Below are 139,742 nucleotides of genomic sequence, written 5' to 3' on the forward strand. Positions count from 1 at the left end.
TACTGATTGAACTACATTTGGGATCTCCTAAATTATAAGGATGGACAAAATATTAAGTTACTACACTTAATATTGGTTTTACATGATTTTTACTCTGATCATTTTGCCAATGCCACTTGCATAACTCACAAGCCCCGCCTATCAAGTGTTACACATCAATCAATATCAATATCAATATCAATATATATTAGAAAAGAAGAACTCTTATTAAGCTGATTTAGTGACGTGTCATTCTCACGTTAATTCTTAGTGACGTGTCATTCTCACGTTAATTCTCATAAAAAAAATTCCACGTGTCATTCTCAGGTTAATTTTCATAAAAAAATACATTTTTAAATTTTAGATTTGATTAGGATTAAGGTTGTTTATTTCTTGATTTTATCTAAGATTTAGCTAGACTACTCCTTACTAAATTTATTTCCAAAACAAATCTTGAAACCGTTTTCATTATCTCTTTAAATTAGGAAAAGTCTCAACCCTAATTTACTACATATTTACATGAAAAAAATTCCATAAAAATTAATTAATAAAAACTATCAAAATCTACCAAATCACAAAAAAAGCTCATAAAATTCTGAATTAAATAAAAATCCGAAAATTAAATAAAAATACCATAAATTTTAATTAATACTCTAAAAATAAACTTTTTCTTCACCTAAAATGTATTTCCATAACAAATCTTGAAACCGATTTTTAAAGGTAATTTTAAATCTGAGAAACTTTTTCATAAAATATTAAAATTTTAAAAGATTTGCCCTAATTTTCTAAAATTACCTTGATTAAATAAAAAACTGCCCTAAGTCACGCTTCATCGGTGTATTTCCCTTTTCTCCCTCTTCTATTCATCGCCTCCCAACCAACGCTTCCACAGAGATTACAGGGGCTCTATGTATTCCATTGAGTTTGGTTGTGGTGAGAATCGTTGAAGCACACCCCATGCTCCGAGGAGAAGGTTGAATTTCTGGATTTCTTCCTTCAGTTGACTTCTATTTGTTTCTTTGTTACATATATCTGTTTCTTGAATGATTGCAGGTTCAACAAATTTCCTCAGATGATTACAGGAAGCCCTAGGTAGTAAAGTTTGTCAAATTTTACCATAGATGTTCTAATATATACTGCTAAGTAAAGCCTTAATTTGCCTCTTTTCTTCTCCATATGCTTATGTATTGATATGCTACATTTAGTTTTCTTTAACTGTTTCAGGAAACTCATCCTTCCACAAGAAGCATTCGCAAGGCTTCCACCCCAAGATTCACGAAGACTCTTGGTTTACGTTCAGACAAGGAATGCGTCAACTCTTCTATTATTTATGCGGTCATGGTAGCAAAGATTCACGCTCTCTGTAACTGTTTTTTTTTCTATTGGTACGGAAACTGAAATTGCATTTTTAATGCTTTCGAACAAGTTGATTTTTAATGGAACATATTGTGCTTTGCACAGCTTTGGAACTTTGTTTTTTTCCCTTGAAGAAACTGAATCTACTGCCCATTTCAAAGTGGCTATTACACCTTTCATAGTTTGTGACACAGAAAGATTCAAGTAAGATCAGATAAAAGGTATTTGCTATTGCTCTACTTATTCGGTAATTTGTTTGGAAGTAAATGCTATTATAGCTGAAGTTGGGGATAAATAATTGTGTAATTTATTTGCATTTTCCTTATTCTATTAAACATGACCTTCAACGAGTGCAGGGTGTTCAATTTACTTTATTTCCATGTTCATTATTTCATGAAGGAGTCAGAACTTCTAAACCTTATGGGTTCTCACTCTATCTAAAAAAAAAATGGTTTTGATTTTCATAGAAATTTTTTGTCAGGGATTCTGCTATCTCTTTCTCCCTTTTGCATATGATGTTATACTATAACTTATACTGAAGTGGTGAAGTCCTATTAATTAGAATATCTTTTGTTTACGAACAACACACCTATAATCAAGCTTTGAAAATTTTCAGGATGTTTCAAAACATAATTCTGCATCTTCTCGGACTGCGTTGTTCTCAAACAAGTCTACTTCTCCAAATTTTTGGTTTTATGACCTTGGACTTCCAAGTGTTTTATGCAGTTTTCCTTTCAATCCCTTTAATAGGTAAAGATAAAAAATGAATCATGACACTTATATCGAATTATGATAGTGCTTGCCCATTACCATAGGAAGTAAAGCCAATTCTATATTTGTTGAGGAATTAACAGTTCAGTTTTGTTTGTTCTGTATGTGAATTCTTAGCATTTTCCTGATCTGCAATCTATAAGTGGAGCCAAAATGTTGGGAGCTACTCTGATTGGTTTCATGTTGAACTTTGATCTAATATGTTGTTTAACTTGATCTCCTTTCCTTGGTTTTCAATTTCCTGTATTTTCTTTTTAAATTGATTGTGTTATATGTATGGTTGTTTGTTCTGAGATGAACTGACTTTGAAAATCCTATGGATTTTGTTTCCCAGTCATTAGATGATGTCTTCATTTTGTTATCACTAATACTAGCAGAAGTGTATCCTCAAAGATGCTTCTTCTTATAATGGTCTCAATTCTTGATATGGTTGAGGGATTTTAGGAAACAAAGGAAATGATTTATCTATATATTTGTTAGCTTTGCTTCCTTCAAACATCTAAAGCTTTATCTATATTTTTTTTATCTACATATTTGTTACATTGCAGAAATATGACAACATGTTTTCTGTCTTTAATTTGTGGGTGGATATTTGATTAGATAGGTACCATGAAAACCAATACCATATCAAGGCAAAGGAAGAAACCGGAACATGGTGTCCTGAAGGAACTTGACTAGAGGAGCATAAAGCTAAAATCCCTTAAAGTGGATGACAAATAACATTTTATTTGTCTCTTATTTTTATTTTTGAGGGGGTTGGGGAACACTGCGCTTTATCATTTAATCTGAAATGTGGAACCATTGTCTGCTTCCACGAGCAGAATGTTGAATTGGATTCCTTTAAATTCTCCTTGGGCCATGTTTTGGTATCTATGGTTGTAAGGTTCATTTTGACAGTAGTTTTGTTATAACTGGTGGTCATGTTCTATTGAGCTTCTTCATCTTAAACTTGCAGATGTCAATCATAGACTATGTTAATTTATTTCTTCTATTTAGTCATTTCTTGGTCATGTGAAATTGTGTGATACTCTCATTAATTTTCTTCACCATACCTTTTTGCTATCTTTGAATGAAGGAATTTGTTTGCAGGTACGGCACATATGATGGATGTTGATCTTTTTTATTTTATATATTTGTTATGTAATTAATGATTACTATCAACCCTTTAAACTATTATGCTTGCAGGTAGCACATGAAATGACAACGAACAAAGGCCAGAATCCAAACTATTGTAGCTATAACACTTCAAAGTTCTAAAAATAAATGTTGGCTTTATTTCTTGAAGGATCTAGAAGATGTGAAGCTTGAAGACATATCAAATCCTAAAAAGACCTTTGTTCACTTATGCCTACAATTATTATGTGAATTATCATTATAATGGTCAGTTGGACTCAATGGTTTTTTAGTATTGTTCTTCGTTCTTTGTTTTATATTCGTGGTGAATTGGTGTGTACAAAGTTTTTCATTAGTTGTGGTTGTTGCTATATTTTTCCATTTATGCAAGACAAGTGCGTTTAATTAAATGTTTAAGCTATCATGTTATGATTTTTTCCTTGAGTTGTGTTGTGCACTTGTTGGGTTTCTATGTATTTTATGTTTTGGTTTTCATTTCAAGCTGTTGCTGTTCTTACTCTTATTTATTTATGATTATCAGTCAGTTTTATATTGTTGGCTTCGTTATTAGAGCAACAGTGGCATCAAGTTCCGGTTGGCTTATAGATGAAATTCTAAGAGCATATATTTCTTTAGTCTTTTTTTCTATATATTGATATATCCATGAATGATTTCTGTTAAAATCTCCTTTACATATTAAAAGTCATATGATCCTGGGGTACATGTGGTCTTGGAAAGAATTTTTAGCTTTTATCTTTCCACACCTCTTAATTATCTTTAAATTGTCAAGTCTTCATTTACATATTTAGGCTTTACCCATCTCTATAAAAAATGGCTCCCATGGGGCGTACTTTCATGCTGATCTCTTTTCCCTTTTGAATTAGTTTCTTGCTGCAATTTTCTGACTTGAAAACCTTTGGATTATGTTCTACAATTCAAGAAGTCATGCTAGAGGAGAAGGTTCACATTAACATTGTTGTCATTGGAGGTTTACCTTTATTTTATTCCCATTAAATATTGTGTTCACTTTTATTTGTTCTCTATACAAGCCAATTTTCCTTTTTTATGTTTATATGTAGCAAGTCCCTGAAATATTCCCATTAGAAACAAGAGAGTGAAGCAAAACAAGTTTTTAACCATTTGAATGTCACGGTAAACAAGTTACATAGATAGGAAAAACCCTTATTGCAGGCAGTATTAGAGTTACAAAAGAGAAGAGGTTATAAGATCAAATGTGTTGTTATGTTTTTGGTAGTTGGTTTACCCCATGTAAAGAATTTTCTCCTTCAACCATGTTGGTATTGTGGCGTGTAAACATAATTTATGATGCACTGAAATGAATACATAGTTTCAAACTGCAAAAGCTTTTACATGGGTCATGGTTTTGATAAAAGAAAATACATACGTATCCAAAGACTGATAAGAGTGGAGAATATAATTGGTTAAATGATAGATGATACATGAATAATAACCTAAGCTACCTTGATTTTCTTAAACACATCATAGTCTGTCATACTAGACATACAAGAGTTAGTTATAATAAGATTCACCATCACCTACGGTAAAGGACCCAAGAAACCAAGTACTCCCTCCGGTCCTATTTATAAGCATGAAAGAGAAGAAAAATCTTGGTCCTTTTTATAAGAACCAAATGAAAGTTTGAGCTATATTAATTATTTTTTTCCAATGATGCCCTTATTAATTCTAACTTGTAAAATGTGTCTCATTAATTATTCTCTCTCTTTCTCACTTTCCAACATTAATAACAAATGGTAATTTTGGAAGTTTATTTTGATTCAAGACATATTTAATGCATTTTACCTAGTTTAACTACATTTCTTAAACTATGTGAATTTTTTTTTTGTTGCTTATAAATAGGACCGGAGGGAGTATAATTTTAGAACCTCTGATTTCTTTCTCTTTCCTGTTTTTTTTCTTTCTTCTCTTTCCTTTGTTACTCTCTAACTTTTTATTAGTTATTCAATTATACCAATTTCAATCTATGCAATAAGAGTCTCAATTTAAGATTTTTTGTCCACATTGCTCATCATTTCCTACTCTTCTATTTCATTTATTGTTTATTATATTATTAATAACCAATGTCTTGATTGATGTATCAAATATAATATACATATTCCCCGTGCAACGCGCGGGTAAAAAACACTAGTTACATGATAAAAACTTTTAAATCAAACCTTCACCCCAACTTTAAGCAAATTCTTACTAATGATGCGATGAAGACTAATTTTAGTAAAACTCTTATGTGTAATTTATGCTCCCCAAGTGAAAAGCCACTTCCATGGCCCTCAGAATTGACAAAAGCTCTCCACCAATCAGGTCACCAGGTTCCAAATTGGCAACAATATCATTATTCCTGTTGAAAGATGATGAAGTGTTGTTGTTCACCCTCTCCCAAATCACAAACCTACAGACTGGGCACTGGCCTTTACTTGTTAACCAAGGCATTATGCAGTCCTCATGAAACATGTGGTTGCATGGAGTGAGCATCACCTCTTCTTTGGGTTCAAAATCTTCCAAGCAAACAGCACACCTCTTGCCATCTTCATCCTTTTCTTTCACCCTCTCTTTCAAAGCATTGGAATTATCTCTATAGTATAAGCTCACTCTCCTAGCTAAACTCTTTGGGGTAGTGTTGTTATTGTAAATCACTTTCTTAAGCTTGCTCAAAGATGTTGGTTTGGTGTTTTCTTCCACTTGGGGAGCTTGTGTGCTTGTTTGGAGTGTGGATCTTGAATGTGGCTGCTGGATAATCTGTCTTAGCCTAGGGTTGAAGCCTCTTCCCATGTCCCCATTGGGAACATTGGTTTGTTGCCTGCTGTGGCTGTGTTGCTGTGCTGGAAAACTGAAGATTGCTTAAAAATTGGTAAATCAATCAGGATTCCCTCTCCTAAAAATCACAAGTTCATGCAACTTATAACATGTTTAGATCAACTTATTTTTTCTCAGAATCAATTCTGGCACTGAGAAGCTAGTAGCTACTCACAGAAGTTTTTTCTCATAACTGATTTTGTGCTTTAGAATAAGGATTTCCAAACATGCTATAAAATATAAATAGCATGTTCCACTAGCTAGCTCTACAGCACCGGAAGAAAAAGAATACATCAGTTGAGTTGATTTAATGTGAAATTCAAATCAAATTGTGCATTGTCTTACATGCTAGTACTAAGAATTTTAATACTACTCTAAACTTGTCTCTTGTGATCTTCCTTTTCAATTCTAGAGAATAGTACTTTGAATGGCTATACGGTAACCAAAACAAATTGAAATCCTGAATTTGTAGGGATTACTTTTCTTTTCTATGTATGTAATGCTATGAGGGAAGTCTCAACGAAAGCAAATTAGTTTGCAATTTGGCCTTACTTTGGTAAAGTGTGGTGTCTTGTAGGAGTTCTGACTTCCCACCACTGCAGTGGATCTAGTACACCTGAACTCCTCTCATCCTGCTGATATGAACCAAAATTACATACTAGTAGTTAACCTCACACACTTGATAAGTGGATGGTTTGAAATCATTTTACAATTGATTCTAAAACCATAATTAATACTGAGAAGAAGCTTATGTTAGTAGCTTATGGGTTTCAGAATTAACTCTAAAAACAATAAAAAGTTGATCCGAACATGCTATAGTTCAATTCTCTGCTTCTAAATACATGAATTTAATTTGATTTCTTTCTCTGCCATCTCTTAAAAATGATGGTATTAAATCAAGACCTGCACATACTTACGTTGACCCTTGTAGAGTGAGATCTATAATACACAAGCACTTCGTTGGATTCACTCGTGTTGGTTGTGTGAGCATCATAGGCTCTAACACCTCTCCTCCAACGCCCTGGCAAAGGCGTGAAATTGCTCATGTTTCAGCGCTTTCCTTCCTCCTCAATTGATCATACAAATATTCTTTTCTTACTTGGGGTGTAAATATTGCTTCATTTGCCCACTTTGGGAATCCATGGCTCTATTTATTTAAATGTCAGCAAGAATATATCCTTTGTAATGTTGTCACTTCTACCCTTTACTTTTGAGTTCCATTATTTTCTATTCTGATTCTCACTCCATCTTGAAGATGCTCTAGTATGGTGGCAGCAGCCTTTACTTTTGAGTTCCATTATTTTCTATTCTGATTCTCACTCCATCTTGAAGATGCTCTAGTATGGTGGCTGCAGCACCGCAATGAAGGCAGAGAAATAAGAGTAAGAATCTTGTTCTTAAAGTGTTGATGGATGCTTTATTAATTTAATGTTCCTAATATGTTTCATTTCTACCCTAACTTTTTTTATAGGCAAATGTTAATGGTTAATAATGTTAGTAAATTAGTTTCTCCTCAGGGTTCGAACTCTGGACCCTTCATCATTCATCTGACTCACTCTTATGTCCCCTAACTCTTACAATTTGAGCTAACCTAATGTTTTTAAGGATTGGAATGAAAGTCATGATAATCCAGGTTATCATGATAGCTTCAAAATAAGGGGGTGGAACACGTGACATGTAAGATTCAAGTGGGCAGCATGGATAGTGTTAAGCTATGAGCAGAGGCAACTTGCATTGTGCATGCATTCTGGTAGTTCAATAGCATGATGGACAGAGTTTGGACAATAATGAGCATCATGACATAGCATTGGCAGAGGTGTACAGTGGGTAGCAACTGTGGTATATGGAGATTAGGGTTCACTCTTCACCAAATGAGGGATGAGGCAAAGACATAGGTTCGGCCAGTTCCAACAGAAACAAACTTGTTTCAGTGTATAAATATTCCAAGAGGGAGCTTAAATATTTAGCAAAACCCAGTCTACCTAATAAGTGGGTTGACAGATAATGTCGAGGTCTGTTTTGCATAGAAAAACAAGTAACATTTGGTTGCAAAAAAACCATTGTAAACTGTTGCAATGCATTACAGGACTTAGCACAAGTAACATTTAACAGCACAATAGTAAATCCATGAGCTTTCATCATAAAACCACAAAAATGACAAACAAAAGTATTCATTGAAAATTTGCCTGATGCCCCTACAAGGACACCTGAGGGATGCCAAAAAATTCTGTCTGAAACTTAGCATACTATCTGAAAAAGATCAAACTATAGTTGGGAAACATAAGATACTCTCCTAAAGTGGACTTGGTTGAATTAAAACACTGCCTGAGCCTTGTTGAGGATCACTCCCTCATATTTCACCTGGAACCACTTCATAGCATCATCCTTTGTGACACGGTGTTGAATCCCAACACGGGACTTGCACCTACGGCGACGTCCCACACGGTAACCAGGGCGCTCCAGAACAACATAGAAATCCATACCGTAAATTCCAGTGGATGGATCATACCTGAAATGGGCCAGGGACAAATAATGTGTAAATAGTTTTAAATCTTAGATTATAAAAGAAATTGACAACATGACCTCAAAATCTACAAGAGGGGAATGAAACTAGTCACTTGACATAAAACAGGAATCATAAAACAGCTTTTTTATAAAGAACCAAAACAGCAATAGAGAAAATTGTATATGGTTTGAGGTTGGGTTAGGGTATACAACTCATTTAAGCACTTATGATAATCAGAATCAGAAAACTTAATACGATAAGCACAAAAGAAGCTATAAGTAAGCATTTATTCAGAAACCCATCAACAAATCTTATCAAAATAAGCTTAAAAGAGAGGTTTTAGTTAGTCATGTGGAATTTTCATAAGCTAAACTTGAATAAGTTCTGCCAAACACACTTAAGTCAAGTTCAACAGTGAAGAAACAAATATTATGATAGATTCAAAATCATGAATAAGTATAGTTTGTACTATGTAGACTCACAAGAACTATCTAAATAGGTTTTTCTCTGACAAAAGTTAAAAAACAATAGCATGAAATCAAAGAATTGTGCTTCAGCTTACTTGATTCCCAAATCAATGTGCTCCTGAATACCAAAGCCAAAGCACCCAGTATCACTAAAGTTCTTTCTAAGAAGTTCATATTCCTTAACCTTCAATCCACTCTCCAAAAGTTGCATTGCCTTGTCACCTCTAACAGTAACATAGCATGCAATCTTTTCATTTCTTCTGATTCCAAAGGATCGAACAGTGTATCTGGCTGCCAGAACAGAAGAGAATATACTTAAGAAAGTCAAAGATAAGACAACCACAGATACCAGACAAAACTATAACATCAAAAACAAGGTTTAATTCAGAACAAACAAAACAAAGGTATAGTTCGAGGGAAGGGATACACTTTCTGCACAATAATTGACATCTTAATGCTCATATTCCCCATTCCTAAGTCCTATGAATTCCCTAACGTGAATTTAGTTACACATAAAAGGTTCACACATGACTGTAATTCCCAAAAGCTACAAACTATTAAACTACCACTATATCACCCAACAATCAGGCTCTTCACATTGCAATCAATAAAAACAATGAAGCTCCCATTTCAAACCTAAAATAGACCGAAACCCGAACCCTAGAGTTTATCTCTTTCAAATTAACTTCACAAGCACTATAGGTAAATATCAATAAAACCCAAAATAAAATTGACACACTAATTTCATTAAAAATAAATCCCTTTAAATTAACAGATTTTAGAGACTCATATCCACTACTAGCACAAATAAACCACCCATTTTGAAATTTGTTTAGAACTCTTACCCTTAGAAAACACTGGGGTTTGACCACTAAGTTGCTCCAGCACCTGCAACATAGAAAGAAAGAAAAAAAAAACAATTTTAAAATTGAAAATAAATAACGAAGAAAAAACTAATAAGAAGAGTGATGAAAAACCTTGGCTGCTCTGGTGAGACGATCTCCACTCTCACCGACGGAGATGTTGAGGACGAGCTTCTGGACCTTGATCTCCCTCATAGGGTTCGCCAGTTTCTTTTCGGAAGCCTGGTTTTCAGTTCATTTCAATTCAGAACAAAACGAAAAACATGAGAATCAAAATGTGAAAAGAGGATTCGAATCTGTGAAGCGATGAAGGAAGAAGAAGAAGGAGGAGAAAGGGAAGAGGCACATACCATTGGATCAGGAGGTGGGTGGTAGGGTTCACGGCCAGGGTAAAGAGAAGTGAGTGTGTAATAGCGAAGGAGCAAACCCTTAGTTTTGATTGCAATACACTCTTTATTTTCAGTGAGGCCTGGTTAGCATCCAACGGCCCAGCCCAAACAACACAGAACATGAGCACTGAACTATATAGAAGAACAAAAATAAATACATAAAAGAAAACTAGAAAAGACATTCTGATGATAATTTATTGAAGAATTTTTTTTTTGTTACAATAGGAAAGCATTGATGAATTTAGAGTAAAAAAGTCACTTCTCTACTGGTTAGTCCCTATTTAAATTCTCCCAACTAGTTTCTGCTTATTAAGTACTTGTCACCTATATTCCTTATCGGCTAATTTTCCAACCGACTAACTCGCTTCCAAGTTAACTTAACTTTCACATCGATCTACTTATTTGTCGGCTTCCAACCAGCTTGCATCCTTCCCGACTAACCTTACTAGCTCACCTATTAGCTTTCTTCTTACTAGTCGGCTTCTAGCCGACAAAAAAACAACCATAACTTCCACCCCAACCAGGCAACCACCATACTCCTATCAACCCAACCCTCTTCATCCACAACTACATCTCCTCTCAAGGACCATAGAACCTAGCAACCACCGCAAAACCTTATCGACCTATCACCGAAGCTTCCTCGTTCTCTTTTATGATTTGAAAAACTTCTTGGAATATTAGGTACTTTAAAAGAAAAAGAGGTGAAGAACTTTTGATATTAAGTAGTTTTTTTTATGATAACATGGGATAGTTATTTGAGAAATGTTATCAACATTCACTTTAACACTTTTTAATACTTCTCTTTTTACTAGTTGAACTACATTTGGGATCTCCTAAATTATAAGGATGGACAAAATATTAAGTTACTACACTTAATATTGGTTTTACATGATTTTTACTCTGATCATTTTGCCAATGCCACTTGCATAACTTATAAGCCCCGCCTATCAAGTGTTACACATCAATATCAATATATATTAGAAAAGAAGAACTCATATCAGGCTGATTTAGTGACGTGTCATTCTCACGTTAATTCTTAGTGATGTGTCATTCTCACGTTAATTCTCATAAAAAAAATTCCACGTGTCATTCTCAGGTTAATTCTCATAAAAAAATACATTTTTAAATTTTAGATTTGATTAGGATTCAGGTTGTTTAATTCTTGATTTTATCTAAGATTTACCTAGACTACTCCTTACTAAATTTATTTCCAAAACAAATCTTGAAACCGTTTTCATTATCTCTTTAAATTAGGAAAAGTCTCAACCCTAATTTACTACATATTTACATGAAAAAAATTCAATAAAAATATCATAAAGATTAATTAATAAAAACTATCAAAATCTACCAAATCACAAAAAAACTCATAAAATTCTGAATTAAATAAAAATCCGAAAATTAAATAAAAATACCATAAATTTTAATTAATACTATAAAAATAAACTTTTTCTTCACCTAAAATGTTTTTCCATAACAAATCTTGAAACCGATTTTTAAAGGTAATTTTAAATCTGAGAAACTTTTTCATAAAATATTAAAATTTTAAAAGATTTGCCCTAATTTTCTAAAATTAACTTGATTAAATAAAAAACTGCCCTAAGTCACGCTTCATCGGTGCAATTCCCTTCTCTCCCTCTTCTATTCATCGCCTCGCAACCGAAGCTTCCACAGAGATTACAGGGGCTCAATGTATTCCAGTGAGTTTGGTTGTGGTGAGAATCGTTGAAGCACACCCCATGCTCCGAGGAGAAGGTTGGTTTTTTGGATTTCATCCTTCCGTTGGCTTCTATTTGTTTCTTTGTTACATATATATGTTTCTTGAACGATTGCAGGTTCAGCAAATTTCCTCAGATGATTACAGGAAGCCCTAGGTAGTCAAGTTTGTCAAATTTTACCATAGAGGTTCTAATATATACTGCTAAGTAAAGCCTTAATTTGCCTCTTTTCTTCTCCATATGCTTATGTCTTGATATGCTACATTTAGTTTTCTTTAACTGTTTCAGGAAACTCATCCTTCCACAAGAAGCATTCGCAAGGCTTCCACCCCAAGATTCACGAAGACTCTTGGTTTACGTTCAGACAAGGAATGCGTCAACTCTTCTATTATTTATGCGGTCATGGTAGCAAAGATTCACGCTCTCTGTAACTGTTTTTTTTTCTATTGGTACGGAAACTGAAATTGCATTTTTAATGCTTTCGAACAAGTTGATTTTTAATGGAACATATTGTGCTTTGCATAGCTTTGGAACTTTGTTTTTTTCCCTTGAAGAAACTGAATCTACTGCCCATTTCAAAGTGGCTATTACGCCTTTCATAGTCTGTGACACAGAAAGATTCAAGTAAGATCAGATAAAAGGTATTTGCTATTGCTCTACTTATTCGGTAATTTGTTTGGAAGTAAAGGCTATTATAGCTGAAGTTAGGGATAAATAATTGTGTAATTTATTTGCATTTTCCTTATTCTATTAAACATGACCTTCAACGAGTGCAGGGTGTTCAATTTACTTTATTTCCATGTTCATTATTTCGTGAAGGAGTTAGAACTTCTAAACCTTATGGGTTCTCACTCTATCTAAAAAAAATGGTTTTAATTTTCATAGGAATTTTTTGTCAGGGATTCTGCTATCTCTTTCTCCCTTTTGCATATGATGTTATATTATTACTAATACTGAAGTGGTGAAGTCCTATTAATTAGAATATCTTTTGTTTACGAACAACACACCTATAATCAAGCTTAAAATTTAAGGATGTTTCAAAACAGAATTCTGCATCTTCTCGGACCGCGTTGTTCTCAAACAAGTCTACTTCTCCAAATTTTTGGTTTTATGACCTTGGACTTCCAGGTGTTTTATGCAGTTTTCCTTTCAATCCCTTTAATAGGTAAAGATAAAAAATGAATCATGACACTTATATCGAATTATGATAGTGCTTGCCCATTACCATAGGAAGTAAAGCCAATTCTATATTTGTTGAGGAATTAACAGTTCAGTTTTGTTTGTTCTGTATGTGAATTCTTAGCATTTTCCTGATCTGCAATCTATAAGTGGAGCCAAAATGTTGGGAGCTACTCTGATTGGTTTCATGTTGAACTTTGATCTAATATGTTGTTTAACTTGATCTCCTTTCCTTGGTTTTCAATTTCCTATATTTTCTTTTTAAATTGATTGTGTTATATGTATGGTCGTTTGTTTTGAGATGAACTGACTTTGAAAATCCTATGGATTTTGTTTCCCAGTCATTAGATGATGTCTTCATTTTGTTATCACTAATGCTAGCAGAAGTGTATCCTCAAAGATGCTTCTTCTTATAATGGTCTCAATTCTTGATATGGTTGAGGGATTTTAGGAAACAAAGGAAATGATTTATCTATATATTTGTTAGCTTTGCTTCCTTCAAACATCTACAGCTTTATCTATATTTTTTTTATCTACATATTTGTTACATTGTAGAAACATGACAACATGTTTTCTGTCTTTAATTTGTGGGTGGATATTTGATTAGATAGGTACCATGAAAACCAATACCATATCAAGGCAAAGGAAGAAACCGGAACATGGTGTTCTGTAGGAACTTGACTAGAGGAGCATAAAGCTGAAATCCCTTAAAGTGGATGACAAATAACATTTTATTTGTCTCTTATTTTTATTTTTGAGGGGGTTGGGGAACACTGCGCTTTATCATTTAATCTGAAATGTGGAACCATTGTCTGCTTCCACGAGCAGAATGTTGAATTGGATTCCTTTAAATTCTCCTTGGGCCATGTTTTGGTATCTATGGTTGTAAGGTTCATTTTGACAGTAGTTTTGTTATAAGTGGTGGTCATGTTCTATTGAGCTTCTTCATCTTAAACTTGCAGATGTCAATCATGGACTATGTTAATTTATTTCTTCTATTTAGTCATTTCTTGGTCATGTGAAATTGTGTGATACTCTCATTAATTTTCTTCACCATACCTTTTTGCTATCTTTGAATGAAGGAATTTGTTTGCAGGTACGGCACATATGATGGATGTTGATCTTTTTTATTTTATATATTTGTTATGTAATTAATGATTATTATCAACCCTTTAAACTATTATGCTTGCAGGTAGCATATGAAATGACAACGAACAAAGGCCAGAATCCAAACTATTGTAGCTATAACACTTCAAAGTTCTAAAAATAAATGTTGGCTTTATTTCTTGAAGGATCTAGAAGATGTGAAGCTTGAAGACATATCAAAGCCTAAAAAGACCTTTGTTCACTTATGCCTACAATTATTATGTGAATTATCATTATAATGGTCAGTTGGACTCAATGGTTTTTTAGTATTCTTCTTCGTTCTTTGTTTTATATTCGTGGTGAATTGGTGTGTACAAAGTTTTTCATTAGTTGTGGTTGTTGTTATATTTTTCCATTTATGCAAGACAAGTGCGTTTAATTAAATGTTTAAGCTATCATGTTATGATTTTTTCCTTGAGTTGTGTTGTGCACTTGTTGGGTTTCTATGTATTTTATGTTTTGGTTTTCATTTCAAGCTGTTGCTGCTCTTACTCTTATTTATTTATGATTATCAGTCAGTTTTATATTGTTGGCTTCGTTATTAGAGCAGCAGTGGCATCAAGTTCCGGTTGGCTTATAGATGAAATTCTAAGAGCATATATTTCTTTAGTCTTTTTTTCTATATATTGATATATCCATGAAAGATTTCTGTTAAAATATCCTTTACATATTAAAAGTCATATGATCCTGGGGTACATGTGGTCTTGGAAAGAATTTTTAGCTTTTATCTTTCCACATCTCTTAATTATCTTTAAATTGTCAAGTCTTCATTTACATATTTAGGCTTTACCTATCTCTATAAAAAATGGCTCCCATGGGGCGTACTTTCATGCTGATCTCTTTTCCCTTTTGAATTAGTTTCTTGCTGTAATTTTTTGACTTGAAAACCTTTGGATTATGTTCTACAATTCAAGAAGTCATGTGATGACCCTATTTTAGTAGTGTTTTTAGGGTCATTTCTTTGTGAGTTTTGAGTTTTTTTGTTGAGTCTCATGTAGTGTTTCATGCATTCTTATCTTTCTTTGTGTTTTTGCTTTGTTTTAGTAATTTTGTAGTTTTATAGGGACTTTTCTTGCATTATAAGTAACTTTAGGACTTGCATGTGTTCCCTTTGATAGTTGAGGCCCCTCTTTGCTAATTAAGCTCTTTGAGCCTCTAGAATTTTCCTTGTCTTGTTGTTTCAAGTTTTCAGATCAAAAAGTGAAGGAGAAGGAAGGTCAAGAGGCTTGGGATTAATGGAAGACTTGATGGAGCTTGAAGAGGAGTTAAGAAAGAAGTCAAAAGGCCTTTTCCAGCGAGTACGAGCGCCTAGGCGCTTGAAATGGGCGCCTAGGCGCCAGGCATAATATGGAGGGGATCTGGGGAGAGCGCCTAGGCGCTTATAACCAGCGCCTAGGCGCCAATTGCCTTCCAGAGGCATGTTTTTGGGTTGGAATTGGCGCTCAGGCGCTCTGAATTGGCGCCTGAGCGCCCAGACTCGTTTATTTTGCCTATAAATTGGTTTTTAGGCATTTCTCTTGGAACCTTTTGTCAAATTCACATATTGTAATAAGGTAGAAGATAAGGTTTTAGTTCTGGAGCTTGAGGAGCTTTCTCTAAGTCTCATGATCCAGGTTTTATCCTTATTTTCTTGTATGGATTTCATAGCCATGCTTGGCTAGACACCTTTTTGCTTTGGGTTCCTTGTAAGACTCTTGATGTTTTAATCTTATTTCCTTTTTCTTCACATGAATCTTCTGAGTAAACCCTTGAATTCCATATCTATGCTTTATGTTTCAAGTTAGATCATGAGCTAGCTTTATGCTTTTCTATAATCTAATGGAAATTTGTTATAGATTAGGGACATGATATGGGATTACCTCTTCTATGCTTGCTACTAGGAATAGAGTAGGGGTTGGGGTTTGTTGGCCTGAATTGCATGCTTAGTGCCTTTAGCAAATGTTTAGGTTGTCAAGGAATTGAACCTATCTTTTGACTTTAGAGGATTGTCTATACAAGGCATTGATAGATGATTACATAGGCTATAACATCAAGGAGAGACTCAGAATTTTTGTGGGAAGAATAGGTTAATTTAAAACTGATTTAGTTAAGCAAGAACCCAAGGCAAGATCACCATTGTTATCACACACTTACATTTCTTAAGTTTGTCACTCAATCACTTGAACAATCAACCCTTAAAACTGAATTTTATTTGCTTTCCAACCGTGAACTCGAATCTTAAACTGAATTGCCACACCAATTCCCTGTGGTTCGATAATTTAAAACCGGGTGAATTCCGTACACTTGCGGATTAACCAACAAGTTTTTGGCGCCGTTGCCGGGGAATTGTTTGTGGTTTTTGGTTTAAGTTTTTAGTTTGTGGTTTTATTTTTTGTTTTTATCTTTGTCTAGAATTGGTGCTACTAATCTTTCTTTGTTTTAGTGTCACACTTTCAGGTTGCTCTCGAGAGAGACACCGTCATGGGTGGCCATATGACGGAGGAGGAGATGCAAGCCCATATCGAGGCAAGAATCCAAGAGGGGATCACCCTCCGATTATGTGAACAAGAAGTTGAGAATGCCAACCGGTCTCTTCGGGAACTCACTTCGGCTACCATGAGTTATGACTATCCCGGGAGCATTGTCTTTCCCGAGGGAGTGGGAAACTTTAAGTTGAGACCGGCATTCATCAACTTGGTGAGCCAAAACCAATATGGTGGAGGTACTTTGGAAGATCCACATGCTCACATGGAGAGGTTCATCCGGAATTGCAACACTTACCGTGTGATCAATGTTCCGACGGATGCAATTCGGTTGAGCTTGTTTCCATTTTCTTTGAAGGATGCAGCGGAGGAATGGCTGAATTCACAACCTCAAGGGAGTATCACTACTTGGGAAGACCTAGCAGAAAAATTCACAACAAGGTTCTTCCCAAGAGCTCTTTTGAGGAAGCTGAAAAAAGACATTATGAATTTTGTGCAACCCACTGAAGAAAATCTCTATGAAGCTTGGGAGCGCTTCAAGAAGCTCTTGAAAAAATGTCCTCAACACAATCTCACCCAAGCTGAATTGGTTGCAACATTTTATGATGGTCTACAATACTCTTGGAGGTTTGGCCTAGATGCGGCTTCAAATGGCGAGTTCGATGCTCTTCCCCCACAAGCGGGGTATGACTTAATAGAAAAGATGGCAGCGAGAGCCATGAACTCTGAAAATGATCGCCAAACCCGAAGGAGTAAGTTTGAAGTGGAAGCTTATGACAAGCTCTTGGCCTCCAACAAGCAACTCACTGAACAAGTGGCGGAGATTCGAATGCATATAAAGGAGACCAAGGCTATTGGTGCAAGAATGACCTGTGTGGAGTGCAAGTCTTGTGGTGGACCTCATGTTAGTAATTTTTGTACTAACAATGCTGAGAGCAATGAAGCCAAAGCTATAGCTCAAGGAAGCATAGTTCCATCCTCAAATCATGAACCTCTTGTCCAAACACAAGTTGTTGGAAAGGTGAATTGCAAGAGGAGTTTAGAGGAGCTATTGGAGAGTTGCATCAACCGCATGAACAACAACCATAAGAACCAAGAGGCGGCTATCAAGAACTTGGAGAACCAACTTGGCCAGCTAGCCAAGCAAATGGCCGAGATACCTCAAGGTAAGTTTTCTCCCGATTCTTTAATTTTGTCTAAACAAGAGAATTTTGCTGTTGTTACCACTAGGAGTGGGAGAGTGTTACACGAGTCAAAAAAACAAGATGAGGGAGAGAAAAATGAGAAAGTACAGGAAGAATATGAGGGTGCTACGGAGAAGAGAGTGAGTGAACCTGTGAAAGCTAGAGTTGTGAGCACTCCTTCTCCTGAACTTAGTAAGATTCCATTCCCCAAGGCTTTGGTCAAGAAAAATCTGGATAAACAGTTTTCTAAGTTTTTGGAAGTTTTTAAGAAACTCCACATCAATATTCCTTTTTCTGAAGCCTTGGAGCAAATGCCTATCTATGCTAAGTTCATGAAGGACATTTTAAATAAGAGGAGGAAGTTGAGTGAGGTTGATGAAACTATTATGATGACCGAGGAGTGTAGTGCCATTTTGCAAAGGAAAATGCCTAAGAAGAGAAGGGATCCTGGGAGTTTCACTATCCCAGTGGAGATTGAGGGGTTAACTGTTGTTGAAGCCTTGTGTGATTTGGGAGCGAGCATCAACTTGATGCCGCTTAGCATGTTTAGAAGGTTGAATTTAGGAGAGGTCACCCCGACCATGCTCTCCTTACAAATGGCGGACCGATCCCTAAAAACACCTTATGGGATCATTGAAGATGTGATGGTTAAGGTTGATAAGTACGTGTTCCCAGTTGATTTTGTGGTGCTGGACATGGAAGAGGATGCAAAGATTCCTCTCATTCTAGGCCGACCCTTTTTAGCCACTACTAGGGCTAAAATTGATGTTGATAAGGGTCAGCTCATTCTCAGAGTTGGTGAGGACAAGGTAAGATTTTCGGTTTTCAATTCTAATTTGCAAACTAACATTAATGATGGTTTTGTTTGTGATATGATCAAAAGCTTGTCCAGGTCTTCAAGGGAGATCCCCAAGGTAAGTGAAAAAGATGTTGGGCTTAATCAAGCTCTCATCAAGCTTATTAGTGAAAACAAGTATGGGGGGGTCTAAAGATGAGAATTTCCAAGCCCACATGGCCCGGTTCACTCAAGCTAGTCACCTTGTAAAAATGGAAGGTGTGACTAGTGATGAGCTCAAGATTAAGCTCTTCCCTCACTCCTTGAAGGGGGGAGTAAGGATTTGGTACGATGGTTTAGATGATACCCTCTCTTGGGAGGAGTTGTTCCAAAGGTTTTGTGCTAGGTTTCTACCTTGCACAAGTGAAAGAGAGATTGATGGTAAGGAATTTCCTTCCTAACAATAAAGGAAGGAGAGTCCACCTAGGACTATAACTTAGGGCTTCTTGGGAGACAACCCAAGTCTTGCTTTCTTTTGTTTGTTTGTGTGTTGCATTGTGCAGGGAATGAGAGCTTGGAATATGGAATAAGAGGTTTGCTTGAGCCTCCTTGGTAATCGGTAAATGAGGACGACTCTTTCCCTTAGTATAGCTCATGCATTCTTAGTGTAACACCCCACTTTTCGTTATTAGGTTATTTATTATTTTATCTTAAATTATTATTATGCTATATGGTAATTTGATGAATTATGTGATTATAATTTAAATCTCATGTGATATAGAATAAGATTTAGATAAATAAGTTTGTTAGGTTTTTGTGTGAGTAATTGAGAGTGGGGCCCATTAGTATGACTATTTAAGGGATATGAGTGAATTAGAAAGAGAGAAATCAGAATTTGAGAATTGGAGAAGTTAGCAGAGGAGAAGAAAAGAAGCGTGAAAGAGAGAAGGGGAGAAAAGAGAAGAAAAAACCTAGAATTTGATCTTCAAGAGGTAAGGGTTTGAATTTATCTTGTATAATTGTAGAATAACAGAGGTTGAGTTTAACATGAAGGAACCCTCATCTTTTTTGAAAATTCAGAACTGAGAGACTGTGTTGAGTGTTAACATGTGGTGAGAAAAATTGATTTTGAGCGAAATTGAGGTTCCGGGGAAAATTGGGTTCTGTTATGTTTTGCCCGCAGATACCCTAACAGTCTGTGTTGTAGAGAGCATAACTCTCTCTACAGAATTCCAAATTGAGTGAAACCAATTTTGTATGAAAGCTAACTCATAGGGCTATGTTGGGTAATATTTTCATAATTTTTCGATTGCTGATTCAATACCAGAATCATTTGCAAGTTTATTCTGTTTCTGCCCGCAGACACCCTAGCAGCCTGTGTTATAGAGAGCATAACTCTCTCTACAGAATTCCGAATTGAGTGAAACCAATTTTGTATGAAATCTAACTCATAGGGCTATATTGGGTAATATTATCATAATTTTTAGATTGCTGGTTCAATACCAGAATTATCTGCAAGTTCACTCTGTTTCTGCTCGCAGAAACCCTAACAGCCTGTGCTGTAGAGACCATAACTCTCTCTACAGAATTCCAAATTGGGTGAAACCAATTTTATATGAAAGCTAACGTATAAGGCTATGTTTGGTAAAATTTTCATAATTTTTGGACTGCTCATTTAGTACCAGGATTATATGCAAGTTTGCTATGTTTCTGCTTATTTCTGAGATTGATTCTGAAACTGATTCTAGTAATTGATATGAGACATTTGATGATTTTGTGTTGCTATTTTGTCAGTGGAATAGTGAATGATTTGATAATTGTATTGAAGTGTTATTTTGTGCAATTTTGGTGTGATTTTCGTTATGGAATTTGGTGAGAAAATATGTTATATATTTGGGGCTGGAGTGGTCTCAAAATTGCATGTTTTAATTTATGAGTTTTTGCACGAAATACACTTCATTTAGTCAAGAGGCAACGTGTCGGTTTTCATCGGAAAACTGAGGTTTGTCCCAGAACTGGCGTGGTTCTGGAAGTCTGGAGTGGACTTCATTGGTGGTTAATGAAGGTATGAAAAACGGTAGAAAGGGGGGGTTTGAATAACGTTTTCAGTATAAAACTTCCACCTTAAAGATTTTGACAAATCTTTCGAGAACTTAAGTGCTAAAGATAAGAGATAGAAAAGCACACAAGGATTTTATCCTGGTTCACTTGATAAATCACTCAAGCTACTCCAGTCCACCCGTTAAGGTGATTTCTTCCTTCTTAGAATGAAGGCAATCCACTAATCAGGTAAGAGTTACAACTGCACTTGAAACCTACAAGTGACTAACAATTACACTGACTTAGCTCACACTAAGATTCACTCTCTTAGTCTTCTCTAGGATCCGATCAACCTTGATCTCCTAAAGGAACTAAACAAACTGTTTATCAAAGAATTGTTTACAAGAGATTTGCTTCTAAAAAGCTAATAGTAAACTCAATGAATTTCAGATGAAAGAAAGCTTAGAAGAATTTAAGTTTGTCTTGCGCGTATGTGAATGCTTCTAGCCGTTTCTTTCAGTCTTCAGCCTCTTTATATACTCCAAGGATTAGGGTTGAGCGTTGCATGAGAAATGCTACCGTTGGAGGGCAGTTCTGGAAAATCCAGCTTCTGCTGTGTCTGAGACTGTTAGGTAGGTCGTCAGGAAGGTACAGTTGCTTTTGTACTTGGATAGCGACTTGACCTTTAAACCTAGGAGACTTCTGATCAGGGGATGCTTCATATTGGAACTTGTGAAGCCGGTTGATCAGAGTCAGAGGGAAAGCCCAGATCCTCTGACCATTGTTTCTTCTGATTCTGAACTCAGAGGGAAGAACATGGTCTTCAGAGTATCTTGCTTCTGGACAACAGAATTTCACTAATCAGCTTCTGGATCTTCAGAGTCTTCTACACCATCAGAATATCTGAGCCTTCAGTGTTTCTTGGTTATCAGACTTTCTGGATTTTCAGAGCTTCTAGTGACTGAGTCCACATCAGAGTTTGTATAACTTCAGAACTTCTGAAGCTTTTCCACTGTTCATACTGAACATGGTGAATGCGAAAGCGTTGCTTGGGTTGCTCTTTATACACAGTGCTTCTGATTTGTGTGAGATTGAGTTGAGGTCAGAGCCTGTAAATAGCACACTCAGAAAAACACGTTAGAGTACCACAATTGTTCATATCAAAAGGTTAACTTGTAATCATCAAAACATAGAGTTGTACTACTAGATCAAAACTTGATCTTACAGTTAACTGTCTGGAGTGGACGCGGTGATACCGCTAAGGTTAACAATTGGTACCACATGCATACATTAGAGTCTCACACACTAAGTTTCACGTTTTCAGTGGTTTTATGTGTTTGGTGATTTGTTGGTGAATTGTTTTGCTGTTGTGGTAAAGTCGAATTATTCTTCTTCTTTAAGCTTATAATTTTTCGAAACATTAATAAGAATTGTGAAACTGTCTTGAGAGAAAATATTATAATCACTCAGATTTTAAAGTAAAGGTGAAGAGTTTATAAAGCAGGATCTGAATTGTTTACTTGCTCTTTGTTATGTTATATTTTATACAATGTAAGTTCTTACCCTTCTGTTGGAATGATGTTCTATGCGACATCGCTCAGGTACAAGAGGTAGAGATGTGGCTCATGAGGAGTAGCTTCGGAGAGTCTTAGCTTATGTTATTATTATTATTATAAAATAAGTGTATTGCTCTGTAATGTAACACTGGTTAGATATTTTACGTTACTTTTACATTTATGTTGAGAGGATTTTATAATCTCTTCTTATGGAAGTTGTTGAATAATTTTCTAAATGATGGCGATGTCGTACTGTTGACGGCCGAAGTGCTTATGAAATTCAGTTCTGAGTATGATGAATTTTATTGGAATATCATGGAAGAGAAACCTATTTAAATAAGTGATTTTATGCATCTTAGGATATCTGACTGGTTTAGAAATTTCATTGGCAGGAATAATTCATTCTTTGAAAAGCATATGAACTTATAAATTTTCAAACACAATCAGTGTTAATTTTAATGAGTTTTCGTGAAGAAGTGTAATACTCCCTTGATATGTTTTTAAACTCTGATAAACGTTTTTAAATAAAACAATGGGAAAAAGGGGGTGTTACACTTAGCATATTTTCTCTTTGTAGAACTTTTTTCTTCTTTTTGGCATGCATTGTTTTGTTAGAGTCGTTTTGGGTCTTTACTTCCCTATACTCACATGCTTTTGCCCGAAGTTATGTTCTCTAACTTGTGCTGGTTTTTGGAAAATGTTTTCATGAATACTTGTGTCTTTTGGGGATGAGTGATTGCATGCTTTGGGGAAGAGAGGATGAGACTTCGGTCTTCCGATTGTTTCTTGAGAATGGAGTTGATGTGAGTCCATTAAGGGTCCATTTTTGACCCTTCACTATAAAATTTCCCTGGAATCTCCTGACTCACTTGCACTTCTTGGTTCTGTGTTGATTTCACTCATAGTATGCTTGTGATACTTGCCTAATTCTTGAGACTTTTAGGTTTTATTTGAGCTTCAGAGTTTGTTGACTTGAACATTGTCCTTAGTTATCCCACTTGAGCCTTATTGGAGATTTCCTTTGTTAGCCACATGGATGGGATGAAGGATAGGTTGGAACTTGGGGAGTGTTGGTCCTTGCAATGTTATGGAGCTGAATTGAAGTAGAAAATGTCTCTTGCCCTAGTGAAAAAGAATAAGAAAAAAGAGAAAGAACTCCTAACCAAAGTTGGAGTGCAAAAAAAAAAAAAAAGAGAAAAGAAACTTGAAAAAGGGGTCAAGAGACATGTGCTAATGATGTTTGATGTTGAAGCTCCTGGTTTACTAATTGGACCACACTCAATGTGCTTTGAAGCCTTAGCTTTCCTTAGGAACCAACCACCTTGTACTTCACCGAGCCAACATTACAACCCTTTTTGAAGTCTCTTTGAATTTGTGCATGCTTGATCTCTGCTGCTCTTGAGTGAATGATATTCAGAACCAATGAACTTGCTTGTGTGCTCAGTGCACTAAATATATATCTCATCATAGGATTTTAGATCTATAAGCTTCTCATGGATGGACTCTTCAATCTTCTTTGTTTTCGAAAGCATGAAGTAGGTTGTTGGATCTTTCTCTTGAAACCAGCTGTAGTTTCTCTTTCCCCCGGTTTTGTGATAAGTATTCCTTGTTGAGCACTTGTGTCGGGGGCATTTCTTGCGCTTGAGGGCAAGCGAGTGTTATTTACGCTCGAGGGCGAGCTGTCGTTGAGTATAGTGGTGTGATGACCCTATTTTAGTAGTGTTTTTAGGGTCATTTCTTTGTGAGTTTTGAGTTTTTTTGTTGAGTCTCATGTAGTGTTTCATGCATTCTCATGCATTTTTATCTTTCTTTGTGTTTTTGCTTTGTTTTAGTAATTTTGTAGTTTTATAGGGACTTTTCTTGCATTATAAGTAACTTTAGGACTTGCATGTGTTCCCTTTGATAGTTGAGGCCCCTCTTTGCTAATTAAGCTCTTTGAGCCTCTAGAATTTTCCTTGTCTTGTTGTTTCAAGTTTTCAGATCAAAAACTGAAGGAGAAGGAAGGTCAAGAGGCTTGGGATTAATGGAAGACTTGATGGAGCTTGAAGAGGAGTTAAGAAAGAAGTCAAAAAGCCTTTTCCAGCGAGTACGAGCGCCTAGGCGCTTGAAATGGGCGCCTAGGCGCCAGGCATAATATGGAGGGGATCTGGGGAGAGCGCCTAGGCGCTTATAACCAGCGCCTAGGCGCCAATTGCCTTCCAGAGGCATGTTTTTGGGCTGGAATTGGCGCTCAGGCGCTCTGAATTGGCGCCTGAGCGCCCAGACTCGTTTGTTTTGCCTATAAATTGGTTTTTAGGCATTTCTCTTGGAACCTTTTGTCAAATTCACATATTGTAATAAGGTAGAAGATAGGGTTTTAGTTCTGGAGCTTGAGGAGCTTTCTCTAAGTCTCATGATCCAGGTTTTATCCTTATTTTCTTGTATGGATTTCATAGCCATGCTTGGCTAAACACCTTTTTGCTTTGGGTTCCTTGTAAGACTCTTGATGTTTTAATCTTATTTCCTTTTTCTTCACATGAATCTTCTGAGTAAACCCTTGAATTCCATATCTATGCTTTATGTTTCAAGTTAGATCATGAGCTAGCTTTATGCTTTTCTATAATATAATGGAAATTTGTTATAGATTAGGGACATGATATGGGATTACCTTTTCTATGCTTGCTACTAGGAATAGAGTAGGGGTTGGGGTTTGTTGGCCTGAATTGCATGCTTAGTGCCTTTAGCAAATGTTTAGGTTGTCAAGGAATTGAACCTATCTTTTGACTTTAGAGGATTGTCTATACAAGGCTTTGATAGATGATTACATAGGCTATAACATCAAGGAGAGACTCAGAATTTTTGTGGGAAGAATAGGTTAATTTAAAACTGATTTAGTTAAGCAAGAACCCAAGGCAAGATCACCATTGTTATCACACACTTACATTTCTTAAGTTTGTCACTCAATCACTTGAACAATCAACCCTTAAAACTGAATTTTATTTGCTTTCCAACCGTGAACTCGAATCTTAAACTGAATTGCCACACCAATTCCCTGTGGTTCGATAATTTAAAACCGGGTGAATTCCGTACACTTGCGGATTAACCAACATCATGCTAGAGGAGAAGGTTCACATTAACATTGTTGTCATTGGAGGTTTACCTTTATTTTATTCCCATTAAATATTGTGTTCACTTCTATTTGTTCTCTATACAAGCCAATTTTCCTTTTTTATGTTTATATGTAGCAAGTCCCTGAAATATTCCCATTAGAAACAAGAGAGTGAAGCAAAACAAGTTTTTACACCATTTGAATGTCACGGTAAACAAGTTACATAGATAGGAAAAACCCTCATTGCAGGCAGTATTAGAGTTACAAAAGAGAAGAGGTTATAAGATCAAATGTGTTGTTCTGTTTTTGGTAGTTGGTTTACCCCATGTAAAGAATTTTCTCCTTCAACCATGTTGGTATTGTGGCGTGTAAATATAATTTATGATGCACTGAAATGAATACATAGTTTCAAACTGCAAAAGCTTTTACATGGGTCATGGTTTTGATAAAAGGAAATACATACGTAGCCAAAGACTGATAAGAGTGGAGAATATAATTGGTTAAATGATAGATGATACATGAATAGTAACATAAGCATACCTTGATTTTCTTAAACACATCATAGTCTGTCATACTAGACATACAAGAGTTAGTTATAATAAGATTCACCTCCACCTACGGTAAAGGACCCAAGAAACCAAGTATAATTTTAGAACCTCTGTTTTATTTCTCTTCCCTGTTTTTTTTCTTTCTTCTCTTTCCTTTGTTACTCTCTAACTTTTTATTAGTTATTCAATTATACCAATTTCAATCTATGCAATAAGAGTCTTAATTTAAGATTTTTTGTCCACATTGCTCATCATTTCCTACTCTTCTATTTCATTTATTGTTTATTATATTATTAATAACCAATGTCTTGATTGATGTATCAAATATAATATACATATTCCCCGTGCAACGCGCAGGTAAAAAACACTAGTTACATGATAAAAACTTTTAAATCAAACCTTCACCCCAACTTTAAGCAAATTCATACTAATGATGCGATGAAGACTAATTTTAGTAAAACTCTTATGTGTAATTTATGCTCCCCAAGTGAAAAGCCACTTCCATGGCCCTCAGAATTGACAAAAGCTCTCCACCAATCAGGTCACCAGGTTCCAAATTGGCAACAATATCATTATTCCTGTTGAAAGATGATGAAGTGTTGTTGTTCACCCTCTCCCAAATCACAAACCTACAGACTGGGCACTGGCCTTTACTTATTAACCAAGGCATTATGCAGTCCTCATGAAACATGTGGTTGCATGGAGTGAGCATCACCTCTTCTTTGGGTTCAAAATCTTCCAAGCAAACAACACACCTCTTGCCATCTTCATCCTTTTCTTTCACCCTCTCTTTCAAAGCATTGGAATTATCTCTATAGTATAAGCTCACTCTCCTAGCTAAACTCTTTGGGGTAGTGTTGTTATTGTAAATCACTTTCTTAAGCTTGCTCAAAGCTGTTGGTTTGGTGTTTTCTTCCACTTGGGGAGCTTGGGTGCTTGTTTGGAGTGTGGATCTTGAATGTGGCTGCTGTAAATTCTGTCTTAGCCTTGGGTTGAAGCCTCTTCCCATGTCCCCACTGGGAACATTGGTTTGTTGCCTGCTGTGTTGCTGTGCTGGAAAACTGAAAATTGCTTAAAAATTGGTAAATCAATCAGGATTCCCTCTCCTAAAAATCACAAGTTCATGCAACCTACAACATGTTTGGATCAACTTATTTTTTCTCAGAATCAATTTTCGCTCTGAGAAGCTAGTAGCTATTCACAAAAGTTTTTTCTCAGAACTGATTTTTGGCTTTAGAATAAGGATTTCCAAACATGCTATAAAATATAAATAGCATGTTCCACTAGCTGGTCCTACAGCACCGGAAGAAAAATAATACATCAATTGAGGTGATTTAATGTGAAATTCAAATCAAATTGTGCATTGTCTTACATGCAAGTACTAAGAATTTTAATACAACTATAAACTTGTCTCTTGTGATCTTCCTTTTCAATTCTAGAGAATAGTACTTTGGTTGGCTATTCAGTAACAAAAAAAAATTGAAATCCTGACTTTGTAGGGATTACTTTTCTTTTCTATGTATGTAATGCACTGTTCTGTCCTAAGGTGTGCTTACGTAAGAAAAGGAAGGAAAAGAAAACCCTAGCAGAGCACTTAAAATAGCAAAGATGTAATAAAAGAGTAAATTCTCATTTATGATTCAAAAGTTGGTAGTACAAGGTGATGACCTTCCCTTTTATAGAGGTTGGTCATGATATGGACTTTTCCTACATTTGGGCCTGACAACTAAGGCCCAAATCCCTATGTATATAAGACAAATTGAAAAGAATCTTCCAGCTGGCTTGCGAGTCCGCCTAAAAGGGAGGGCGAGGATCCTCAGTGTTTTATCAGTTCCCGCCATGGCTTCCTTCGTATGGCTGACTCCTTGTTTTGGGCGGGTATAGAAGTATTTATGTCCCGCCCGGTCCACATGCCCCCAAGACATGAGGCTCAGGTCGGTTGAGTCGAAATGTCTTCAATATGCTATTTGTCGCCTGATGTGGTTGTAAACGTTGGTTGTTCTTTACTTACTCTTTCACTTTTGTTATTATGTTGCATTCTTCGTAATCGTTGTTATGCCGCCTCTTTTACGTTTTGTTGATACGTCGCCACTTTTTACATTTTGTTGGTGCGCCGCCACTTTTATAGCGATATGTCGCCCTTGTCACAACCGTCAGTCACGTCTTTTCAACTGACACACGCAATCCTTGTTTTCCGGGATTCGTCATCATTTGCCATGAATGCAGTTTCCGTTTGTGTGTCTCGAGGAGTCATGCCTTTTCATCTTACACCTTTTTGAATTTCAAATCCCACGACTCTTCCCATTCATTCTCTCTCCTATTTTTTCCCTCATAAAAACCCCTTTTACCTCTCCTTTCTTTACTTTATGAAATTCTCCTTTTGCTCTGAAACTTCTATGAAATTCTCTCACTTTCTCCTCTTTGACCTCCGGAGAGTCTTCATTTACTCCGGCCGTCGTCATTGCGCGGTGTTCCCCTTTAGCCGACGTTCTCCTTACCCAATCTCTCACTTCTTCCTCCGGTGAGTTCTTTACTTCCTTTCTTCTCGTTTTACTTTCTTTCACTTTCTTGTCACGGTTCATCTTCTTCCTTTAACTGTTCATGAAACTACCCAGCATGTCATTGCATAGTGTTAGTGTTTCCTCTTTAGAACTTTCATCACCTTCAACGGAGGGGGAAATTTCTGCCCCCGCTGTTATTGAAATCCCATCCTCGCCCTCCATTCACGAGGATTCCGGGCCAGCCGGTTCAGTTGATTTTGTCCTTTCCTCCAACGGGGATTTATCTTCGCCCGAATGGCGTACAAACGTTCATTTGGTTGAAGATAAGTGTATGTGGCGTTCCATCTGGGGTAGTATTGGGAGTATTAATTCGCTTCGCATATCTGCCCAAGGGTTTACGAAGGTAAATCCCGCCACTTCTAATAACGAAGATCTTCAGCTAAACGTTCTTCCATGCGGCGAGGATGATTGTGTTCTTTTACGCAAAAAATCATCAGATGAATCGCCCGATTTCTTTTTTGTTTATGGTTATTTTTTCACTGACTTGAACATTAAACTTCCTTTCTCGCCTTTCATATGTCACGTTCTATCCTTTCTGAACGTGGCGCCTTGTCAACTCCAGCCCAACGCCTGGGGTTTTATCCGTTGCTTTGAAATTCTTTGTGAACATTTGAGTTTCACGCCCACCTACCCTTTGTTCTTTCTTTTTTATAAGTCTGTTACCAAGAAACCCACTTCCGTAAAGTGGGTCCCTCTTCTAGCCCGCAAGAAAATGAGTCGGTTTACCGCCCTCAAGAGCCATTACAAAGTATGGCAGAAAAAATACTTTAAAATTGTTGAATCGCCTGAAATAAAGGGTTTGTTCCGAGATTCCAGCAATTCTCCCCTCTTCCCCTTTTATTGGACGAAAAACCCTCGTCGAAAAATCTATGTGTCATATGACGCCTTAGACGATTCCGAGCGCGGGGACGCCGACTATCTTCGTTCATTGCCAGTTATCTCCGGGCATGAGTTGATTGAGGCGGCGAAAACTGGCACTTTAAATCAATTCTTTAGTAAGTTGATAATCTTCACACATAACTTGCTTTGTTATTCATGCCTTACTTCTAACTGATACTTTCTTGTGTAGCTACAATGGGAAAAGGCAAGGTCGACGCCAACCCGTTGAAGATGAAGGAATACCTCGCCCAATCGGCTGAGGCGGCGAGGAAGAGAGCTGCCGATGCTGAGCAGAAGAAGAAGATTGAAGGTACTTCTGATTCTGACAACCTCAGGGACCCTAAGCGCCAAAAAACTTCAGGCGCCGCTGAAAGAACTGCTGGTGGTAAACCTCTTCACCAGACAACTCTCAATCCAACCGGTTTGGCCTCCAAGAGTAAACCGGTAGAGAAAAAGAAGGGGCATGACAATGTCCCGCCACCCCAACAGGATCCAAACATGATGATTAACCGCCCGCCGACTCCGTTTGGCCACGCTGGCACTAGTTCAGCCATTGGAGGCGAGGCTCCCCCTCCTTTGCTAAACTTGTCCGATCCTCACTTCAACGGTTTGGACTTCATGAATCGAACCTTTGACAACCGGATTCACAAAGACATTTCTGGTCAAGGCCCCCCAATATTGCTTCCATGGCCATTCACCATGCACTTTCTGCCGCCAGCACCGTGGCGGGTATGGCTCACTATGTGAAGGACTTGTATGCGGCCAAGAATCGTCTTGAGAAGAAGGCGACTGACTATAAGGCTGCGTATGAGAGAGCGAAAGTCGACGCTGAAACCGCCAATAAGCATCTGAAGTCTGCTGAGGAAAAATGTGCTAAGTTAACTGATGACTTGGCGACTTCTGACCTGCTCCTTCAAAAGACTAAATCTCTGAAGGAAGCCATCAATGTCAAACACATTGCTGTTCAGGCCAAGTGCCAAAAGCTGGAAAAGAAATATGAACGCATGAATGCCTCCATTTTAGGGCGCGCATCCCTTCAATTTGCTCAAGGCTTTCTGGCGGCCAAGGAGCAAATCAGTGTTGTTGAACCAGGATTCGACCTTTCCCATATCGGGTTTTTGAAGGAGATCAAGGATGGTCAGGTGGTTGGCGATGATGATGTTGATATTGACCTCCTTCCTCAGTTCAATTCTGAAAGTGAGTCTGAGGAAGGAAATGGCGAAGATGGTCATGGCGAGGACAAGAATGGGGATCAAGGGGAGAAGGACCCACAAACTGCCGCAAGCCAAGACAACAACGCCAACAATGAGAACCTGGCTTGAATTTGTTTGTTGTTTTATTTTGTTTAAGTTAAGATTTGCTTTGGGCTTTGCCCTTTTGTTTGTTGCTGTTTAAGACATGTATGGGCCTCGCCCTTTTCTTATCTTTAATGAAGTTCTTTTGAGTTTAACTGTTGTTACCTTGAAGTTGTTGTTTACTGAATTTTGTTAATGTTTAGGTTTATATACCTTAGCCGATTTTTCGACGAGGCTTGGTTTCTAGTGGACACTAGAATTGCCAAGGCTTTTGATACTTGATGGCGATACTTTCTTATTCCGAAAGAATTATTCACGGTATTTCATACCTTGATACGATTTGCGCCGCATAAACTTGTAATATAAATCAAAAAATAAACAATTTCTTGAAATGATTTTTTCATTACTTTCTATACATGGGAGCAAATGTCCCTTCATTCTTTACATATGCCGCCTCATTAAAAACCTTTCCAAAGAAAGGGAAAAAGAGTGCGGCTTCATTCATTTTTGTTGTTCCCCTTAGCTAAAATCTGCTTCAAATGTGAGGCGTTCCATGTTCGTGGAATCTTTTGACCATTAAGTTGTTCCAATTTGTAAGCTCCTCCTCCAACATCACCAATTATCCTGTAAGGCCCGCCCCAATTGGGCGAAAGTTTGTTATGCTCGGGTATAGTATTCTTTCGAAGCACTAAGTCTCCTACCCTCATAGTTCTTGGAACCACTTTCGTTGCGAATTTCCTTGCAACCTTCACCTTCCCCGCCTCATTCCTTAAGTGTGCCTCCCATTGTTCCTCAGGCAGCATGATTAGATTTTCTATCAAATTTCCCCCATTGTCGTCCTCATTAAACCGAGTTACTCGGCAACTTTGGTTTTCAATTTCCACAGGGAGCATGGCATCAGTTCCATAAGTTAGACGATATAGGGTTTCCTTCGTGCTTGTCTGTTCAGTCGTGTTATATGCCCATAGGACGCCTGGTAGCTCCTCCGCCCAAAGACCTTTTGCCTCATCCAATTTCTTCTTTAAGCCTTTCAAAATAACCTTGTTGGCTGATTCAGCCTGTCCGTTAGTCTGCGGATGTTCTACTGATGCAAATCGCATTTCAATTCCCATCTCCGCACAAAATTCCCTGGTGACATTACTTGTAAATTGAGTCCCATTGTCTATTACCAAAGCCATGGGGACCCCAAACCAGCACACAATTCGTCGCCACAGAAAATTCCTGACCTTGGCGGCTGTAATAGTCGCCACTGCTTCCGTTTCTATCCATTTGGTGAAATAATCGACTGCCACAATGATATACTTCATTTGTGCCTTTGCTACTAGGAATGGTCCTAAAATGTCAGTTCCCCACATAGCGAATGGCCAAGGTGCCATCATGGTTGTTAACTCTTCAGGCGGGGCCTTATGTAAGTCAGAAAAGACTTGGCACTTTTCACACTTCTTGACATATTCCAGACAGTCCTTCTTCATCGTCGGCCAGTAAAATCCTGCCCTCAACACCTTTACTTTACTGCCAATGATCGCCCACCGATATGACTGGAGCATACTCCTTCATGAACTTCCGCCATTATTCCCAGGGCATCTCTTGTGTCAACACATTTGAGCATCGGAGACATAATTCCCCGCCGATATAACTCACCGTCTACCAGCGTATAAAAACTGGCCTCCCTACGTTTTGCTCTTGTGTTCAGATCGTCATCCTTTGGAGGATTTTCAAGGAAAATCTTGATTGACTCCATCTACGAAGGCTCGCCTTCAATTACTGACTTCACTGCTTTTAACTTAACTTCCACCAAGTCAATACTGGGGCTAGGAAGGGTTTCTTGGATGACTGTTTGATAATTGCCCAATCGCCCTGTACTGGCCAATTTTGCTAGCACGTCAGCCCTCTCATTTTGACTTCTTGGAACATGTTCTATCCTGATCTTTTTTATCTCCATCATTAATCTATGTACCACTTCCAAGTATTTAGAAAGTTGGGGATCCTTCACTTGATACTCGCCTTTTACCTGCTTAACAACCAGCTGCGAATCACCTTTGATGAACAATTTCTGGACGCCTAATTCGATGGCAAGCCTTAAGTCGGCGATTAATGTCTCGTATTCTGATTGGTTGTTGCTCGCCTTAAACTCGAATTTCAGAGATTGCTCGATGACCATCTTATCCGGGCTTTCGATAGTTATCCCAGCCTCACTTCCCGTGTCATTGGAGGATCCATCAACAGACAGGACCCACTCTCCTTGAGTTTTCTCGCCTTCTGTGGGTGTTAATTCCGCCACAAAGTCGATCAAACTTTGGATTGTAACTTGGCCCCTTGGCTCATACTGTATATCATATTCTGACAACTCGACTGACCAGCTGACTAACCGTCCTGACAAATAAGGTTTCTGGAGTACCTGCCTCAAGGGAACATCGGTTTTAACTCTGATTTGGAAACTTTGGAAGTATGGCCTAAGGCGCCTTGCTGTTTTTAGAATCGCCAAGGCCGCCTTTTCAATTTTTTGATATCGCAATTCAGCACCTTGCAGAGTATGACTCACAAAATATATAACCTTCTGCTTTTTCCCTTCTTCCTGAAGTAACACTGTACTAACCGCCCTATCCGTGACTGCCAAGTATAGCGTCAAAGGAACGCCTGGCGTGGGCTTGGATAGTACCGGTAGCGTTGCTAATGATTCTTTCAATTTAGTAAAAGCTTGTTCACATGCTTCAGTCCATTGAAACTTTGAGTTCTTTTTCAAACAAGTGAAAAACGGAGCCGCTTTGTCTCCCGCCATTGGCAAAAAACGTGCTAAGGCAGCCATGCGTCCTGTTAAACGTTGTACTTCCTTGACACTTGTTGGGCTTTTCATTTCCAAGATCGCCTTTCCCTTATCTGGATTTACTTCTATCCCCCTTGATGTTAACATGAATCCCATAAACTTTCCCCCTTGAATCCCAAATGAACATTTCTCGGGATTTAACTTCATTCGATATTTTCTTAGTTGGGCAAATGCTTCCTTAAGATCATCGCCCTGGTCACCAGCCCTGGCGGACTTAACGATCATGTCATCCACATATACCTCCATATTCCTGCCAACTTGGCTTGAAATTTTTTTATCCATGAGACGTTGGTATGTAGCTCCCGCATTTTTCAAACCAAAAGGCATTGTTTTGTAACAATAATTCGCCTGATTAGTCATGAATGTTGTACTTTCCTCGTCTGAAGGATGCATCATGATTTGATTATACCTCGAGTATGCATCCATGAGACTTAAAAGTTAATTTCCGGAAGCTCCATCTACCAACTTATCAACATTGGGAAGAGGATACGAATCTTTGGGACACACTTTGTTCAAACTTGTGTAATCCGTGCACATTCGCCATTTCTCATTGGCCTTCTTGACCATCACTACATTGGCTAGCCAAGTAGGGTACTGCACCTCTCGAATGAATCGAGCCTTGATTAATTTCTCAGTTTCTACTTGCACTGCCTTGTTCTTTTCATCACTCATTCTTCGCCTTGGCTGGATGACTGGTGTCGCCCCTGGCCGTATGGCCAATTTATGAGTGATCACATTGGGGTCAATCCCTGGTACATCATTAAATGTCCATGCAAAGAGATCCAAATTATCACCCAAAAGGGTGATCAATCTTTCCTCCTGCTCTTTTGTTAAACTGCTGCCAATCTTTAAAACCTTATCCTTGATTTGCGCCGGTTTGGTTTCTTCCAAAGGTTGTGGGCGGAAATCATCAGCATCGTCCCTTGGGTCCAAACTAAACCCTTCTTGTGGAAAAATTTCTGTGATACGGTGACTTTCCTTGGCGGCCTTTCGCCCATAGAGCGCCACACTTCTTAGGTAACATTCTCTTGCTGCGTTCTGGTCTACGCGTAGGACCCCGACCTTCCCATTGCAGGCTGGATATTTGACAGTTAAATGAGCGGTTGAAATGACAGCGCATAGCTTGTTAAGAGTGTCCCGCCCCAAAAGTACATTGTAATTGGCTCTACACGCCAATACTAGATACTTCACTTGAAATTTCTTGACAAACTCTCCTTCACCAAAAGCTGTTGGTATTTCCACGTATCCCCGTACATTGACACGGTCCCCTGTAAATCCCACCAGGGTTCCTTTATATGGTTTCAAGTATGACTCCTTTAACCCCAGGCGATCAAAGGCATCTCCATAAATGATGTCCGCCGAAGATCCCTGGTCTAAAAACACTTTTTTCGTCATGTAATTGTTAACCCTGATTGTTACTACAATTGGGTCATTGTCATGAGGAATAACATGTGCAAAATCCTGAGGAGTGAATATAATGGGAGAGTGATTCAACCAACATTCGCCCTCGTATGCCTCATGTGCGGAATGTACTGCCGCCACATAACGCTTTCTGGCCTTGCTTGAAATCGCGCCCCCTCCAAATCCTCCTGCAATGGATGAGCATTCCCCAACAGGATCGCCCAACTCTTCAACTATCTCCTTTCCTTTGCCTTTGTCCCCTTGAGTTACCTTAGTGGCCTCTGGTGTTGTTGCCTCTTTAACAAAATTTGCCAGATGGCCAGCCTTGATCAGCCGATCAATCTCCCGCCGCAAGTTCCAACAATTATCCGTGGTGTGCCCCAACGTTTTGTGGTACTCACACCATTTGTGTAACACCCCGATTTCCGGGTGTCACTTTAGTAACCAAAAATAAACTTTACGCGGAAAACAGGTAATTTTTTTTCGTTTGATTCCTTTTAAATAAAGCGATAGAAAATAAAGACATAACCCAACACTAACTAATCAAGGTACACCCAAATATAAACATGTACAGCCTCAGCTGCACTCCCACGTCACGCGCATTTGCAATGACTCCAAAGTAGTGTGCCCGCAGGCAAAAATATACAAAACCAGAAGTGTGAGTAAGAAAGTTTATAATTACAATCCACCAGAAGAAAGTCGAACTCAAAATGGCCTAAACAAAGACCCCTATGGTCCGACTGACTCACTGTGATTCCTCGGTAAGAGAACCACACAAAAAGTCATGCGTCGAGAACCTACCCTGTCCCAAAAGCAAAACGAATCAGAGCTCTACACAAAATATGACGCCTGCCTAAACCTACCCTTCCAGTACCGGGTCCACAGCGAACTGAAGTCGGCAAGTTGAAGCTCAGCTCCATGCGTCGTAGGACTCCCTTCTTCAGACGTCCACGCTCGTCAGTCCGGTCCTCCATGACCCTTCCCCGGTACGTCGCCTGATGACCCACAAGATCGATCACCCAAGCGGTGGGGGCATGTCGATCATCCAACTCAAACCTGATCCCCCCCGAGGGAGAGACCATCGAAACCCAATCCACCGTCAACATATGGCAGCAGGCCGACCGCCCAAACACAAACATGAAACCAAAGCCAAGGCGCTAGGGTCAACTCACGGAAATAAGTAGATATACACTCAACATGTGATTTGGGGTATAGATATATATGTTGATATATATATATATATATATATATATATATATATATTTCCGGTTGACACTGTTTGAATAGTTCTGGTAGACGGTACTATTTGACTGGCACTATTTGCTACAGTAAAAAAGTCAATTTTACTGTTGCTACAGTACAAAAATTGAATTATTACAGAATAAAATGATTACAAGACGACAAACTTAGCAGAAGTCATCATCATCTGATTCTGTGGTTTGGACAAAATCTGACGACCCAAGAGAGGATGGCTCGGAGACTTTGTGTTGAGGGGCCTTTGAAGATGAGGCCTGCTCAATTGGCTCCTTCAATAATTGAAGAGCAGATTGAAGGTTTCTCAGCAAGTCTTCTTCTGTTGAAGCTCCTGCAAGGGCCGCTGTGATATGGGCCTTTTGGTTTAGCAAGAGACTAGTCTGTGGACTTGCATGCTTGAGATATTTCTGATTGGTTTTGAACCATTGGCTCACATTTTCTTTGTGGGCTTTTGTCGCATCAAAGATTTTCCACCATTTGATGAGAGCCTGTTTGTAAAGGATTGGTTGGGTTTTGGTCTTAAATATATATATATATATATATATATATATATAAGCAATCCTAGCATGTTATTGGCTCTAACAATGCTTCAATAAATCAAACAGCACACAATTCCAGTCAGAGTGAATGTATGCGTGAAATGCAATCAATATGATCCGGATATATGTGACGCGTTCCCGTTCGCCACAAGTGAAGCATTCCCGTTCTTCACTATGGATGAACCATTCCCGTTATTCATCCTTGGTGAACCATTCCCGTTATTCACCGTATGATGAACCATTCCCGTTATTCATCATTAATGCATTAGTGAACCATTCCCGTTATTCACCAAAAGATGCACAGGTGAACCATTCCCGTTATTCACCCGATTGATGCAATATGGTTAGCCAAACATCGAATCGTCCTCACCACATAAGTGTTTAGCCCAAAACCCAATATCAAAGACCCAAGAGTTAGTGTCGGTCAATACAACACAACTCGGAGTTAGTGTCGGTCAATACAACACAACTCCAATATCAAAACCCAAAATCAAAGCCAGAGTCAGTGTCGGTCAATACAACACGACTCGGAGTTAGTGTCGGTCAATACAACATAACCCCAACAACAAAACCCGAGAGTTAGTGTCGGACAATACAACACAACTCGAATAACAAGAGTACTAGAGTACTCGGTGACTTTCAATCATCACCGTAGTTCACCTCAGTGGCTTTCCCCAATTCCAAAACCCACAACAAAAGTCGACTTTTCCCCGTCTTTCGCAATTATTTTCCCCCTTTTGTTCTCCTATGCTTATTCGTTAATAAAAAATGTTTCGAATTGAATTAGTCAAGTTATGAGTTTATTTCTCAAAGTCTAAGTTTCCCAAGTCTCTATTTTTCGAAAGTCTAATCATTCTAAATTTCCAAAGACCAACCACCCAAAAGGAAATTCCCGGGGAAAGTCTAAGAATACGAACAAATGGCTAAGTCTCAAAACTCAAGTTTGAACTTGCCTAGGGTTGTACATCCAACCCGAAATATCAAAGATCACCATATCAATGAATCCCCACTCCGAAGTCGCGTCAAAGCGCACAATTCAACAACATCTCAACATCATTAGGTATGTAAAACATCATAACCTCAGTTCATCAACATAATCAACATCAAAGTAAAGCATAAGTCGAATTCATCGACGCCTATCATGCAGTCATAGCTATTAGTAAGTTGCCCTAACCTCGAGCTGCTCCAGTCTCGTGGTTAAAGTTCCCTTCACACGATTGCTCTGCAAAACCCAAAGTTCCTTCAACTGAACCTCGGAGAAAACAAAGCAGAATCCAAACAAAATCGATTAGTTCGATCGCCATACAACTCATAAACGATAGACAAAGCATTAAAGCTTCAGAATATAACAATCGAGTACGAAAAGACAAGTTTTCGAAAACGAAAACTCCCCCCCATCACTACAAGCTCTCGGCCAAAAAGGAAAAAGGGCTCCGGCTCTTTTTCTTCGATCAAATCTGTTTACAAGGTAGTTTTAGGGTAAAACTAAGGCAAAGAAACTGTCAGAACAATTTTCGGACAATCAGATCAAAATACGGCCGTTCAGGGGCGTTTTGGTCCAAAATAAAAGCTCAAAACCTCAAAGTTATCAGTTCGGAAAACAAATTTGACAGCAATGATCCTAACGACATCCGTGACAACAAATCCTAAAGGCACGAAGTCAGATTACGACTTTTCGACAATAAAGTTTCGAAATGTGCGACAAAAGAGTTTTGAATCAGTTTTTCAGATCCTGGACAACTCGATCACAATCGGCGAATACTGACGGAGGTTTTAGGCTCTTGGGCACGTAAGGAAGATAGCCCAACAGAGAAATCTGGAAAAACAGACAGTTTTACAAAAAGCTCAAAACTGTGAGCACAGAAACGACTAAAGAAACGCAGTAGAAACAGTGATCAGAGGTAAAAATCAAGCTAGTTACCTCGATACCTTGAAGTAGGGACGAACTGCGCGAAGATCGGTCGAGTTTCGGCGAAAAATTCTTCTCCCTTCCCTCTCCTTGAACTCGCGGCCTCCTTGGAGCAAATGAGGAGATATTTTGCTTTTTCGACTATTTATAGGCAGGTGAAATCGCGGGAAAATGAAAATTTCGCGATTCCGATTTTTGCAGCACGTTCACCAATGAATTCTAAGAGAGATTCTGGCGTCAGAATTCCAGAACTCAAAACAAATCTCTGACATTTGGGAAAAACGATATCTAAAATCCCAAAAGCGGTGTAAGTTAATCTGTCACGAAAAACTACTTTTTGCTGTGAATGTCGGACGACAAAACTTCCTTCTGAAGAAAGATTGGAAACGTCGAAAAAAATTTGGCAACGCGGACGGAAACTTCGTTAGAAGTCCCGAATAGAAAAAGTCTTCATCCATCGCACGAATCTAGGGTTTCGAAGCAAAGAAATTAGCGTCGTCGGACTTCCGAAAAGTGAATACCATTGTGCGTACAGTCCAGGGTTCCGAAACGAAACGCTGGTCGAAGGAAAAATAAAGAGAATCTTTAAATTTTCCAAGGATTTGAAATCTCACTTAATACGTTGCTCTAAAAGCGAAATTAGCCTATTCTGGACACGCTCGCCATAAGGCAGGTGTGCAGACGACTCGCACTAATTCCTAAAACGACTACGCAACATTCCTCAAGCAATTCCTGAACTTTCTTCTTCATTAATCTTTCTCAAACAGCAAACTCCTGTCACGCTTACACTAATTCTACGCGTGAGTCGGAAATTAACTTGTCAGTAAATCCAGGTCTTACAATTTGTTTGTATCCACATTAGTTGGTGGTCGCCGAGGCAGCGGTGGATGTTGTACAACATTTGTCTGCCCAACTGCTTTCAAGATGGTGCTTAGGGGAGCATTCAACTTAGTAAGCGGGACTGGAGTTGGCGAGGCACCATGTTGACCAGCCGAGGCTGTAGTGGGACCTTGGGGATTTCTGTGCCATGTATTTTGAAATCCGGGTTTGGAGTTTTGATATGGTCCAGGCCTTGGCATACGCGGAGTTTGAGCTATCCTTGTTTCCTTTCCAGCCTTAGGTTTCTCCTGTGGAACACCGCCAGATTGGGCATGTTTTCGCCCCTCCTCCCTCTCTTGTTTTTTCTGATCGTCTTGTTCAATTAGGATCAATTTCTGAACGCGAGCGCGAAGATCCATCATGTCCCTCGCTGGTCGCCTTGTTAAATCTCGATTCAAATCCCCCGCCCTAAGGCCATTTTTGAAAGACGCCAGACATACATCCGGGTTATCCTCCTCTAGTTGAACAGCCATCTTACTAAAGCGCGCCATGTAGGTCTTTAACTTCTCCCCTGGCTGCTGATGTATGCTGATGAGATCAAACATAGTTGCTTTTGTAGTTTTGTTGGCGGAGAATTGAGTTAGGAATTTAGTAGACAAATCGGTAAAATTGTCAGTGGAGAAGGGCGGTTGTCTAATGAACCACTGCATCGCCATTCCTTTGAATGTTGAAGGCAATAATCTTCACTTCACCGCGTCCGTTGCCCCACCAATTATCATCTTAGTGTTAAAATATCTCAAATGTTCCATGGGATCAGAGTCGCCAGAAAAGGCGTCTAATGCCATTGTTTGCAAATGCTTTGGTATGTCCACCTTGGTGATGGCTGGAACAAAAGGTTGAAATTCGACGACGTCCTCAGCCTCAAGACGTTGTCCTTGTTTAAAATCTTGCCTCTGAGTTAAATATTCGACTTGGGCTTGTAACTGCTCGTTTTGGGTTTGTACCTTTTGCAAAGTAGCCAACATTTTTTGCAAAGCCGCGAGCGTGATACCCGTCATTATTTCTTGTGTTTTCCGCGGAGCGCTGTTTTTCAGGTCTTCTAGATTCACGTATTCAGGCGGCATTGATCGTCGCCTGACACCTGGATCTGATTTGGCTATCAGATCTGAGGGCTTTCCCGGAGCTAAGTTCACCAGCGACGCTGGTGACTGCGCCACTGAGTGAACCCCTTCCGAGGAAGCCTCCTGCTCTTGCTCTTGAAGTATGGCACGATTGTTGTCCCGACCGCCGCCGCGTCCGCCCTGACGACCACCACCTCTCCGGCGATGATCACGGCGGCCCACGCCGCATGAACGGGTCTCCATGAATCGTAACTCTCACCTTCTACGTCACTGGTAGATCTAGGTTAGAGCCATAACGGCGCCAATGTTCTGTTCTAAGGTGTGCTTACGTAAGAAAAGGAAGGAAAAGCAAACCCTAGCAGAGCACTTAAAATAGCAAAGATGTAATAAAAGAGTAAATTCTCATTAATGATTCAAAAGTTGGTAGTACAAGGTGATGACCTTCCCTTTTATAGAGGTTGGTCATGATATGGACTTTTCCTACATTTGGGCCTGACAACTAGGGCACAAATCCCTATGTATATAAGACAAATCCAAAAGAATCTTCCAGCTGGCTTGCGGGTCCGCCTAAAAGGGAGGGCGAGGATCCTCAGTGTTTTATCAGTTCCCGCCATGGCTTCCTTCGTCTGGCTGACTCCTTCTTTTGGGCGGGTATAGAAGTATTTATGTCCCGCCCGATCCATGCACTAATGCTATTAGGGAAGTCTCAACGCAAGCAAATTAGTTTGCAATTTGGTCTTACTTTGGTAAAGTGTAGTGTCTTGTAGGAGTTCTGACTTCCCACCACTGCAGTAGATCTAGTACACCTGAACTCCTCTCATCCTGCTGAAATGAACCAAAATTACATACTAGTAGTTAACCTCACACACTTGATAAGTGGATGGTTGGAAATCATTTTACAATTGATTCTAGAACCATAATTAATACTGAGAAGAAGCTTATGTTAGTAGCTTATGTATGGGTTTCAGAATTAACTCTAAAAACAATAAAAAGTTGATCCGAACATGCTATAGTTCAACTCTCTGCTTCTAAATACATGAATTTAATTTGATTTCTTTCTCTGCCATCTCTTAAAAATGATGGTATTAAATCAAGACCTGCACATACTTACGTTGACCCTTGTAGAGTGAGATCTATAATACACAGGCACTTCATTGGATTCACTGGTGTTGGTTGTGTGAGCATCATAGGCTCTAACACCTCTCCTCCAACGCCCTGGCAAAGGCGTGAAATTGCTCATGTTTCAGCACTTGGGTTCACCTTCCTCCTCAATTGATCATACAAATATTCTTTTCTTACTTGGGGTGTAAATATTGCTTCATTTGTCCACTTTGGGAATCCATGGCTCCGTTTATTTAGATGTCAGCAAGAATATATCCTTTGTAATGTTGTCACTTCTACCCTTTACTTTTGAGTTCCATTATTTTCTATTCTGATTCTCACTCCATCTTGAAGATGCTCTAGTATGGTGGCTGCAGCACCGCAATGAAGGCAGAGAAATAAGAGTAAGAATCTTGTTCTTAAAGTGTTGATGGATGCTTTATTAATTTAATGTTCCTGATATGTTTCATTTCTACCCTAACTTTTTTTTATAGGAAAATATTAGTGGTTAATAATGTTAGTAAATTAGTTTCTCCTCAGGGTTCGAACTCGGGACCCTTCACCATTCATCTCACCCACCCTTATGTCCCCTAACTCTTACAATTTGAGCTAACCTCATCAATTTTGTTTTTCAAAGTTTCAACTTTGCGTTTTTGAGCTTTGATTTTGTACCAAAGTGCCCCTAACTAGTCGTTTATCGATCCGTTCGTTCTAAAATTTTTCCGACAGTTTCCTTGCCCTAGTTTTACCCTAAAACTACCTAGAAATTAAATTGGATCGAAGAAAAAGCGCCGGAACCCCTATTTTCCTAGAGTGGCCGAGAGCATTTTTTTTTTGGGAGGGGGGAGATTTTCGTTTTCGCGATAACTCGTCCTCTCGTGCTCGATTGTTGCCTTCCGAAGCTTCGTACGCTTTGTCTATCGTTAGTTAACTTTGTTATGATCGAATTGATTGTGTTTGGATTGATTTTCGCTTTGTTTACTCCAAGGTTCAGTTGAAGGAACTTGGGGTGGTACCGAGCTAACTTGTGAGGAAAATCTACGCCGCGAGACTGGAACAACTCGAGGTTAGGGCAACTTACTTATTAGCTAAAATTGCATGATATGCGTCGATCAATTCGACTTGTATATTGTTTCGATGTTGGATATTATACTGAATTATTGTTATGTTGCTTTCATAACTTGTGATGCTAATGTGTATCAAATTGTGCGCCTTGACGCGATTGCGGAGCGTAGAATCACTGAACTGTTTACTTGTATTATTCGGGTTGGATGAACAACCCTATGCAAGTTGATAAGTGCCAATTTTACGTAGTTTTCCATTGTTATTAAGGCACTTATCTATGTGATTTATGGAAATTATCTTGCAAATTGACCCCATTTTGATTAGAATTTATAGAAATGAGAGTTTTGATTTAGAAGATGTTTTATATATGATTCCAATCTCAATTGTTGGTGTAGGAAGGTGATTAGGAAGAAATACAAGAGTTGATAGAGAAGTGGATAGTTTTGAAGGCTTCTGTCAAAAAGGCGCTCAACACCCTTGAAGAGCGCTCAGCACCATTGCCACAAAAGAGGAAAATGGAAGTTCTGTCAAAAGGGCGCCCAACACACTTTAAAGGCGCTCAACACCTTTTCAATAGATAGGATAATCTGTGCAAAATGCGCTCAGCACATGAAAAGTGCGCTCAGCATGATTAGGGCGGTGGCAAAACCCATCAGTGAAGGAATCAGGGTGCTGAGCGCCCAGAAAACATGCTCAGCACCCTGTACACGGATTTTATATAAAAAGACCAAAATCCCATCAGAAAGAAGAACTTCTTGGATCATAACTGAAACCCACAACTTAGGGAAAGATAGAACTCGAAGGATAGCATCAAGGGAGGTATAGGAGACTTGGGAGAAGGCTTTGGAGCCGATTTCATCGCCGGGGAACCGTCACGTATTCGGTTTTTCATCGTTCTTCTTCTCTTTTATGATTGTAAAGCTATCCATGGAAATGGATAGCTAATTTCTCATTTGTTGGGATTAGAACTAGTTGTTTTGATTCTCGTGTGATCTATTTGATTTCCTTTCATGCAAATTTCATGTTTCTATGCTAAAGAATCAATGGTTTTCTCTTTTGCTTCATGCTACATCTTAGGTTTGATCCCCTTGGGTATTTTGATTGATTCAAACTTGTGTAGGGAACTCACACGTTCTTGAGTCTGAACTAGAGTTAATCATATGTTTCTTTTCCATGATTCAATGATTTTTACCTTGTGCTTCATGCTTGTTTTGGATTGATCACCTAGAACATGAATTTAGATTTAATAGGATGGTGGGAACTAACTATTTAAATCTGAATTAGGTAAAATCATCTAATGATTCTAAGGTCTAGGGATAGGGTTAGATCATTAGTCTATTCAAACATCTATACTTAATGCTACTCATTATTGTTAATCGATCAAGGGATTGAAGGTTAATATAGGAAGTTGATAATCTTCTACACCGGGGGACTGGGTAGTAAGATAAGAAATGGTGGGAGGAATCAATTGCATAGAACAATATTTGTATGTGAATCAATAGAATACATAGAGGTCAAACATGCAAGTCCAAACCCGAGGTTTGAGACCATGCCCTTTTGAACACTTAGACTTTCCCCGAGGATTACATTTGGGGGGATTTTGGCAAACTTAGAAGGATTAGAATTTTGGGACTAGAGACCTTCGGGAACTTAGTTTTTTGAGAATGAAACCCATAACTTGATTAACTCAACTTGAAATATTTTGATTAATTAATAAAACCATGGGGAACTTAAATGGGGAAATGATTGCGAAAGACGGGGAAATGTCGACAAGTCTTGAAGTTACTGGGAATTGGTGGAAGTCACGGGGGTGACCCACGGTGACGAGAGGAGGTCACCGAGTACTCTAGTACTCTTCCATTGGGGTTTATGTCGTCAGGGTCGACATTAAACACTTGGATTTTTACATTGGGATTTATAGTTAAACACGTACGTGCGAGGACGATTCGATGTTTGGCTAACCATTTTGCATCATGCATACATTCGGGGCTTGGGACGATCGAAAGATCGGGCCTCGGTGAAGTTGGGACGGCTTTGGTCGGCTTCACGAAGGTTGGGACGGTCGAAAGACCGGCCTTCATCGAAGAACACCAAGAGTGTATCTTCGGCATAGCTGGCGGAAATGATTCAACCTAGGGTAGTTAGAATTGATCCGACTATGCATGGGTTGTAAGTGACACCCGAGCGGAAAAGGTTAGACACTAGGCCAGTGGTGACTGACTCGATGGTGCCCATCCCAAACAAACTATCCGGACCATTGAATTGCATTTCACGCATACATGCACCCTAACTGGAATCGTGTGCTATTTGCCTATTGAATTATTGTTAAAGCCGATAACATGCTAGGAATATATATAAACATATGTATATATATATACCCCTCATCACTTGCTGTTCGTATATTTACTCTATTCCATGAGTTGACCCTAGCGCCTGGGCTTTGGTTTCATGATTGTGTTTGGGCGGTCGGCTTGCTGCCAGATGGCGATGGCGGACTGGTTTTCGATGGTCCCTCCCTCGGGGGGGATCAGGTTTGGGTCGGTTGACCAACATGCCCCCACCGCCTGGGTGATCGATCCTGAGGATCATCGGGCGACGTATCGGGGAAGGGTCATGGAGGACCGGACAGACGAGTGTGGACGGTTGACAAGAGGAGTTCTACGACGCATGGAGCTGAGCTTTCACCTACCACCTTCGGTGCGCTGTGGACCGGGCACTTGACGAGGAGGATCCTTCGGAGATCGAAGCTGACACTGAGGCACCTGCCGCGCCACTTCTTGCTACTGCCGTCGATCCTACCGACATTGCGTCGTCCTCGAGGCTCGTGGAGCCGAAGAGGGAGCATGTTGTTCCATTTGCCTCTCGCCGTTTTCCGCCGACTCCATGACGCGGCTACCGCGTGGGACCCCTGGTACGTGTGGTGGAGGAGGATGTCCTTTCAGAGGAGGTAGATGTTGAGATGGGCTTGACTAGAGTTGTTCGTAGGACAGTTAGGAAGGAGGTCGTGGACTTGGATACTGAGATGATCACGGTGGACTCTGACTCTGACTTTGACACTAACAACGACTACCACTTCGCAAGCGACGAGGAGGAGAAGTTTTGAGTGATCCTGGTGGGTAGGTTTAGGGAGGCATCATGTTTTTGTGTAGAGCTCTGATTCGTTTCTTATGGGACAAGGTAGGTTCCCGACGCATAGCTTTTTGTGTGGTTCTCTTGCTGGGGGATGACAGAAAGTTAGTCGGACTGTAGGGGTCTTTGCTTAGGCCATTTTTGAGGCCGACTTTCTACTAGAGGACTGTAATTATAACTCTGTCACTCAGGTTTCTGGAATCTGTAAATATTTGCCTGCGGGCACACTACTTGGGGGTCACTGCGAGTGCGCGTGACGTTGGAGTGCAGCTGAGGCTGTACATGTTTATATGATGTACATCGGTTAGATTTAAATTGCGGGTTTATGTCTTTATCTTTATGACGTTTTCATTTCAACAAACGAAAAAAAATATACCTGCTTTCCGCTTAAAGTTTATTTTAAGTTACTTAAGTGACACCCGAAAATCGGGGTGTTACACACTCAAGCTTAGATAGAAAAACAAAGATGAGAATCAAGGATATACTCAGAAACACATGAATAGAAATATGAATTATAACTTAAACATCATAAGTCTTACAAAAACCCAAAGCATAAAGAGCTTAGCTAAACATGGCAATGGAATCCATACAAGAAATGTAAAAGAACCTGAGTTACAAAGCCTGGAAACAACCCACTAGCACCAGAGAGTATCTCAGTTTCTATGTTTATTGAAATGACCAAAGGTCCTAAGAAAAACAACCAAACAACTATTTATAATAAAACTGACGACATAGGGCGCTCGAGCGCTAGGAAGCACCGTTCGAGTGCTAGCCCCTCAAGCAAAAATCCCAAAGTTACTGTCTTGAGGGTGCTCAAGCGCAAATTTGCACCGCTTGAGCGCCAGCTCCCTTCTGCCAGATGCTGAACCTTCTGTTGACAGGGCGCTCGAGCGCCAGAGGCTCGCCACCAAACTTAACTTCTGCCTCCTTCAATTCCACAATCAAGTCTTCATGCCTCTTGCCCTTCCAAGTTCCATCAGTTACAACCTGCAATACTCATTAAAGCACACTTGGAAAATATCAGAATATCTAACAACCTATTAACACAATGGACCCAAAACTAAAGACAAATACTTAAAGACTCAAAACTATACTAAAATACGAAAAAGGTCCCTAAAGAACCAACTAATTACCTAACACATACAAATGCACAAATAAAAGGAAAAATGCATGAGAAAGCATGAAACACTACATGAGACAAAGAAAAATGCAAGAAAGAAGCAAAGAAAAGACTCGAAAAACTAGGACAAAAACAGGGTGATCACGCCACTATACTCAACGACAGCTCGCGCTCGAGCGTACCGAGACTAGCTTACCTTCAAGCACAAAGAATAGCTCCCAGCACAAATGCCAAAGAAAGATAGATTTTCAGAAAACCGGGGGATCAAGCAATTGAGGTTGGTTCAAAGACAAAGACACAACATTCATCTTCATGCCACTATTAGACAAAGAAGAATTAGAGTCCACCAAGAGAAAGATTTAGAGCTAACATCCTAACATAAGACAAATATAAAGTGCACCGAGCACACAAGCAATTCATAGGTCCTATGAATCATTCACTCAAAAGAAACCAAGGTTGACTATGCACTATACAATGAGACTTCAAAGGGTTGTAACATTGGCTAGGTTAAGCACAAGGTAAGTGGTCCCTAAAGAAGACTAAGGCTGCTGCCCAAAATGAGTGTGGTCCTTCATAAACACCGGAGCTCAATCAATAAAACTTTTAGCAAACAAATCTGTCAACCCCTTTTTATTTCAGAACATTCTTTTCTAATTTTTTGCTTTTACGAACTCCAGTTTTGACAAGCAGTTCAATTTTTCTTCATTTTTTTTTCAAATTTTTCTTTCACTATATCACTTGGGGCCTAGAGACAAATTGCACTTTATACAACTAGCTCCATTGAGATTTCTGGACCACAACTCCCCATTCAACCCACCAAGCAACCAGCCCAACAAAACATAGGTACCAAAAGAATCTTCATTAGGGCTCAAAAGAGTCAACTAGGGACAAAATGAATCAGAAATTTCTGAAGTCCAAGAAAATATACCAGTCTCAAAAATACAAGTCCACCAAAGCATACATAGAGTGAATTCAACACAGAACCAAGAAGTGCAAGTGAGACAGGATCCTCTAGAGAAATATATAGTGAAGGGTCAAAGAGGGACCCTTGTGGACTCACATCAACTTAAATACTCAAGAAAACACTTAGAAGACCAAAATATCCACCTCTCTTTTCCAAACATACATTCACTTCCCCAAAACAGCACAAGTATCCACATAAAAACATTTATAAAACAAACATGATATTAGAGAGCAAAACTTGGGAACAATAAATTAAATATAGGGAAGTAATGACCAAGATCCAAAAGACTCTTATTTACAACAATGCATGATCAAGAAGACAAATAAATACAAAAATCTATAAAGGAAAAATATGCAAAAATGCATGAACTATACTAACACTACAAGAAAAAAGGCATTTTGCGGCGGTCTATGACCGCCGCAAAAAAGATTCCTACGGAGGTTTGTGCGACCGACGCGAGTATGTTATATTCGCGGCGGTTGTAAGGCGTGTAGCGGCGGTTGTCAGATGTTTTTTTTTAAAATAAAATCAGATTTGGCGCGACGGTTTCAACCGCCGCAGTGTACTAATCATGTGCGGCGGTTTGTTGATTTAAAAAAAAAAAACCTGCGGCAGTTGGGCCTAACAACCGCCGCAAGCTTTAAAATAAATTCACGAAAATTTTCACTTTCCCTCATTTATTTTCCCTAATTTTACTTTCCCTCTTATTAAAAAAAAAACTTTCGCTCTTACCCCAAAACTCTTCGTTCTTTACTATCACGTTCCGTTCTTCAGCGTCTCTGGCGGTTGGCTAGGTTTGTTCTCTTCTCCTCTCCTCTCCTCTCATCTTCTCTCTCGCGACTAGTTTTCTCTTCCCTGGTTGGTCTCGCGATTTTACTTTCACTCTTTCAGAATCCCAAATTTTGATTTATTCATGTTTTTTCAGGCTGAGGTTGATTTTAATTTCACAATTGCATTTGTGTCTGGAAGCAGGAGAGGAAATTTCACAACTTTCAGGTTTCTTTCTCTCATCTCTTTGTCCTTTCCCCTTAACCCTTGAAAAATTTGTTTTTGTCACCCCCTTCTCTACTTACGAATGGTAGATATTGAAGGTATGAAAAACGGTAGAAATGAGGGGTTTGAATAACGTTTTCACGATAAAGCTTCCACCTTTTAAAGATTTTGACAAATCTTTCGAGAACTTAAGTGCTAAAGATAAGAGATAGAAAAGCACACAAGGATTTTATCCTGGTTCACTTGATAAATCACTCAAGCTACTCCAGTCCACCCGTTAAGGTGATTTCTTCCTTCTTAGAATGAAGGCAATCCACTAATCAGGTAAGAGTTACAACTGCACTTGAAACCTACAAGTGACTAACAATTACACTGACTTAGCTCACACTAAGATTCACTCTCTTAGTCTTCTCTAGGATCCGATCAACCTTGATCTCCTAAAGGAACTAAACAAACTGTTTATCAAAGAATTGTTTACAAGAGATTTGCTTCTAAAAAGCTAATAGTAAACTCAATGAATTTCAGATGAAAGAAAGCTTAGAAGAATTTGAATATGTCTTGCGCGTATGTGAATGCTTCTAGCCGCTTCTTTCAGTCTTCAGCCTCTTTATATACTCCAAGGATTAGGGTTGAGCGTTGCATGGAAAATGCTACCGTTGGAGGGCAGTTCTGGAAAATCCAGCTTCTGCAATGTCTGAGACTGTTAGGTAGGTCGTCAGGGAGGTACAGTTGCTTTTGTACTTGGATAGCGACTTGACCTTTAAACCTAGGAGACTTCTGATCAGGGGAATGCTTCATATTGGAACTTGTGAAGCCGGTTGATCAGAGTCAGAGGGAAAGCCCAGATCCTCTGACCATTGTATCTTCTGATTCTGAACTCAGAGGGAAGTACATGGTCTTCAGAGTATCTTGCTTCTGGACATCAGAATTTCACTAATCAGCTTCTGGATCTTCAGAGTCTTCTACACCATCAGAATATCTGAGCCTTCAGTGATTCTTGGTTATCAGACTTTCTGGATCTTCAGAACTTCTAGTGACTGAGTCCACATCAGAGTTTGTATAGCTTCAGAACTTCTGAAGCTTTTCCACTGTTCATACTGAACATGGTGAATGCGAAAGCGTTGCTTGGGTCGCTCTTTAACACAGTGCTTCTGATTTGTGTGAGATTGAGTTGAGGTCAGAGCCTGTAAATAGCACACTCAGAAAAACACGTTAGAGTACCACAATTGTTCATATCAAAAGGTTAACTTGTAATCATCAAAACATAGAGTTGTACTACTAGATCAAAACTTGATCTTACAGATATAACCTGCGTATTTCATTGCCTCCCTCTGATTTATAAAAGTAAGAAATGATACTCCTTGGTTAGCCAAGAAACTGCCACCTGATGATCTCTCCCTGATCTCCAGGCGCTCGAGCGCTATAGGAGACCACGTGGAAAACTGACGAGATAAGAAAAAATGACACATCAGACTTAGACACATTTCGGATCCAATTGGATTAAAAAAAGTTTTTTAGAGACCCAATTTAATGCGAAAATTTTTTAGGGACCAGGTTTGATTCCATTTACAATTTCAAGGACCAAAAGGGTATTTAAGACTTATATTTATATATGAACATAGTATTAAAAATATATAAATATTAATAAATAACTATTTGAGTGTAAATTTTAAAAAATGAAATGAAACAACAAAATGTTGGTCTAATAGAAAACAAGCTAGATCCCCGTAAGAGTAATGTCACAAGATTGAATCTCATGAATTTTTTTTCTTCATTGTTTCTATCTTGAAGTGAATTATTAAAGGAGAACTTCATATCAAAGTTTATACAACAACTTAAGTTTCTTATAGATTAATATAAAAATTGATAATTTATAAAATATATTAAGTCTCTATAAAATTCTTGTAAAAACAGTCATTTGAACATTTTCGCTTTATGCTCAAAAATGTTTATTAGTGTTTTAACTTGTAGGGCTTTGCCCCTTCATGTTACAAAAAGAAATCTATAAGAATCAATATTTTTACCATTTATAAATTATTCTTTTTATTATAACCAGTTTAAATTTGTTCAGGAAATTGTGGTTACCTGTCCTAAAAAATGACATTCCCATGGTTTGAAGTTATGCTCTCACCCCTACTAGGATCTAGTTTTTCTACCATAGACAAACACCTTATTAATAATTAATCTATTTTTAATTAAATTTATATGAGTAATTTATTGATCAAGAAACTTGAAAAGAGACATCCTCAAGCGAAACATAAACAAATAAGGAGGAAATAGACTTGTTTACGGAAAGGAACAAGACAGGATCCAATCTAACACAAGACCCCACCAATACCTCACCTTAAAAGGGAAACACCAAAAGAAATCAACGAATCAAATATCCAAATCCCCCCGAAAATACCTCTCAAGTAAATGCAAAAAAAAAAAAAACACCTGGTAGACACACCTGCAAAACCAAAACTGAGGCACAAAGCTTAAGCATCCACTAGCAAATTCTCAAATCCCCCCAACATCCAAAATTCTAAAAAACAACCATCAAACCTTGAGTTAAAGTATACATTGTAACACCCCCTTTTCCCATTGTTTTATTTAAAAACGTTTATCAGAGTTTAAAAACATATTACATATTAAGGGAGTATTACACTTCTTCACGAAAACTCATTAAAATTAACACTGATTGTGTTTGAAAATTTATAAGTTCATATGATTTTCAAAGAATGAATTATTTCTACCTTTCATGCATAGCACAACAGACAAAATATGTATCCCAAAGATTTATATAAAAAGACGGGCAGAGTTTCCTCTGTATTTTCAGCATTTCTAAAATAACAAGACCTACCAATAAAATTTCTAAACCAGCCAGATAATCCTAAGATGCATAAAATCACTTATTTAAATAGGTTTATCTTCCATGATATTCCAATAAAATTTAACATACTCAGAAATGAATTTCATAAGCACTTCGGCCATCAACAGTACGACATCGCCATAATTTAGAAAATTATTCAACAACTTCCATAAGGAGAGGTTATAAAATCTTCTCAACAGAAAAGCAAAAGTAACGTAAAATATCTACCCGGTGTTACATTACAGAGCAAGACAGTTTATTTTATTATAATAATAATAATAACATAAACTAAGACTCTCCGAAGCTACTCCTCATGAGCCACGTCTCTACCTCCAGTACCTGTACGATGTCGCATAGAACATCATTCCAACAGAAGGTTAAGAACTTACATTATATAAAATATAGCATACCAAAGAGCAAGTAAACAAATCAGATTCTGCTTTATAAACTCTTCACCTTTTCTTTAAAATCTGAGTGGTTATAATATTTGCTCTCAAGACAGTTTCTCAATTCTTATTATTGTTTCAGAAAATTATAAGCCTTTAAGAAGAAATAATAATTCAACTTCACGACTTCACCACAACAGCAAAACAATTCACCAACAATTCGTCAAACACATAAAACCACTGGAAACGTGAAACTTAGTGTGTGAGACTCCAACGCATGCATGTGGTACCAATTGTTAACCTTAGCGGTATCACCGCGTCCACTCCAGACAGCTAACCACCAATGAAGTCCACTCCAGACTTCCAGAACCACTCCAGTTCTGGGACAAGCCCTAGTTTTCCGAGGAAAACCGACATGTTGCATCTTGACTAAATGAAGTGTATTTCGTGCAAAAACTCATAAATTAAAACATGCAATTTGAGACCACTCCAGCCCCAAATATATAACATATTTTCTCACCAAATTCCATAACGGAAATCACACCAAAATTGCACAAAATAACACTTCAATATAATTATCAAATCGTTCACTATTCCACCGACAAACTAGCAACACAAAATCACCAAATGTATCACATCAATTACCAGAACCAGTTCCAGAATCACTCTTAGAAATAAGCAGAAACATAGTAAACTTGCAGATAATTCTGGTACTAAAAGAGCAGTCCAAAAATTATAAAAATTTTACCAAACATAGCCTTATACGTTAGCTTTCATACAAAATTGGTTTCACCCAATTTGGAATTCTGTAGAGAGAGTTATGCTCTCTACAACACAGACTGTTAGGGTGTCTGCGAGTAGAAACAGAGTTAACTTGCAGATAATTCTGGTATTGAACCAGCAACCCAAAAATTATGAAAATATTACCCAATATAAACCTATGAGTTAGCTTTCATAAAAAATTGGTTTCACTCAATTTTTAATTCTGTAGAGAGATTTATGCTCTCTACAGCATAGGCTGTTAGGGTGTCTGCGAGCAGAAACATAGTGCTTGCAGATAATTCTAGTACTGAACCAACAATCCAAAAATTATGAAAATATTACCCAAAATAAACCTATGAGTTAGCTTTCATACAAATTTGGTTTCACTCAATTTAGAATTTTGTAGAGAGAGTTATGCTCTCTACAGCACAGGCTGTTAGGGTATCTGCGGGCAGAAACAGAACCCAATTTTCACCTAGAACTTCAATTTCGCTCAAAATCAATTTTTCTCACCACATGTTAACACTCAACACAGTATCTCAGTTCTGAATTTTCTAAGAAGTTGGGGTTTTCTTCATGTTAAACTCAACCTCTGTTATGCTACAATTATACAAGGTAAATTCAGACCCTTACCTTCTATGACACCGGTACAAAGCCTCCTAGACCCTTTTCTTATTGACTCTCGGCCTCTTCTCTCCCTCCCCACAATCACCACCACGCCTCTCCCCTTCTTCTCCTTATTTCCTCCACGCGACAACGGCTCTCTGAAGGTATGAAAAACGATAGAAAGGAGGGGTTTGAATAGCGTTTTCAGAATAAAACTTCCCACTTGAGATTTTAACAAATCTCTCGAAACAAAAGTAAAGTGCTTAAGATAAGAGATAAGAAAAGAACACAAGGATTTTATCCTGGTTCACTTGATGAATCACTCAAGCTAATCCAGTCCACCTGTGAAGGTGATTTCTTCCTTCTTAGAATGAAGGCAATCCACTAATCAGAGTCTTGTTACAACTGCACTTGAAACCTACAAGTGACTAACAATACACTGACTTAGCTCACACTAAGATTCACTCTCTTAGTCTTCTCAAGGATCTAACCAACCTTGGTCTCCTTAAGGAAAACTAAACAACTGTTTAAAAGGTTTGGTTTACAAAGAGATTGCTTCTAGAAAAACTTGTAGTAAACACAATGAATTCAATGAAGAAAGATTGCTAAGAGAATATTGAAATATTGCTTGCGCTTGAACAAAGTTTCTTGGCGGCATCTTTCATCTTCAACCTCTTTATATACTCCAAGGATTAGGGTTTGGAAGTTGCATGGAATGCTACCGTTGGAGGGCAGATCTGGGAATTCCAGGTTCTGCTGTGGCTGATCATGGTAGGTAAGGTCGTCAGGAATTGTACAAGTCCTTTTGTACTTTAGATAGCGACATGACCTTGAACCTAGATGACTTCTGATCAGAGCGACGCTTCTTGTTGGAACTTGTGAAGCTTGGTGATCAGAGTCAGAGGGAAGCATGGATCCTCTGACCTTTGTAACTTCTGCCTCTGCACTCAGAGTAAGATACATGGTCTTCAGAGCTAGCTTGCTTCTTGGACTTCAGAGACTTCACTTCTCAGCTTCTGCACCTTCAGAACTTCTGGACCTTTAGAGCGTCTGGACCTTCAGAACGTCTGGACCTTCAGAACTTCTGGCCTTCAGAGCTTTAAGTGATCTGAATCCATATCAGAGCTTAAATAACTTCAGATCTTCTGAAGCTTTTTCTATTGTTCAGATTGAACATAGAGATTGTGAAAACGATGTAGAGTTTACTCTTGGCATAGTACTTCTGAATTATGTGTATTTAGACCAGAGTCAGAGTCTGTCATTTGAACACTCAGAAAACAACGTTAGAGTACCCTAATTGTTCATTCACAATAGTTAACATGTAATCATCAAAACATAGAGTTGTACTACACGATCAAAACTTGATCTTACACTCTCCTCCCTTCTTCTTCTTCTTCTTTCACGCGAACCGCAGCTTCCTCTTTTTTTTTCTTTTCTTTTTACGTGACAGCAGTTGCTGCCCCCATCCCTAATTAGCCAACTAAACCTAATTCCTCAAGGGCTAAACTAAAAACCCCAAAATCTCTCCTGGTCCTTGTCTCTATTTTTAATCCTAACTTTCACCCTCTAACTCTCTTCCATTTCATAAAACACACCCAACATCACATAAATTATTTTATTTCATTAAGGGATTATTATATCGCCTAATAAACCACCATACGATATAATCTTAATTAAAATAAAATACCAATATTATTTTAATTAAAAACTGGGTGATACATACCTTCCTAGCTCGCGTTAAAAAGACGCCTAATAATCCTGCAAGCCTGCCAAAAGCAAATACTTTTCTGTATAAGTAATCTGTTTATCTCCCACGATCTTCTCCATTGCTGATTCCTGATACAACTTAATGACACAACTTCCCAGGCCTACAGGTTGCAACTGATTGCTGATCTCAGCCTGCTTCTTCAAATCAGCAGATAATATTTTCGAACAGAATATCCGGATTTCTGACAAAACTGTGGCATTTTCTAATAAAAACTTTAGCAACTGGATTTCAGCTTCACCCCCATCAAAATTTGAAATAGAAAATAATTTGAGACTATTTTTGAAACAAGAAGGTACTGAGTTCAATATCCAGTCTTCACCATCCAAGCAGATGTCTGGGTAAAATCCCTACATAAGAAAATAAGAATCAATAAACAAGTCAATGGAAAGAAACAATACTATTGTTAGTGCTACTAGCCTTTAAACATGGCAGATGCAAGAACTAGAGAAGGATAAAAGATGTACCATAGGAATATTAAGAACTTCCAATTTAGGGGTCTTTTGGAGAATGTCCATTATAGCTTCTTCAGTGAACATAAAATTTCCCAAATCCACATTAAGATGTGTCAAATTGTTGAACATTGGAAGGAGATGGAAGTCATAGGAAAAACACTAGTAGAAGAAAAAAAAATTATTGAGGAATATGAAATAAATATAATAAACACACAATTAAAGGCAAGCATTGTCAGTAGCTGTAATACAGTTAAAGAAATGAAGATAATCAGCGTGATGTTAAACATACCTCAACCATATCATTTGATAGTCTAAGAGATTTGATATTACCAAGTCCACTCAATAGTTTAATTAGACTTTCTGAAGGAGCAGGAACATCAATATGTGCATCAACTATGGAGTCCAGGTTGACAAAGACTAATTCTATGGTCACATGGCTTTTATAACTGAAATATAAAAGATTCGCAACATCAATTGTGACTGTAGAATTGAGCAAATGACCTCGACTAGAACAGGCGCCAGAGATGGTTAATGTCTTTAATGTGGGAAATTTTATGTTGATCTGCTCAATGTTGTCCCAACTACAATTACACAAGCTTAACTTCTGTAGGACAGGGCACCCAGAGAAAAGTTGTTGAGCTGACTTCTCATTTGCAAAGGTAACAAATGAAAGCTTTAATGTCTTTAGGCTAGGAAAATGAATGCCTCTAGAAACATCTAGAACACAACCCAGATGTAAAACCAGCTTATTCAATGATTTAGAAGCTGAGAAACAATTAGATAAATTAAATGGAGGCCTCACAGGTAGGAAAAGCTTAAGCTCTTCGATGTTGTGCTTCATTGCAGTAGATATAAGAGAATTAACTTTATCCGCATCAATGGAAAATCCAGGAACCATGGCCCAAACTGGATCAATCATGACACTGAGCCTTCTTACATAATTAGAATGATAAATTAGTCTGTCCACTTGATCAAAAACGCAATCTACAGATTTCTGTCTTTGGTTAATGAAAGTGATTGACAGATACTTTCTAAAATCAAAGACAGATAAGCCGGTCCACAAGTACTTCCACCTTTTCGCCAAAATGGAAGTTTGTATAGCATCTTTCGTAGGGAGTAAAGAAAGAATGTAATGAAGAATGCTATCGGGCAAGTTGCTGATCATATCTTTCATGTCACCCACATTATGTCTTTGGAGCTTATTTGAATCAGGTGATGATTTTAAACCAGCCATAACCCTTGATGTGCCTACCAAAAAAGGGAAAGAAGTATAATTATCAAGCAGCCAAGTGTGATGGTTTATAGATGCAAATAACAACCGAGTTCATAGCTTTTTGTTACGCAAAGAAAACATGGATTTTGAAATAATGCTTTACAAAATGTGATATATTTTAAGGGCTTGCAGAACTACTCGCTCTCACACTCATTTGTACTGCAACACAACAATGTGCGAATAGAGAGGAACAAGCATATCAAGAATTATAAACAAACCCTAATTCGAATTGAAATTAATTCATCTTAACTACACATTTGTATGGTAGACACAACAACAATAGCCATTTTGTCAGAAATTTTGTTTAAATGAAAGATCCCTAAACATTTTATGGTTTAGGGTTTGAATGCATGAAGATGCAAAAAAAAAACACGCAACTAAAACAAAGTTCACTCAACAAGGAAGAGAAAATGATGAAATTACCGAACCTTTATCAGAGAGTAGGGAAGGGGTTCATACCTGAAAGAGCGTGTGTGTGGGTATAAACCGCCGAAAACGAAAGGGTTAACGAGTTGAAAAGGACATTGTGATTTTTTTCGGGCCACCGTCAAGAAGGCGGAATGCGTGAAATCCAATCTTGCTTCTTATGAGAAGGTTTTTGGCCAGGTCATTAACTTTGACAAATCCATGCTATCCTGCAGCCGCAATGAGCCAAGTTCCCGGTTTAACTAGCTGAAAAGGTTAGATGAAAAAAATATAAATATGAGGTATTGTGGGACCCAACCAAAAAAAGACAAGACAATAAAATCTGCACGAGTTGCTTATTGGAGTTTTTATAAGTTTTGCTCCCGAAAATAAGATGCACTTTATTGTTATGAGTAGTAAGCATGAAATCTTATATGACCTCCTCAACTGTATAGTCTCATACTTATACAATCTCGAAATACATCTTGTTCTAGTGTAAGATCGGTTCAATAAGTGTCTCTTCACCCAAAAGAGTCTTGCCAAGAGCTGCCAACTTGGCAGTGCTTTCTCATTGCACCGACGATCAGTCTTCGTTCTCGTCAGCCACGAGTATCACATCTTACGTCATATATGGCCTTATAGACCCACACAATTCATTTTAGGTGACACAAATAAGAAACTTGGATTGTGCATGCTCTGAAAAAGTATCCTCAGATCGCCTTAGCGTAATTAGATGATTTGGTTCTTTAAATATAATAACCAGATATTTAAAACTAGTTAAAACCAAAAAATACACATCTCAAAGTATACCTTGCATTACCTTCGTATTAATTTATGAGTTACTTTAGTAAAAGCATGAAATTTAACACATAGAGTAACTAGTAAAAGAACTAAACAACTATTATAGTTGTGTTCTCTAATTGCAAATGGACTTTAGATTAACTTTTATTTTCTGGGTTTTTTTTTGGAAAACCAAAATGATTATATAGGTGAGAAGCAGAGAGGGCAAGCCCAAACCTTGAGTCAAATACAAAATAAAAGAGCAACAAAACAAGAAAAAGCAAAGAAATTAAAAGACAAAGAAAAAGAAAGCAAACACAGTAAGCTAGCATCAACATTAGCTCTTAAAAAGCAGGAAAACAACGCCAGACATCAAAACCAGCTGAAGGGAATTAAAACCACAATGCGAGGCCAAGCACACCGTCACCTGCTGTAGAAAACCGAAACAGACCCATACAAGGAAGCACATAGGACAGACCAACACAACAAAGACCAGCTGAAGGGAATTAAAATTCAGTGCAGAATTAGATTGGTGACTCCCTACTGCAATCTTCCTTTGCCTAGCCAACAAGCAATATCCTTTGCTTCCCTATAGATATGTTGTACTCCCAAGCAATTTACCTGAACCTTTAAATAGTCGATCTGATTGAGCTCATGCAATCTCCCACCAAAATGCGACTCAGATTCCTACTACTAACAATTTCCCCCAACAATGCAAAGAAACTAACTCTTTCGGCTTCAGCAATAGGCCCATAAAAATTACCAATCAAACACAGGTCAGGTTTAGAAAATACCTGAACCACCAGGCCCACGAATCTTCCTTTTTTGATATAGCTTCTAATACTGTGAACTTTTTTTTTTTTGACCTCCATGACTCCATCTAGATAGTTTTGATGAACTTAAAAACATTATCTCTTGAAAATAGGTCAGGTTAGGTCAGAATTTGCGCAGCCAATTCTGGTTTGCATTCTAATTTCACAGCTCAAGTCTGATCTATAGTCTACCATAGGCAAAATTATAAAATTTGGTTTGACCTAATCAACTAGTCAATTTACATAGCAAGTGAGTAGGACGCGAGCTAATAGGCTTTTCTACATATTGGTTTTTTACAAAAAAAATTAATTAAAATAGTATACTATTTCACTAATTTTATTAATAATAATAAAATTATGTAAACAAGTGCCAATCGGACCAAGTAGACTTTTGAGCTTATTTAGTTAATGAGGGTTTTAGACTTTTAGTATCACCCTCTTGCATTTTCATACCATCCCATTTCCATAAATGTCCTCCTTGATTTTTACACTCCGCAAACTAAAGTGCGGAATTAATTTTACCATTTGCAGTAACTTCAAGACGCGCACAGTTAGCTAAAGTGAGGGAACTTGATTTTTACCGCGCTTCAAGTTCTAATATAATTTCCCGGGGTGACAACGGAGATTTTCAAGCCTTGGATACCTTGTCTTAGGATAGATTGGTTATTGGGAATGTCTTTGAGAGAGAACTTGAGCTTTAGTGTTCCTTTTGGTTTCCTAGATGTTAAGGGATCACGTCTAGGAATTCCAACAGATAAGATTCACCTATGCTATGGATAATTAGGTGGATAGCTCTCGGCATCATAAGTGAAATGAACCATTACAAAAATATTTGAGTTGAAAGAAATTAGAGGATTAGTTGAATGCATTCTAAATATGTTTTCTTCTTCGTTACCTCCGTAAACCTTCTTTTACCGTTTTCCTTTTATTGAAAATCTCAAAACAAATTTGTCAAACATCTTTTTATCCGCTCAGATCAATGTTTAACTAGCGGAACTAATGTTCACACAAACCTTGAGGACGATAAACCTGTATCTGCTTTACGACGATTGAATCATAAGTGGTTGGTTCCAAAGCAGTACAATCAAGAATTTTTTTTTATCAAATTTGGCGTCGTTGCCGGGGATTTTGTTTTGAAATGTTAGTGAAACTAGTGGAATTTTGATTTGAGTCGTACATAGTGTATATAATGAATATTTTGTTCTTATGTGTCACTTTCACTTATCTGTTCTTGTTTTTAATGCTTAGGAATTATGTTAATCTGACTTAGGATGAATTAGCTAGTGAATCTAATCTCAAATAGGTTCATTAGTCCTGAATTGATGATCTCAATGCATAGGAGTTTGTGTATATGTGACTTGTGCATGCTTGTTTTGTTCTTGTTCTTATTTTCAATTCCCTAAAGATTCCTTACTTTTGGTTCTTGAATGATTTTTGCAAAGTTTCAATGATCAAACTCCTCTTTTGAGTTATGTGAAGCAAGATAAAACTGTGTTTTCTCTTTTGAATTGTAGCATAAGTGATTTTGTTAAGTTGAGCTTAAAGATGAGTTTTAATGAGCTTTAGAAGTCTTATTTAACATATTGAGATTGTTCAATGAGTTTGGAAGTAAGAAATGTCATGAAATCAAATTTCAGGTGTGTGACTTGCTGACATATGCATGTGGAAGTGAAAGGAATTAGACTCTATGGTTTTAATACTAAAAATATGAGTTTAAGACTTCTAGCAGAACCAACATATCATTTTTCATGCATACAAAATGGTGGAAAAAAAAGGATAGTATGTATTGAAAATTTTGAGGTATGTAGTTGTGTATTTCCAAGTGAAAAACAAGTATTACATTAGTTTTTAAAAGTTGCTTCCAAATTCTCTTGGACAAACTCATTTTAGTGTTTTAGTGTTGTTCTTCAAGTATTACATTAGTTTTTAAGTTTAACTCTTAGATTTTGTAGTGAAAATGTAGGGGAACTCCTCCTTGAGTGAATTCTTGATCATGAATTGTGACTTTGAGTGAACATGTTCAGTTGTGTGTTCTAAAGAACTCCACAAGTTTTAAATGACGTGAATGAATGATTTTGAAGCCTAGAATGCAAGGAATTTGGGAATTGCATAATTGAGAGTATTGAGTTGCGCATTTGCTTGAAAATTGCATTTGAAGTGGTCTAGTGTGTGTAATTTTGAATCTTGAGGAAATTGTGCTTCAATTTTTTATTTTAATAACTGCACAAGTTTCATAGGGCATATAAATGTGTTTGAATCAATTGCCATGTGTTAGAATGGAACGTGTAAATCAAAATTTGGCCTACTGAGTTGTGGATTTGAAAGTTTGAAGTTCAAGAGAATTTAATCTTTGATCATGTTATCCTGAATTGAGAATTGAGAATTGATTGATGTTAGTGAGTTAAAGAGAAGAGATGAGCATATTTGATGGAACATGTTTTGAGCTTTTAAGTTGTGAAATATTCAAGTTTTAGCTGAAAAATTCTGCAGAACAAGAGATATCTATCAAATTGGTGCTTAGCACCACTTGAGTTGCAAAAGAATGTGTGCTCCCTGTGCAAATTGCGCTTAGCGCAAGGATCAGGGCGCTTAGCGCCGTTTTAACAACATTTCCCTAATTTCGTTTTCTTTTATAAAATCAAATATATTGATAGGATGAAAGGACAAAGGTCCAATACAACATACCATAGCTAACATCTTCGACCACTAACAGTGAAGAGAAAGTGACAATACAGTAAGATTAGTCACACAATAAACAAATAGCCAAAATTAAAGGAACATAGCCCGTATAACAATACTAAGGTAAAAACCCCGGTTCCAAGACAAGTCTGGACCGAAAACAGCAGGAAAACCAGCAAGTAAATTAATGCAAATCATGATCAAGGTGTGCTTCAAACACCTAAGTAACATTGTCACTAGTAAACCTGGCAGTATCTTCTATCAGCACCCACACTGGTTCAGATCTAGAGCACCCTTTGTTCGTGAGGTTAAGGTAGTCCGCTAATGCCCTAATTTCTTAAAGCGATCCTAACTTCCTCCTTTCTTATCTGATTTGAGCAAATGAGAACTCTATGAAAAGCTCTTAAAGTGTACTTTCATATATGAACTAGAGTTTGGATTGTTTACATAGAAGTTGTAATTTTTCTCATTCTCTTTTGTGTCCTAACATAAATTGTAAGTGACGGTTAGTAGAAATCTTTTGATGTTGGTATTGCTTGGCCTGAGGACACTCCAATTTCTCTGAGGGAGATGAGTCTTAAGTAAAATCAGATTGATCATCACACAACATCAAGAGGGAGTACATTTTGTCCTTCTTTCATTTGTTTTTAATTACTTTCTGTGGATTTCATGGATAGCTGACTGATTTCAATTGGTATGGTTAATGAAACATCAATGTATTTGCATGATATGCTTTTAAATGCAATTTCAATTGTTTGAATCCATGGTTTATCCGAGAAAACCATTTGAGAAGTAGTCGAATGGTCTCAGCCCAATACATATGACAATTTAAGTTAGTATTCATGATTGACCCCAAAAAAAAGTTAGCATTCATGTTAGTGAAAATTGAGAAACAATTGCAAGTAGAAAGCAAATAAACTTTTGACAAAAAAAAAAAGCAAATAAACTAGGCTTTGCTGCTGAAGGAAATAATTCCAAGTTCATCAATATTCAGATTCAGAACATCCAAGTTAAACAAAGCAAGCTTCTTATTCCCTCTGTCATTCCTGCTATAGACAGAAATCCATGTTTCATTTTATCTTCTTTTAATCAATCTCCTCTCAATTCCTTGTCCACTTGGATCATATATTTCAGTGCTTCATGACATATTAATTGTTCCTTACAAAATTTCACTTCTTACTATACTTTAACAGTTCCTTTATTATACTGCAGTGTTAACCAATAACCTTATAATTCTTAATGTCCTTCAAATTCCTAGTTTTCAGGTGAGTCTTATTTTTTGTGAGTTGTCTTCTCCCTGCTCTAACATTGCCACCATCTTCACTAATAATTCTGTTTTGATAGAGGACCAGAAGTCCCTAAAGTTGATTAGGAAGAGGTAGCTTGGAGAATGGGTTTTAACTCTTCAAGTCTCATAAACATAAATAATAGTCTTATCTCATTAAGTGACGTAGGTCGGCTCACATGATCCATATTAAAGATACGGTACAGACTGCTCCAAGCCTAACACAAAGTTTCTCATTTATTTGAGTCTAGGACCGGCTATGACACAACATAGACAAAGTTTATCTCTTGAAGTCTACTACATGCCTAGCATTGCTGTTAAGGAGGTATGTTTTTTATAGACTGCAAACCTGCCACTTGGCCAATGAACCGAGATTTGGAGTTGTCCAACAGTGATGGAGAACCTTTTCTTGAAGTCTCTCAACATAAAGACTCATAAGCCGAGTACTCTATTTGATGATTTCAACCTGATATTTGGTTTGCAGCAAATAAACTAACCCAACTTCATGTTGCTGCTATTCATAATTTACTTAGACACCTAACGTGAACAGCTGCCATGGCAGCTTGTTTCCTTCTGAAGAAGATGAAAACTTCTAATTATCCAACATTGCTAGTAAAATCACTTGGTTAAGCTTTACTAAATGATATTCAAATCCATGCATGCCTTGCACTTGTGTTCTGTGACCTCATCTAGCAAGTAATCCCATTTTTCATGAGAGATTCAATAGATTGCCATTTTATCATGGAAAAAGTGAACAATTGTTCTATCACACTTGTGCCTATTAAATCACCTCACCAATTAGCTAATTTGTTCACAAAAACCGTTACAGCCACAAGAAGTTCTGGATAAGGCATTCAATGAAGACAAATAGGTTCGATAAATCTGCCTTGTCAATATAAGACTAGCAAGAAAGAACATGAAAACACTGCATGAAAGGGACAAGGGACGAAATGTGCAGATTCATGTTTGAAAAACAAGTTCTAAAACTATTTCTGGCCAAAAATTATGTCTGGCTTTGCAACTATTAACGTGTAATAACAAACCATTTTGAGCACTTAAATGGTTGCAAACTGTGAACTGAAGAAACTACAATCTTGGCATTGTGCATCTCAAAGTAGTAGCACTATTGGGACAAAAGTAACTGGCCCTCTAGCATGCTAAATCGAATTTGAAGGGGAAAAGAAGGGAATAGTTTTGGAGCACTTCTTAAAAGTGCCGCTCACGAAAAGAAATTTTAAAGCTTATTATGATGAGGCTTATATTATGATGAGGCTTATTCTGAAAATTTTAGCACAGTCAATTATATCCAATATTATGTCTATTTCCAATGATAAAATCATTTCGTAAAGTGCATGTCCCATAAACCACTCTTGTTAGTCTAACCATGTAAAGCGAATTCAGCTAACAACAATTCAAGCTTTAGAATGAAGTTACACCATACATAAATGAATCCCTTTTTGCAAAAAGTAAAAGAAAGAATGAAGATTTACTGAAACTTGATGACACAAGTTCCTGGGCATACAGGTTGCAACTGATTGCTCACCTCAGCCTGCTTCTTCAAATTAACAGATAAAGTTTTCGAACAGAATATCCAGATCTCCCCTAAAACTGCGGCATTTTCTAAAAAAAACTTCAGCAACTGGACTTCAGCTACACGCCCACGAAAATGTGAAATACAAAATAATTTGAGACTATATTTGAAACAGCAAGGTACTGAGTTCAATATCCAGTCTTGAGCATCCAAGCAGATCTGCCGGTTAAACAAGTCAATGGACAGTAACAATACTACTGTTAGCCTTGAAACATGGCAGATGCAAGTATTGAAGCAGGATAAAAGAATTACCAGTGGAATATGAAGAACTTCCAATTTAGGTGTCTTTTGGAGAATGTTCATTAGTGCTTCACTAGTGAACTCGGAAGCTCCCAAATCGACGTGAAGATGTGTCAAATTGTTGAACATAGGAAGGAGATGGCGCGTATATTTTGCAAGCAAAAGACACTAGTAAAAGAAAGAAAAGTAAATTTATTGTTAAACCAACTCTGTTGGCCTGAAGCCTATTTAGAATATGAAGTAAATATAATACGTTCATGTAGATATAGGCAAACATGATCAATAGCTGTCATACAGTTAAGAAAATGATGATTAGGAAGCAGTTAAACATGCCTGAAGAGTGTCATTTGATAGTCTAAGAGATTTGATGCTACCAAGTCCACCCAATAGTTTAGATACAGGGGTACCAATAGTATGTCCAAATAATGGATAGAAACAATCAACACGTGCATCAACTATGGAGGCCAGGTTAACAAGGACAAAATCTACCATTGAATAGCCTGTGTAACTGAAATATAAAAGATTCACAGCATCAATCTTGACTGTAGAATTCATATAAACACTGAGGCCTGAAAAGATGGTTAATATCTTTAATGTGGGAGTTGTAATGCTGATCTGCTTGATGTTACACCAATTACAATTACACAAGCTTAACTTTTGTAGGACAGGGCACCCAGAGAAAAGCTGTTGAACTGACTTCTCATTTGCAAAGGTAACACATGAGAGCTTTAATGTCTTCAGGCTAGAGAAATAAATTCCACTAGCAACATCTAGAACACAGTGTGGTTCTAAAACCAGCTTATTCAATGTATCAGAAGCTGAGCAGAAGTTAGGTAACACAAACAAAGGCTTTACATGTACCAAAAGCTTAAGCACTTCAATTTTGTGCTTCACTGCAGAAGATATAAGAGAATTGACTCCATCCACATCAATGGAAACTCCAGAAGACACACAGCTTTTTTACACAATTAGAATGATAAAGTAGTCTGTTCACTTGATCTAGAAGGCAACATGCAGATTTCTGTTTTTGGTCTTCTTTCATGCTGGCCCTAAACAAATAACTTCTAAAATCAAAGGAAGATAAGAAGGTCCACAAGTACTTCCACCTTTTAGCCAAAATGGAAGTTCGAATAGCATCTTTGGTAGGCAGTAAAGAAAGAATGAGATGAAGAATACAATCAGGTAAGATGCTGATCATATCTTTCATGTCTCCCACATTATTTCTTTGGATCTTATGTAAATCAGGTGATAAGATTAAACCAGCCATAACCCCTGCTGTGCCAACCAAAAAGAGGGAAAGAAATATAATTATTAACCAGACATGTTAATAGAATCATGTCACCCACATTATCCTTTGTAATTGTAGCTTATGTGAATCATGTGTTGTGCCTACCAAAAACAAAACAGAAAAAAGAAAACAAAGAAACGTAACAGTTAAGAAGACAAGTCACAACTCACAAGTCAAGCAAAAACCTAGCTTTTTGTGTGATGGTGTACACAATATAATAACTCAGTCCCAAACATTCACTTGTATTGAGACCCTACAAATACAATGTGTGAGTTTGGGAGGAAAGTAGAAAGCACTATAAACCCCTGTTCCAATTGCCATTCGATCAACTAAACTTCAGAAAATTTGTTTAATTAAAAACAAATACTAATAGTAAAAAAAAGAAGTGCACTTTAGAATCTATGTAGATGAAAAATATGAAAATGTAGATGTTCTTAATAGTAGAAGATTAAGAACATGTAGATGAAAAATATGAAAATGAAGAACACTTGAATTTGGTGATTGAAATGAATGTGAGGGTCATTAAGCAAATAGTGAAAGAATGAGTTCGAATTAGAAAATAATGTCAAGTCAGCACTCACTTATTTATGTCAGCTTAGATGTCGTCATTTTACTCATACACATTACTAATGTACCTACACTCATTTGTAGTTATGGGTACCAGAGTAAGCACCGTAATTATAAACCTTTATTTTATTTTATTAACATCCTAGACCTTTTAACTATTTCCCTAAAAAATCCCTCTACCTTTTTTAAAAAAAAATGTAAAATTTATAACTTAAATTTCACAATTCCACGTGTCAATAAGTTATTGGGCCATGTATTTTTGGTACCACACCCAAAAACTTTTTGAATTCCACAGAAATCACCAAGGCACAAACAGTACCTTTTTTTTTGTGAAAAGCCAAAGTTGTATTAAAAGAGAGTACAAGGGGTAATCCAACCCTTAATACAAATCAAGAAAGAAAGTCATAGGAAAAGAAAGTAAAGAAATACATGAAAAAGAAACCTTGAGAGTCATGAAAAAATCATTCCCACCTACAATAAAGATGTAATGACCCCAAGCCTTATAAGTCCCTCTTTTGGCCCCAAAATGCAAATTCCCTATAGTAGACTGAGGCAAACATAAGGGTTATGTTGCCATTCAACCCAAGTGTAGCTAAATCCCTTTATTTTGGCACGCAACCACTGCCAGACCTTTACTTGAAATAGCTCCACTGAGTGAGCCATATCCATATCAGCCACATTTGCATTTTCAAAAACAGACATGTTGCAATCCTTCCAAATTCTCCATAACACTGCCATCCAAATTGCCACCTCCCCTAATCTCTGTAACTTAGTCAATCCAAGTTTAGGGAACTGCATTAGATGATCCCTCGCGTTTGGAACCTGCGCAGTACTAATACCCCTCCAAGAATAGCATTGATACCATATGTGTAGGGCACAAACAGTACCTAAGTTTTATCAATGCCACAATATGCCGTTAAAAAAAAAATCAATGCGACAATATGACAAAATAAATACAACTAAAACCACTTTTTTTAGGGCTCTCTTAGTTTTTTTTGAACGGAGGGCACTCTTAGGTAGAACTAAAAAAAAATAAAAAACAAGAGTTACAGAGATGGTGACAATAACTAGATCTAATTTAAAAAAATAAAAACTCTCGTTTAATAAGATTATCTTTTTTTTGAACTTCCGTTTAATAAGATTATCATATACAAATAAACAGATTTTAGATTTGAAAGTGAAACTTAATTAACTCTTTTTTTTTTTGAAACTGATCAAAACTTAATTAAATCTTGTATCAAGATATTTAGCCAAATCTTATTAATTTATTCAAATTCAAATAAAACAAAGATTTCAAATAAATACATCGATATAATAAACGATTCCAATTAATGCAGTTTTATATATAACGCGTTATTCCTTTCAATATATATATATATATATATATATATATATATATATATATATAACGCGTCATTTTGATAAGGGAAACAATGTTTCAAAAAAAAAGATAAGGGAAGTAAATCCCTTTAAAAAAAAGATAAGGGAAGAAAATGAAGCAACAATAATCCTACAGGTGTTAATTAGTCCGGTTAAAAGTGCCTTTTTAAGCCTACGTTGAGCAGTTAAAAAAAAAACCCTAGGTTGAGAGTTCCATTACCAATAGCGGCATTCTTGTGGGGAGACGTTAATCTTCATCCCACCTAGATCATAATTGCGAGAGCAATTTAACACACCAACAGAAAAATAAGCAACAATGGAGAACATGAACATAACAGAAGAAGGAGGGGACATAATCAGTGAGATATCGGACATGATCAATAATTTAATGCAACTCGATTAAAAACGTCATGTAGGATATCACATAGTAACTAGACTACAACCCGCGCGTTGTGCGGGTGAATACGACTGATTAAATATGTAGTGTATTTGTGTATAAATTTTTCTTATAGTATTAGTAGTTGTTAAGACATACAAAGTGGTTCACTATATTTCGAGCATTAGTAGAGTTTAAGTATTACTATTACATCTTATGCATCAGTGGTGGTTTTTCTTTCCAATTCACACATGAGTGGTAATTTTCAAATCTAAGGTAACCATTATTTGACCATGATGTAAATAAGCTAAGCTTTTGATTTAGAAATAAAATAGTCAAATACATGATGTAGAGTGCAGGAAATGAAATATAAGCTACGCATGGATTTGCTCTTTCTAATTTTTATTGTCTTGTTATTCCTTTTGGCTTCCTAGTGGTGTTTGTATTGCTAACTTTGGTTCTCTTAGATGTGTTTGTCCTCAAGGTTTGAATCAAAATTTGTTCTTCATCAACTGAAGTAATGTCATCTGTGTCGTTGATTTCTTCTTCATCAAAATGATGCATGTTGTCTTGGCTCTGCCGATGTCAGCATTCTGTCATGGGAAATTTCAGATTACAACCACCTGAAATATTGATTATAACATTACAATTACCGGTTATAACACACATCTAATTGTATAGACAAAACATGTGCACATGTGTGGGTCAAGGGGTTCCAGCCAAAAACCAGTGAAGATACCTCATGGATACAGATACATACAAATTAATGGTATTGGTAGCTTATATTAGTCTTGGAAAAAACAAAATGAATAAACATCAGCACAAGTTTTGTTCAATAATTCATCCAATGTTACTTAGTCCATCCACAATAAAAATTTAATCAACAGGCGCTAATAAAATGTTAATTTAGAGGTTGATGGATGCAACTTTAAAGAGAGTAAGGAAAAAGTTTCATGAGCTGGCTCTTACAATTGTTATTGGTTTTTTAAGTCTGAACCACAAGCTCTAATTGTTTCATCTGCTGTAATAATTAGGGAATATGAAGAGAAATCTTCACATAGAAGATTAGCTAGAACCTAGAATCCAATATTTGTACAGAACTTTGTATAGGGCAGACTTTTCTCATAGAAGGTTAGTTTATGTATCACAAAAATATGCTAACAATATAACACCAAGATATAAAGTGACATTAAACTCACCAAGACATTGAAGCATCTCTACCATATGCGCAATTTATGTATCTGGTTTCTTGGCAACCATCTCCATGCGTCTCTTTAACCTCTCTCTCTATCTTGCTCCTTAATCTAAAAATGCCATATTCAAATTGGGGGCAAATGTATCCATGGACAAACACAGCAGATTGACTGTTATTCATGGTAGTGTAACATCAAACAAAGAGAAAGATGCAAATGTGGATTGAAAGTGAATTGAATTTGTACATTTATACACATTACAATGTGATGACTATTTTGAATCCTTTTTATAAGGTTCAAATTTGAATCCCAAGAAATTTGCATCCATTTAAGTGAATGTCAACAAATTATTCTTAGATATATAAGTGTGTGAACTCTGTTTGAATTTATTCTTGTAACGTTCAGATTTGAATCATAAATATGTGACAGATAGTATACAGTTTTAGATATTAGTTTTAGAAAACCTGATTTTAAAAACAGAGGTGCATAGAAAATTAGAAAAATACTTGGTACTTTCAGTTTTAATCAGTCACGGATATTTTGTAGCAAAGAGATTTCAGGTGTAGTAGAGCATAAAAAAGCTTAAGATCATCAAGTAGTATATACTAATCTTCACTCAGAAAGTATGGTATTTCCTTTAACTGCCTTATGTTGGCCATGTGACTAACATATCTAAGAATTATTGATTCTTCTCTGATATTTTTGTGTGTTAGTTTCCTTGATACAAGTATATACTATATATATACAAGTTTCCATGATTGCTCTAAACCATAGAAATATTATTTTATGCAATCCATAGATCCTTTGTTCATCGTATATGTAGCAATCAAAATTTAAATAAAGTAATCTGCATCATCCTAACTTGTACTTGAGGACATACCTCCCCAAAACATAATCTGGCACCCATATTGGAATAGCTGCCCCGTTCGTTGGATTATAATAGTCCTATTGGTGTAACATTAAGAAATGACCCATATTATACAATTTTGAAACAGACAGTCATGCTGCATAGAAAATGAAATTGCTATCGGTCAAATAGCCTCAATTGATATATGTTAACATATGGAATCCAATTAATTGAGAAGTTAAAAATAGAACAAATCCAAAAAAAAGAAGGATTACTATTAGCAATAAAAAGAGCGACTAACCAAGCCACGGAAGATGAGAAGCATGCAATCGCAATCACAGAGAAAAGAAACATAAGCAGTGTAGATTTTATTTTGGCAGGCTAGGAATGTCGAAGGAGTGGAATTGATCTGAGGCGATAGAGCGATGGAGCGAGGAGCGGAAGTGTGGCTACGCCGAGGACATAGGGAGGCGGAGGCGTAGGACAATTGCTGATCCTGGACTCTGAGGTTGATCTATAATTCTATTCTATGTCTCGATGAGGGGAGTTGGGTTTGACACCCCACCTATGGGGCTTGGCACCCCACTTTATCAAATACGGAATTTAAAATTCCGTATTCTCCCTATTGAATACGGAACTTAAAATTCCGTACTGTATTTAAGCATGCGTGTCACATTTTCAACCACTCATTATATACTAAAACAGATACGGAATTTTATTTTCCGTATTAATACGGAACTTTAAATTCCGTATTTAATAAAGTGGGGTGCAAAGCCTAAGGGGTGGGGCACCAAACTCAATTCCCCTCGATGAGCTATCAACGGACAACGGGTGGCTTGGAGATTTGGCTATGGTCACGGTCACGGTCACGGTAGAGGAGCTAGTTGAGTGGCTTTGGCTTGAGCTGTGTGAAGCGAAATGAAGAGCCAGTTTTTTAGTGGCAAATTGTGATGATATGGTGGCTTTTGGATTGCATAGAAAGGGATGTACAGGAGAAGAAAGGAAACGAATGGGGTAAATAGTCACATTGGTCCCTGGATGTTCGCACCGACTTCAGAATCGTCCCTGGATGAATTTTATTAGGCTCGCGGTCCCCAGATGTGGCAAAAAATAGTCATATTAGTCCCTGACGTTAAAATCCCGTAACGTCCGTTAACCCAATTAATAAAAGTCAACATTATCTTTCTAATTTTCTTTCACTTTGATCCCTTTCTTCTTTCTTCCACCCTCTTCACCCCCTCCTTCCATCATTTTCACCAAAACCCACCCCATCATGCTTCAGAAACCCAGAACGTAATAGATGTTGTTGTAGTTGTTGTTAAAGAGAAGACAAGAAGCGTATCCATCGAGCACCGAGCTCTCAGTTCACTTCCATTCTTCGTTAAACTGAAGCTCCCAACTCATCTTTCTTGCTCCAAATTCAACTTCAGATTTCGTTTACTGGGTAATTTTCCTATCTGCTTCATTTCATTGTTAACTCTGTTCTATTATCTCAAATTCGATTCCTCCATTGCCTGTGTATGTTGCTTTTGCACTTTGTTTTCCTATTTGCACACCAGTTGTTTGTTCATTTGCCTAACTGGGAAAAGGGTTTTTTTTTCTGACCCATATTTGCTTCAGTGTCTCTTCAACATCAAATTTTAAAAATTGTTGAGGGCATGCTTGTTCCTTCTTTTTTTAGTGTTTAGGATTTGTGGCATTTTGAGTTTTATATACCCTTTTAGTTTTTTGAAGTTGATGATAATTGCTTTCGCTCGCATGTTTTTTCATGATAATTCTAGATTTGTTTGCAACTGGTTTGTCATAGGATGCAGATACCCAGTAGTGAGTTTACATTTTTATGTTCTGATGTTGGTTGGTGGGTGTTGTGTTTTCATACCTGTAATAATAGACTTTATCGATGGAATGATACTAGATTTTGATGTTATTGAGGTTGTTTCTGGTTGACCTGCAGAAGGGGAACCGTGAAAATAATATGAGCAAGTCTTCAATTGAATTGCTCCTATGGAAAGCCCTTTTCCCCCTTACTGAAACCAACAAGGAAAAGGGCTGATTCGCTACCTTCTTCCAGATGCTCAAGCTCCAGTGAAGCCAGCACAGTGACCAAAGTGAAAGAAAATGATGGGGGGTGGGTTTTGGTGAAAATGATGGAAGGAGGGGGTGAAGAGGGTGGAAGAAAGAAGAAAGGGACCAAAGTGAAAGAAAATTAGAAAGATAATGTTGACTTTTATTAATTGGGTTAACGAACGTTACGGGATTTTAACGTCAGGGACTAATATGACTATTTTTTGCCACATCTGGGGACCGCGAGCCTAATAAAATTCATCCAGGGACGATTCTGAAGTCGGTGCGAACATCCAGGGACCAATGTGACTATTTACCCGAAACGAATGCATAAACAAGTGTAAAAGGGATTGGAAGAATTTGGAGGTATCCACGTTGGATTTTTATTCATGTGGCAAAATGTGTATTATGTGTCGCTCACGTGTCGGCGCGCGCTTCACAATTCCTATATTATAATAGATTGATGACGTGTTGAACTCTTGTATATCCCTTGGTTTTCCAAGTCAGAATTTTTTTGTAAGAAAAAAGTGTAACTAAAGTAAAATTATTTTGAAATCTCTCATCTCCCTTGAATTAAATAAGAATTGGCCATTTTTCCTCATTCATTCTAAATCAAACATGACATTTATTAAAATCCCTCTTCTTCCCTTCACTCTCTTTTCCTTGCCTCCAATATTAAAATCTTTCCCCTCTACTTTGTTGAACCAAACACGCTCTTAAAGTTACGATATTTTCAAAAGTTTTGGAAGGAAATGAATGGATAGGGTAAAACAAAAACTTGTTGATTTTATATGGATTGAAAACATATTTAAACCTTCAATATGATTTACAAACTTAAATTTATGCTTTCAAAAAAACATTATTCAGAAAAAAATGAATTTTTTTTTCTGAATAATGTTATAAAGAAAATAAATTAGCAAAAAAGGGTGAAAAAAATTTTATTTAGTGAAATGGGGTAGTTTTGGACATGTAGGATGTAACGTGGATGATGTACCTTGAATTCGCAAGTTTTTTGCGAATTGTAGAGAATCTTTGCTGACAGACACCTTGAATTCCGTGCATGTGACAATTCGCAAAAAATATTGCAAATTCAATGTGTCTTTCAGCAAAGATTCTCTTCAATTCGCAAAAAAACTTGCGAGTTTAAGGACCTCATCCACGTCACATCCTACATGTCCAAAAGTACCCTATTTCGCTAAATAAAATTTTTGTCACCCGTTTTTGCTAATTAATTTTCTTTTTCACATTATTCAGAAAAAAAATTCACCAATAATTTTTCTTCGAATTTGCCAATATGCATCCGGAAAAATTGGACCAAAATTGCACAAATGAAAATTGACCGGTTAAAATTGTTAGTAAGAATCAAATTGACAAAGTCAAGTACAAATGTAACATTCTCTAGTGAGATTGACAAAGTTAAAAGCTAATAATGTCTACATAACATCCAATAGTTCACAGCCATAACCCATCTATTGTTCTTCATGTTCTTGAACCCTCCTTATAAAAGATGATGGGAGTGATTGCTCCTACAACAGAGATCACCTTTATATCTTTCCCTAGTAAATAACATGTACAATAATTGTAGACAAAGCTACTTTATAAGAATTGTCACTAAGAACATTATTTAGCTTTAAAGAATACAGGGCCTTCAAATGTTTACTTTACTTGTAAAGCTCTAATACCAAAAGTAAAGCTCAAATGACATGCAAATCAAGTTTCTGTTTTTTTTCTATAATTAAGATTTTCTGAAGGGGAAAAACAAAAGTATAGCAACATGCAACATTCCCAGTAAATCAAACAAGTCATCCCAGTATCCAAGTTACATAGAAGTTCTACCTTAGAAGCATCATCTACCATATATATGATCCTCCATTTACAATAACAAGTTGCAAATATCATCCCACCAACAGACATAAACCCAATCCAAAATTTCATTCTGTTAGGTTAAATTCTATGGCTTTAGATTTGCTTGGGACAACAAAAACTGAAAATAGCAAAACTGAGCTTTTTTCTGTTTTTGGCCATCAGTGGTTTAATATGTCTTATTTTGGGTTGAAAGCAACACAATCAAAATTAAAATAAGAGAGTTCAATATAGGTAACTCAAACCAAACATGAACTAACTGTCATCCAAACATGTTATTATTAGCAGCAAGATACACCTAATATAATTCCTGTCTTCTTTATCCATCAAAGCACTGATACTATTCTTATGTTTTCTCTATTCCTTTTCTCCCACTTTAACTGACACTTTTGCTGAATGTGTATGTAGGTCTCAATTGAAACAGTTTCACCTCCAATTGATGCATACAAAGTATACTTTTAACCTTAAGTGTAATGCATTTCTGATAAGAAGTTTATTCATGAATAGAATAAATCACAAGACATATTTTCTTCCACAATCCTTATATTACGAAAACAAGAATGGTTATAATCCTAAAACTTAAGTGATTATAAAATTGAATGTAGGCTTGTAGTAAGACTTTATAGAAGAGTACAAGAAAACTAGATACAAGAGAGTAAACTCTATCCTACATATGGCAACAAATATTAGCTTTTTTAGGAAGAGTCACCCTACTCTAAACAATGTCAAGCAAAATAGTTAATCTATATTATAGTGAGTAACACTAAACCCAAAAGTATCCACCACCGACAATAGTGATTAATCTCCTCGCTGCAGGTGCTTGTATTATTTATCTTCAGAGGCTGCTATCAGAAGACCGATTTGTTGCACGCAATTCTTATTATGAGATGTATGACCTGTCTCAGAACATATTTCTTGCCTACATTCTTTTATATGAGAACTCATAGAATTAGAAGTTGTGTCCTGAAAGAAGAATCCACACAACATATGATCAATTAAACGTTTTAATTGAGCTAGAGAAAATGATAGATTGAATACAAGAAATAAGCAAAAAAAAATAATATATCTATATATATAAGCACAAAAAGGAGGCTAAGAGGCACAAAACACAGAGAAATGTAACCAATAGTTTAAGAGACTAAGAACTGAACATAACATAATCACAAAAAGGAGGCATAGAGGCAAGAAAATGACCACATACATAACATAAAAGCACAAAGACAGAACAATGCAGCTGACAATTCCTTCCTTTTACTTTTGCTGCAGTTCTTGAACTGATTTTCAATGTTTATCCGAACGCACTCTATGTGTTTGATTAAAAGGAAAAATTTGTTGCTTTCATGTATAGTAAGATACAATTTACAAAAAAGAGCAATAGTAGATATAGAATAATAAAAAATGCAGATTCACACAGCAAAAAATTAAGGAGAAGACAGAGTATACGTACTTCTTCACTTAGCTTTAGCTTTTTCCCATGTTCAGTCTTTTCCCCTCTCCCTATTGTTCTAGGGTTTTGATACTGTGGATACAAGTCTGCTAGAATCTTACCACAGTAGTCACAAGACCTGTAACGAGATCATTGAAAATTACATGGAAGAATTAATAACATGATAACATAAATTTTTCCTCAAACCCTACAATCTCAGCAATTAATCCTGTTATCAAAATCTAACATTCGCAACAATCCTACTAATAGGATGTTAGGATCAGCTTCTCTTTATCCAGAATCAATTGTAATACCTAGAACCTACTCATAGAAACCACTTCCAAGAATTGATTTTGACTTTCAGAATCAATCTTAGAAGAATTTCCAAACATGCACTAATTTGATCAAGACCTTTTTTATATAATCAAATATCAATAACAACATCATACATAGAGATGTGTTTGTCCCTCTTTCCACAATATACAACTAACCTAATGAATAAGATAATCAAATGCTCAAAAAGTACTAGTGAAGCTGTGCCCTTTTTTTAATAATCAAACCAAAAACGAATAGAGACTAACAAATTGTTTGTCTAGTGATAAACAAGCTAGATCCCGATAAGGATTATGACATAAGTTCGAAGGAGAAAATCATCATCTATTGGGAGAGACCGTACAGATTTACACTCGTTAAGAAAAAAAACAGAGAAGAAAATATGAAATTACTTACATGACAATCACTTCAAATCTAGTTAGAGTTTCCCTGCAACAATGGTCACACCATGTCATCATCATGACTTCGTTATTAGTGCTAGAGGCTTAGAATGCTGTATAAATAGGGCTTCCTCCTTGGGAAGCAAGGAAACAAACACGCTTTTGACTTGGCATGTCCACATATATATATATATATATACCTGTTTAATAATTAGAGTTTAAGAGTAACACCATATCTTAATATAATCTTTAATTTAAATTAAAATCTTTTAAATCCATGATGCATATCTTTTTTAATGATCTTAAATAATATTAAGCACGCTATCTTATTTTCAAGCTTCAATATTGCCTTTTCTCCGGATACATTTGTTACACCATTCTCCTATATTTGCTAGATTTCCACTTTAATCTGCTAAATTTCCGGTGCTTAGGCTTATGAGCATTGTATGTGTCAATCGATGATAATAGAAAGAAAAAAAAATAGTTTCTTCCATAAGATTTTTTTTTTTGGTTATAATAGGAAAGTTTTCTTACATGCGAACGAATCATAACTGAGTTTACTAAAATCTCATATAATAGAATGCACAAAAAACCAATTCTTTTTATATAACTAAGGCTAAATTTTATAAAAAAAAATAAACATTTCTTATATTTTAAATTTTAAAAAATTAATAATATTTGTTGTGTCAATTATTTAGTAAAATTATTTGAATTAGAATTAAAGATTAGAATCTGAGAAAGAGAATAAAGAATTAAAATTTATTTAGAATAACCATTTAATTTTCAATTGTGACGACAAATTATGTTTAGCTATTGAATATAATTTAAATACTTTGATAGTAGAGGTATTAAAAAAAAATTAAATCATAAGAGTGAAATATAAATTAAAAATAAAAAATTTATTGGAAAAAATAGGATGATATTTCAGATTTGATTTATGAAAAGAAGAATTAGAATGAAAAAGTTTAAAAGTAAATTTACATAAATTTAGCTCACTTAGTGTAAGACCACCCCTCTCCTCAATCAATCAACTTACTTTTGATAATCTCTCGAACCCTTATTCGATCAATCTGTTTACAGAAACATCTCATCCCCTTTCCACAATGCTATAACTTGAAAAGGAAAACTGAGGTAGTCATGCTAGATAGGCTACAGTACACAATGTCTGATCCTTTTGGTTTCCGGTTTCCATACACACATCCAACACATCAACGAAAAGACAAGATTTTGCGACATTGATTCAAACGTGAACCAGCATTAATTTCAACGAAAACCCAAAGATACGCGTCGTCGAGAAACATCAAATCCCAATTCAAGACAGAATGCATGACCACCAAACTCATTAACACCTTGTGTGGTGTATCATGATATAAAATGAATATTTGTATACATGGTACAACAACCATCCTAATTAACCTACTTGTACAAACATAAGTATAGAACTAAGGTCTGCAAAGAACAAAGCAGGTGAGGGTCAATAAGCTACAACATGGAGTTTCTCGGCTAACATGCTTTGGAGAGTGTGCTCAGCACACATCCAAACATGCACTAGTGTCGAAAGTCTACTGCAGATGAGTGCATTTTCAATGGCTACTCTGCACTAACAACACAGACACCGCTGGATAACATTTTACATTAAAAAAAAAAAACCTGCAGTGCATCTTGTCTATATCTGCTTTTCCTAAATGACTTCCCACTCAGATATGGAAAAGTTGGAAGAAGAGGATTTTCCCTCTTCCCCCGTTTTTTCAGTAAAATCACCTGCATTTACAAAGTCAGGTAGTAACAACAGATATCACATTCTCTGCCTGACCCTTCTTCCATTTGAGTCACCACCATCTGAAAGTTGGCCCCACACACTCAGAGCTTTTTCCTCTGCGCTGCAACTACCATCGTCACAGCCAGCAACTGTCTTTAATATCTCTGGCAGCAGCCCCGGGTATTTTTCTTTCATATGCTCAAATCCATCTGACCTCATGACACCTGCAAAAAGTCCAGACAAAAAACCATCATATCAAGCATGAGAAAAGTTGAAGGAAAAGAAAATTATAATTTTCTATTACCGAAGTCAAAGATATTCATTTTACTGATATTGCCGCAATGTTTGGATTAGTAGAAAAGGGAAAGTGAGAAAATGAGAAAAGAGAGCTTCGAGAGAAATGAAGATTTCCTCGTTTGATTAGAAGTATAAAATAGAAAACAGAAACTTTTGGAAGTGAGACACGCCCAAAAAATTTCTTTCCACAATAAATGAGATTTCTGTGAAGAGAAGGACAGAACATCTCTCCTGTAGTGCATATTAGGATTGAGAATGTCATTTGCCTATCAATCATAGTACCTGGCTTTGACGTATATACCTAACTAAAATAGACAGGTATGTATGGGTGGAGCTATACCTCCCACTCAACGCACCATCTATAGACTTCTGCTATATTTAAGCGATTATTACACACATAAAGAGTGTGTTAAGAGAGCATGTTGCTAGCATTTGTCTAATACACAGAAATATTTTCCCATTGGACGGGGATGGTAGTACAAATCAAATGGCATCATAATACTCATCATAAATCATGCCATATTGCAGGTTAAGGGGGGGGGGGGGGGGGGGGTGGGGTGGGGTCAAAAGCATTGCACATAATTAGAGTGGAAGAGAACACATCTTATGGGAGAGATGCTGACACAGACAAGAAAGGACTAAGGAGATAATGCAATTGCAAATAGAGACATTTAGAGAACATGAAGATAATAACTAAATGACTCCAAATTTCATCAACTGCCAACTTAAGACTTCTGACATTATTAGTAATGAGGAAAGTGAAGCATCATTATTGTTGCTAACTTTCCCTTCAATGAAAAGCTTTGAAGGGCTTATTATACAAGTGGCATAATTTATTCACTGATAGTGTAAAACTTTTTACACATCTTAATTAATTCCTGAACAAATATGTCAAATCAGGTTTAGCTTGAATTAATCAATACTCTGAGACACAGACACTGAGTGCTTGTTAGCATAGCCATGATGTTATTGCTGTTATCCGTTATTTCTACTAGTTTAAATTTCTCCTAGAAAACTAGGTTAAATTTGGCGCATGAGAAACGGTAAGCCCAAGTGGACTTTCGTCAAAGCTTCCATACATTAGCTAACTCATGAATTCCGTTACTTGTTAGATGGGCAAGTTGATAAGGATGAATGTAAATTTGTACTTAATTGTCTTTACGCTTTAAGACCCTGAACCTACAATATACCTTTGGTCAAACCATGAGAAACGGTAAGCCCAAGTGGACTTTCGTCAAAGCTTCCATACATTAGCTAACTCATGAATTCCGTTACTTGTTAGATGGGCAAGTTGATAAGGATGAATGTAAATTTGTACTTAATTGTCTTTACGCTTTAAGACCCTGAACCTACAATATACCTTTGGTCAAACCATGCAAGTGATACAAATTAAGTGTACCTGCTAGATTCAAAGCAGCAAATTTCAGGCAAGCTGCTTTCAACTCTGTGGCATGGCAGTGGTCAGCCAAGGTTAAAATGCTGGTTACAGAATTCACACAAATGTCCTTGCAAAGACGGGACTCACACATCAGTCTAAGCCTTCCCAAGCCATACTTGTCAGCTGCAGCTAACAATTTCGCTGTCAATGTCTCAGAAACTAGAAAATCATTTGATGTGGTTGATGGAACCATGTCCAACTCTTCTGTAAGGGTATCCCTGTAGATGTAATGAAGTATGGCCTGTAAACAGTAAGAGGAAAATCAGGATATCTATCCTCCCTGGTTGTACTTGACCTCTTAACTACTACAGAATCTTTTTTATGTCAAGAAAAATAAAATCTAACAAGAAAAACCAGCAGAAAAGGTGCATATAACATTGATTAAATCCTAACCAAGCTTGATGCTATCAGGGAAAGAAAAATAAGAAATGAAGTGTGTTTACCTTAAAAACCTTTGGTTCTAAATCTGTTATAATAATCTCCTTTTCTTCCGCATCTAAACCATCAAAAAATTTAGATCGAAACTCTGGGGATCTAGCAGCCAAGACCACCTTATGAGCAGGGAACTTTTCCCCAGCTACATCAAAAGTAACATCTGGACCTTCCATATTATCCAACAGTGCGCCAAAGTGTGATCCCATATCAGATTCTGGGACATCAATTGAGTGACTCTGTGGGTGATCAATAGCGGAAACCACAACTCCAACTGTGCAGTTGATTTTCAAGCAATCATTCCTGAGGAAATCAGAGTTCTCAAGTAAAGACCGTCTGAAAAACCTCTTGTACCCCCTACAAGAACATATAAACAAGATCAACATTTCACAAATATCAACACATAAAAAAAGTACTTTTATATTGATCTAGCATTCATGGTCCATACAAGAACATCCTTTGCAATCCATTATCCATCCATATAGTCATATTTTGCACTCAACATAAGTATATCTAAGAACAAACCTTGTAATTGATATGGTGAATTTACATAAAAACTAGTAGAAAAGCCCGGGCAAGTAAATTTAAAACATTTAAGTTTGTTCTAGTTGGTGACAGGGTTGTTAATAGCGCGCCACAGTGGCGGAATAGTGCTATAGCGTAGCGCCCTGGGGTTCACCGCTACTACACTATTCACCGCTATTTGCCGCTATTTTCGCTATAACGCCGCAATAGCGCTCAGAATAGCATTTTTTGAGCTTGCCGCTGCACTATGGTATCCGCCATTAACAACCCTGGTTTGTGAGTCATAAAATCTGCAGCCAAATTTACAGGATGCCAGTATGCCACATCAATGATTACACAATCCAAATTTCACAAAACTGAATGAAATGACATCAGGCAATCAAAATTTGGATTCCAACCACAAACAAAAAACATAACAATACGATTACGCGGACCGCTAAGACAAATTACAGTGCCCTAAAGGATAATTAGTTTAGATAACATTAACAATGACATATTTCATTCTATGCATAAAAAATTCCCAATTACTCTTCACATTAATAGTGTGTTTCAGAAGCTAAATTCAAATCAATTACGAAAATTCCCAATCCGAAAACAACGATTCATGGATAAACTAAAACCACAAATGAACACAAAATTGAAATCAGAGAAAAACCCTTTATTACCACATGCTTCGCTTATACTTGAGGGTATAAGGACCGCTCTCAAGGGAACGATCGAAATGGCTATGAACCTTATGCTTCCCCTGACCACTCTGATCCATAAGCGTGAGCTCGAACAGTGCCCTGACATCGGTTCCCTCGCTTTCAAGCGCGATGAAGACGGAGACGTAGGCGGAATTGTCCTCGGGATTCTTCCCGTCGGGGTAGAAGTAGATCGCCCACTGGTACCCTCCGACGGTGAATACATCGCTTGCAATGTGCTTCCCTACTCCCATCCCCTTCGCCAGAGAGTAACCCTCGATCGCGAACTTGTGCGACCCGTTCACGGTGTGCGTCACTGACCTCGAGCTCGTCGGTAAAGCCAGCACCGCCGCTCTCTCCACCGTTCTGGCCATGGTTGTCGCCGGAGTTAACCGAATTTCATGCGAATTCGAAGGAAAATGGATTTCAATTTTTTGGGGATTTTTCTAGAGAGAGAAAGAGGGTAGAGAGAGAAAGAGAGAGAGTGGTGGTTTATAAAGACGACGATGCAGGTTTGACAGCAATGTGAAATGTCAATTCTGCCCCTGAGGTTTGTTTTAACTTGGAAACTAGTAGTAGTAAAACAGTAAAAGTGAATGGTAGTTGTCACGTGTTGTCAGAATAAGATGATGATGAAGTATGAGTCTTGGATCTTGCATTGTTTGATAGATTGGATAGTGGATGATAAGGTTTGAGGTTTTGAGGATCTTTCACCCAAATGTGAGAGTTGACATGTCTAGACTAGTAGTACTTTGATGTGTCTTTTTTTTTTTTGTCTAGTTGTGTACCTATATATTATAGGGTGGGCCTAATATGCACTAACAAAATGTGGTCCATGCTTTCTTGCCTCACCTAGATAAGCTCACAAGAAATGAGGTTTAAGGATATTTGCGTGAGGCCATGAACCATCTCTTAGCAATTTGTTTCATATATTAACTTGCGAACCTAGCCAAAGTGAGGTTGCAAATTACATTCAGCAGCTAAGAAAAGAGAGCATCCCCAATTTCTTCAATGAAGCCAAGCAAACAAGTCTCATTGGGATTCCGCAACAGACCTTCACAACCCATAACAAATGGATTTTTTTTTACAAACATAACAAAGTAATGGTACTATTTACTATTTATGTATATAGACATTTTAAAATGTAAAATCTATAAAAAAGAAAAGAGTCTAGTGGTAATGGACAATTATCATTTATGTGATGTATGTGGCTCAAATCTTGATGGAGTACATTTGTAACAATTTTCGTTCATATAATGTGTTAGCATAAAACATTTAAAAAATAGGATGGTCATGGCCCAAGTGAGCCACCCCACTAACTCGTTCGTTAGTTATATGAAAAATAAGTGATAAATGTGATATATGTTGTGATGTGACAAGGAGAGATAACCCCGTTTGAGAAACAATTTAATTAAGCGCTTATGGTCATAAGTTACATAAGCGCTTATTCACAAATTATTTTAAAAAATTTATTGAAATAAATTGAAAATAAACTATATATAACCATAAGCTGTTTTTCATAATCTATACTGAGTAACTTATGAAAATAAGCTCAAACAACTTATGATAGGTCATAACTATTTGTATAAGCTCTCCAAAACATTTACAGAAATGTTTATGCTATCAGATAAACTTATATAAACTCTTCCAAACGGGTTAACGACAAACAGGTTTCTAAAGTGAATGTCATATTTGTTCGGGGTAGATGTATCATTAAGTGTCAATTGTGAACCCTTGTTGATTAGCCAACCCTTGACACCGTGAAGGGACATCCCCGTCAGCGGTTTTTCCAAGCAGACACTGCTCTTAGCAGCTCCATAACAACAACAACAACAGTACCATCTGTCACACTCGACACGACGCGCCACCTCTCATCCATCACGAACAGTAACAACAACAACAATGATCTCTGTCCGTGAGGCTCTTCAAAGTGTCCTAAACGCCACAAAATCTCTCCCTCCAATCACCGTGCCCCTCCACGACGCCCTTGGCAAGGTTCTAGCCCAAAATATTCACGCCCCTGATCCTCTTCCTCCGTACCCCGCTTCTCTCAAGGTAACCAACCCTCCATTTCCTTCACTTCATTGCCCTTAACTTTTGTCATTTTTAACTTATCAACGATGCAGGATGGTTATGCGGTGGTGGCTGCTGATGGGCCTGGCGAATACCCCGTCATTGCTGAATCCAGAGCCGGCGATGATGCTCTTGGTGTCACCCTCACCCCTGGAACCGTCGCCTATGTTACCACCGGAGGTTTTTCCCGTTGCCCTTTTCTTGATAATTGTATATCATCAACCATGCATGCCGGGGATGTGTAGCTCACATGGTTGAGCTAAGGGTAATTGAAGGTGAAGGGTCAGGATTCGAACTCTGAGGAAAGATAATTTGTACTAATTTACTAACAACTAACATTTTGCTATAAAAAAATAACATGCTTTTTTTTTAGTTTTATTCTTCTAATTAGTCTTTGTATTTCTTAAAGTGAACACCTTTTGTGAAATTTAGTAGTGTTGGAGTGGAATTATTGGGATGTGCTTGAATATTGTGTTCAATTTGGGGTCAAGGTTGAGCTGGGTTTGGTTTGGTTTTAGCTTCTGATGTTTTGTTCTTCTATTGGCTCAGGGCCTATACCTGATGGTGCTGATGCGGTTGTTCAGGTTGAGGATACTGAACAAGTGAAAACGGCTCCGGACGAGCCTATGCGGGTCAGAATACTGGTGAAAACCACCCAAGGCAATGATATACGCCCAGTGGTATGTATGTGTGTTATTGTTCTCACTCACTTCTCTAGAGTACTAAGGGGCTGTTTGATTACCGTTTTCAAAACCTGTTTGTTTTCGAAAACAGTTCTCAATTTCAGTTTTTAAAACTAAAATACCAGAAGAGCGAAAAGATGTTTTCTCTAGAGTACTAAGGGGCTGGTTGATTGCAATTTTTTAATGTTGGAAAACAGTTTTCAAACAATTTCTAAAAACAGTTTTCAAAAACTGCAATCAAACAGACCCTAATTCTCTTGATGAGAGTATTCACTATATAACTAGAACTAGCACACATACATTGTTTGATGATTGTTGTACTTGTACCGCAATGATAAGCCTTTCCGTACTAACTACTTACTACTTAGGCAAGCGAGCAAGATTTGGGTGTGGGGTTGGATTGGAGGTTGTGAAACTCTTGAATGGCCCATATAAAATTGGTATACAAACACATATAAATGGGTCTTTTTTCTGTCGGCAAGCTCCATGATCATATCTGACTATTTTACTGGGGCATCAAACTTGACACTGGTTCATTACTGATTAGTTTTAAGATATCCTTTATGTGTTTTAAAATTTTGAAGCTTTGGTGTTCTGTTTGCTATATGATTTTGTAGTTCATCCAAAAGTATTCATGGACAGGGGGTAGATATTGAGAAAGATGCAGTAGTCTTAACAGCTGGCGAAAGATTAGGCGCTTCAGAGATTGGCTTGCTTGCTACAGTTGGGGTGACGATGGTGAAGGTAATTTTTTAGAGTGTGCCGTGAATCTGGAATCTGAGCAAGCTTCTCCCCATAATGAATGACACATGATTTATTTTTAGTTCGAATCCTTGCGTGCATGTGCGGATGTGCTCTTTCATATTTTTGTGTTTCGCTATTGATATCTGTAATGATGTCAAATGATGTTTTGATGCAGGTGTATCCTACTCCAACTGTTGCTGTTCTTTCCACTGGAGATGAGCTTGTAGAGCCAACTACCGGGCACCTGAGTCGTGGTCAGGTATTGTTATGGAGGAGTAGGACTTTTGAGATGGGTTCAAAAAATTTATGTGAATACGCTTAGCAGGGACAATAATGTTACAGTTATTAAAACTTAGATTTGGCAGCTGGTGGCTAGACTTGACTAAAGTTCTAAGTCACCTTCAGGACTTAGTCTTAACGAGAATGTCAATTTGTAGATATTCTTTAATAGATCATTACCTTCTGATGTGTGTTTGGTGTTCATCATGGCCTTTTGGACAGCCTTTATTTTTGGCTGCCAATACTTTTTGGATCAAACAATAATGTCATAATATTTCAGCCAGATTACTCAATCATTTTCTGAATCAACCTAGAGATATTACGGACATTAGTTTGGCCACTTGCTCTTATTTTAACATTAGCCGTATGCCGACTGATAAGGGTTCAACTAACCATATGAATTTTATAGTGATGATTGTTAGTATGTACATGTAACTATACTGCTCAATCAGCTCAGCCGATGGTGAGCGTTTGAGGCTTAAAGAGTTATGACACTTGCTTCCTAATAATTTTTTATTTATTTAAACTGCTTACAAAGTATATATATATATATATATATATATATATATATATATATATATATATATATATCTTTTTTTTTTTTTTTTGAAGAACATAGCACTTGTCTTTGTTTTACCACATTATTCAACTACCCCTTCGTGGGCTATCTGTTTGGATTTGTGCTGGAGTTGACCAGAGTTGCTTGATAATTGTGATTTGTGACTAAAATGAATATAAGCTGATATGAATCCTATGCAGATTAGGGACTCTAATCGCTCCATGCTGCTGGCAGCTCTAGCACAGCATCAGTGCAAAGTTCTGGACCTTGGTATTGCTAAGGATGATGAAGAATATCAAGGAGGGGTCTTGGATAAGGCTTTTGCGTCTGGAATTAATATTCTTCTAACTTCAGGGGGTGTTTCAATGGGAGACAAAGATTTTATCAAGCCTTTGCTTGAAAAGCGAGGAAAAGTACATTTCAGTAAGGTTATGTCATTACTTTTATTTGATTCTTATCAGTTATCATGACGTTCTGTATAAAATGGGCCATGGATTCAATATGCATTTTGTATTTGCTTTAGTGGAAGAAATAGTTAGAAATAAAGATTTTGATAATGCTTTGGTGAGTGTGGTTTTATAAATCATGTTATATTAATTTAGGAATGATCTATCTTTCAGGTGTCTATGAAACCTGGCAAGCCATGTACATTTGCAGAGATCGACTTTCAATCAACAGATAGTAAAATTCTAGCTTTTGCGCTACCTGGAAATCCTGTTAGCTCTTTAGTTTGTTTCCATCTTTATGTGGTCCCTGCGATACGCCAGCTTGCAGGGTGGACAAATCCTCATCATCTGAGGTTACATAAACTACTGAAGTGAAATTACTTTTATGATGGTCAGTTTTCTGTCTGTCTCTTTGCTAATTTCTTTCTTGCGCAGGGTACATGCTCGGCTTCAACGGCCCATAAAAACAGATCCATTCAGAGCAGAATATCATCGCGCCACTATTATATGGACTGACAATGATGGGACAGGAAGTCCTGGGTGAGTTGTTTAACTTAAATTATTTTGCGTGATCTGAGTCTAGAAGAATCTACATTCAAATATGTTCTCTTTATGGCACACTTTTTTGTTGTTGGGGGGGGGGGGGGTGCGCTTCTTGTTTCACAGAGACTTAGTTTTTACTTTTTATATTTGATCTGGTCTCTATAATGAATGAGCTTCATTTGCTGTCCACAAATTTCAGCTTTGTTGCTCAGAGCACTGGTCATCAGAGGAGCAGTCGACTACTTAGTATGAAGTCAGCTAATGCCTTGCTGGAGTTTCCAGCAACAGGCGATGTACTTTCTGCTGGGACCCCTGTCTCAGCCATCATAATTTCTGACCTTACACCCATGGCTTTTGATGAGAATCTTATGTCACCAGACTCAGCCTCTGCTTTTCCAGGAATTAAATCGCATAAAGTAACTACTGCTTCTTCTGAGGATGCTGAATTCAGAGTGGCTATTCTTACAGTGAGTGATACTGTTGCTATGGGGGCCGGCCCAGATCGAAGGTATTGATATTCATTTTATATTTATATGGGTGTATGCCAAAAAAGAGTCATACATAGAGCAGAAAATCAGGACTAAAGCATTCTTATAGCCTTTTTGGATTTGATTGTTAAACAAGCAGAGATTTTAATTGGTTTTTGAGGCATGCTACCAATTTTATTATGGATATTTTTCTAACTAGAACAATATTTCTTACAGTTCTAGGTGAAGCAGCTTATAATGAAATCTTGCAAAACAGATATTTCCCAGTACACACTCTTTTTTATTTATGAAACTGCTACATCACAAGATTATGGAAATGTTAAATAAGATATTGGCCATATTCAATATATTTATTCTTGTCCAACAAAGCTAACGAGAAGTTTTTGTTGTTAATAGAGTGCATGTAGTGCACTCTTTCAAACCATAAAAAAAATATTTCTATGGTTGCTAAAGGAGTGGAACAATGTAGCATTTGTTTTCATTAAAGCTGGATCTGGATTGGTATCTCATCTGCAACAGCATTTGTTTGTTGTTAGAAGAGTTAATATCAACCAATATTGTCATAATTGTAACCTGTCCTCTTCCCAGTTGGATAAGGTTGAATGGCATCTAGATACACCTCTTTGAATCGTTATTTTAAAGAGGTCACAAAGTTGATGCCAAACTAAAGAGCAAACTTGACATTAGCCAATGCCAAAAGAGGCATTGGATGTACTGAGTGTTCTGCAACAGTCTCATAGTTTTGTGAGTTTGAAAATAAGAAATTCTGTTTTGATTCTTCTGTTTTAGGTGTGGATCTATTGTAGTGTAATGTGTTCTATTGACTGCAGAGTGCAGAACTCAGCCTTATCTACACTAAACAGGCTGAGGCTTCATGTTATTAAATTTCCACACATCCTATGTATAACACCTGTGGTTTATCGGCATTTTATAGATGGAAATCGGATTGTACTTTCAGAAAAAAAATTGACTTAGCAAGTTTCTTAGGCACTGAAAACTTTCTCCCAGTCATCCTTAGGGTTAGGCATTCTTCCTTCTAATTCTGTACTCATGCCTGTTACGACTTGATTTCAATTTGTAGCCTTGTATGCTGGAACTCTTGGTTTCAAGTTGAGTTCTAATAAATTCCTCTTAGAGCTGAGTCTTGTCCATTGATCGTGGGCATATATTGAAATGAAGTTCCTCTCTAAATCTCTCCTAACCAATGTAAATGGAATATAATGGATAGTTGTCCATACATTATAGAAAAATGACTGTAAGTTGTTGTTAGTATATTTCCCTTTTGTGACATGATAGTATTTTGATTGGAACGGTCATAAACTTGACGATAAATCAGGAGCTTTTCAGAGTGAAAAAATTGATGTCAATTTGTGTATGGTTGCCGATGTCTTAAAAGCCTAACTGGATATTGATCTGGCAAGATCTCTAGGTCACAGTTTGATTTGTTCAACTGGTTAAATATGCTAAAATCATGATTGAACCAGACAATATGATAAGGTGTAATCGGACCGGAGATATAGCTGTTTTATGGTTTGATTGGTTCAACCTGGCTGTTTGAGCTGGTTTTTAAAACATTGGTACCAGCATCAAATTGCGCCGACTCCTTTATAATTGAACAGTGGTCCCAGGGCAGTTTCTGTTATTAATTCTTCTTCAAAGAGGCTAGGAGGAGCAAGAGTTGTAGAAACTGCTGTGGTTCCAGATAATGTGGCAAAAATTCAGAACATTCTGAGAAGATGGAGCGATATTGAACAGATGGATTTTATAATTACTCTGGGTACATTTCTATCTGACTTGTCAGTTTCTCTGAAAATGTTGAAAAGCTGTTGTCATGTTTAGTTGACTTCCTTTTTGTTTTCGTTTCGCCAATCAAGGCGGGACTGGCTTTACCTCACGAGATGTAACACCAGAAGCTACAAAAGAGTTGATTGAGAAAGAAACACCTGGTCTTCTGCATGTAATGATGCAAGAGAGTTTAAAGGTATGGACTGTTGTGCTTATGTCAGTCAGATTATTAATTCTAGTTATGTCTTTTGTTTTTTGTAATTTGTCATTTCCTTAACTTCTTTTGGTTCGTTTCATATCTGTTATTTTTCCAAATCATTGTTCAAAAGAACTCCACCAAATGGATTTGTCGGGCTGCTCATTTAGCCATCCGTTTTTGCCATTATGGCTTTGTGACTTCTTACATCATAAAAAGAAGCCTATATATTAAGAGTAATATTACTTTTTCAAAATTTTATTTGTGAGCTCGTTGCATAACATTTCCTTGGAAGAGAAGCAATTTGAAACACATTCATTTGATAACAAAGCAAAAAGACGAGTTTGTCAGGAGCTTGGATATAAAAGTTTATGAAAGCCTCAAACTTGTACTTATTTTATGTTTAAAGAAAGATCAATTTTTTTATTTTTATTTTTGTCTTTATTATGTTTTAATGATGCAATTTTGCATATGCTTAATTATGTTGATACCGTATGCATTCTCAGGTATGTTCAAATCTGTTTTTAATAATTTCTAAAAGGCATAGTTAATCATTTGTTGAACTGTTTCCAATCAATCAGAATTCTGAAGTGTCTCTATTATTCGTTTCTATGCATAAATAGGTGACCCCATCTGCAATGCTCTCACGCTCTGCAGCTGGAATCAGAGGTTCAACCTTGGTAAGGAGAAAATGCCAACTTTATTGACATCTGCTTTAAAAGTATAATGTGTGGAAGCTGAGTTTTGGCTCCCCATGGTTTTCCCCCTTCTTTTTATTGTTACCATTGGTACTGTTTTGCCGCTATATCTTTCAAGAGAGCTAGCAACACTCAATCCAACACTCTTTTCAACACTCATTTATTGGTTGAAATTCATGTGGATCTCACTAAATTGGAGATTGTTTGAAAGAGAGTGTTAAAGTAGTGTTGTTAGCATTTTTCATCTTTTTATGCATCTTGCAGATTTTCTTTACAGAAATTTGGTATTTCATGGTAACTTCATATAAGAAAGTAAATATCAGTCATCCTGTCTTCCTCTGCTTCCCACCTTATAGAACACAATATTTCGGGGTAAATTTGGATTAAGTGAACCTCAAATGTCTTAGTTGAAACACTGCACTGCTGTATCATATCTAGTTAGGAAGTCTCGCATTAATTGATTATTGCTGTAAATAGTACACCCTGAATCTTACATATTATTTGTCTTCTAGATTTGTGTTTACTGGCTAAGTTATTGTCCTAAATTTCTTGATATTCAGATCATTAACATGCCGGGAAACCCGAATGCTGTTGCGGAGTGTATGGAGGCTTTATTACCAGCCCTTAAGCATGGTCTAAAGCAGCTCAGGGGAGACAAGAGAGAAAAACATCCTCGTCACGTTCCTCATGCTGAAACAGTTCCTACAGATGCTTGGGAACAGAGTTATATGTCAGCCAGTGGTGGTGGTTCTGAGGTTTCTTGTTCCTGTTGCAAGTAAAGTTAATTATATTTTCCCATTTGCCCTTTTGCCTCCATGTATCTTTATAGAGAATATGGGATGGGATGAAATGAAATGGAATGAAATAAAATTATTTCAGTTTTGAATTATTTATGGGGAGGTTTTGGATAGAATAAAATAGAATGAACTTGTTTTGTTTCGCTCCATTTTATTCATCTCCATCCATCAATCTAATCATAAAAAGAAAAAAAAAAACTAGAAGAAATGAATGCACCAGAAATTGTACATGTTTTCTCATCAGAAATTATACTGAGGTTAATTTTGATGTACTAATAGTGTTAAAAAATACTATGTCATCCAATGATATGACACATTTAGGTAAGCTTGAGAACTTTTGTATTGTCATACTCATAAATCATGTGATCTAAATTGAATTTGTTATATTTTCTCTTTGGATAGTAAAATTTATGCTCATTTGCTTCTCTTGTACCACTGCATATTTATAGAGGGAGAGAGTCATTAGATGAAGTAAAACTATGGAAGAATGTTTAATTAGAACTAGACTTAAACCCGTGTCATGTGAGAATGACTTAGTTAGAATTAGAAAATAGTAGTATCAGTCTGCTCGTGACAATCAACTTATTCTTATAATTGAGAACGTCCTGAATATCTTTAAGGTCCTTGCACCCAAGCTGAGAATTTTGATTGGGGAGTTAAGAGTGGATATAGTTGTTAGTGTCCATTCAACTAATTAGTTACAATGCACTTATTGAAGTTTGTAACTCCTCAATTACCTTGATCTCATTAATTCAAAAGTCACAAAATAAATCAAGAGGAATTAAGAGATTAATTTATAGAAAGATAAGTCATGTGAAATGCTGAGTTGACCTGTTAGAAAATGAAAAAGTCACTTGAGGTGTCATCACGAGAGATGTGTTTCAGAAATTATATATTATAAATAGATCTATGTGATCTACACAACAATTGAGCTGAAATATAATTGTCTGAAGTTAGTTTTTTTATAATTTCATTCTTTTATTGAATTTTTATGCATTGAGTACATTGTTGTGTTCATGAATGTCATCATCAGTACTTCAGAAAGGAAATTACAGCTCTTGGAAGTTCCATTCTCCATGAGATGATCTGAAAGCATTTATATAATAAAGTCCAAGTCCCACAACCAATAAGATTAGTATGCCCCATTTGACCAATTTCTTCGACTTGTTAAACCCTGCAGCCATATCTCCAAGGCCTTCATTGTCAGCCTGATTAGCTGGTTCAAAACAGAGAGTGAAATCTACAAGCCTAGTTATGGATCTTGTAACAGACTTGGCAGATTTGGTTTTAGGAGCTTTAGAGATTGCTGCTTCTGTTTTCTCAGTTAAGCGATTAGTCTTGACTTCCTCAGTCACTCTTTCCGTGCTAGCAGCTTTTTCTGTTTTGCTCTTTTCCATTTCAGCAGTTGACTCCTTCACCTCCTTCTGTAGCGTCTTTTGTTCAGAAACTTCATCAGTCCTTGGTTCTTCTTTGTCTTGTTTTGCTTCTGGCACATCCTCTTGCGCAGTCTTCTGTGGTGTCTTTTGTTCAGAGACTTCATTAGTCCTTGCTGCTTCTGTGTCTTGTTTTGCCTTTGGGGACTCTTGTGCAGTCTTTTGCTCAGCAACCTTTTGTGATGGTTCCTGAGGCATTGGCGCTTCTTCTGGTGGAGCTGTTGTTGTTTCCTTAGGCTTGATCAGTTTGCCAAATTTGATAGATAGCCTCCCTCCCTCAAAAGTGGCAGTCACATCATCTGTGTCATATTCAGAAGGAATGGGGAACTCTAAACTGAAACGACGCCATCTGTTCCCAACGATGAGGCGTTCACCCATCAGCTTTAGGGCAGGTTTTGAGGTCACCTGAACCTTCAGTTGATCCCTCCTATATCCTGCATGTTCACCCAGATGAATAATAATCAGAATTACTCTTAAAGATTTTTTCCTATTATTGAATACAAAATATAATATAATTTGTTGATATAATTCCATTTACCTGGTAGCATAACAGTGAAACGCCCTTCATCTCTATCTGACTCATGATATGGTTCAAAGTCTTCATAGACACGATCAGTTACTTCCTGTGTCTTTGCTGTATCCATCTAATTGTGCCTTTGATTTGTTAATTTCTCTTTCTCTTTTTGCCTTTTGAATATCTGCCTATAATTACTATATTGAATAGCTCATGCATGGTGTTCCTTTTTATACTCATTGTCATTGATGATCTTTACCATCTTGTTATTGTATGTTATTACTTTCTTTTCGTGCAAACATTATGCTATTGATGGGTTTGAGACTTAGTCTCTGTATGGTGCAAGAAAAATAATATGCTTTGGCAACAGAAGAGGTGACCCTGTGCCTTGGTAATTCTAACTAAAAAGCAAAAATTTGTTCTTTGTGCAAATCTTTATCCTGACAAAATTACAGTTTCCCCCTGTGGCACAAGACATATTGTAGCAGCTTAGGAAAGGTGAAATTCATGTTGTGCTTGTCTCGAAGTCATCTCACTTTTTCTGACATCGTGTTTCACGACCCAAAAAAAGAATAGAAGAAATATACACATTGTGATATGAGATTGCCCCCCAAGAAATCTTGATATTAAGAGAATATTCATGTTCCTACACTTTGTTACATCATGTCTCTTAGATGAGAAGAAGTACACAATAATAAAATCGTATAATAGGCTCCTTTCTATTGAATTATGACTTACAGTATTGTCCTGTTGAAAATTTACATGTACACTAGCCCATAACACAAGATGTGTGTAGTTAATATGGATTGTAGCTTAATGAGAACAATTATACCTTTAATCATGTTAACAGTCTAAAACCATATAACCAGTATAATCATTGCCATTGAAATGATATGCAACTACCATGAGGCTTGAGAGTTGAGACAATGGAGGAGTAGAAAATTTCATTTTCATTCAGGATAATTTAGGTTAAGGGCTCGAAATTCTGGGTAATGAGGAATGGATGGAGTGAAAATTGGGGATTTAGAGTTGAGATAATGGAGGGAGTAAAAATTGTTTTCATTTTTAATGATTTATTATATTGCTTAAAGATTAAAAAAGGTTTATATGTGAGTGTGTGTTTTTTTACTATGTATAAATCTATTAGATTATATAGTGATAATTATATCTTATATTTTGGGCTTAATTACACTTTTAATCTCTCTAGCTTGGACTTTGTGTGGTTTTAATTGGTCCCAAAAGTTTTTTCGACGTTAATTAAGTTCTTAAATTTTAAAAAATAAGCAAATTTGACCATTTTTTGCAAGATTGAAAACTTCAATTCTCGTGTACAAATTATTCCCTTGGATAAATAATGGTCATCATCCTCTTAATTTGATGCCCATGAATGTGGTTGGGAATATTATGTTCACATGAGAAAGTAAGATAACTTTCCGCTTCTACCATATACTATATTAATATATAAATTTTTGAAATTGAATAAAATGGAAAAATATTTATTAAACAAATATTTATAAATTTTACCCCACAATAACAACCATAATAATCATATTCCCGAGAATATTATTTTTGCGATATAATCTCAAACCTTGAAACGGATTATCCCTAAATTGAACATATTATGCAGAAGTAAAATAACAATTAGCAATGCTATATGTTACAAAGGAAAATCGTGAGACATGCAGATGTATTAACTGTGTTAATTGATGACAATCATGGAAAGTAGTGGTGATACTTGTGTTTTTGTTTATGTGTGAAATAAATAAATGTATATAAAGATCAATATGAAGTCTTAGATATGATGGTCCTCTTGGACTCTTTAATTTAGTGTTTTACAAGTTGCAATAACTTCTGCGATTTCAAGTTGCAATAATTTAGTGTCTTTCTGTGTTAAAATTGAATTTATAGTCTCTAAGTAGTCGATTTTGTCTTGTAATGTTTAAGACAAACCCAACTGCTTGGACTGAACTTAAGAACAAGTTATCCGGTGAAAACTTGAACGAACAATGCTTTGATGAGCACTAATCCAACTTTAAATTTATAAGAAAAACAAATTATTCGGTGATAACTTGAAGGTTCAACACTCCTCTGGCGAGGAATGGTTCAAACAAGAACAATCGTCAAACTTTTGCTATATCAAATTAAAAGAACTTGAGATGAAGGTAAGAACGCCTAATATTAAGTTGCATGAAAGCAATAAAGAGTTGGAGGAAAATCCATTTACTTGTGTTTATTGATATTCAAACTGTGTCTTGATAATACTTTAAGTCAGGGAAAAACTAGTATTTATTTTAAGCAAATATTCAATCAGAACTCAACTGTTGTTTTACTCCTTTATTGAATTTATGCATTTACAAGATTGACTGCATAAGCATATGGAAATAAATTAAAACTCTTGGAATTTTGGTTCTTCCTGATGAGATGATGATGACCTGAATAATGCATTTTTGACATACACCCCAAGTACCATGACCAATAAGATGGCCACAGTAATGTTCATCAAAATCTTCCTCCTCTTAAGCCCTGTGTTACCATCCTCATCATCCCATGATTTGAAATCTAAAAGCCTTGTTTTCAATCTTTGGGTCATCTTGGCTAGTGTCTTTGCTTCAGGGGCACTTTTAACTTGTGCTGCCTCCAATACCCCATTAGTCCTCTTCTTCTTCCGAGCAACATTTTCAGGTGCTCCTTTTTCCTTTGTTTGATTCTTCTTTTTCTCATCACTAATTGGTTTTTTCTGATCAACCACTTGTGGTGGCGCCTAGTACATGTACAAAACCAGAAAAATGTTTAAGAAGAAATCTAGGATTTAAATTTCTTGCATTCGAATTTTCCTAATTTTGTTGCAGTCAGAATTCCATAGCCATTTGTTCAATACCGAGCCACTAATTGATGTTTTTTAAATTTGATCAATTCAGACGATTATTGAATCTTACTCCAACGAATTTAGAAAAATTCAATTGCAGTGAGTCCCGATTCGAAAATTTAACATATATTAAACTAATTGAAGTAAATAGTATAAATTTTTTAAGAAAGACAAATATATAATTTAGATATTATTTTGCTAAGAATTTTTTTCTCTTAGAGCGACGGCTCCAATTTGATTATACCTCGGTTCGTCCCTGCGGTGGCAATGGAGCTTCTTGTGGCGGCGGTTTTGTGGCGATTACTTCCTCTTGTTGGGGCTTAGCAGGGGTGATGAGCTTAGGAAACTTGACTGATAGCATGCCACGCTCAAACTTGGCACTCACATCATTGCTGTCACAATATGAAGGAATGGGGAATTCTTTGGCAAAACGACGCCATGTATTATCAACTACCTCTCGTTGACCATTGATCCTTAGGACACCAGTTGAGGTCACTTGCACCCTCAGTTGATTCTTTATGAACCCTGTGCATGGCAATGTTGAAAAGTATAATCAAATTGAAGAATATGTATCTTTTTGAGAAAGTGTTTAAAGAAAAACCTTTTAATTAAAAATTATAAGATGATATTGATAACTTAGTGTTATCAACCAACTATCCCAACCGTTTAAGCTAAAGCCGCTGATGAAGATACTCTTAACTAAATTATATTATTTCTAACACGTTATTTCACGCAAAAGCTCATTAAGTTTGAAGCACGTAAAAGTAGTTAATGTACCTGGTAGCATTATGACGACCGTGGCACTTGCTTCGTCTTCCGTCCATTCAAAAAAGGGTTCAAAGTCTTGGTAAACACGATTAGGCGAAGTTGATTGTGCCATTGTTGTCTTTAGTTTTGCTGGTGTTCTCTTATTATCTCTTTTGTTGGAGAATGAAAGGTATGGCAGTGTTGCTTTTATATGCATCAAGAGGAGATCTATATCATGCATTTTGCAAGCAAATTCTTGTTCCTGTTGCAATTTCTTTTGATTTAATTATTACTTTCTTTTCGTGCAAACATTGTTTAATTTCTCTGTTGCCAAAGAAAAATTATATTCTTTGGTCTCATGCAGGAGGTGACCCTGTGTTTTGGCAATGCTAAAACAACCTCAAAGGGATTTCTGACTGTAAATCATTAAAAGGCAAGCTTATTTTATTTTTTAGAAATACAACAAAGAGTTGCAAATTGATAGCTCTTGCATGCCCTCCCTAATTTAAAAAGTTGTGCGACCCTCTCTTTATTAATAACTAAAATTTTAATTTTGAAACTCATAGTTAGTATCATGACATAACATTTACTACACACGTTACAAGAATAAGGTGTTTTTTTTTTTTGTCCCCGAGGGTTAGCTCAAGTGGTAAGAGATAGGGGACATAAGGGTGGGGAGGGGAAGGTACAGGGTTCGAATCCTGGAAGGGAACTTTGAAGGAAATTTCTAACTTACTAACAACTAACCACTCACGCTACATTTACCGGCCGTTTTCGCTTCGGCTACGTGTGATGATAAATTCACGTGTGTCCGACCCATTTTGTGTGCAGAAAATTTAGTGTCGGCTTGGACGACGTTAATAGTCGTCGGCAGACTTCATTATAAGCATTTCTCTTCAGCATTTTCTCAAACATCATTCCCACCCTTCCTCCGCCCCTCTCCCTAGCCTTCCGCCCTCCCGTATGCCTGCCGCCCCTTTCTATGCTCCGCCGTTTCACCACCCTGCCACTCCTCCGCGGGATACCCCACACTACTGATTTATCGTCATTGGCTCAAATTTTGATCTTTAAACCTTCTTAGCTTGGGAGCCTCAGTTTTTTCTACTTAACTTTTGATATTCAAACCCGATCAGGTTCTCCATTGATCTTTATTTTTTTTTCTCTATTATCCCACTTATTTGATGAAATGAAACAACTCTAACTCTGATTGTTTTGTCTTATGATTAGTTATAGGCTTAATTCCAGTTTAGGTCCCTGATGTTTCATAAATGTGCGGTCTGCACCCCCTGTGTTTAAAACGTGCGGTCAAGATCCCTCATATATCTAAAACGTGATAACGATGCCCTTCCGTTAACTTCCGCTAGGTTCCGTCTGTTGACCAAACGGAAATGCTGACGTGTCACTTATTTAATTCATGAAATATAGGCTAATAATTTGTGACGGAAATATTCCGTCACAAAACCCTTCAGCCAACACCTCACTCTCACTCTCCCTCTCCCTCTCGTGTTTTTCTCCTCTCCCTCACACATCATCTTCTTCATTTTTCTTTACCCTTTCCTCTGCAACCCAACACACCATGGCAGCACCCTTCTCCTCTATTCATCACCCTCTTCATACTACTCTTCTTCATTCCTTGGCTGAACCACCACCTCCACGCACGCAACAACCACCGTTGGCCACAACCATGAAGCTCTGCCCCTGCAAATGGTCCAACGACCACCACCAGAGCCGCGACCACCACCTGTCAATCGCATGCTCCTCCCCCTGTCCCAGCGAACACCGGCGCTCCAACACCACCTCCCGATTCGAAGAAAATCGACACAAAATAGAGGATATGAAACCTTACCGCCACCACCTTCTCGCCCCGATTTCAGAGCCGTCCGACCTCCAATGGAAAAATCAACACCATGGTTAGACTCCCCTTGAAGCCAGCTTCAAAACCCCTCAACCAATTTGATGTTCGGTCGTCGTCACTCCGGCGACCGCCACCGACGTCTTCTCCGGCGAGCATCGTCCTTAAAATTAAGGGCAGGTTATGAGTGGTTGCGTCTCAGTTTGCTGGGGTGGGGTTGTTGGGAAAAAAAGAGAGGAAGAAGTTCTCTAAGGGTGGGGGTGAGGGAGGTTGTTGGGTGGTGGAAGTCTCTCCAACGAGCTCAACGACGAGGCGAGAGGACCGAAACGGGTGTGGCTCAACGGCGGTGGAAGCCAAAACAGAAAAGAGGATTTCATGGTGTCTCGGCATTGGGGTTTGCAGGTCGTTGAGTTTGGCTGGGATGGAGGTGAGTTCTTGGGGCTGTTCAAAGGTTGAAGGAAGGTAAATTTGGTGGTGATTTGGAGACCGAGGGAAAGGGGATGGCTTTGACTAATTTGGAGGAGGTCACGACACTTTCTCATTAGAAAGAAAATTATACATTTTATACCAGGTAGTAATTTTAGTTTGTCAAAAATATCATCTAAAGTGGTCTCATTTTTCATCTTGTTACTTTTAACTTTGCCATGTAAAGTGGTCTCATTTTTCATCTGCCTATAAGATGTTGATGCGGCTGCTATTGAATCAACTGAGGAATTTTGAGTCTTTGTCTCCCCTTGCTTGTGAGATGGTGATGAATTTGTCATAATTACATCAGCTTCACCATCAGTAGCAGATTTCTTTAAAAGGGACTGCTCTTCCAATTGCTCATGGCTTGCCTTGCGCTTAAGAGTTGAAGAGGTAAGGACTCTAGCATTGGTCTTCCAGACAGCTTAAGGGAGAGGAGATGGTAATGTAGGGAACATCTTGAGTCGATCATACCTTGAGCACTTTTCTCTGTTTATCATGGAAAATTATATCTTCATCTTATTCATTCTAATCCTTGAGTGTATAGGATTTGGAATGTAAAAGTGGGTTTTCTTATTGATTCTATGAGTTTTATTTTTTTAGGAGTACAAAAAATGGTTCAATCAGCGTGAAGATTGGTTTTTTATGAGGCAAAATGCAAGATTTCTCAACCTCCTCCAGGATTTTCAGACGGAAGGATGAAGAGTTTTCTAAGGTGAAAATGAGTGTGAAAAAATGGGTTGCAGTGATGGTGATGTGGTGCGGGGGTTAGTGGTTCTAGATTTTGTGTTAAAAGAAGTTGTGTTTCTGGAATTTTGTTGAAGGAGTTTGTGTTTCTGGATTTTATTTTTGATTCCAAGTTTGTGTTTCTGTATTGTGTTGAGGGGGGTTGTATTTTTGGATTGGTTGGAAGAGGCCTGTGTTTGTGACGGATTATTTCTGTCACCAATTTGCTTTTCAGAATTAATGAATTTAGTCAGGGACTTTCGTTTAGTCAACTGACGGAACTTAACGGAAGGGCCTCAGCAGATCGTTCTAGAATCATGAGGGACCTTGACCGCACATTTCAAACACAGGGGGTGCAGATCGCACATTTGTGAAACATCAGGGACCCAAACTGGAATTAAGCCTAACTAGCTTAATTCCAGTTTGGGTCCCTGATGTTTCACAAATGTGCGATCTGCACCCCCTGTGTTTGAAATGTGCGGTCAAGGTCCCTCATGATTCTAGAACGATCTGCTGAGGCCCTTCCGTTAAGTTCCGTCAGTTGACTAAACGAAAGTCCCTGACTAAATTCATTAATTCTGAAAAAGCAAATTGGTGACAGAAATAATCCGTCACAAACACAGGCCTCTTCCAACCAATCCAAAAATACAACCCCCCTCAACACAATACAGAAACACAAACTTGGAATCAAAAATAAAATCCAGAAACACAAACTCCTTCAACAAAATTCCAGAAACACAACTTCTTTTAACACAAAATCTAGAACCACTAACCCCCGCACCACATCACCATCACTGCAACCCATTTTTTCACACTCATTTTCACCTTAGAAAACTCTTCATCCTTCCGTCTGAAAATCCTGGAGGAGGTTGAGAAATCTTGCATTTTGCCTCATAAAAAACCAATCTTCACGCTGATTGAACCATTTTTTGTACTCCTAAAAAAATAAAACTCATAGAATCAATAAGAAAACCCACTTTTACATTCCAAATCCTATACACTCAAGGATTAGAATGAATAAGATGAAGATATAATTTTCCATGATAAACAGAGAAAAGTGCTCAAGGTATGATCGACTCAAGATGTTCCCTACATTACCATCTCCTCTCCCTTAAGCTGTCTGGAAGACCAATGCTAGAGTCCTTACCTCTTCAACTCTTAAGCGCAAGGCAAGCCATGAGCAATTGGAAGAGCAGTCCCTTTTAAAGAAATCTGCTACTGATGGTGAAGCTGATGTAATTATGACAAATTCATCACCATCTCACAAGCAAGGGGAGACAAAGACTCAAAATTCCTCAGTTGATTCAATAGCAGCCGCATCAACATCTTATAGGCAGATGAAAAATGAGACCACTTTACATGGCAAAGTTAAAAGTAACAAGATGAAAAATGAGACCACTTTAGATGATATTTTTGACAAACTAAAATTACTACCTGGTATAAAATGTATAATTTTCTTTCTAATGAGAAAGTGTCGTGACCTCCTCCAAATTAGTCAAAGCCATCCCCTTTCCCTCGGTCTCCAAATCACCACCAAATTTACCTTCCTTCAACCTTTGAACAGCCCCAAGAACTCACCTCCATCCCAGCCAAACTCAACGACCTGCAAACCCCAATGCCGAGACACCATGAAATCCTCTTTTCTGTTTTGGCTTCCACCGCCGTTGAGCCACACCCGTTTCGGTCCTCTCGCCTCGTCGTTGAGCTCGTTGGAGAGACTTCCACCACCCAACAACCTCCCTCACCCCCACCCTTAGAGAACTTCTTCCTCTCTTTTTTTCCCAACAACCCCACCCCAGCAAACTGAGACGCAACCACTCATAACCTGCCCTTAATTTTAAGGACGATGCTCGCCGGAGAAGACGTCGGTGGCGGTCGCCGGAGTGACGACGACCGAACATCAAATTGGTTGAGGGGTTTTGAAGCTGGCTTCAAGGGGAGTCTAACCATGGTGTTGATTTTTCCATTGGAGGTCGGACGGCTCTGAAATCGGGGCGAGAAGGTGGTGGCGGTAAGGTTTCATATCCTCTATTTTGTGTCGATTTTCTTCGAATCGGGAGGTGGTGTTGGAGCGCCGGTGTTCGCTGGGACAGGGGGAGGAGCATGCGATTGACAGGTGGTGGTCGCGGCTCTGGTGGTGGTCGTTGGACCATTTGCAGGGGCAGAGCTTCATGGTTGTGGCCAACGGTGGTTGTTGCGTGCGTGGAGGTGGTGGTTCAGCCAAGGAATGAAGAAGAGTAGTATGAAGAGGGTGATGAATAGAGGAGAAGGGTGCTGCCATGGTGTGTTGGGTTGCAGAGGAAAGGGTAAAGAAAAATGAAGAAGATGATGTGTGAGGGAGAGGAGAAAAACACGAGAGGGAGAGGGAGAGTGAGAGTGAGGTGTTGGCTGAAGGGTTTTGTGACGGAATATTTCCGTCACAAATTATTAGCCTATATTTCATGAATTAAATAAGTGACACGTCAGCATTTCCGTTTGGTCAACAGACGGAACCTAGCGGAAGTTAACGGAAGGGCATCGTTATCACGTTTTAGATATATGAGGGATCTTGACCGCACGTTTTAAACACAGGGGGTGCAGACCGCACATTTATGAAACATCAGGGACCTAAACTGGAATTAAGCCAAAAAGTTATGAATTGATATGATGGTTGAAATTTCGGTATGCACTTGTCTTCTGTTTTGGTCTATTGTGATAACTGAGCAGGCCAATGACAATATTCGGATTAACAATGACAATGTGTTCCCGATGCTGAAAGGGACTCAACAACTAATTCATGTGAGAGAAATTAGAATCTCATCTCAGACTATTGTTAACCGAATTAAACTAGTGGAACTGTGGAAGACATTGTCATTATAAAGCATGTTTGGAAATTCCTCTACAACCATAATCAATTATGGGGAGCACATGTGAGTACTAAGTAGCTTCTGAGTTAAATGACCAAGCATCATCAATCTGAAAATGTGAAATATATATAGAAACATATGGCTATATATCAGAAGTCATCAACAATTTCTAGTAATTAAATTTCTCTCGAACACTTTATTATTGTTCTGTGAATTTATGCATTTACACAGACATTACAAATCTTATCTCATATTAACATGACAACAAGAGGAAACCAATCACAACTCTTCTATGACTTGAGTACTGCATACTTAATATAGATCCCAAGCAGCAATACAAAAAAGGTTACAACCAGAAAGTTGGCCAATTTCTTTTGCTTCTTAACCTCTTCCATCAAATCAGAAAGGGCATTCATGTATTCTTGCCTCTGAATTGAAAGCATGTCTATGGTGAGTGTCCTTTTAGTTGCACTAGCTCCGTGATTTTTCTTACCTTTAGAGGCTATTTCACCTTCTGCTGCTCTCTCCTCGGAAACTTTGTTATTGACATCATCATCAGTTTTTTCCTTACCCTTCTCTTTCTGAGGCTTCTTTTGAGTGTCTTTTTCCTCTGCCTTTAGTTCCTGAAGTGGTGGTGTTGCTGCCTCATGATGAGTCTTTTGAGCCTTGGTTTCTGCAGCATTGTCATGAAAATTTGGTTTTTCTGTTGCTTTTGGTTGTTGAGACTTCAGAGCCTCTTGTGTTGGCTTCTCAACAGGTTTAGGTTGCTGAGGCTTTAGAACCTCTTGTGTTGGTTTCTCAGCTGTTGTTGGTTTTGGTAGCTGAGGCTTTGGAGCTTCGTGTGTAGGTTTCTCAGTTGTTGTTGTTGGCTTTGGTTGCCGAGGCTTTGGAGCTTCTTGTGTTGGTTTCTTTGTTGTTGTTGTTGTTGTTGTTGTTGTTGGTTGCTGAGGCTTTGGAGCTTCTTGTGTTGGTTTCTTTGTTGTTGTTGTTGCTGTTGTTGGTTGCTGAGGCTTTGGAGCTTCTTGTGTTGGTGGTGTTGGAGTTATTGTAGGAGTTTGCACCTTGTTGATCACTTTGGGAAGCCTCACATAAAGCATTCCGGCTTCAAACTTTGCACTGATTCCATTGGTGTCTGAATCAGAAGGAACGGGTATTTCTTTGCGGAACTGACGCCATTTGTTCTCACTTATTTGTCTTTCTCCACTCAACCTTAGAACACGGTTTGAGGATACTTGAACCCTCAGTTGCTCCTTCTTAAATCCTGTGATTGAAATTGAAGTTTGCATGTACAGATTATTCATGTACTAATTTGAATTAAGTTAGCTAGATTCATTAAAGGGCTAAAAATTTCTCAATGTCTATTCTTTCAATTTTCTCTCTATTTGAGATTTGAGCCATATGTTTTAAGAACAATTCCTATTAAACATGTTCTTTTGCTTTTAAAATCCACTAACTGTTGTGTAAAACAGTAGTAATAAACAAAAGACCCTTGTTCCATTAGTTTCATTTTAATTTATTAAATTTTCAATTAAGCCATGTAATTAATTTCACTCGAATTTATAAAATATAATTACAAGACTATGAGCCATGGAAAAAATCAACTGAACCTGGAAGCATAAGAATTAGCGTGTCACTTCCTTCTTCATGATCCCAATCAGAGGGTGGTTCAAATTCTTCATAGACACCTTCAACTTGTGCAACTTTTTGATCTATCGACATTTGCACCTTTCTTTCTCTTTTGCTTTTGTGTTCTAGCTTTGTATTTTTGCCTCTTCTCTTGGAGAATGGAACCTGTGATTGTTACTTATATACACGTTGATGCTTATATTTTCTTCGAATTCAGTACTTCCTTTTCTTGTAAAGATTGATTTATGTTAAGGACTTTCTCGGTTGTCCTATACTAGAGAAAAAGAAAACAACAATTTGTCTCTCTAAAGAATACCTTACTTACATGCTAGGCAATGTGAGCTTCTCTTTCTCTTGCAATGCCCCTTCCCCAAAACATGCAAGTAATCAAATTATTGTGCAAAGATATGACTCTTCCTGCATGAGGGTTTTGTATTATTCTTTTCTATGTTGTTTAAACAGGAAGATATTCTCTCAGTCAAACAAATTTGCAACTAATGATCAATTATCACCAATTTAACCCAGACACAGATTCAGATTCAGTGCATGTTTCAACATACAGTGAAAAACAACCGTGATGCCAAAATTATAGTGGACAACCGTAAAGTCTAAGGGATGTTGTTTCTGTCCACTGTAACATTGGCTTCACCATGGTTTTCCACCGTGTATCCAAACATGCATTCAATCTAATGTCACTCGGTTCCTTCTCTTTGAAAGAAGCTACAATCTTCCTCCAATTGAAAGTGCATCCGGGTCCGGGCACTCAATTCAGTTGACAATAAGTATTTACAAACATGATTCTCATCCACTAAGTTGCATAAAAAGTACAAAGGCACAATAATATTATAAGCCAAAGTTTAGTTTCAAGAAAACAACCTATTAGCATGTTTGGATCAACTTCTTTTTTTCTCAAAATCAATTATGGCACCCTGAAGCTACTTACAGAAAATTCTCCCCACAAATGATTTAGGTTTTAGAATCAACGGTAGAAAGATTTCTACACATGCACTATAGCTTTATCTCTTTCGTGCTTTCCTCCTTCTAGACTCTGCCTTTTGCCATTTCTTTCTAGAAACCAGTTTACTCTTTGGTTTCAATTTCAACTCAGGTGTGAACTTGTAATTTGGATCTCTCATTCGTTTTTGTATGTCCTTGAAAAATTCCATATTTAGTTGTTTAGGCCCTCCTTGTCTAAGCTCTGCGTACTCTGGCCCTGAAACAACATTTTCAAATGCTCCAATCAGAATATCTAAATCACTCATAACCTCCCATGCATTGGTATACCTCCCATCTGGACCTTTCTTTAATTTATTCAAAGCATTCTCAACTGCAAGTTTCCTAGCTTGCTTTCCCGGCGACAACTCCTCCGGTTCTTGTTCAGCTTTCAACATCTCGGAGATGGTTCTGTATTTCGGCATTTCATCGAACTCAAACAGTTTATCAATGTACTTATCACTTCTTTCATTTGGGTAAGCTTCGGTAGGAACATCGTCGTCGCTATCCATTTCATCACCGGTCCAGAGTGTCTTCTCCTCATCACTGCCAGACCAAACACTTCTTAACTCATCACTGTCATCGCCATCAATCAGGTCTGCATGTTCCTTAGCTTGCTGTCTTGCTTTCCTAATCTCTTTATGAATACCTCTCTTTGAACCCTTCTCTTCATCACTTTCATCCTCACTTCCGGTCCATAGAGTGTTATCTTCATCCATCTCCTTTGCCCAGGATTTCTTGAATTCTTCATCTCCTGGTCTTACACCGCCAAAGAGATCATAGCCTTTGCGTGCACCACGAGCATATGATCTCCATGCTGCAAATCAAAGTCATTAGCTCAGAGGAACTAATGCTAAATAAAAATTAACTTTGTTTTTATAAAATTAGTTGCAATAAGATCAATCCAATAAAAAATTAGGATCTTGAACAGTGTCAGTAAATTCAATAATTGGGTAGAGAAATGGAAAATAATGCTCTCTTTTTTATTAGCAATGTTTGCAGAAGACATAAATCCGGTCCCGATTTTCTACAAAATCTTCACCAATGAAAATCATGTTAAACAACTGAGCCCAAATTACACATGGAGAGCAATAAGGCTACTCATTCTTAAATCCTCCTATACTGAAGGAAATATCCGGGAGCATTTGAGCTAGTACTTAAAAATCATAAAATGGGCATTCTGTTATTATGTTAAACCAGAAAATTTGTTTTTCTCACAAATTCAGTGATGAATATAACAAATGGGTAGTTTTAATAACAGCATGTTTGGATTCACGTTCAGATCTTCCAAAATCAATTTGGCTCTCAGAAAAGCTACTAGGAATAGCTTTTCCTATAATGAATTCTTTCATTTCTATGCAGGCGAAGGTAAAGTCTGGTAGCTTTTCCTATATGAATTTCCTTCCACCGTGAAAATTTACAATATATACAAACATGCACTAAGTACACTATGATAACCAGTTCAAGTTAAGTTCAAAAATTTCTAACCAAAAGCTAACCTTGAAAATTCACCAGAGAGGAACTACTACCACAATTTCGCAGTACACCCGGACCCAAATCATGAAATACGTTTGACCTGAAAGAGCAACAAAGATGAGGCATTTCAGCCATTGCAATGTAGAATCATCAAAAACCAATCTTTGAACAAATTAAAAAACTGCAAACAAATCTCCATGAGATAGTAATGAGAACAATAATCTTAACCTTTGAGAAAGTGGTAGGAAATGTTGCGCCTTTGCAATCCTCAGAAGAGAGGAAACAAGGCTATTGTAATAAGACAATGACCTCCATCCCATTAGGAAGAATCAGTTGATCTGTCATTAACAGTTTTTATTTTTCTCAGTCCTCAAACAATCTATATGCAATGTCATGGTTAATTTGTGCATGGCATTTTATCAAACAGTTTGTGGGCATAGCAAAAGAAACCTCATAAATCACCAAATAACAGTGGATTGAGAAAACTAGAAACAGAGAGATTATCATATGAAACTTGAGGACTATACAGTTACCAAGATTACCAGTGAGTTCCTTACAGTGAGGGAGGGTGCTTGGAAACAACAAGCAAGAGGTGTAGCCAAAAAAACACGCTGTGTGATTGTTTGGGCCAACTGAACTGATGGTGTAATATAAAAGGGGATTTTTCTTTAGACTTTTATAAAATTATTTAATAAAGTAACTATTTTACCCACATTTTTTAAATCTGAGTGATGGACAGTTTAAAATTTAGATATTATTGTTGTCTTGTTTTATTTTCAGTTTGTTTTTATTTACACATCTTAACTTTATTTTTCATTTTAAAGGACTAGAGTGTGTAAATAATAAAAAAGTGTACAAAAACATTTCCCTAGGAAGAATATCTTATATTAGTATTGAATAATATAAAGAAAAGTTAATTCATTTACTTTGAAAGGGACTTTAATCATGTTTTACCATATTGATATTTTTTATTTTTTTAAACAAATAGAACACTAACAACGACAAGTAAGCTAGTGCATCTCGATACAAGACACAAACAAATTGGAGGGTGGGAGCCTCCAAATGCGACGCTGAAATCCTTCTCAAGAGACTTGAAGGGTTAGCATATCCAGTTATTTTCATCCCTAAGGATATGAATGAAAGAAACATCCCAATAGCATTCCAACATGGTTCTTATCCTTCCTATTGCATCTCTACCCAATCTATATACTTTATAAAAGAAAATCGTTATCCACAACATTATAACACATGGCACTCTAAGAATGACTTTCCTCACACCCATCTCTCTGGCAGACAAGTGTCACAGCCAGAGAGATTTTCGCACATTAAATACACACATTAATACACCTATTTAATTATTTTTAATTATACAAATCCATTTACCTCTAATTTGTCACCTAATAAATTAGCACCTATTAAGTGGACTCTCACAAATACAATTCATGCACAGCCCACCAAAAGCCCACAACAATAAAACAATTAAAAGGGTCATATTTGCACAAGAAACACAAAAAACATTCAGAATTGGAAAATTAGTATTAAATGCAACCACAACATTACTATTGTTTTGGCAATCAGATATCTGAATGTTAAATGCTTGACTTTTTCACCCGTGATTCCACGTTTTGCTACTTGACATTTTTCAATCATATTTGAAAATCCCACGTTTTTTCAATCAAATTTCCACAATTCCATGCGGGTCATTCAATATGCTTGACTTTTTTAATTTTGAACGAATAAATGATGGAATCTTGGCCAGATTCTTTTATAAAATATATGATGCAATTAATTTTTAAAATAAATGGTATATCCGTTTTTTTTAAATCACATTTGAAAGAATTTTTTACATTTTAATGCAATGACCATTTGTTTAAGAAAATTCTTTTTCGAATTTCATTGATTAATTCTAAACAGTTTAATTATAACCATTGATTACCATCACTTAATTTAATTATGTATCATTGACAATTTTAAACATTTAATTCGTTGACATATTTAAAAAAATCATAATATAACATTTAATACTCATTACTATTTAAAAAACAGAAAATGTTGTTTTCCTTATTTAACATAAATTTAATTTAATTGAATTGAATTAAAATTATTTTACTACACATCAATACTAGGCCAAAAATTCAAATAGTCATGCAATTAATTATGAGCCAAAATTATGTTATTAACTTTATTTATAATTAATGATTTCTAATTTTAAAGAAATAATTAAGGTGATTAATGATTCTAAAATAATTAATCCAAGTAAGTTTTATTTCCCTCATTACAAAGTCATTAATTTTCGAAAAAGTCAAAATAATTAAACATAATTTGCGTGTGTGGAAAATTAAGAAATAAAGTTGATTATATGTTTGTATAAAACGTTTTTTAGAAATACGGTTGTATGTACTATACTGTACGAACTATGTACTTGAACTAATTAATACATGTATATGTATACACACATCATATAAAAAACTTCCACGGGAAAAAACATTTTACATAAAAAATAATTCAGGTAAACACTAATAGTTTTTGCTAACTCTTTATTACCCTTCGACCCTTATGTCTCATAGCTCTTACCACTTTTGCAACTCTGGGTAACAAATTTTTATCTAATTTAAGTATGTTTTTCACAATCTTAAAAATGTTTTTGACAAAATATTTATGATTAAATATATGAAGTTTTTTTCAAATTTTGCAAGTTGTGTGATACTCATTGTTATTTTGCTTGATTGAATACTCATTTTTGCGATCGTCAATTCATTATTACGTGTCTAAATAATGAAATTAATATTCACCGTGCAACGCACGGGATAAAAACACTAGTACATGTTAATATTAACAGGATTTCAAAGAGAAAAGTATAATTTAAAGTGGATTCACCAGACCATCCATGTATTTCGCCAAAAATGGAAAATAATGCTTAACAATTGATTTGATTAGTCAAGAAATTTCTCTTGAGTTTTGTTACTGCATACCTTCGTTATAAATAGGAATCTCTGTTATTAAAATCATATTCTACTCAATTTTTGATTGTATATATTTTGTTGGTACACCATTATTGAATGAATCAGACTGTCAGGTCTGACTAAGAACTTGGACTTTAGTGGGTTCAATGCTGCATTTTCTTTTTTCCAAGGCTACAATTCCATGCAAGAATTACCATATGATACACCTTAATTTGAAAAAACAAATGTTACAAATCTATATATTAAATGTCAAAAATTTGATTTCCTTATAAAAGATTATTTAATTACTGCTGGTTCGACCACAACATGTGTCAAAATGAATCACCTAAAATTAAGATGATTTCACTTCATATTTAGGCGGCTGCTATTAAAATGAAGGGTTAATGGTCAAATTAGTCCCTGAGTTTGTAATCGAGTCTAATTTTAGCCCCTCTGAGGGAAAATAACGTTTAGTGACGGTCAAAAACAACCAATGATTGTAAAAATGACCGCTAGTAGTGGTTAGAATTTTATTTTACTTTTGGTTAGACTCAATACTCAAATATTTATTTATTATACATTTCTTGTATTGAGAATGAAACAATAATTATTTTATTTAAGATCTCACTTTTTGAAGGTAGTGAGCTAAGACATTGTCTCGTTTGGAAACACAGCTTAATTAAGTGCTTCTGATCATAAGCGCTTATGTCATAAGCGCTTATTCGTAAGCTATTTTAAAAATTTAATTAAAAAAATCGAAAATAAATTATATATAAGCATAAGCCTTTTTTCATAAGCTATAAACTTATGAAAATTTTATGGGAGGTCATAAGCTGTTTGCAGAATAGCTTATGAAAATTTTATGGGAGGTCATAAGCTGTTTGCATAAGCTCTCTCAAACACTGACATAAGAGCTTCTTGCTGGGGTGTTGTTTTGTTAAGATTTCATGTCATGTAGAACGGTTAACCGGGAATCTTGTTAGATCCCTTGGAGATGCTCTAGTGGTGGGGCAAAACGACACCCCTGCCACATGCTGGCAGAACCAGCGTCTGAAATGTTTCCACCTCGTGCACCAATCATTTGACAAAATGGATAAGACTTTTGAAGTGTACTTCTGTTGTCTGAAACCTGCAAAACAAGCTAGCAACTATGGAGACGAAGAAGGAGAACGGTGACAGTGGAACACCACCAACAAGTTTGGTTTTTGGTGTTAATGGTGAGAGCTTTGAGCTCTCCAACGTCGACCCATCAACCACTTTGCTCCAATTCTTGCGTACACAAACCCGATTCAAGAGTGTCAAACTAGGCTGTGGTGAAGGTATTTCAAAAAATGTCTCAATAAGCTTCATACTGAAACATTCCAAGTGCCTATTTTCACGTTTGAGGCATTGGAACATGTGATCTCAAATTTCAATGCCCCAGACGGACTTCCAAACTGAAAACCAAACACAGCTTAAATGATTGTCTATAATAAGATCTAAGAAGAAGAATTTTTTTTTTGTTAAGATCATTTTCTTAAATTTTCTCTTAACTAGTTACTTGATGTATTCACTTTTGACATGGTTGATTTCAGGTGGTTGTGGAGCTTGCTTAGTTTTAATCTCAAAATATGATCATGTGCTTGACAAAGTTGAGGACTTTACAGCAAATTCTTGCCTCACACTACTTTGCAGCATTCATGGGTGTTCAATCACAACAAGTGAAGGCATTGGGAATACTAAAGAGGGATTCCACCCAATTCATGAAAGAATTGCAGGATTTCATGCCACTCAGTGTGGCTTCTGTACTCCTGGAATGTGTGTTTCACTCCTTGGGACTCTTGTGAATGCTGAGAAGACTGATCGTCCGGAACCGCCTCCTGGTTTCTCGAAAGTGACTGCTTCTGAGGCAGAAATGTCTGTTGCGGGGCACCTATGTCGCTGTACCGGGTATAGGCCCATTGCTGATGCCTGCAAAAGCTTTGCAGCTGATGTTGATATGGAGGATTTGGGGCTCAACTCTTTCTGGAGAAAGGGAGAGAGCAAGGACATTAAGCTTAGTAGGTTGCCTCAATATGACAGCAAGCATAAGAATGTTAGCTTTCCTATGTTTTTGAAGGAAATCAAGCATGATGTGTTCATGGCTTCTGAGGAACACAGTTGGCAAAGACCTACTAGTCTAGAGGAGCTTCAGAAATTATTGGAATTAAACCAAGCCAATGGAACTTGTGCAAAACTTGTTGTTGGTAACACTGGTATGGGATATTACAAAGATACAGAACATGACAAGTATATTGATCTAACGGGTGTTTCTGAACTCTCAAAGATCCAAAAGGATGGATCTGGGATTGAAATTGGAGCAGCAGTGGTAATATCTAAAGCTATTGAAGTACTAAAGCAAGAGAGCAAAAGTGACTTTACCTCAGATTTTGTAATGATACTTGGAAAGATCGCAGACCATATGAGCAAAGTTGCCACTGGGTTTATTCGAAACACTGGCAGTGTTGGTGGCAATTTAGTGATGGCACAAAGGAATCATTTTCCTTCAGATATCGCTACAATACTTCTTGCTGCGGGCTCAATGGTTCACATAATGTCTGGTTCACAATTTGAATGGCTTGCACTGGAGGAATTTCTGGAAAGGTCACCGTTAGGTTTGGACAGTGTGCTTTTAAACATAAAAATTCCTAGTTTGGAATTCAATAAAAGTGAATCTTCAGAACCAAGAAGTAGATTCCTCTTTGAGACTTACCGAGCATCTCCTCGGCCCCTTGGATTTGCCCTTTCCTACTTAAATGCTGCTTTCCTGGTTGAGGTGTCCCCATGTGAGGACACTGGCGGAACCATGATTAATACTTGTAGGTTGTCTTTTGGTGGTTTTGGGAATAAGCACGCAACCAGATCAAAAAATGTTGAGGAAGTTTTAGCTGGAAAGCTGTTAAGTGTTAGCATTCTGTATGATGCTGTCAACTTGCTTACAGCTACTATTGTACCTAAAGATGAAACCTCAAAAACTGCTTATATTTCAAGTTTGGCAGCTTGTTTTCTTTTTCAGTTCTTTAATTCACTGATTGACAGTACTGCCAGACTAGCCAACAATGGTAATTTAAATGGATACACTAATTTACCTTCTGTGAAAGCTTTTAAATTAAAAGAGAATCAGAAACAGGTTCATCATGACACATTTCCAACTTTACAGTCATCTGGAAAGCAAGTCATTGAAGCTGGCAGTGAGTATCATCCCATTGGTGAGCCAATCGTCAAATCTGGGGCTGCACTCCAAGCTTCAGGTTTGTTTATCATCATGTTTTGAATTAAGATACAGACATTTTCCTTTCCTTTCATTTGATTGACATTTCAAACTTGTAAACTTCAATTTTTATCCATATTTTGCATCCTATTGTCTTTGGTTAATGGTTACCATCTAAACTATTAACAAAGATAAACAATTCAGACTTACATATTGATTGACTTGGCTCAAATATTTTATGTCGCTGATTTCCATCTAGCTGCAGTTGTGATAAGTGCGATTGAAATTAATATCTTAGTTTCAAAGTTCTAGAGTACTCTTTGTCTGCCATTGTGACTCTATCCTGTTTTGATGCCTTTCAATTATTACTTTTCTTATTTGATTATTTTAATATCTGTTGAGTAACATGTACATATTTATGAATGAATTTTATATAGGTGAGGCTGTGTTTGTGGATGACATTCCATCACCAACAAATTGCCTACATGGAGCATATATTTATAGTGAAAAACCTTTAGCAAGGATAAAGAGCATTAAACTCAGTTCTGAATTGCAACTGGATGGAGTGAGGGATGTCATTTCAAGTAAAGATATTCCTGATGGTGGGGAGAACATTGGATCGAAGAGTAGTTTAGGTAATGAACCTTTATTTGCTGACGATATTGCTAAATGTGTTGGTGATCGTCTAGCCTTTGTGGTGAGTGCTTAAGTCCCTCATTTTTATTCAGAAAAAATATAAGCTTATGTTCCATTTCTTTGGAGATTGATACATGAAACACTTCCATTTAGTCATTGAATGGCTTCTTTAGGTTGCAGACACTCAGAAACTTGCAGATATTGCTGCAAACTCTGCTATGGTTGATTACAGTATTGAAAATCTTGAACCACCCATCCTATCGGTGGAGGAAGCTGTAGAAAGATCTAGCGTTGTACAAGTTCCTCCTTATCTCTATCCAAAACAAGTTGGTGATGTATCAAAAGGAATGGCTGAAGCAGATCGCAAGATTCTTTCGGCAGAGGTACAAGCATGAAATAAGTTTCTTTTTTCCCCTTTGTTTCTCCTCTTTCACTCCTGTGCATCTTTGTGGCCATCTATCTAACTTGGTTCCTGATGTCATGTTTTAGTTTGTTTCTGAATAATGAATATTGATGGTTATATTGATCAAACATATTCAATGTTATCATCAATCCAATTCATTGTAAAAATGAAATACAGATGAAGCTTGGATCTCAGTACTATTTCTATATGGAGACGCAAACTGCACTTGCTGTACCGGATGAAGACAGTTGCATTACGATTTACAGTTCAAGTCAAAGCCCTGAGGGTGTACATTCTACAGTCGCCAGATGCTTAGGTATTCCCGAAAATAATGTTCGTGTAATTACGAGAAGGGTTGGGGGAGGTTTTGGAGGAAAGAGTGCGAAGTCCTCAGCTGTAAGTTTCTAGTTGTGTTTTTTTTGGCAATTCCCTCATTATTATCAGACCTCTATCACTTTTTCATTATAACTAACTGACAAATATTATGGTGGAGACATTAACCTTTGAATTTTCTGTAGTTTGGAAAGTCACTTGTAAACTGAACTTATTGTCATGTCATTGCTTTTATTCTTTATAATACTCGGCAATATGAGCAATTTGGTTCTGTGGTAGTGAATGAAATTTAAAAATGATTATTACTCAAGAATGGTGCTAAGAACCTTGAGAGAACCACACCACAAAAGCTAGCTGAAGTAGTTGGAGAGTCCAAGACGTTATAAACCCCACATTAGAATCCCATACTTCCAATGTGGGATTCAAGGCCCATACCTTGCAATTGGGTTCCTAAAAGATGGCAATGAAACTACTATCGTTACTGGTATTTGGGAGTCTTGAGCTCTCCCCAAATATCCCTGATTACAATCTAGATACCCTTCTCTTTTCCCTCTTCATCCTTTTTATAGTCTATCACCTCTCGGTCTCTAATTATCTCCCTAGTGGGCCAAAAGGCTCTTACATGAGGGGGTGTTGTTTCTTTACCAATAGTTTGAACTTTTGGGATAGGTGCTTCATGTTAGACCTAAGGGTGGACTGATGAGGGATGGGGGGAAGTGGAAAGGATCCTGGTGACATGTAGTGTAACTTTCTGATAGGTACCTACACTGAAGAGGAAACAGAAAAGTGAACTTATTAAAGAATGATATGAATTTCCACGCTATTTGATAGAACCTAGCCTCTCCCAAGTCCCAATTACAATGATCCCAAAGATGATATTCCTATCCATTTCTCACTTATTTATGATATTCCCCCTCTCACTCCCTAACTAACTCTCTCAACTATCTAACTAACTATGAGTACCTATCACTTTCATATACTATCAAATCTGTTTTTTAGGGCTCGATCCTAGAGATCATGTATTTTTTCATAACCCTAAGGCTTTTGTTAAATGATGAAGAAACAGACATCACCAAATAGGCTAAAGTAATTTTCTGTTAAAACTCACATCTAATCACCGAAAGTTGTAGCAAGTATACGTGTAGGCTTATTTAAATTCTGATCCTCTACCTATTATATTTGTACTGAAGGATTTTATCACCATATTGCCCTAGATAGATACAATGTTTACCATTAGTTTTGTTGGCTATTTCTTACGCTGATGCCAGTGAGCGATTGGTTGATTACAGAAACATGGAGAGTAACGGCTTAAATCAGATTTGGCCACATACTGTTTAAGCATCCGTATCAATAGCTTCTTTCCAGTACTTAGCAATTCTTCATTAGTTTAGCATAATGTTGCATTGCAGCATAAATTGGTTTTATCATTTTCATTAATTTCTTGTTTAAAAAATATACTTTAAACCATTAATTATACATGTAGGTATGTATGAAAATACAAATTTATCATGTCATGTCATTTACAGGTTGCTACATCTTGTGCACTCGCGGCACACAAATTAGGGCGACCTGTCCGGATGTATCAGAATCGAAAGACAGATATGATAATGGCTGGAGGAAGGCATCCCATGAAGATAACATACAATGTTGGGTTTAAGAATGATGGGAAGATCACTGCATTAGAACTTGAGATATTGGTCAATGCAGGGATTTTTCCGAGCTTTAGTGCAGTAATGCCACTCAAGATAGTTGGTGCACTTAAAAAGTATGACTGGGGTGCTCTCTCTTTTGATATAAAGATATGCAGAACAAATCATCCAACTAGATATGCCATGAGGGCCCCTGGCGATTTACAGGGATCATTCATTGCAGAAGCTGTAATAGAAAATGTTGCAGCTACACTTTCAATGGATGTAGATTCTATCAGAAGCATTAATCTTCACACGTACACAAGTCTTAAAGCTTTCTATCCGGACTCTTTTGGTGAACCTCTTGAGTATACCATGCCTTCAATATGGAATAAGTTAGCTGTTTCTGCAAACTATGAGCTGAGAGCAGAAATGGTGAAAGAGTTTAACAGGATTAACACTTGGAAGAAAAGGGGAATATCTCGAGTGCCAGTTTTGTATGAGCTGACTCCAAGACCAACTCCAGGAAAAGTTAGTATTTTGTCAGATGGGTCTGCTGTTGTTGAAGTTGGAGGAATTGAACTGGGTCAGGGTCTCTGGACAAAGGTGAAACAGATGGCTGCATTTGGCCTCAGTGCAATTCAATGTGATGGAACTGAAGAGCTCTTGGATAAAGTGCGTGTTGTACAATCTGATACCGTGAGCTTGATTCAAGGGGGTTTAACTGCAGGGAGCACTACATCTGAGTCAAGCTGTGAAGCAGTTAGGCTTAGCTGCAATATCTTGGTTGAGAGGTTAAAACCTCTCAAGGAAAAGTTACAGGAGGAAATGGGTTCTGTCAAATGGGAGACCCTTATTCTTCAGGTAAATACTATAAAATAAGAGAGTTTTATGTTAAAAATTGATAGACTCTAATCATGAGGAAGAAGATATTGTTTGTTTAGCTGCATTAGCCTTAGTTAAGACTCCATGGTTTTTTATTTTCTTCATGTGTAACTGTTGATATCTTTAGGGAGATTTTTAGCATATGTTTTGTTGTTATTTGAAACTTCTAGTGTTGGTAATAAACCGAATTAATTCTTCAACAATCAACGGCAAACGTTCTGTTCATCACTTTGCTTTAGATTATATATTATTAAAGATTATTGTCAAAACCAGCTCTGTTCATGATCTTGAAAGTAACTTAATGTAAATGATACTCTAATTGTTTCTTATTTATGATTCCTTAGGGACAAATGAGTTATTTTTAAATTTCATTGCTTGTGCTGAAAATTTTAGGAACTTGTGTTTTTGAATTCATATTGATGCATGTATCTTGTACATAATCATTTCCCCGTGAGTGGGCGTAAGCCCGCCTTGTAACAAAAAAAAAAACATATCCCCGTGAGATTCAATATCTCAAGCTCTGTTATGGTCTTTTTAGTGTTTTTAAGATTGCACTTAGTATGCTTACATTTTCTTGGAAAATAATTATCCAATTTTAATTATGAAAATTTTCTAGGGATAAACTCTAGCAATGAAGCTGAGAGAAAATTTATTCAATTTCAACCAAAAACATTTAATTACCATATTATTGACAAAGCAACATTTTATCAATTTACAGGCATCAATGCAAGCTGTGAATTTATCAGCATCTTCCTTTTATGTACCCAGTAAGAATTCCAATAAGTACCTTAACTATGGTGCTGCAGTAAGTGAGGTAAGTTTGTTCTTATGAAAACCCCTAATCAATGTGGAATTTTCTCAAGTTCATTGGTAGTTGTTTCACTTGAATGTTTAGTACTTATGTCATATTGTCACACAAGCTGTATTACTGAAGTAATTGATCCTGATCATTATACACTGTTACTCTAATGGAAATTATCTCTCAGGTGGAAATAGATCTTCTGACTGGAGAAACTAGATTTTTGCAAACAGATATTATCTATGATTGTGGAATGAGTTTGAACCCTGCTGTGGATTTAGGACAGGTAAGCTATACATGTATATAAATATATATTGCCATGCAAGCTCAGAACTTGTATCTGAGGACCAACTCAACCCAGGAGTTTAAGCTTTTAGTTGGAAGTAGTTTTGTTGACATGGCCTCTTATGTAAAACTCTTTGCACTTGAGCCCAGGCACACCATGCCTTATGTTGAAAATTTAATTTGGTTCTAAAACCATGGTATCCCTCTGTCAAAAAAAAAACCTTGATATCATTTTGTGAATTAACTCAATTTAGAACTTCAAGCTTTTAGTTGAATGCTCATGACTTATGATCTCTGACAACAATTTTTCAATTATTCCACTATCACTTCTATAAGCCTGATCCTTTACATTCTATTGTTTAGTGGCAAAAGATTTAAGTTTTTTAAAGAAAAATGTGAAATGATCCTGGGATGGACTGGTTCAGTGTGTTACCCTGAAGTTGTCAGCTTAAGTTACCAAATCTGAAAAACTCCTTTGATAACAATATAATTGTACCTTGCAGATTGAAGGATGTTTTATCCAGGGGTTGGGTTTTTTCATGCTTGAAGAATATGAAACAAATCTTGATGGTTTGGTATTGGCAGACGGCACTTGGAACTATAAAGTCCCTACAATAGATACTATTCCTCAACAGTTTAATGTTGGAGTTCTCAACAGTAAGCATAACAAGAAACGTGTTCTCTCTTCAAAAGGTATACCCTGGGAGTTCTCAAAATTTTAAACTATGTCTGCATATTTGTCCACCCCCCCCCCCCCTCCCCCTGAATTAAAACATGGAGTTTTATGCATTCTCTTTCGTTAATTCATGATAGGTTTAATGAATGGTTTGACTTGATGCAATCAAATACAACCTAAATAGAACATGAAATCATATTGAGATGGAAAATGATTCGTAGACATCTGCATAGTTTAGATACCCAATAGACACCTAGAGTGAGAAAGAAAGAGGAGAAAAGTAATTGATGTGATATATGATGGATGTGATAAGAAGAGAGAGATGGGGAGCAAAATGGGATTTCTTCGCTGTTTAAGATAGAATGAACCAGAAAGTATGATAAAATATGTTTACCTATTATTGAGTGAACCAACTAGATTCTGTTGCTGCTTAATTAATAGTTGGTTAGTCAGGTTCCCACAGGTCACAATTGTAAGATGCATTATTTGAATTGAATTACTTTATTACCATAATAATTCAATATTTAGCTCTAATATTTTCTGCATATGCTATTACTGTCTCAAACTTTAATAAGAAACCCTATTTAAGCTTTTGCATACCGTCGTACCGATATAATTGTCAATTTATCACAATAAATATGTAATTAACAAGTTACTGAATCAGGAGATATTTGGTAGTGAAGGTACCATAGTGTAAGGGAATCAGTTATTATTATTGTTTCCTTTCATATGTTGTATATATTAGGAATAAGAGTTGGAATCTTAATTGTACATAATTAGACTTCCTAATTTTATTGTATAAATTAGGGATTGGAATATTTGCCTATGAAAGCTGTAAATGACTGTGTATTATATATAGAGCAAATGAGAATCAAAAGGGCAACTAGCCAAGATTTATTGACAGTATATAGACCAACTTAGTAGATCTGCCTTCACATAGTCAAGTTGCTGGATTTAAGATTCCAGTTTCTTACCTGGAAGAAATCAAATGTTAACACTAATTTCATTATTACTTTATACTCTTTTGTTAGTGTGTCTATGAAAAAAATGGTTCCATGTAATAAGCTTGTGTGATAATGTAGAGTGTAGACTGGTTATGGAGTATAATATAGACTGATTATGGGATGTAATACCTCCATAAAAATCTTAAATGAAAAAATTTGAAATTATGATGCTGCAGCTTCTGGTGAACCACCCCTGCTTCTAGCAGCTGCTGTTCACTGTGCCACTAGAGCAGCTGCCAAAGAGGCCAGGAAACAGCTTCTGTCATGGAGCAACTTAGATGGACCAGATTCCAAATTTCAGTTGGAGGTCCCTGCAACCATGCCTGTGCTAAAGGAACTTATTGGACTGGACATTGTAGAAAGGTACTTGAAATGGAAAATGGATAAGAAGTAAAGGAGCTCATTACCCTGAAGAATAAATGGTAGCAACAAGTTATTGATCTTTCCAATATTTTTATCATGGTCTGTATTTCATATGTATCATATTTTTGTGTGTACATAGAAGGAATAAGCTCAGGTTTCTTAGTGAAACATGTAAGAAATCATGTAAGAAATCTCATAATAAAATATGTTAGAAAAAGAGTTTGTCAAACAATGTAATTTATCAGAGGATTTCTTTACGAGTGACCATCAGAAGTGGATTATTTTATTGTTCGTAATGCTGACTTCGGTAGATATTTCAATACACTTTTGGTATATGCTGAGAGAAGGTGAAGGAGGAAGCAGTAGGTGAAGTTTTTAAATTAAAGATTGAATCAGCACCCTCATTCCTCATTTAAAAATGAATCTATGATTATTTTGATTTAAATTATACTAATTTAAATTAATTATTTTAATATACTTATTTTTTTGATTTTTAAGTATATTAAAAAAATAAGTAAATATATGAGTATATTAATTATTTTAGTATACTTATTTAAATGAATATACTAATTAATTATTTTAATATACTTATTTTGAATCTGAATATATAAACTATTTCTTTTTCAAATTCTATTGAGTTCAATTTAAACGAATACTCCTAGATACATATTTATTTTAATATCAAATATATAAAATATTTCTTATTTAAATTCTAATTGATTTACATTGATTATTTATGATTGTAAAAGTATATTCTAATCTAATTTAATTTTAATTTGAAAATATATTTATTTTAAAATTAAATATATTGACTATTTATGATTTAAACTGATCAAAACTAATTAGAATTATTTCTAAATTTATAGATTATTTCTCATTTAAAAATGAATATATATGACTATTTTTATTTAAATTATTATTCATCTCAAAATATACTTATTTTGGAAGGAAATATATGTGATTTCTGATCTAATTATATATCCGTTATAACATCAAGAGAAATTGAATAATCATAAAATAGAAATCAAGTCAATCAATAACAACAAATACCAGATTGAAACAATTTCAATCCAATGCCATTTTTTTTACAAGAGGAAGGCAATTCAATGGCATTTATTCTCCTCAAAAGTGGAAAATAATATAAAATTGTGCATAATTTTGACGTTAAATGCTAAAAAAATTATATATAATACGCAAATTATAATAATTAAAGATAATGTCATATCAACCAAGAAGAATATTCAAACAAAATCAGAGTCATATACATGTGATTTTTGAATCATGGAGAGGATGGATTCATTCCTAAATTAAGAACTCAACCAAATCAAGTTCAAAACGTAAATGAAATCATAATCAAATCCATAGGATGTGTTCCTACATTTATCACCTATAAAAAGAGGCGATACTATATGATCATTAGGTCTTTTCTATTAGACAAAAAAATTGTAAAAATGATCAATATACTGTTCTTACTCTGTTGTTTGGTGACTAGCAGTACTAGTCAAAGAGCTGATGGCATGCAAGGATGGCAAGAAAACTTGACTCCTGTTAAGAGTATCCAGGTTCAAATAGCCTATGCTTTTTTTTGTTTTGTTATATTTGATCTTGTTTTGTGGTTTAATAATTGTGTTTTTTTTTCGTATCAATAGAAAGAGTTTGGACATGTCGTTGATTGCATTGATATTAATAAGCAACCGGCATTTAACCATCATTTACTAAAAAATCATAAGCTGCAGGTAAATACGCGCCCTCTACTCCAATAACCTAAAATGTGGTGATTTTTTAGTCTTGTTTCTTAGGTTACCGTTCTTCTTTTCTTTCTTTAATTGTAGGAAAAACCTAGCAATCAAAAAGTGATTGAAAAATCCAATTTGAGGAATTCATTATTTGGGCTTGAGACCCCATGTCCAAAAGGAACGGTTCCAATTCGGAGGAACACAAAAAATGACCTTATTCAAGCTAAATCATTATTAAATAATGATATCTTGGCATCAGCACCGACACCGACACCACAAGACCTGGGCAAGGGTGATCATGTAAGTTTTCAAATTTTTATTTTATTACTGAAATTAAATTGCACCCATGCAATGATTCGATTTTAAAATATTTATGTAAATTTATTGAATTAATAGGTTGCAGAAGTACATCTCAAACCTCAAAGAACATACTATGGAGTTAATGGAGTTGTTAGCATTTGGAATCCAGAAGTTGAAAAGGATCAGTCAAGTGCTGCTCTTGTGTGGGTTAGACATGGAGATAATGAAATTGCTGTTGGGTGGCATGTGAGTTTATTTTGATTTATTTATCAACATAGAAAATTTGTATATGTGCATGTAATTTTTTTTTGAAACAGTCTTGTTAAATTTAACTTCCACACATTGGTATCAGGTAGCTCCACAATTATACAATGGTGATTTTGGAACTCATTTTTTCACACAATGGACGGTAGGAATTTTTTTTAATTTTTCTTTATGCTAATAGTTACTACAATTTTGTGTTTGAATATTTTGCTTTGTTTCTTTTAATTAAGGAAAAAAATTAATTTAGAGATCAATTCTTACAAAATTTCACATCTTATTATAACATCATGACAGGTGGACAGTTACAATAAGACTGTGTGCTACAATTTATTATGTCGGGGCTATGTTCAGATTGACAGAAGATATTATCTTGGTGCACGTTTCGTTAATACATCTCTCTTGGAAGGAGAAATTTATGAGGTTCAATTTGGAATATACCAGGTAATGATTATTATTATTATCAATAATTATTTATACAATACATACAAGATCAAACTTATTAATTTTTTCTCAAAATAAAAACTTATTAATTTTCTAGCCATAAATTACTAAGAAAAGTATACAGTTTAATTTATATGTGACTTTTTAAGTAATATCATATATACTTGATTCCATTAAGAAATATCTTGAATTTGAGTCTACTTATATATATTTACTGAATTTGTATATGTATTCAGGATTCGGTTTCCAAGAATTGGTGGTTGAATGTGGATAATACAGATATTGGATATTTTCCAGCAGATTTATTCACTAACATGACATCAGCACAACAAGTGGGATGGGGCGGTAGAACAACAACTACTCAGGGTACTTCCAGTCCTCCAATGGGATCTGGGAGGTTTCCGGATAAGCACTTACATAGTTCATGTCATTTTAGGTATGTTACATTTAAAAATGAAGCTCGACAAAACCAAGAACCAGACACAAATTTGGCACAGGCATTCACTGACAAATCTGATTGTTATGGTGCTCAATTCTTTGGATATCAGAAAGATACAGGATCTATTCTTGAATTTGGAGGACCTGGGGGCCAATGTAGGGGCGTATCTATGGAGGGACAAGCATGGGTCACAACCCCTCCAATAATTTTATTTCTTTTACCAATTATATATCTTTTTATTTAGAATTTTTTTGTCCGGCCTCCAATAATTTTTGTTAATTTTCTAAATTTTAAATATGCTTATTATATTCATCTTGTCCATTCATATTTTCCAAAAAATCTTGTCCATTCATTGTTTTCCAATGTAAATTTTTTTTTGCCCATTTACTTCGACTAATACTTATTTAACAAAGTCTCCTTATGGTCAACCTAGTAAAAAAAAGAGTGTTGATAAAATTTAGAGACTAGGGGAATGTAAAGTTAAGATGTTGTCTTCTTCTTTCATGTGTAACTGGTGCGTGTTCGTCGAGTGAAGAAATCTTGGTTGCAGATAAGGAATGATTTGGTGCGTGTTAATAGAGGAGATCTTTGATTCCTTGATTCCCCATTGATAGAGGTTGTGCGATCCATCTATTATAAATTTAGGCTTAAATAAGTTTTTGGTCCCTAACCTTTACCAAATGCTTGGTTTTCGTCCCTCGCCGGAGTAAAGGTGGGTTTTAGTCCCTAACATTTGCCACAAGATTTGGTTTTGGTCCCTCCGGAGCTCTGGGTCAACGCCGGAGCTCCGGTGGCCCATGTGGCATGACCACGTGGGATTAGTGAGCTGACGTGGAATTTCTTTTTCTTTTTCATTTAAAATATTATTAATTTTAAAAAACGAAAATGTTTAAAATTCTAAAAAATAAAAAAAAAACTTAATTTATTTAACTTTAATCCTTCTTCATCATCTTCAACCATCATCTTCACCATCTGCTTAAAAAATCACCTACACCATCTTCATCCACCATCTTCAACAAAACCCAGAAAATAAATTCTAATCCTCAAAAGTTAAAACTCAAATCTTTATTATAGTGCATCAAATTGATACCTTTTTTTTGAAATATCAAAATTTCATTAAGAAAGGTCCAAGACCACATTACACAGCATCATACTAAGTTATCTAATAAATCCAAAAGCATAGCAGCTAAAAGAGTCCCCTAACGAGCATCGCCTCAAAAACCCAAGAAAAGATACCAAATCTCACAATGTCCTCTGTAATGAGCAAACAACCAGATTCACTGAAAAAAGCCAAGAGTCTCAAATTTAATGTTGGAAAATCTTGCAAATTTAGAGAGAGGAATGGAAAAGAGTGGGTGGTGGGGGATCAAAACCAGCAAACCCAAATTGAAAAAGCAAACCCAGAAACCCAAATGAAGAACCCAGATGAAGAACCCAGCAAATCCAGATGAAGAAAACCCAGAAACCCAAATGAAGAACCCAGCAAATCATTTTAACCAGCAAACCTAGAAACCCAAGAACTACCAAAACCCCAACTTAGAAAACCCAGATCGGGAGAGGGAGAGTGAAGAAAAATGGCACTGATTTCCTTCAACAACCACAACCGAAATTCAGAAAGATTAAGAACATATTTGAAGAAAAGGTTGGAGGACGGTACTCGAACGTGAAGAGCCAACAAATTAGATCGCAGATCAAATTCCAAACCTCTGCGATTTTCAACTCTCTTACCTTCTTCTCGTTCAGATTCGTTTTTGCAATCTGCATTTTCAATTCTGAAACCCCAATTTTCTCTCATCTCCTCATTCATTCCCCTTCCATCCACCATCGCCGTTTCTCAAGATCGAGCCCCTGTCTGTCGGGGTTGAGTTCGTGGTCGCCGAGAGAGGATGATGAATCGGAGGAAAGCTGGAGGCTTTGGGGGTTAGATCCATTGGAGGTTGCAGGCACTGACGGAGAATGGTGAGATGAAGAAGATTCAAGATTGTGTTGAATTTCCATTTTTAATGTTTTTATTTAAATAATATATGCAATTAATTAGGGAGGTTATTTAGGGACATTAAATATTGAGGTTTAATTATATTTTTAATATTTTAAATGAAAAAGAAAAAGAAATTCCACGTCAGCTCACTAATCCCACGTGGCCATGCCACATGGGCCACCGGAGCTCCGGCGTTGACCCAGAGCTCCGGAGGGACTAAAACCAAATCTTGTGGCAAAGGTTAGGGACTAAAACTCACCTTTGCTCCGGCGAGGGACGAAAACCAAGCATTTGGTAAAGGTTAAGGACCAAAAACTTATTTAAGCCATAAATTTATAATAGTTGGTATTGGAGTAATGATTTATGCATACCTCACTTCTCTTCCATTTTATTTTCACACATTTTTTCTTCTTATCCCCCCCTGCATTTTCTGTCACATCACATATCATATCACTTATTTCTCTCTCATTTCTTCACTACCTCCCGAGGTGGAGGTGGAATTCATTGGTGAACAAAACATTATTGATGGAAATGTTGTATTCCCGTATTTGGTAGAAGTTTTGTGAATAATGTTATGTTCACACCTCTAAGATGAGGTGGAGAGAGGTGAAGGAGGAGAGAGATAGAAAGAAAAGAAAAAGTAAGAGAGATAAAGTATGAGATGTGATAAATGATAAGAGGATAGAGATAGAAATAAAAATGAGTGGAAATGAAGTGTTTAAAAAATGAAGTGTGTATATATCATTGTTGCATTTCCATACATACTTTCTTAAGAATGTTCGAACAACTACTTTTTACCACTGCGACTAAAATCCATTAGGTATAGTTTGTAAAATCCCTTTTCACAATTTTGTGTAAATAAATTTAAAATGTGGGAAGTAGTTTTCAAAAAATGTATTTTTTTACAAAATATGAGACAATTGCATTCATAAGAGTTTCAACAAAATTTATATCCATAGAGGATCATTCTACATGTTACATTTAAAAATATATTCTTACTTTAAATAATATTATTTAAAATAAATAGAATATTCATTGATAACTTTTGTAAACTTTTATTTCGGTCTCCCAATAAGAAAATCATGGATACGTCTCTGATTGCAAGGCAATTGGAAGCCTAGGATGTTCATCTTTTAAAGTAACCTACATAGGTGTAATTCAGGTTCCCTCTGATACGATTGTCCTACTCGATGCTGGGACAAGAGGTTCGACAACCGCTTAACAGTAAAACAAAACTTAACAACAGAACCAATAACACACAGTAATTGTTAACCCAGTTCAGTGAAAACTTTCACCTACGTCTGGAGGGTTTGCACCCAAAGAAAGGAAATCCACTATCTCAAGATTCAGGAATTACAGACACTCATGAACAACTCAGTTCATAGTTCACTTCCTAATCTACCCAGTGTATTTCTACTTAGAATCCCAACCTAAGTATGAGAGCCCCTCTCACTTTCTCTCAATCACTGCCACAATGATTGGTAAACACAATGAACAAGTAGAGTTTGAACGCAATCAAACACACAGAATCTCTCTTTGCTTTATAGAACCAGTGAGCAAAGACAGATTCACAACCAACAAAGGACAAAGCACAATTAACAAATCCTAAAACACTCGATCTCTCTCTATCAGCTTCGACACCTTCATGTTTTAAGTCTTCATCCTTTTATAGACTTCAGCAGCGGTAGCATGGGCTTTAGGGTTGGCACGGGCTGAAGAAACAGAATGCAGTAACAGCAATTCAAAACGCAATCTTGATAGGTTCGGTTTCTTATTGCACAAGTAAAGATAGAAACCAATCTTTTAACAAAGATTGTTTCAACAAATAACAACCCAACAAATAAACCCTTCTGGAATAGCTACTTGCTCCCCAAGTAACTAAAAAACATATCTTCAGTAAATCTTCAGAGGGCCCACAACAGAAACACAAGCTGAGGATTGATGCCCTAGCTTCACGAGGTCAGATGCCACGGCATCTGCTTCGACAATCGGTTGTTTTGACAAAATGCATGGCAACATGTTCCAACAATCCCCTTTGTCAAATTTTGTCTAAAACAACTCACAATCAGAGAAGATAAAAACTAGAGAAACAATTCTCTTCCTTTGTCAGAGCTCCCCCTCAACTGATGCAACTCCACAACCAACTATCATACTTCATAAGGCATAGTCGGAAGAAAAATACTTACAAACACAAAACCAGAAGTACAATCAGCCTTAGCACATGAGGACACAAAAATAGAACAGCTTGAACATCATAGTATCAGAAATACTACCATCAGAAGCTGGCAGCACATGATTAGAAGTACTACTATCAGAAGCTAACCGCACATGATCAGAAGTACTACTATCAGAAGTAACGTTTCAGAAATAACGTTTCAGAAGTAACGTTTCAGAAATACTGTTTCAGAAGTAACGTTTCAGAAATACTGCCTTCAGAAGTTAGCAACACATAAGCTGTCAGAAATACTGCTAATCAGATGCATCGTTTCAGAACTACTGCTATCAGAAGTTAGCAACACATAAACAAACATAGCCATGATCTTGAACTTGTCTTCAAATTAAACAAACCAAAGCTAACACCATCAGAGCTAACACGATCAGAAGCAACTTCACAGTAAAACTTCACAGCAGAAACATAGATCTTCACAAACTTCTGAAAACTCAAACATCTGAACACAGAAGCAACGTCATAGTAGAACTTCACAGTAGAAACATAAAATATTACAGCAGATAGAATCTTCAATCCAACTACAACTACTCCCCCTTTTTAGCACAAATTTGCAAAGGGTGCATCCAAAAAACAAAAGAAAATAGCACAAGATCAGAGCAAACTAGTCTTCAGAACTTGACTCCTCCTCAGACCCTTCTGCACTTCCGTCAGATCCTTCCTCCTCTTCATTACTCACATTCTGAGCAGCTGTAGCAGTAGCACTTTGTTCACCACCTTGGCGTTCATCTTCCTGCAGCTTGAGTAGCAAAGCATCAACTTTGAGCTTCCTGGCAGTGCTCACTCTGATTGTCTCCTGCAAAGCCTTGGAGACTTCCTGTAATTCAGCAATTATGGCCTGAGTGCCAGATTCAGTCACAGGAGGAGCAGATGTTTTGCTGGTTGGTAAGGCAATGTCTAGAACATGTGGCTCCATAAACAACCGTTGATCCAAAGTGATTTGAACGCCACGAGACATAGCCACATCATCAGCTCTGAGAATCTGAGGATGTTGCTTTAGAATGATCTCAGAGATAAGGGAAGGAAATTAAACAGGCAGCTTCACAGCACAAGTATCAGCATGCTTCAATGTCTGCTCAAACACAAAAGTTCCAAAATCAAAAGCAATAGACTTGCTAATCCTGTAGATCAATTTGGCAAGCGTTGCAGAAACACCAGAGGTATGCTGAGTAGGAACCCAATTCACAACACCAATTCTGTTAAGAATAGCATACTTCACACTGAGGTTTCCAGTAGACAACAACTTCTTGCTGGGCCACTTCTTCACATGACCTATAGTAAGCTCCTTGGCAACATCATCCAGGGACACTTCGTCATCAACAAATTCAATAGCACTTCTTCCAAGTGCTTGATTGACCACAACAGGTGAGAACATCACACATTCAGCCCGCACATAAACTTTCCTGAATTCTGCACTATCAGGAAGTCCCACATCAACAGAGAGATTCACCAAGAACTCTCTCACAAGCTTCTCATAGCACCTTCCAAGATTCTGAATAGTCTTCATCAGACCTGCTTTCTCAATAAGTGCAATAACATCTCTGCATTCAAGAACATCAGAACCAACTTCCCTTTCCGTGGCCATTCTCCTCTTGCAAACAAACTTCCACTTCTGAACATTCTCTTCTAAGTGGAAAGACACTCTATCAATAGGAACAGCAGGAACATTCTGAGAAATACGCTTACCAGGAAACTTCTTTTTCTCAGAAGATCGAATGTCCTGGACATCGACTTCAACATCTGACTTAGAGTCTTCAACTGGAATCTTCCTCTTCTTCTTCTCACTGGGAGTCTTGGCTTCCTTTTGCTTTCCCTTACTCTTCACACTGGCCTGTCGTGACTTGTAGGTTATAGGTGAAGACTTGGATTTCTTTGATGGTGTAGGAGTGACTTCAGAAGAAGAACCCCTTCTTTTCTTCTTCATCCTCGCAGCAACACTATCAGCAAATGACTCAGTCAGAGGAACACCATCAGAACCATCATCAAAGATGTCCTGAACAGAAGCTGGAGCCTGGATTGGCTCTTCAGAATTGATATCCTCAGAGTTACCATTCTTTGGATCAGCATCCTTTGAAGAGGATGAAACAAAGATATCAGGTTGGGTAGCATTGCCTGAATCTTCCTGAGAAGTGGAATCCTTTCCAGGATTTTCTTGAGCAGAACTTTCCTTAGACTCAGATGTCTCAACATCAGGCACAACATCAGGGGGCGATTTCACAGGAGAAACTTCATCATTGATTTCCTCTTCGTCAGGAACATCCTCAAGGATAGGAACATTTGGGGTTTTGCTGTTCTTGACCTGTGATTTGTAGACCTTACACGTGGGGTTTCGTGATCGCATCTTCTTGGAAGCTTTCTTGGATACAAAAGATGGTTGAGAAGAATCACTCTTCAAACCCATACACTTGACTCCTTTAGCAGTTCTTTCAATCTTGACCTTGACAGATTCCTTCGTTCCTGAACTTTGAGACATGATGAATCGAGAGCAATTACAAACAGAGTACAGAACAACGAAACAGAATAGCAAATGAGAAATGATAAGTCTGGAAGAAGATAGATGCACAAACGGTTGAGAGAACACAATTTTCCCGTTGGAGGTAGTTATAGGATAAGTGAACCATGAAGTAACTTTCTCTCTGCTGATGTCACAACGGCAGTTAATGATGACCAAGAATAAACTAGCCGTTAACACACTGGGGCACACTAATTGTTATGCATCAGAAAAACAAATCCCTAGACTGTCTCTTAATTTTTCAAAAGTGATTGCATCAAGGGGTTTTGTGAAAATATCAGCCAATTGCTTGTCAGTTGTAACATGCTCCAAATTGACAATTTTATCCTCCACCAAGTCTCTAATAAAATGATGTCTAATGTCAATATGCTTGGTCCTGCTATGCTGTATGGGATTCTTGGAAATATTGATTGCACTGAGATTGTCGCAGTACAATGTCATGACATCCTGTTCAACATCATACTCCTTCAACATTTGCTTCATCCACATGAGTTGAGTACAACTACTTCCAGCTGCAATATACTCTGCTTCAGCTGTAGACAATGAGATACAATTCTGCTTCTTGCTAAACCATGAAATCAGATTATTCCCTAGGAAGAAACATCCACCAGATGTGCTCTTTCTATCATCTGCACTACCTGCCCAATCTGCATCACAAAAACCAACTAAAGAATAACTTGTATCATGAGTATAGAGAATACCATAGTCACTCGTGCCATTGATGTACTTGATAATTCTCTTGACTTGTAGCAGATGACTAGCCTTAGGAGTTGCTTGATATCTTGCACATACACCGACAGCAAAGGTGATGTCTGGTCTGCTAGCAGTAAGGTATAACAAGCTTCCAATCATACTTCTATAGAGACTTTGATCAACATCTTCTCCTTGCTCATCCTTGGACATTTTGATGTGTGTAGCAGCAGGGGTTCTCTTGTGACCAGCTTTTTCAAGGCCAAATCTCTTAACTAAGCCTTTAGCATACTTACTCTGAGATATGAACATAGAATCCTCCATTTGCTTGACTTGTAGTCCTAGAAAATAATTCAATTCGCCAACTAAGCTCATCTCAAATTCAGATTTCATTTGTTGAACGAAATGCTCCACCATTGAGTTCGACATTCCTCCAAATACAATGTCATCCACATAGATCTGTGCTATCATGAGCTTTCCTTTGTCATTCTTCACGAACAGAGTTTTATCAATTCCTCCCTTGCAGTAACCATTGCCTACAAGAAACTCAGTTAACCTTTCATACCAAGCCCTAGGTGCTTGCTTCAAGCCATACAATGCTTTCCTCAGTTTGTACACATGATCTGGATGATGTGGATCTATAAACCCTTTAGGTTGTTCAACATATACTTCTTCACTCAAATAGCCATTCAGAAAAGCACTCTTCACATCCATCTGATAAAGTCTGAACTTCAAGAGACAAGCAACACCTAACAAGAGTCTTATAGATTCCAGTCTAGCTACTGGAGCAAAAGTTTCATCAAAATCAACTCCTTCTATCTGAGTATATCCTTGAGCCACTAACCTTGCTTTATTCCTTGTGACTGTTCCAGTTTCATCTGATTTGTTCTTGAATATCCACTTAGTACCAATGATGTTTACTTCTTCAGGCCTAAGCACTAACTCCCATACTTCATTTCTCCTAAACTGCTCTAGCTCCTCTTGCATAGCATTTATCCAGTATTCATCAGTAAGAGCTTCATTTACATTCTTGGGTTCTATCTTACAGATGAAACAACTGTGAGCAATCATACTTCTCGATCTGGTAGTCACCCCTTCTTGAAGATTCCCAATAATGTTTTCTTGAGGATGATTCTTCTGAACCCTGATTGATGGAGCTTTGTTTGATGTGATATCTTTGTCTTCCTTTTCATCAGCACTTGTTTCTGACTCATTGTCGAGGGCGGTTGCTGAAGCATCGGATGGAACATCAGCACCATCATCATCTTCATTCAAAACTGTTTCTTCCTTCTGGCTTGGTTCATCATCCACAGTCACATTCACAGATTCCATCATGGTCCTTGTGCGAGAGTTAAAGACTCTATAAGCTTTGCTGTTCATAGAATACCCCATGAAAATTCCTTCATCACTTATAGGATCAAGCTTCCTCTTGGGATCACGGTCTGCAAGGATATAACATTTACTTCCAAATATGTGAAAGTATTTTACAGACGGCTTTCTACCTTTCCATAGCTCATACTGTGTAGAGGATGTCCCTGCCCTGATGGTGACTCTATTATGTATGTAACAGGCAGTACTCATAGCTTCAGCCCAGAAATGGTGTGGAATCTTCTTAGCATGTAACATTACTCTAGCCGATTCCTGGAGAGTTCTATTTTTCCTTTCAACTATTCCATTCTGCTGTGGAGTGATGGGCGCAGAAAATTCATGGCTAATACCTTCTGTTCCACAGAACTCCAAGAATTTTGAATTCTCAAACTCCCTTCCATGATCACTTATGATTCTCACAATCACACAGTCATTCTCATTCTGAAGTCTCATACATAGATTCTTGAATATTTCAAAAGTCTCTGATTTTTCTCTCATAAATTCAACCCATGTATACCTTGAAAAATCATCTACACAGACAAACACATACCTTTTTCCTCCTAAGCTTTCAACCTGCATGGGACCCATGAGATCCATGTGAAGCAATTCCAGAACCTTTGTCGTGGTCTGATGCTGGAGCATCTTGTGTGGCACCTTGGTTTGCTTACCAATCTGACATTCTCCACATAGCTTTCCTTCTCCCAAGCTCAAATTGGGCAATCCCCTTATTGCTTCATCTGCAAGAATCTTTTGCATGCTCCTGTAGTTGAGATGTCCTAGTCTTTGATGCCATACATTCACCTCATCTTCTTTAGTTAACAAACATCTGGAAACATGAGCTTTTTCTTCTGATGTCCACATATAACAGTTGTCTTTTGATCTGACTCCTCTCATCACAACTCTCTCATCATCAGTGGTCACAACACATTCTAACTTATTGAACTTCACATCATATCCTTGATCACACAGTTGACTTATGCTGATTAGGTTGGCTGTTAAACCATTCACAAGTAACACATTGTTCAAGTTAGGAGATTCTGTGCTAACAAGTTTTCCTACTCCCTTGATCTTTCCTTTAGCTCCATCTCCAAAAGTAACATAGTTGGTGGAGTGACTTCTGATGTCTTGCAAGAAGCTCTTGTTTCCTGTCATGTGCTTTGAGCAGCCACTATCAAAATATCAATCTTCCTTTGATGAAGCTCTGAAGGACGTGTAGGCTACCTGACATCTGACTTCACCCTTGGGCTTCCATTGCTTCCTCATCTGAACAGGCTTTTTCTCGTGCATCTGAGGATAACCATATAACCTGTAACAGTAGGGCTTTATATGACCATTCTTACCACAGTAGTGACACTTCCAAGGTACAGTTTTGTCAAGCTTAAGCTGGGTTTCACATGCAGAGGTACATGTCGAGGCAATGAATCTGACAACTGATAATTTCTGGGCTTCTTGAATTCAGTTTGTTTTGCAGCAGACACAAATTTATTTGAACCTTTATGATTTCCTTTGTTTGCTGTTTTATAGTCAAAGCCAATTCCCTTCAGACTCCCTCCTTGCTTGCTAGTTTCTTTCAGAATTTCATCAAGCATATCAGAACCACTGTTCAACATTCTAACAGATTTGTTAGTAGCTTCAAGCTTTCTTGTCAGAGTTGCCACTTCCTCTTGAAGTCCTGCATTAATCAACACTAGATTAGCCTTTTCAATAACATCAACATTATTAAACTTACTTTGCCATTCCTCCAGATCTTCCTTCAGCTTTGTGCTGAGCTCTTTCAGCCTTTCATTCTGAGAGACAAGTTGTTCTATCTCACTTTACTTTTCTCTCACAAGTTTACATGCTTCTTCCCACTTGATGTGTAGCAACTTGTAAGTCTCAGCCAGTTCCTCATCTGTAATGTCCTCATCACTTGTATCAGACTCATAGATGGTCCCAGAGAAAGCATTGACTTTGTTTGCAGATATCTCCTCCTCATCTTCAGTGTCTTCATCTGACCAAGTTACCATCATACCTTTCTTCTGCTTCTTTAGATAGGTGGCGCATTCAGACCTGATATGACCATATCCTTCACATTCATGACACTGCACTCCTTTATTCTGACCAGATCTTTCTTCTTCTTTGGTCTTCCTCTGTGAATTAGAGAGCTTGGGTTTGTTATCGAACTTCATGTCCTGGACATTAGGCCTGGTTCTTTTGTCAATCTTTCTCAATGCTCTGTTGAATTTTCTTGCTAGCATGGCCAGAGCCTCAGAAAGATTTTCACCCTCACAATCTTCATCATCACCTTCATCAGTGTTTGACACAAAAGCAATACTCTTATTCTTCTTCTCAGATTTTCCACTCAGTTTCAACTCAAATGTCTGCAAAGAGCCAATAAGTTCATCAACCTTCATGTTCTCGATGTCTTGAGCCTCCTCAATTGCAGTGACTTTCATAGCAAACTTCTGAGGAAGAGATCTCAAGATCTTCCTTACAAGCTTCTCATCTGACATAGGTTCTCCCAAAGAAAATGAAGCATTAGACAAGTCACGGACACGCATGTGGAATTCTGAAATAGTCTCTTCTTCAGTCATCATCAAATTTTCAAATTGAGTAGTAAGCATCTGAAGCCTTGACATCCTTACTCGAGTAGTTCCTTCATGTGCAGTTTTCAGAATTTCCCAAGCATCCTTTGCCACAGTACACGTATTGATCAGCCTAAACATATTCTTGTCAACTCCATTAAAGATAGCATTTAGAGCCTTTGAATTTCCAAGAGCAGCTTCATCTTCAACACTGGTCCATTCTTCTTCAGGTTTTTCCACAACAGTAGTAGAGGTGCCTTCAACCTCAGCCTTAGTGGGGTGCTTCCAACCCCTGACAATAGCTTTCCAAGTCTTGTTGTCAATTGATTTGAGAAAGGCTGTCATGCGAACCTTCCAGTAATCATAGTTAGTACCATCCAGAATGGGTGGCCTATTGACTGATCCTCCCTCCTTGTTATCCATGAGAACTTGAATAAAACTCCCTGGAGCTCACCCAACCAGAACAGGGTGCCTGCTCTGATGCCAATTGTAATTCAGGTTCCCTCTGATACGATTGTCCTACTCGATGCTGGGACAAGAGGTTCGACAACCGCTTAACAGTAAAACAAAACTTAACAACAGAACCAATAACACACAGTAATTGTTAACCCAGTTCAGTGAAAACTTTCACCTACGTCTGGAGGGTTTGCACCCAAAGAAAGGAAATCCACTATCTCAAGATTCAGGAATTACAGACACTCATGAACAACTCAGTTCATAGTTCACTTCCTAATCTACCTAGTGTATTTCTACTTAGAATCTCAACCTAAGTATGAGAGCCCCTCTCACTTTCTCTCAATCACTGCCACAGTGATTGGTAAACACAATGAACAAGTAGAGTTTGAACGCAATCAAACACACAGAATCTCTCTTTGCTTTATAGAACCAGTGAGCAAAGACAGATTCACAACCAACAAAGGACAAAGCACAATTAACAAATCCTAAAACACTCGATCTCTCTCTATCAGCTTCGACACCTTCATGTTTTAGGTCTTCATCCTTTTATAGACTTCAGCAGCGGTAGCATGGGCTTTAGGGTTGGCACGAGCTAATGAAACAGAATGCAGTAACAGCAATTCAAAACGCAATCTTGATAGATTCGGTTTCTTATTGCACAAGTAAAGATAGAAACCAATCTTTTAACAAAGATTGTTTCAACAAATAACAACCCAACAAATAAACCCTTCTGGAATAGCTACTTGCTCCCCAAGTAACTAAAAAACATATCTTCAGTAAATCTTCAGAGGGCCCACAACAGAAACACAAGCTGAGGACTGATGCCCTAGCTTCACGAGGTCAGATGCCACGGCATCTGCTTCGACAATCGGTTGTTTTGACAAAATGCATGGCAACATGTTCCAACAATAGGTATAAGAAGCTACTATTACTGAAACATACTTAAAAGTATAACATAAATGTATGTATTATAACATCATATAATTGTACATAGTGATTCTTGTTGATAAAACCAACCGCTATAATCTTGTGCAAATTTAAAATTAGTAGATTTCTCCTTGAGTGGCAAGAAAGTCGAACATCCTGAACTGACAGTTGAATAAAAATTATAAGATATCTCATATCTGGTAGAGTCATCTACTTATTAGTGATTTTTTGTGCACCGAATATAATAATGAGAATCTCATGTATGTACTTGAACCTTTTGAGAGTTTATAGAATTCGTGATACAATTTGAAATATTGTTGAAGCTCGTTTAGCATTTCAAGCCTGATGCTCTCCAAGTAATACAATAACAACAACTATATATCCACAATTATTATCTCAGTCGACATCTATCACATTATCAATATGACACTAAAATTGTTGTGGAAGCTAATCAATGTATGGTATACCCTTACTCGGAGGAACGCTCATGCCCTTATATGTGATGGAAGGAACAATGGATGAATAACCGAAATTGTTTTTATCATGGAATGAGTTCATATACTCATCAGCATGCTCAAAATAAGAAAGTTCACGTTTCATGGATCTTAATGGAAGAAGAAAATTATTGGGGAAAGAAACTGAGTGGTGAACATAAAGGAAGATAAAAGGGAAAACATGTGGTTTTTTTATAAACAAATGTTAGTTGCTAGTAAATTAGTACAAATTATCACTACTCAGGGTTCAAACCCTGACTTTTCACGACTTCACCCACAATTACTCTTAGCTCAATCATGTGAGCTACCCATCCCCGAAAAAGTGTGTGGTAGTGTGGAGGTGAGGAAGAAGAAAGTAAAGGAAAACGAAGAAGGCAAATGTTAAGAAAATAAGAAAGCGAAGAAGAAAGGGAAGAGGGGTATTTTGGGGTTTAAAAATGTTGGGTAGGGTGAAAAACACCCAAACGAATACCCTAGTGCAGAACCAAGCAACCAATGCTGCGAGTTTCAATTGAAGTTGATGTGTGATTCTTCCCACCACCCTAATTCCTATCCCCACCATCCCCTTTTATAAATTTCCCCTAATTTTCATTCTCCCACCCTTTTCTCACACACCACCCTCACCAATTCTCACCACCCCTCACTCCACTCCTCTGAATTTTTCTCACTGTGTTGGCACCGCAACTCACACAAAGGTGAAATCTTTCTGAATTTCCAATTTGGAATTTCATCTCTTTCATTTCTATGCATTCCGTTTTCTTATTCATTTTCAATTTTGAATAATTTTACACACCCTGTTTTGATTTTTGAATTTGCTTTGTAGTGTGATTATCAATGGAAGAATGTGATAATGTGGTTTCTGATGAAATGGACATGGACTCAAATGAGGGAAATGATAACAATGTAAGGAAAAAATTCAAAAAAAATGTTAATTTTTTCTATAATAATAGTACTAGCAACTTTGAATATACTGGTTGGGAGTTTTCAGTTTTGACTTGATATTCTGTTTTTATTTTGTATTTGATAAAGTTGCAGGCCGATACGAGTATCGAGAATTCTAGTTTGCAAGCTCCCGGTGTTATTGTGGATTGTGCAAAGGAGTTCACAACTGACCAGGTAATAATTTTATAGGAATGATTGTGTGGTGTATGTGTTAATGTGTTTAGTGGTTAGTGAATGTGGATTGTTTAATTTATTATGCAGGTTTTTCCAACGCGAGATGATCTATTAGATTGGGCGCGGAGTGTAGGGAGGGAGAATGGCTTTGTTGTTGTGATCATGAGGTCTGATAATGGAAGCGTTAAAAGGAAGGAACTTGTGACGTTAGGATGTGAGAAGGGTGGGAAGTACAAGCCTTATAAGAGCACGTTGACACGTAAAAACACTCGAAGTAAAAAATGTCAATGTCCTTTTAGACTAAGAGGAAGACCGGTGAAGGGTGGAGGTTGGAAGGTTAGAGTGACATGTGGTTTTCACAACCATGAAAGAGCAGAGACATTAGAAGGTCACACGTACGTTGGCCGGTTAACACCTAACGAAAAGAGTTTGGTTGAAGACATGACCAATAGCATGGTAAAACCAAAAGACATTTTGCAGACATTGAAGGAACGTGATCCGAGTAACTTCACTACCATCAAACAAGTATACAATACTTGTCAAGCTTATCGTGCCTCTAGGAAAGGTCCCAAAAGTGACCGAACCATGAAAGGGAAGGAGAACGATGACACTAGGACATCAACAAGTTTGGTTTTTGTTATTAATGGTGAGAGGTTTGAGCTCTTCAATGTTGACCCATCAACCACTTTGCTCGAGTTCTTGCGTACTCAAACTCAATTCAAGAGTGTCAAGCTAGGCTGTGGTGAAGGTATATGAAAACATTCTCAATATGCTTGATACTGACTATAGGTGATCAAATTCCTGAGTTATATGAATTATTTTCTAAACTGTTATTTACAACATGAGGTTTTTTTTTGTTAAGGTGGAGAAGTGTTGAGTTTTAATAACTCTCAAATTTTCTTTTTGAACTAGTTACTTGATGTTTTTACATGGTTGATTTCAGGTGGTTGTGGTGCTTGCTTAGTTTTAATCTCGAAATACGATCATGTGCTTCACAAAGTTGAGGAATTTACATCAAATTCCTGCCTCACACTACTTTGCAGCATTCATGGGTGTTCAATTACAACAAGTGAAGGCATTGGAAATAGTAAAGAGGGATTCCACCCGATTCATGAAAGAATTGCAGGATTTCATGCCACTCAATGTGGCTTCTGTACTCCTGGAATGTGTGTTTCCCTCTTTGGCACACTTGTCAATGCTGATAAGACCAATCGTTCAAAGCCAGCTCCTGGTTTCTCAAAAGTGACTGCTTCTGAGGCTGAAATGTCTGTTGCAGGGAACCTTTGTCGCTGTACTGTGTATAGACCCATTGCTGATGCTTGCAAAAGCTTTGCAGCTGATGTTGATATGGAGGATTTGGGGCTCAACTCTTTCTGGAAAAAGGGAGAGAGCAAGGAAATTAAGCTTAGTAGGTTGCCTCAATATGACAGTGATCACAAGAATATTAGATTTCCCATGTTTTTGAAGGAAATCAGGCATGATTTGTTCATGGCTTCTGAGAAACACAGTTGGCAAAGACCTACTAGTCTAGAGGAGCTTCAGAGATTATTGGCATTCAACCAAGCCAATGGAACCCGGGCTAAACTTGTTGTTGGTAATACTGGTACTGGATATTACAAAGATACAGGAGGCTATGATAAGTATATTGATATAAGAGGGGTGCCTGAGCTCTCAATGATCAGAAAGGATCAAAATGGGATTGAAATTGGAGCAGCAGTGACAATATCTAAAGCTATAGGAGTACTCAAGCAAGATAGGAAAAGCGACTTGATCTCAGATTTTGTAATGATACTTGAAAAGATCGCTGACCATATGAGCAAAGTTGCCACAGGATTTATTCGAAACACTGGCAGTGTAGGTGGCAATTTAGTGATGGCCCAAAAGAGTCATTTTCCTTCAGATATCGCTACAATACTCCTAGCTGCGGGTTCAATGGTTCAAATAATGTCTGGTGCTCAATTTGAATTGCTTGCATTGGAGGAATTTCTTGAAAGGCCGCCACTAGGTTTGGAAAGTGTGCTTTTAAGCATTACAATTCAGAGTTTGGAATTCAATAAAAGTGAATCTTCAGAACCAAGAAGTAGATTCCTCTTGGAGACTTACCGAGCTTCTCCTCGACCCCTTGGAAGTGCCCTTTCTTACTTAAATGCTGCTTTCCTTGTTGGGGTGTCTCCATGCAAGGTCACTGGTGGAACCATGATTAATACTTGTAGGTTGTCTTTTGGTGGTTGTGAGAATAAACGTGCAACAAGAGCAAAAAACGTCGAGGAAGTTTTAGTTGGAAAGGTGTTAAGTATTAGCATTCTGTATGATGCTGTCAACTTGCTTACATCCACTATTGTACCTAAAGATGAAACCTCAAGAACTACATACCTTCCAAGTTTGGCAGCTGGTTTTCTTTTTCAGTTCTTTAACTCACTGATTGATAGTCCTGCCAGAATAACCAATGATCATCTAAATGGATACAGTAATTTGCCTTTTGTGAAGGCTTCTAAATTAAAAGAGAATCAGAAACAGTTTCATCATGACAC

General features: G+C 37.1%; 15 protein-coding genes, 4 long non-coding RNA genes and 1 other non-coding gene across 26 annotated transcripts in view; 6 read left to right on the forward strand and 14 right to left on the reverse strand.

Moving 5' to 3' along the window:
* Positions 1-5,331: 5,331 nt before the first annotated feature.
* On the reverse strand, positions 5,332-7,180 carry LOC130733399 (RING-H2 finger protein ATL64-like). Of its 3 annotated transcripts, none has more exons than XM_057585557.1 (3): positions 6,966-7,180; positions 6,601-6,680; positions 5,332-6,082 (listed from the first exon to the last, which is right to left on the reverse strand). In XM_057585557.1, exons 1-3 carry the CDS (start codon positions 7,092-7,094, stop codon positions 5,479-5,481), a joined length of 813 nt encoding a protein of 270 aa, XP_057441540.1. In that variant the 5' UTR covers positions 7,095-7,180; the 3' UTR covers positions 5,332-5,478. The 3 variants fall into 3 exon arrangements, with proteins under 3 accessions (XP_057441540.1, XP_057441539.1, XP_057441541.1); XM_057585556.1 differs by having other exon boundaries at positions 6,601-6,683; XM_057585558.1 differs by lacking the exon at positions 6,601-6,680 and having other exon boundaries at positions 6,966-7,106.
* A 928-nt stretch (positions 7,181-8,108) lies between these two features.
* Positions 8,109-10,377, reverse strand: LOC130733400 (60S ribosomal protein L11-like). Its single transcript, XM_057585559.1, has 5 exons — positions 10,235-10,377; positions 9,999-10,106; positions 9,867-9,909; positions 9,117-9,312; positions 8,109-8,557 (listed from the first exon to the last, which is right to left on the reverse strand). Exons 1-5 carry the CDS (start codon positions 10,235-10,237, stop codon positions 8,362-8,364), a joined length of 546 nt encoding a protein of 181 aa, XP_057441542.1. The 5' UTR covers positions 10,238-10,377; the 3' UTR covers positions 8,109-8,361.
* A 6,864-nt stretch (positions 10,378-17,241) lies between these two features.
* Positions 17,242-17,348, reverse strand: LOC130734765 (small nucleolar RNA R71). The gene has a single exon (XR_009018110.1). It is a non-coding gene; the product is annotated as a small nucleolar RNA R71 (small nucleolar RNA).
* Positions 17,349-26,400: 9,052 nt separating this feature from the next.
* Positions 26,401-26,975, reverse strand: LOC130715160 (RING-H2 finger protein ATL52). Its single transcript, XM_057565254.1, has one exon. The coding sequence runs from the start codon at positions 26,973-26,975 to the stop codon at positions 26,430-26,432; it is 546 nt and encodes a 181-aa protein (XP_057421237.1). The 3' UTR covers positions 26,401-26,429.
* Positions 26,976-40,950: 13,975 nt separating this feature from the next.
* Positions 40,951-41,892, reverse strand: LOC130733401 (uncharacterized). The gene is made up of 2 exons (XR_009017459.1): positions 41,680-41,892; positions 40,951-41,393 (listed from the first exon to the last, which is right to left on the reverse strand). It is a non-coding gene; the product is annotated as an uncharacterized LOC130733401 (long non-coding RNA).
* A 12,932-nt stretch (positions 41,893-54,824) lies between these two features.
* LOC130731573 (F-box/LRR-repeat protein At4g14103-like) lies at positions 54,825-56,985 on the reverse strand. Its single transcript, XM_057583855.1, has 3 exons — positions 56,055-56,985; positions 55,778-55,924; positions 54,825-55,660 (listed from the first exon to the last, which is right to left on the reverse strand). Exons 1-3 carry the CDS (start codon positions 56,937-56,939, stop codon positions 55,295-55,297), a joined length of 1,398 nt encoding a protein of 465 aa, XP_057439838.1. The 5' UTR covers positions 56,940-56,985; the 3' UTR covers positions 54,825-55,294.
* Positions 56,986-64,337: 7,352 nt separating this feature from the next.
* LOC130715240 (F-box/LRR-repeat protein At4g14096-like) lies at positions 64,338-68,440 on the reverse strand. Its single transcript, XM_057565349.1, has 4 exons — positions 68,286-68,440; positions 65,164-65,785; positions 64,843-64,998; positions 64,338-64,749 (listed from the first exon to the last, which is right to left on the reverse strand). Exons 1-4 carry the CDS (start codon positions 68,438-68,440, stop codon positions 64,486-64,488), a joined length of 1,197 nt encoding a protein of 398 aa, XP_057421332.1. The 3' UTR covers positions 64,338-64,485.
* A 183-nt stretch (positions 68,441-68,623) lies between these two features.
* LOC130733402 (uncharacterized) lies at positions 68,624-71,293 on the reverse strand. Its single transcript, XR_009017460.1, has 4 exons — positions 70,783-71,293; positions 70,515-70,638; positions 69,641-69,745; positions 68,624-69,064 (listed from the first exon to the last, which is right to left on the reverse strand). It is a non-coding gene; the product is annotated as an uncharacterized LOC130733402 (long non-coding RNA).
* Positions 71,294-71,738: 445 nt separating this feature from the next.
* Positions 71,739-73,146, forward strand: LOC130733403 (uncharacterized). Its single transcript, XR_009017461.1, has 2 exons — positions 71,739-71,925; positions 72,436-73,146. It is a non-coding gene; the product is annotated as an uncharacterized LOC130733403 (long non-coding RNA).
* A 1,718-nt stretch (positions 73,147-74,864) lies between these two features.
* On the reverse strand, positions 74,865-76,697 carry LOC130733404 (uncharacterized). The gene is made up of 3 exons (XM_057585560.1): positions 76,564-76,697; positions 75,856-75,973; positions 74,865-75,371 (listed from the first exon to the last, which is right to left on the reverse strand). The coding sequence occupies exons 1-3, from the start codon at positions 76,626-76,628 to the stop codon at positions 75,234-75,236; spliced, it is 321 nt and encodes a 106-aa protein (XP_057441543.1). The 5' UTR covers positions 76,629-76,697; the 3' UTR covers positions 74,865-75,233.
* Positions 76,698-77,874: 1,177 nt separating this feature from the next.
* On the reverse strand, positions 77,875-82,272 carry LOC130733407 (BTB/POZ and MATH domain-containing protein 4-like). Its single transcript, XM_057585564.1, has 4 exons — positions 81,664-82,272; positions 80,485-80,830; positions 80,003-80,282; positions 77,875-78,530 (listed from the first exon to the last, which is right to left on the reverse strand). The coding sequence occupies exons 1-4, from the start codon at positions 82,053-82,055 to the stop codon at positions 78,343-78,345; spliced, it is 1,206 nt and encodes a 401-aa protein (XP_057441547.1). The 5' UTR covers positions 82,056-82,272; the 3' UTR covers positions 77,875-78,342.
* A 1,121-nt stretch (positions 82,273-83,393) lies between these two features.
* Positions 83,394-91,389, forward strand: LOC130733405 (molybdopterin biosynthesis protein CNX1). Of its 3 annotated transcripts, none has more exons than XM_057585562.1 (13): positions 83,394-83,736; positions 83,808-83,934; positions 84,304-84,434; positions 85,080-85,181; positions 85,357-85,440; positions 86,220-86,447; positions 86,640-86,818; positions 86,901-87,005; positions 87,208-87,516; positions 89,125-89,273; positions 89,371-89,477; positions 90,101-90,157; positions 90,736-91,389. In XM_057585562.1, the coding sequence occupies exons 1-13, from the start codon at positions 83,584-83,586 to the stop codon at positions 90,952-90,954; spliced, it is 1,950 nt and encodes a 649-aa protein (XP_057441545.1). In that variant the 5' UTR covers positions 83,394-83,583; the 3' UTR covers positions 90,955-91,389. The 3 variants fall into 3 exon arrangements, with proteins under 3 accessions (XP_057441545.1, XP_057441544.1, XP_057441546.1); XM_057585561.1 differs by having other exon boundaries at positions 83,395-83,736; positions 89,116-89,273; XM_057585563.1 differs by lacking the exon at positions 83,394-83,736 and having other exon boundaries at positions 85,055-85,181; positions 89,116-89,273.
* Positions 91,390-91,912: 523 nt separating this feature from the next.
* Positions 91,913-93,123, reverse strand: LOC130733408 (uncharacterized). The gene is made up of 2 exons (XM_057585565.1): positions 92,944-93,123; positions 91,913-92,839 (listed from the first exon to the last, which is right to left on the reverse strand). The coding sequence occupies exons 1-2, from the start codon at positions 93,047-93,049 to the stop codon at positions 92,022-92,024; spliced, it is 924 nt and encodes a 307-aa protein (XP_057441548.1). The 5' UTR covers positions 93,050-93,123; the 3' UTR covers positions 91,913-92,021.
* A 2,098-nt stretch (positions 93,124-95,221) lies between these two features.
* On the reverse strand, positions 95,222-96,716 carry LOC130731574 (inactive protein RESTRICTED TEV MOVEMENT 2-like). Its single transcript, XM_057583856.1, has 3 exons — positions 96,563-96,716; positions 96,030-96,310; positions 95,222-95,680 (listed from the first exon to the last, which is right to left on the reverse strand). The coding sequence occupies exons 1-3, from the start codon at positions 96,663-96,665 to the stop codon at positions 95,306-95,308; spliced, it is 759 nt and encodes a 252-aa protein (XP_057439839.1). The 5' UTR covers positions 96,666-96,716; the 3' UTR covers positions 95,222-95,305.
* Positions 96,717-97,825: 1,109 nt separating this feature from the next.
* Positions 97,826-99,982, forward strand: LOC130733409 (uncharacterized). Its single transcript, XR_009017462.1, has 2 exons — positions 97,826-98,955; positions 99,064-99,982. It is a non-coding gene; the product is annotated as an uncharacterized LOC130733409 (long non-coding RNA).
* Positions 99,983-102,587: 2,605 nt separating this feature from the next.
* Positions 102,588-104,344, reverse strand: LOC130733410 (uncharacterized). Its single transcript, XM_057585567.1, has 2 exons — positions 104,029-104,344; positions 102,588-103,682 (listed from the first exon to the last, which is right to left on the reverse strand). Exons 1-2 carry the CDS (start codon positions 104,138-104,140, stop codon positions 102,712-102,714), a joined length of 1,083 nt encoding a protein of 360 aa, XP_057441550.1. The 5' UTR covers positions 104,141-104,344; the 3' UTR covers positions 102,588-102,711.
* A 486-nt stretch (positions 104,345-104,830) lies between these two features.
* LOC130733411 (uncharacterized) lies at positions 104,831-107,172 on the reverse strand. Of its 2 annotated transcripts, none has more exons than XM_057585568.1 (4): positions 107,059-107,172; positions 106,745-106,854; positions 106,540-106,616; positions 104,831-105,857 (listed from the first exon to the last, which is right to left on the reverse strand). In XM_057585568.1, the coding sequence occupies exons 2-4, from the start codon at positions 106,834-106,836 to the stop codon at positions 105,064-105,066; spliced, it is 963 nt and encodes a 320-aa protein (XP_057441551.1). In that variant the 5' UTR covers positions 106,837-106,854; positions 107,059-107,172; the 3' UTR covers positions 104,831-105,063. The 2 variants fall into 2 exon arrangements, with proteins under 2 accessions (XP_057441551.1, XP_057441552.1); XM_057585569.1 differs by having other exon boundaries at positions 107,074-107,168.
* Positions 107,173-110,506: 3,334 nt separating this feature from the next.
* LOC130733412 (indole-3-acetaldehyde oxidase-like) lies at positions 110,507-119,985 on the forward strand. The gene is made up of 10 exons (XM_057585570.1): positions 110,507-110,777; positions 111,033-112,727; positions 113,125-113,384; positions 113,497-113,706; positions 113,904-114,122; positions 115,586-116,551; positions 117,291-117,386; positions 117,559-117,657; positions 118,160-118,349; positions 119,513-119,985. Exons 1-10 carry the CDS (start codon positions 110,609-110,611, stop codon positions 119,728-119,730), a joined length of 4,122 nt encoding a protein of 1,373 aa, XP_057441553.1. The 5' UTR covers positions 110,507-110,608; the 3' UTR covers positions 119,731-119,985.
* A 1,165-nt stretch (positions 119,986-121,150) lies between these two features.
* On the forward strand, positions 121,151-121,996 carry LOC130715327 (uncharacterized). Its single transcript, XM_057565445.1, has 4 exons — positions 121,151-121,261; positions 121,349-121,435; positions 121,532-121,735; positions 121,832-121,996. Exons 1-4 carry the CDS (start codon positions 121,151-121,153, stop codon positions 121,994-121,996), a joined length of 567 nt encoding a protein of 188 aa, XP_057421428.1.
* A 14,552-nt stretch (positions 121,997-136,548) lies between these two features.
* The window catches only part of LOC130733414 (indole-3-acetaldehyde oxidase-like), an 8,287-nt gene continuing 5,093 nt past the window's right edge, over positions 136,549-139,742 (forward strand). The window contains exons 1-5 of one of the 2 annotated variants that reach the window (XM_057585572.1): positions 136,549-136,790; positions 136,919-136,998; positions 137,131-137,211; positions 137,299-137,959; positions 138,155-139,742. The exon at positions 138,155-139,742 is cut by the window's right edge and continues 107 nt beyond it. In XM_057585572.1, coding sequence (XP_057441555.1) covers positions 136,930-136,998; positions 137,131-137,211; positions 137,299-137,959; positions 138,155-139,742 — 2,399 coding nt within the window. In that variant the 5' untranslated portion in view covers positions 136,549-136,790; positions 136,919-136,929. Of the gene's footprint in view, positions 136,791-136,918; positions 136,999-137,124; positions 137,212-137,298; positions 137,960-138,154 lie in introns of both variants that reach the window. The other variant, XM_057585571.1, reaches the window with a different exon arrangement.

The sequence above is a fragment of the Lotus japonicus genome, chromosome 1, assembly GCF_012489685.1.
Source record: "Lotus japonicus ecotype B-129 chromosome 1, LjGifu_v1.2".
NCBI lineage: Eukaryota > Viridiplantae > Streptophyta > Magnoliopsida > Fabales > Fabaceae > Lotus > Lotus japonicus.

Bases quoted from the DNA above. Each gene is read 5' to 3' on its own strand.
- LOC130733399 (XM_057585556.1), bottom strand. From the start codon at position 7,094: ATGAGCAATTTCACGCCTTTGCCAGGGCGTTGGAGGAGAGGTGTTAGA. The intron at 6,684-6,965 runs GTAAGTATGTGC...GGTTCATATCAG, and splicing joins CTCACTCTACAAGGGTCAAC to CAGGATGAGAGGAGTTCAGG. The intron at 6,083-6,600 runs GTAAGGCCAAAT...AGCAATCTTCAG, and splicing joins AGACACCACACTTTACCAAA to TTTTCCAGCACAGCAACACA.
- LOC130733400 (XM_057585559.1), bottom strand. The intron at 9,910-9,998 runs GTTTTTCATCAC...TCTATGTTGCAG, and splicing joins GTCTCACCAGAGCAGCCAAG to GTGCTGGAGCAACTTAGTGG. The intron at 8,558-9,116 runs GTAAGCTGAAGC...GGCCCATTTCAG, and splicing joins CACATTGATTTGGGAATCAA to GTATGATCCATCCACTGGAA.
- LOC130715160 (XM_057565254.1), bottom strand. From the start codon at position 26,975: ATGGGAAGAGGCTTCAACCCAAGGCTAAGACAGAATTTACAGCAGCCA.
- LOC130731573 (XM_057583855.1), bottom strand. From the start codon at position 56,939: ATGAAAGATATGATCAGCAACTTGCCCGATAGCATTCTTCATTACATT. The intron at 55,925-56,054 runs GTATGTTTAACA...TTCTTCTACTAG, and splicing joins TATCAAATGATATGGTTGAG to TGTTTTTCCTATGACTTCCA. The intron at 55,661-55,777 runs GTACATCTTTTA...TTTCTTATGTAG, and splicing joins AAGTTCTTAATATTCCTATG to GGATTTTACCCAGACATCTG.
- LOC130715240 (XM_057565349.1), bottom strand. From the start codon at position 68,440: ATGTCCGATATCTCACTGATTATGTCCCCTCCTTCTTCTGTTATGTTC. The intron at 65,786-68,285 runs GTAATGGAACTC...TGTGTAAAAAAG, and splicing joins CCACAAGAATGCCGCTATTG to CTGTGTGTCTTCTGGAGTTT. The intron at 64,999-65,163 runs GCATGTTTAACT...TTCTTTTACTAG, and splicing joins TATCAAATGACACTCTTCAG to TGTCTTTTGCTTGCAAAATA.
- LOC130733404 (XM_057585560.1), bottom strand. From the start codon at position 76,628: ATGATGATGACATGGTGTGACCATTGTTGCAGGGAAACTCTAACTAGA. The intron at 75,974-76,563 runs GTAAGTAATTTC...ATCTCGTTACAG, and splicing joins AGATTTGAAGTGATTGTCAT to GTCTTGTGACTACTGTGGTA. The intron at 75,372-75,855 runs GTACGTATACTC...TTCTTCTTTCAG, and splicing joins AGCTAAAGCTAAGTGAAGAA to GACACAACTTCTAATTCTAT.
- LOC130733407 (XM_057585564.1), bottom strand. From the start codon at position 82,055: ATGGCCAGAACGGTGGAGAGAGCGGCGGTGCTGGCTTTACCGACGAGC. The intron at 80,831-81,663 runs GTAATAAAGGGT...ATGTTCTTGTAG, and splicing joins AAGTATAAGCGAAGCATGTG to GGGGTACAAGAGGTTTTTCA. The intron at 80,283-80,484 runs GTAAACACACTT...TACTGTTTACAG, and splicing joins TAGAACCAAAGGTTTTTAAG to GCCATACTTCATTACATCTA.
- LOC130733405 (XM_057585561.1), top strand. From the start codon at position 83,584: ATGATCTCTGTCCGTGAGGCTCTTCAAAGTGTCCTAAACGCCACAAAA. The intron at 84,435-85,079 runs GTATGTATGTGT...ATTCATGGACAG, and splicing joins GCAATGATATACGCCCAGTG to GGGGTAGATATTGAGAAAGA. The intron at 87,006-87,207 runs GTGAGTTGTTTA...CACAAATTTCAG, and splicing joins GATGGGACAGGAAGTCCTGG to CTTTGTTGCTCAGAGCACTG.
- LOC130733408 (XM_057585565.1), bottom strand. From the start codon at position 93,049: ATGGATACAGCAAAGACACAGGAAGTAACTGATCGTGTCTATGAAGAC. The intron at 92,840-92,943 runs GTAAATGGAATT...GTGAACATGCAG, and splicing joins TTTCACTGTTATGCTACCAG to GATATAGGAGGGATCAACTG.
- LOC130731574 (XM_057583856.1), bottom strand. From the start codon at position 96,665: ATGGCACAATCAACTTCGCCTAATCGTGTTTACCAAGACTTTGAACCC. The intron at 96,311-96,562 runs GTACATTAACTA...TGCCATGCACAG, and splicing joins GGTCGTCATAATGCTACCAG to GGTTCATAAAGAATCAACTG. The intron at 95,681-96,029 runs GTATAATCAAAT...TACATGTACTAG, and splicing joins CACCGCAGGGACGAACCGAG to GCGCCACCACAAGTGGTTGA.
- LOC130733410 (XM_057585567.1), bottom strand. From the start codon at position 104,140: ATGTCGATAGATCAAAAAGTTGCACAAGTTGAAGGTGTCTATGAAGAA. The intron at 103,683-104,028 runs GTTCAGTTGATT...TTTCAATCACAG, and splicing joins GCTAATTCTTATGCTTCCAG to GATTTAAGAAGGAGCAACTG.
- LOC130733411 (XM_057585568.1), bottom strand. From the start codon at position 106,836: ATGGGATGGAGGTCATTGTCTTATTACAATAGCCTTGTTTCCTCTCTT. The intron at 106,617-106,744 runs GTTAAGATTATT...TTGCTCTTTCAG, and splicing joins TTCCTACCACTTTCTCAAAG to GTCAAACGTATTTCATGATT. The intron at 105,858-106,539 runs GTTAGCTTTTGG...TTTGATTTGCAG, and splicing joins CTCTCTGGTGAATTTTCAAG to CATGGAGATCATATGCTCGT.
- LOC130733412 (XM_057585570.1), top strand. From the start codon at position 110,609: ATGGAGACGAAGAAGGAGAACGGTGACAGTGGAACACCACCAACAAGT. The intron at 110,778-111,032 runs GTATTTCAAAAA...GGTTGATTTCAG, and splicing joins CAAACTAGGCTGTGGTGAAG to GTGGTTGTGGAGCTTGCTTA. The intron at 112,728-113,124 runs GTTTGTTTATCA...AATTTTATATAG, and splicing joins GGCTGCACTCCAAGCTTCAG to GTGAGGCTGTGTTTGTGGAT.
- LOC130715327 (XM_057565445.1), top strand. From the start codon at position 121,151: ATGATCAATATACTGTTCTTACTCTGTTGTTTGGTGACTAGCAGTACT. The intron at 121,262-121,348 runs GTTCAAATAGCC...TCGTATCAATAG, and splicing joins CTCCTGTTAAGAGTATCCAG to AAAGAGTTTGGACATGTCGT. The intron at 121,736-121,831 runs GTAAGTTTTCAA...TTGAATTAATAG, and splicing joins ACCTGGGCAAGGGTGATCAT to GTTGCAGAAGTACATCTCAA.